General features: G+C 45.8%; 11 protein-coding genes across 16 annotated transcripts in view; 5 read left to right on the top strand and 6 right to left on the bottom strand.

The window, feature by feature from the left end:
* The window catches only part of ankar (ankyrin and armadillo repeat containing), a 12,272-nt gene extending 11,359 nt beyond the window's left edge, over window positions 1-913 (top strand). The window contains exon 22 of the mRNA XM_036540027.1: window positions 837-913. Coding sequence (XP_036395920.1) covers window positions 837-913 — 77 coding nt within the window. The remainder of the gene's footprint in view (window positions 1-836) is intronic.
* A 29,942-nt stretch (window positions 914-30,855) lies between these two features.
* Window positions 30,856-34,298, bottom strand: LOC118785631 (growth/differentiation factor 8-like). The gene is made up of 3 exons (XM_036540448.1): window positions 33,860-34,298; window positions 32,685-33,049; window positions 30,856-31,785 (listed from the first exon to the last, which is right to left on the bottom strand). Exons 1-3 carry the CDS (start codon window positions 34,230-34,232, stop codon window positions 31,405-31,407), a joined length of 1,119 nt encoding a protein of 372 aa, XP_036396341.1. The 5' UTR covers window positions 34,233-34,298; the 3' UTR covers window positions 30,856-31,404.
* A 4,611-nt stretch (window positions 34,299-38,909) lies between these two features.
* Window positions 38,910-43,129, top strand: LOC118785335 (small membrane A-kinase anchor protein-like). 2 transcript variants are annotated; one of them, XM_036539923.1, is made up of 2 exons: window positions 38,910-39,147; window positions 42,585-43,129. In XM_036539923.1, the coding sequence occupies exon 2, from the start codon at window positions 42,772-42,774 to the stop codon at window positions 43,042-43,044; it is 273 nt and encodes a 90-aa protein (XP_036395816.1). In that variant the 5' UTR covers window positions 38,910-39,147; window positions 42,585-42,771; the 3' UTR covers window positions 43,045-43,129. The 2 variants fall into 2 exon arrangements, with proteins under 2 accessions (XP_036395816.1, XP_036395815.1); XM_036539922.1 differs by having other exon boundaries at window positions 38,910-39,234.
* A 140-nt stretch (window positions 43,130-43,269) lies between these two features.
* On the bottom strand, window positions 43,270-62,873 carry hibch (3-hydroxyisobutyryl-CoA hydrolase). 2 transcript variants are annotated; one of them, XM_036539907.1, is made up of 14 exons: window positions 62,781-62,873; window positions 61,856-61,898; window positions 61,337-61,468; window positions 61,157-61,241; window positions 60,923-61,003; window positions 60,076-60,128; window positions 54,805-54,883; window positions 50,746-50,891; window positions 49,609-49,695; window positions 48,964-49,022; window positions 46,896-46,977; window positions 46,268-46,387; window positions 46,076-46,109; window positions 43,270-45,460 (listed from the first exon to the last, which is right to left on the bottom strand). In XM_036539907.1, the coding sequence occupies exons 1-14, from the start codon at window positions 62,801-62,803 to the stop codon at window positions 45,345-45,347; spliced, it is 1,140 nt and encodes a 379-aa protein (XP_036395800.1). In that variant the 5' UTR covers window positions 62,804-62,873; the 3' UTR covers window positions 43,270-45,344. The 2 variants fall into 2 exon arrangements, with proteins under 2 accessions (XP_036395800.1, XP_036395801.1); XM_036539908.1 differs by having other exon boundaries at window positions 62,651-62,863.
* A 910-nt stretch (window positions 62,874-63,783) lies between these two features.
* On the bottom strand, window positions 63,784-75,723 carry LOC118786210 (ubiquitin carboxyl-terminal hydrolase 37-like). Of its 3 annotated transcripts, XM_036541313.1 has the most exons (25): window positions 75,589-75,723; window positions 74,961-74,997; window positions 74,109-74,284; window positions 73,722-73,887; window positions 73,438-73,538; window positions 73,105-73,217; window positions 72,290-72,367; window positions 70,840-70,928; window positions 70,602-70,686; window positions 70,096-70,251; window positions 69,875-70,006; window positions 69,530-69,653; window positions 69,066-69,352; window positions 68,844-68,961; window positions 67,659-67,738; window positions 67,406-67,570; window positions 67,263-67,313; window positions 66,968-67,103; window positions 66,536-66,749; window positions 66,164-66,330; window positions 66,024-66,084; window positions 65,831-65,946; window positions 65,529-65,598; window positions 65,307-65,445; window positions 63,784-65,204 (listed from the first exon to the last, which is right to left on the bottom strand). In XM_036541313.1, the coding sequence occupies exons 3-25, from the start codon at window positions 74,280-74,282 to the stop codon at window positions 65,123-65,125; spliced, it is 2,904 nt and encodes a 967-aa protein (XP_036397206.1). In that variant the 5' UTR covers window positions 74,283-74,284; window positions 74,961-74,997; window positions 75,589-75,723; the 3' UTR covers window positions 63,784-65,122. The 3 variants fall into 3 exon arrangements, with proteins under 3 accessions (XP_036397206.1, XP_036397205.1, XP_036397207.1); XM_036541312.1 differs by lacking the exon at window positions 74,961-74,997; XM_036541314.1 differs by lacking the exons at window positions 63,784-65,204; window positions 66,024-66,084; window positions 74,961-74,997 and having other exon boundaries at window positions 65,337-65,445.
* Window positions 75,724-75,827: 104 nt separating this feature from the next.
* On the top strand, window positions 75,828-79,633 carry LOC118786061 (CCR4-NOT transcription complex subunit 9). Its single transcript, XM_036541093.1, has 8 exons — window positions 75,828-75,996; window positions 77,345-77,524; window positions 77,739-77,854; window positions 77,964-78,073; window positions 78,224-78,333; window positions 78,438-78,536; window positions 78,623-78,714; window positions 78,908-79,633. The coding sequence occupies exons 1-8, from the start codon at window positions 75,979-75,981 to the stop codon at window positions 79,074-79,076; spliced, it is 894 nt and encodes a 297-aa protein (XP_036396986.1). The 5' UTR covers window positions 75,828-75,978; the 3' UTR covers window positions 79,077-79,633.
* A 7,470-nt stretch (window positions 79,634-87,103) lies between these two features.
* On the top strand, window positions 87,104-95,894 carry LOC118785788 (1-phosphatidylinositol 4,5-bisphosphate phosphodiesterase delta-4-like). The gene is made up of 15 exons (XM_036540723.1): window positions 87,104-87,128; window positions 87,415-87,573; window positions 87,958-88,186; window positions 88,550-88,679; window positions 89,125-89,356; window positions 89,481-89,682; window positions 90,209-90,353; window positions 90,596-90,748; window positions 91,390-91,557; window positions 94,140-94,296; window positions 94,477-94,593; window positions 94,667-94,845; window positions 95,212-95,344; window positions 95,430-95,579; window positions 95,803-95,894. Exons 1-15 carry the CDS (start codon window positions 87,104-87,106, stop codon window positions 95,892-95,894), a joined length of 2,271 nt encoding a protein of 756 aa, XP_036396616.1.
* A 3,390-nt stretch (window positions 95,895-99,284) lies between these two features.
* znf142 (zinc finger protein 142) lies at window positions 99,285-106,197 on the bottom strand. Its single transcript, XM_036540026.1, has 8 exons — window positions 106,096-106,197; window positions 105,394-105,924; window positions 105,040-105,267; window positions 103,854-104,678; window positions 103,554-103,731; window positions 100,389-103,440; window positions 99,859-99,964; window positions 99,285-99,775 (listed from the first exon to the last, which is right to left on the bottom strand). The coding sequence occupies exons 1-8, from the start codon at window positions 106,172-106,174 to the stop codon at window positions 99,285-99,287; spliced, it is 5,490 nt and encodes a 1,829-aa protein (XP_036395919.1). The 5' UTR covers window positions 106,175-106,197.
* A 41-nt stretch (window positions 106,198-106,238) lies between these two features.
* LOC118785789 (mitochondrial chaperone BCS1) lies at window positions 106,239-110,831 on the top strand. 2 transcript variants are annotated; one of them, XM_036540725.1, is made up of 8 exons: window positions 106,239-106,276; window positions 107,823-107,986; window positions 108,107-108,246; window positions 108,527-108,721; window positions 108,819-108,882; window positions 109,663-109,835; window positions 110,012-110,129; window positions 110,531-110,831. In XM_036540725.1, exons 1-8 carry the CDS (start codon window positions 106,274-106,276, stop codon window positions 110,781-110,783), a joined length of 1,110 nt encoding a protein of 369 aa, XP_036396618.1. In that variant the 5' UTR covers window positions 106,239-106,273; the 3' UTR covers window positions 110,784-110,831. The 2 variants fall into 2 exon arrangements, with proteins under 2 accessions (XP_036396618.1, XP_036396617.1); XM_036540724.1 differs by lacking the exon at window positions 106,239-106,276 and having other exon boundaries at window positions 107,284-107,986.
* A 2,068-nt stretch (window positions 110,832-112,899) lies between these two features.
* Window positions 112,900-119,157, bottom strand: LOC118785787 (villin-1-like). The gene is made up of 19 exons (XM_036540721.1): window positions 119,077-119,157; window positions 118,787-118,861; window positions 118,176-118,372; window positions 117,898-118,006; window positions 117,701-117,811; window positions 117,403-117,605; window positions 117,218-117,296; window positions 116,606-116,704; window positions 115,966-116,119; window positions 115,433-115,533; window positions 115,195-115,332; window positions 114,954-115,109; window positions 114,491-114,670; window positions 114,259-114,404; window positions 114,020-114,164; window positions 113,720-113,908; window positions 113,526-113,594; window positions 113,228-113,362; window positions 112,900-113,013 (listed from the first exon to the last, which is right to left on the bottom strand). The coding sequence occupies exons 1-19, from the start codon at window positions 119,155-119,157 to the stop codon at window positions 112,900-112,902; spliced, it is 2,481 nt and encodes an 826-aa protein (XP_036396614.1).
* A 6,566-nt stretch (window positions 119,158-125,723) lies between these two features.
* Window positions 125,724-137,058, bottom strand: LOC118785786 (integrin beta-2-like). The gene is made up of 16 exons (XM_036540720.1): window positions 136,989-137,058; window positions 134,238-134,292; window positions 133,560-133,651; window positions 133,081-133,285; window positions 132,780-132,950; window positions 132,425-132,666; window positions 131,897-132,055; window positions 131,500-131,595; window positions 131,163-131,252; window positions 130,705-130,839; window positions 130,068-130,258; window positions 127,928-128,160; window positions 127,611-127,830; window positions 127,157-127,365; window positions 126,820-126,986; window positions 125,724-126,079 (listed from the first exon to the last, which is right to left on the bottom strand). The coding sequence occupies exons 2-16, from the start codon at window positions 134,287-134,289 to the stop codon at window positions 126,014-126,016; spliced, it is 2,328 nt and encodes a 775-aa protein (XP_036396613.1). The 5' UTR covers window positions 134,290-134,292; window positions 136,989-137,058; the 3' UTR covers window positions 125,724-126,013.
* Window positions 137,059-140,584: the final 3,526 nt, after the last annotated feature.

Here is a 140,584-nt window from a genome sequence, read left to right as displayed (position 1 = left end):
CAGATACAGAAGGCATGGTGGTGTTTACATAAAAACGGCTTTTTTATGCACTTCATTTCTGAGGAGGACACTCCTACTGCCTCCACTGACACACTGGAGTAATGTGTGGATCTGCATCAGTGATTAATATCACACTAGTGTTCCTGGTGCTTCTCTCCACCCCACACATACAAACCAAGTAAAGGAAGAAAAGGCTTATACACTCGTCACAAATTCACTTTATTAAGTGACTGAAAATGCGACATTCATTCAAAATGTTTTGCTCAGATTGTATTTAGTTCTGCAAGTATGACTGAGGACTCATTAGTGTAATCATGTGTAATTTCTACATTTTGTGAGAGGCCTTATTTATGAGTACATGTTGTGATGGGGAAAAGTTCAGATGCTTTTTCCCAGCTCTAGTAGCTTGGCACACTGAGTCTCTGCTTGTTTTTCTTGGCAATAGGGAATACTTTCAGAATCGTTATATGATCCTCATTATAAGAGTTCATTCCCATCAGCACACTGTTTGGCCTTTTAAAAGCTGTTTCTTAATGAGCTGTCATTGTTAATTACATAAAAACAGTTGCCACAGTTCTGTCAGAGAGTCCTCCTGCTCGTTTCATCAAACGGCCTCCGCCCACGGCTTCTCTCTCACTGGGAATCATCAAACCCCATGCAGCATGCAAAGCGCAGACATGTGAAAGGAAAGTTACCGCCTACAAATCTGGATTTACATATCCATGAGAGACACATGACTTCACTTAAAGAGTACTTACAAGGTCAAAGGTCAACCCTCCCTACCCTTGACCCCCACCTGACACAGTGCACCTCTGGTCTCGCTGTGTGCGGGTCAGGGCAGGAGCTCCACAGCAGCAGTATCCTGGAGAGGGCACAGAGAGGGACAGCACTTCCGTCAGGAGGCTGGGTCTGATCTCACCTCTCTGTGTTAGCAAGAACCCCCTTTATTGTCCCTTTAAAGACAGTCAGTGATGATGATGATGATGATGATGATGATGGTAATCATGCTGGCAGTGTCTCAGAGGGCCTCATCTCGCTCAAGGTTTGAAGTGATTTGAGTGAAAAAAAAGCCTCTGGATATTCTGAAGCACAAGTGAGTGCTGTCCTTCATGGCTGTAGCTGAAGCGTTTCTGCATCTGCTCTCAGCTCTCTGACTGGTGCTGAGACTTCCTGACAGGAGACAGTTTAACTCCAACACCAGCAAATGCAAAGGGCAGCCAAACCATGCAGGGCCGCTTCATGGCTTCCAGCAGGTTAAGGCAGAGGGAGAGCTCCTCACTGGCAGGCCTGCTGCGTGTTCGCCTCCTCAGCACAGGAGAGGGGCTGCTCTGCCACTGGCAGGCCTGCTGCGTGTTCGCCTCTTCAGCACAGGAGAGGGGCTGCTCTGCCAGAGCTGCCTTCAGGGAGGGAGTGGGGATGGGACCTGCAGGGAATCAGCCGGTCTGACACATACAGTAACGCTCCGGTGTCTGAATCTGAATCAAAAGCATTTCCCTGCCTGCCGTTGCGGTGGAGTTCTCATGGCCTTTGCATTTACCCTGTCTGCTGATTAGACTGCTGATTTCACTAATTTATTCATCTGCTGGAGAGATTCATAAGTAACGACGGCCTCCAAGAAACTGTTTTACATACAGTATTCCTCACATTACATTACATTATTACATTTACATTTATTTATTTAGCAGACGCTTTTATCCAAAGCGACTTACAAAAGTGCATACAGTAGGTACAGCGACAGTACGGGGACAGGATGTGTACAGTTCCACAATGAGACAGTTCTCAGCTGAGAGCAAGGTCTGTTTGAGGACGCAGTACTATCAGATTTTTACAATTACAGCCTAAAGGGCAACTAGTACGATATACTTTCGAACGGCAAACTTCAACAACTTCAAAACGGCACAATGAGCGTCAGGGTTAAGGCGGCAACAAGAGACAAAATTTAAAAGCACAATTTAAAAAGCACAGCAATTTTTAAAAAGCACAGCAATTTACAGCACTGATGGGCGGGGGGGGGGGGGGGGGGGGGGGCAGCAATTGTGTGCTGGGTCAGTCCAGGTAGAGTCTGAAGAGGTGCGTCTTCAGGCCCCGTCTGAAGGACTGGGGTGAAGGAGCTGTCCGTAGCGAGACCGGGAGTTCGTTCCACCACTGGGGAGCGATGTAGGCGAAACGCCGATGTCTGGCAGAACGAGCACCTCCTGCCTTGACCATGCAGGGAGCAAGGCGTCCAGTTGCTGCTGAGCGTAGGGGTCGGGCTGGTGTGTAGGGCTGGATGAGTTCTTGGAGGTAGGCAGGGGCTGTCCTGTTGACTGCAGAGAAGGCGAGGGTCAGGGTCTTGAATCTGATCCTGGCAGCGACAGGAAGCCAGTGGAGGGATTTCAGCAGGGGAGTAACATGGGAGAATTTGGGGAGGTTGAAGATCAGTCGGGCAGCTGCATTCTGGATGAGCTGGAGAGGGTGGGTGGTGCATGCTGGGAGGCCTGCAAGGAGAGCGTTGCAGTAGTCCAGTCGAGGGAGAACTGTGGCCTGGATAAGGAGCTGCGTCGCGTATGTGGTTAGGAACGGGCGAATCCTCCTGATGTTGTGGAGGAGGAATCGGCAGGTCCGTGACGTGCGAGCAATGTACTCCTTGAAGTCCAGGTTGCTGTCGAGGGTGATGCCCAAGCTCTTTGCTGTCCGAGAGGATGGTATTGTGGTGCCATCGAAGGTGATGGAAAGGTCATGCAGGGGGGAAGGGCCGGCTGGGATGAAGAGGAGATCCGTTTTACTGAGGTTCAGCTTCAGGTGGTGGGATGTCATCCATTTGGAGATGTCAGCCAGGCATGCAGAGATTATTACATTATTCACATCTTTACATCTACACTGTGTGCCAGTTATCAGCTACAAAGACCATTTCATGGTTAATTCCACCCAAAAGTACACCTTTGATTTAAAGTTACAGTATCAAAATGAATTTTCCATCAAGACTTTGTTGTAAACTTATGATTTCAGATGCAATTATTCATTATACTGGAAACTGAAAACACTGAGAAGACAGCAAAAACAACACAAAGTAAAGAAATATTATTCTGGTTTGTTAGTGTCCTTACTGTTTGTGAGACTGATTTGCAGCAATACAACACTGCAGCTCTTGTAATAGAGATGTTCTCACCCAGTACATTCTTTGGCATGCAGTGACACTTTCAGCCACAAGATGTCCTCATCAAGCGGTTCAATTCTAAAAACCAATTGATCTGCGCATGGTTTTCAAAGAAGGCTTATGCATTTTCTATATTCCATGGCATTCATAGTAAAATTAAAAATAATATGCCTTTATATGTATTCCCTTTCAAAAACAGGAACTGCCAAATGAGTATTCTAAAAATAATTATAATAATAATTTAATTGAATTCATGAATTACAATAGACTGCACCCTGAAAATTCTAGGTCGGTGATTAATTTACAAACACATTTTATATAAAAGTATGTCAGAGGGCAGCAGTTTACTTGCCACGAAGTGATTTGAACACTCATGGTGTCACTTTCGACATGCTCTGAGAGAGGCTATTTTTCCATCGTTTTTCACGGCTTTCCTGGAAAGAGCACTTTGAAGTGAGGCATATGGAAGCGCTCATTTCAGAATGAGGCCGCACCTGCACTGCTGCTCAATGGCTGCTGGAAGGTCTCTTTCAAGGTCCAGCCCTAGTGTTAACCAACCAGAGCAGCTCTGAAATCAACAACCAGAAGTCAAACACTTCCTATGAGAGTTACTGCTGTGATTCCTGTCTCTGCTACTGGCTTCAAGGGTGGTTTTCCTTGGTATCACAGATTTATGAATATTGATACCATTTCATTATCTATATGGGAGATATGCACCATGACAAAGTCGTTTCTTCATTAAGGACATTCTGTTGTCTGTGACTGGATGTCCCTCATCCTGCCAGATACATCTGGGTGCTGTTTACCTGAAGTGAGGCAGGGAGTGCCGCTGGACAGAGTGCCTTTTTCATTTAGTTTGTTTGGACATAGTGAGGAGGACCCTAATCCAATTTAACGCCATCAGAACGTGCACAAACTTATCACAAACGTACCAAAAACGAATCACAAACTTATAACAAGGATCATTACATTACATTACAATCATTTAGCAGACGTTCTTATCCAGAGCAGCTTCCAGCAAAACAGAACAGAAGTCTATCCATCCAAGTTAAATGAGCAAGAAATGCCGATTAAGTTTGCCCTGCAAAGCCTGCACTTCAGGTGACTGTATTGCTGTGATTTTTTGGGATGTCCTGGTAAGTGGAGAGAGAAGATTGAGGGAGAAGGTGTGATTAGCACAATCTGTAAGTGATAATGCAATACTGTTGATGACCCAATTTTAGGTTTGGAGCAAAAACAATTCGACCCACTTAACCATGTTGTTTGAGGCAGCAGTCTGGTGAAAGGCCAGAGTGTGGGATCACATACCGGCTACTGCAGCCTCCACGGCCAGTGTGCTCCTCCCGCTGCTCCTCCTGTAGCTCCTCCTGCTGCTCTTCCCGCTGCTCCTCCTGCTCCCCCCCACTGCTCCTCCTGCTGCTCCTCCTCCTGCTGCTCCAGCCACGGGCCAGTCAGACACCCGCCACAGCAGGGACACTTCCTACATCTGCTGTCTAAATAACCGCATCACTGCAATTCCACACTCTAGTGGCTAAGATGTACGGTTTCTGACGAAACGTGTGCGCTTTCATATAAAAACCTGATTTCTGACCTGATTTCATGCCATCCTTTAGTAATTCCAAACATGATAAAGGAATATTTTGTTTGTAAAACAAAGAAATGAAAAAGCATTATTAATCCTACAACACACCTGTATTTAATGGGCCTCCAGTCAGGCAGGTGAGACTCATTGCCAATGGTTGCACTCACAGTTACACACACAATGACAACTAAAATCAACCTGTTTCAAATGAATATAATGGAGTGCACAGCTCTCAAACTGGGAAAACTGGTAAATTGCTGATCAAGACAGAGATCTCATTAACACATTTAAACACATAAGTATCTCTGTATGTAACAGTCTGAAACACCATTATGTTCCTGATAGAGTTCAGCAGTTCAGATGGAGCTTCTCATTCACAGCTTCACTTTCAGGGCTGAAAGTGTAAACCTGCCAGAATTAGGGATCTCTTATGATCCCACAAGGATCTATACTGAGACCATTATCATCTGATCATTATAATCCTGCCTCTGAATGCTGAAAATGAAAAGGTATCACTTCAGCCTGATATATATATATATATATATATATATATATATATATATATATATATATATATGGAAACTTGTAAATATCCTGGTAGAATGATCCACGAGAAGCCCCTGGTGAGCGGCCTGCAGTCCTGCTGTGCTATGTGCAGTGGCTGCTGTATGACAGAGCGGATGCTAACTGTTAATGTTATTTACTGCTTACCTTGCTTGTCCTTCTTCCAATGATTACTTTCACTGGCAAACATATTGCGACACAGGCCTGTAACATGATACCTGCACCTCAGAGACACTGGCACCACCATGACCATGCTGTATTTCTGTCTCCAGATCGCATGGGGATAAACACAGGGCATACAGCCAGCTTTGAGTCCAGCCAATCCTCTACAGAGTCCTGTGCCAGAGAAGGAAATGTATTTGTCCCCAGTTTATTATTTTTCAGTAATTCTAGGAATTTGACATCCTACCCTGTACTGTTGATTAATGGTTCTGTATTTTCATGCACTGAGTTGTCTGCTGGAGTAATCAGTCATTAGCCTGCAACACACTCACTTATCACATCAGGCCCTGGGACAGCAACGCTGGGTCCTCCACCCAGGAAAGCCCATGCGGACAGTGCTGGAGCCCACGCTGTCAGACGCAGGTCAGGGGAAAGGTGCTCTTCCCATCAGGACTGCGTCCTTCTTGCAAACACTGCCTGTCTCACAGATAAAGAATTTACAAGCTATTTAACCAGCTAAACAGATGCTGCTCAGGGAAAATACAGTCCTCCATATGCATCATGCTTGAGAAGGTATATGCTAATTTAGCTATTCTCTTCTATGGCAGTATTTCACAAGTGAACTTTTCTAGCTGTACAACGTCTATAAGATAATTTGGAGTCTTGAAGATTTTCAATTCTGAAGGACAGTGTCCTAAATTCTCCATTTACCTTTGTAGCAATAAGAAGGTCTGCCCAAAGATTCTGTCAGCAATGATATGGGCAAGAACACAGAAGTTCTTGCCCATATCATTCATCCACTGCCTTGTACTAAGGGACTGAATCACCTATGCTATGGAAATTGCAATATTGCAACCACAAAACACACATGTAGTGCAAACTGCTGTCATGAAAATGACAGTATCACTGATTAGAGTGTCCATTAAAAACAAACAAAAAAATACACACTTCTCTGCCAGCCACGAAGATTGCTACTCTGTTGATCTAAGTCTGCTATACAGTATATACAGTATATAGTGAGAAATTTAATCATTTTGAGTATTTTTTATGCAATTTATTGTTGTTAACAGCATGCTGCCCAAACAGTTTTGACTAGATTTCAGCATGCTAAAAGCAAACCCGCTGGGCGTGCGCGGAATGCATAGCTAGTTTTCAGGAGTGCTGCATGGATACTCCACTGTGGAAAGGCCCACATGAGTGTTATTATTAATTATATGCATATTACAAAAGATAATCAAGCTCAGTTTACACACTAACATGCTTCAGTAAAATTGACAGAACATTTACTTTCGTGAAAGTAGCTTGTTCATCTGAAAGACTTTATCTAGGTAAGAATGCTTTTACTTCTAACACAACCTTCAACAAATTTCAAAATGCTGCCTGAAATAATTTTATATATTTTTTTATATTTCTATATATATTCTATTTCAGTATAGTATAAAATTTTGTGTATATTACATTTCTGTGCTATGTTATCCACTTTGATAGACTTGTATTATATTGGTATAATTGAAGTTCCAATACAACAATTTGCAAGGAGAATTTTGAGACAATCCTCATGCAATCCAATCTTGTTCATGACTATAAAAACCCCATTCCCCACTTCCTCTCTGCGCCCATAGGCAGGTGTGTTCCCCTCAGTGACTCCAAACCAAATGAAAGTACATTACACGACAATACATTGCATTCGTTTACGCTTTTATCCAGAGCGACTTCCAGCACTAAAGAACAGAAGTGTATTGATTCAAGCTGAATGAGCAACAGTGTCAGACCAAGGTCTTATATAACCACAACAAATGCAACCTTTGTGCTTTGATTGTATGGAAATTCATACCTACTGAATTATAATTGTTTATGGATCCCACAGGGAGGGCCTCTTCCTTCCTCCTTCAGTATGAATTTTTCAGAAACATAAGAGGCTTACAATGTGATTACATGATCATGTTTTTGTATATCTTGATTGAAAATCAATAACACTCTTTCTTAGATCTTCACTCTTTCTTATTTTCTCATGGGTCAACTAGAGCTGGACAAGAGTTTGACATTAGTTGATGAGGACACCATGGACCATGATCCACAAAAGAGGGCCAAAAATGCCTAGACAACACAGGCTAAGTCTAAGGCCAAAGGACATGTTAAAAATTTTTGAGGATCATGAGTTCAACTTTGAAAGCAATATGACAGGAGAAGGAAATATCAGAGCAGAACAGCCTGGAGATGTCTCTGGATTTGCAGTGAAGACAAGCCTGCGTAGCAACTCACCCTGAGAGAGAAATGGACAAACTCACAGTCCCCCAGTGTCCACCAGTGCCATGACCAGACAGCAGACAATACCCATAATCCTTCAGGAGATCTCAAAGCATACACCAGTGGCCATCACTGCTCCTGTGGAAGAGAGATGGAAAAACCTGGTAGAGGAAGATAGAAAGAAGTGAGATTCCAGATTCCACCTTTCGGAGCAGTAGCTTCCTTATGTGATTTACAAGGTATGAAAAACGGACCTGTCACCTGCCTGTATAAACTACGGTGTGGAAAATCCTCTTGGCTTGTCACTGCTGTTACCCACACGGAGAATTTTTTATGTGAGCTATGTTTATATTTTCCACACAACTGCATCTGATTATTATGTTAGATGGTCAATAGTTTCCAGTGTAAAACAGGTATCCATGTAATATATTGTTTTTTTTTTTCAAAGTGGACCATATTTTGTATAATGGCGACAAAGCAATGGTTCATTTTATGCATAATTAATTATTTAAGCAGATACAAGTCCAAAACATCCTCCCTTATCAACTGAATTATGGTATTTTTCAAAACCTCCAGACAGGATTATATTTATTTTCTGTTGTTAATTTTACTATTGACAGTTTTGCTAGGTTTTCACTGACAGAAGCATCACAGAGCTGACTGCACACATTATTAATTACCTGCCAGAGCATCCAGACATATATCCACAGCCTAGCCCTACTGTTCCCTCCTTATCTCCACATTTTATAACCAAAAATGTGTATGTTGTAATAAGCAAATATTATTCTCAGAGAACCATCATACATGCACTGATTAAAAACTCAAATGATTAGAATTGCACATCAGCAATGATTACGGTGCCTAAGTGAGGTACAGGGAAATGTCTGGAAAAGACATCCATGTAGCGCAGGGATTTGTTTGTGAATAACATTTTGCTGTACAACAGGTTAAACACCTGACATGACTTTCTGACACAGATATAATATGATTCCATAGAATGAAAAAGGATCTGAAAACTTCAACAAGCTTATTGTCTCAAATCCATACTTTCTACAGACAGATCTCAATTCTAGCCTTATAATTCAGATGGACTGTTTTTTGTATCTGTATATGCGCCACAGAAACGACTGAGAGGGTGGAAGCATGGAAGTGCAGGGCTCTGTGAGGCCTAGGCTTCTGCAGGTCCCTTTCCCAAAATCATCCTCTGTGCCTCGGTAAAACATAGCCATAAAAGCACTGGCCCTGTACCAGCAGCTGTACAGCTACTTGGTCTCATTCCAAAATACCCATGTGGGGGAACATTGCGTTCTTATACATTTAATGCACAGTTGAATTCCAGGCTTGTAATGCAAACAGCTCTCACCAAATGGCTTTCATCACCCCTGTCCACCAGCAGCGCTGCACTCAGGAGGAGCTGGGATAGGAGGGCACTCGAGAGACAAGCACCTTGTGTGTCTCTGTGTTCTGTGTGTGTCTTACATCCACAGGTCCCTTATGCAGACTGAGCATCAGTGCTCATGGAAGCGTACCTGGGAGAGTTAGGAAGGGGGTGGAGCCATGGCTGACCGCTAACAACATGTGAACTCTCCATCCTCATGTTTGGAGCCCAGGCTACTGACTCTGTATTCACACAGCTACTATAGTGTTACATGCATTTAATTTCAACTGAAGTACTGTTTGCATGGTACTGTTCATACTTGCTCATATACTGTAGGTCTGGTCAGCACCTGTGTCTCAGAGACAGGAAAGGCCCGCAGGTATAACCAGTACAGGTACAGAGCATGGCACTGTTGTATTTGTTGTATTATCATGGCATGGATGTCAGAAACGGTATTTCATTCACTAATGGAATACTAATTCCAGGTGAAAACACGCTGTGACCTACCTGTCCACGCTTATTACATATCACCTCCACTGATAAGGGAAGTTCACTCTCATCACGTGAGACACAATGTATGAATTCATGAAACAGTCTCCACTATCACAATATCAGACATATTATAGTGCAATAAATAAACCTTAATAAATCAAAAACATACTGAATATGTTTAACTAAAACACTGTTTGTATGCAAACCAATATATTTCAAACTAACATACTGAGATACTGAACTGCTCTGATGAGAAATATCATGGATTTTTAGGTCACAGAAAAAAACCAAAACCACACAGTGCATTTAAGTCAGTATATGACAAATAAACAGACAGAACAGAGGGCATCTAAGAGTATTGCTAGAAAAAGGTGATGAATGGTAACAAGACTTATGTGACCTCACCTCCATTCCTTGTCGCAGATACAGAATTCTTTAGTTTAAAACGTACCTTGACGAAACTGGTTTCAGCCACCAAGCATACGTGTTACAACAGAATACAATGAAAACCTGCTCAAAATGGCAAATGTTTAACATTTTTCCAAAGATTGTCCCTTGTCTCTTGGTACTGCTAGTAAAATTGATAGCAAATTCAAAAATTGGTAGATTGTATGGAACCTTGATTCAGTCATACATATATTAATGATGTGATTTAACACCAACAGTCTGACTTTATGTCACAAAAATTCATTCCAGTCTGCAAATTCTGCTGCATACTTGATTTTGGTCATTTGACATCAGTGCCACCAGCAAAAATAACGAAAGTTTGATTTGGGCTGATGAGACGGTCACTTTTTATTTCTACATGTTCTCCAGTCAGTCAGAGATCACACAGCTCTGGCAGCCACTGTTCTCCAGAATAAATGCACTATTGCTTAACAAGGCTGTTTTCTTCTTTTTACTAAAAATTGAGCCTATTTTTTGAAGTTTGTGCATTTGAAGTTAGTGATTATGATTTTACTTTACAAAGTCTGAAAGTGAGGATTGTATCATTGCAATTTATATTACAAGCTTCCCAAATAACAATGAACACAGGATGGCAACACAGAATACCATATATTTGAAAAGATAAATTTATTTACTACTGTTTGTTTGTCAGTTCATATCATCTAGACAAACAAAAAATGACCTAAAATGCATTTCAGTCTTATCTCCCTCAGTTTGAATGCTTTAACCTAAAACTGATCTAACTGAATGTGTAAGTGAAATTTGGGCATTGTTGTTTTGATTTCTTACATTCAGGCTGAGATAAATGGCGGTATAGATGGAGATTTGCAGAGACACCATCATATGTCACACACCAACCTGCAGTGGAGATGGCAAATTCACTTCAGTAAAAGAGTTTATTGTGCTGTTGTTTCAGTCAATTTTCTCTCTCCAAAGGGTTCACTGACCATAACTGCTCCCTGACTGACCTACATATTATTTAGCAAACACAAACTGAGCTCTTGTTGGTTCAGCCACAACCGATTGAGCTAGTAGTGAGCCAAACTGCTTATGTTCTCACTGCAAGTAGGAGAGGTCTGCGCTGGAAGAGTGGCAGAGAAGCAGTTTCACTCCTGAGATGAACAGACCTGAACCAGAAAATCAAAGCCCTGCTCCTCACCCTACCAATCCTGAATGAACTCTCCTCCTCCTGTCTCCTGAGGAAGTTCCAGAAAGTCCCCCAAAGCCATCCCACTGAGGGGGCTGCCCCGCATCTGTGAGGCCTTAGGCTTGTAAACCTTTTGGCTTCTCACAGCACCGGGCTGGTTTATGTGGTCCAAAGATCATGTTGATAAATCCATTTCAGGTATATAAGTTCTTGCACTTTAAAGACTTCTAGACTATTATACTTCCAGCAGTGAGCCTACAAATACCTACACAATAAACAGATGGGTAACTTATCAATAACATTTCTCCTTAAGCAATTAAGCATGTGCTTTGACACAACTATTTTCATAGCTCATGTTGTACTATATAACAGTACTACATAATATTCACTATTCAGTATTCAATATTCATATCAGTTTACATAATATAATGTTGGGTCCTTAGTGGTACTGCACAAAATAAAATCAACGGACAAGACAACGTTTCAGTGATACTTACAGAAACATGGACATGGAGGAGTCACAGATGCTCTCTGTGACATGGAGGAGTCACACTCTCTGTGATATGGAGGAGTCACAGATGCGCTCTGGGATATGGAGGAGTTACAGACACTCTCTGTGACATGGAGGAGTGCCCTTGGCAGAGTCACAGATGCCATCTCTGATGTGATGCCAGGTTTCTGGGACTGTCAGACACCTGTTCAGAGTTTAGATATTAAGCCTGTTTAGCCTGGTCAGTATTTAGATATTAAGTGTGTTCACTGTTCAAGCCTGCTCAGTGTTTAGGCTTAGCTAAAGTGTGTTTCATGATTTCATATATACATGGAAATACATACAGTATGGTACAATTTACTCTCAAAACATTTGCCTTGAGAAAACGTTCTTTGAATACTTCTTGCATCATGCTGCTTAAAGGTCTCTTGGACTGGATTTAACTAAAGTTGGACCAATTGGACATCATTAATGTCATAGTTCACAAATAATTTAGAAATGTCAAACATTGACGAACAGGGACCAGAATAAAAGGATTATGCTTAATTATTTCTGACAGAGTTGCTGCACCAGTATTGAGTTCACAGGGACTGGGGAAAGCCCTCTAGTTTCACAGAAATGTGCTCATTATATGGGACATATTATTACATAACTCCATATGAAGAAGTGGTCTTCTTTCTGAGAACAATCTGAAAATGAGCACACTCCATTCTTTATATGGATGATTATTATTAGGATTTTATTAAGAGAGCATTACAGCGGTCTGTGATTTTGTCTCTGAAGCTGCACAGCCTCTGCCCCTCAGTTGCAGTTGGATTGCCTCCGGCAGCTCTGGCTGCCTCCTGGCCCTGAGCCCAGCACAGTGGGACTTTACCACTCTGTGGTGCTGAGCACAATGGCTGCCCTTTTCAGAAGAGTGAAATGCCAACGAGCAGCCTGGTCACTCCTGCCAACCCCACAGCTGGCAGGCGGAGTGTGAACCCGCATCCGGGGCAAGTCAGCGGGACGCTGTCAGAGCGTGAACCTGCATCTGAGGAGTGAACCCGCATCCGGGGCGTGTCAGTGGGACGCAGGCGGAGTGTGAACCCGCATCCGGGGCAAGTCAGCAGGACGCTGTCAGAGCGTGAACCCGCATCCGGGGAGTGAACCCACATCCGGGGCGTGTCAGCGGGACGCAGGCAGAGTGTGAATCCGCATCCGGGGCGTGTCAGCGGGATGCAGGCGGAGTGTGAACCCGCATCCGGGGCATGTCAGCGGGACGCAGGCGGAGTGTGAACCTGCATCTGGGGCGTGAACCCCCATCCAGGGCGTGTCAGCAGGACACAGGCGGAGTGTGAACCCATATCCGGGGCGTGTCAGCGGGACGCAGGCAGAGTGTGAACCCGTATCTGGGGTGTGTCAGCGGGATGCAGGCGGAATGTGAACCCTTATCCGGGTCGTGTCAGCGGGATGCTGGAATAAGGAATCCTGGGGAAACTTACAAGGAGCAGGACTACTGTGAGCACACTTTTAAACACACAGACAATGGACATTAACTGACTTAAAAACTGACTGCTCATCATTTCAATGTCATGTCCACTTGTGTCCATTCTGATTAGATTTGAGCGCTGGGTCATTAGTATGCTTCCATCTGTAACGATTCAAAACCCAGTAGCTGCTCTTCCTGGATGGAGAGTTTGCAGATAAATCATATCCTCAATCAATCTCCTGTTTCAACCTTTCCCTACAGGCTGTAAGGAAACCTTAACACTCATTTAACACTCCATTTGGCATTAAGCTTGTTGGAGTTGGTCACTAACTGGATTATAAATCACAATATTTATTTATTATTCTTTCCTGGAGATTTTTGCAACTATCCGGAGTATATTCCTCCTTGTGTTCTGTTTGCCTTGGCCAGTATCCGCATCCTCTGAGGGATTTCAGGAAGTAGGAGGAATGGCTGATTGCTTCCCCTTCTTCGGTGTTGCAGAAATAATGATAGTCATTATAAAGAGGAATGCTGAAACAGAGTGCAAGCCACTCAAAGCTTTCACATGCCTGTGAAATCTTACACCCTTACCATACATATATCTCTTCATCTACAGATATCTTTACAGAAAGATATATACATATAGATACATCTTTATAGAGAGAAAACAGAGAACAATGCACAGTAAGTCACTTGTCTACACCCTTTACGTATTCTAATGTACTGTTGTCAAATGCACCCAGCTGTGTACCCAATATACGCATGAGGTGTTCATGACCTTTACTGAAGGCCCTTCCTTCCTTCCTCACCAGCCAACCAACTGAAGCCTAAAGCACTTTCACACTGACCTCAGTGCTGTGTGTACGCCCGCCCTGCAGTGCCCTGCTTCTCCGTTTCTTTACACTCGTTTGCTGAATTTTCAGTCTCGCGGTAAAACTTTTACGAGTGAAATAATCAGTCTTGATTCTTTTAAGGGGCGGATTATTTTACAGAGATTTCTATTTATAATAATCATGTCTATCCAAAAAATTTGGTTCTTATGAGGGCAGAATGTCGTGATACAATCCTTCAAATACGAAACAATCCTCAGTGTTCATTTATTCCACTGCTATAATGGGCTAAAGATGGCCTTCTCAGTCATGGCTGCCAGTTCACATTTGATCTCCTTTTACCTCCACAATGCTCTCACTGTCTTTCAGCATTATAGAGTGAAATGGACAGTTTCCCAGCTGTGTGTCTCGGTTGATTTTAAGATGACTGTAAGACACATGAAGGTGGCATCTTTGCACTTTTTTCTCCAATATTTTACTTGCAATATGTTTTGATAATAAGTACAAAGTAGAAAATTCTGTTAAAAAATTCTAAACAGCTTTTCACATATTATGTATAGTAATATGTGAAATAGTATAATACTTAATAGTATAATATGTAAAAAAACACAAAATGAGTGGGTTTCTTGTTTCTTACAGGTGGAATATTTAAACAGTGATGGCACTGGAATTATTCTGTCTGAGTGTTTTTGATCACCGTATGTAGCTTTTTTTCCATATCAGTAATTATTAATATTTTTATCTATAGATCATATCCTATAGTGGTCACTGTTCCCTGTGCTGGTGCATTTCTTTCCTGTTGCTTCTAGCAGGGCATTTTATTTGCCTTTTTTAGGGTAACAAGAATCCAAGCATTAGGAAAATCTAATTCACTGTGTGATTCTGCATAATTCACCGGGTTCTGATGTATGATTAATCTAATCAGAAATTAGAACCCAGGTTTGGATGGATAGTTACTTTAGCCACAATAATATGTCTTGGAGCACAAAGGCAATGTATTTATTAGCAGGGATTCTCTAACTTATCTGAAGCAATGCATGTTTGTTCTTATTCACTTTGGCAGCTGACAGAAGATGACTATTGTTTGCTCATCTCTGCTTTTCTTGAAATAGAAGCACACCACCCTGCATGCTACAGGAATTCTGAGAAGCACAGTGCTCCATGTTCCGGGAAGGTAACAAGATTCAGTGTGATTCTGCACCCGCTGATAGCTATGATTACTTGAACTTGCGCCAACAACATCTTTATTTCCCATAATCCCTGCGGTATGCAGCTGAACTGGCTTTGTGATGGAGTGTGAAACTCCTCGGTGAGGGAGAGTAATCCATCCACCTCATTATTACTTGTGTGACATGCATGCTCCCGTGGAATCACTCCTGTGGCACGTGGAGCTGACTTTATAAGCGGCCCCAGGTGGCTCGCGCATCGAACCCTAATCCACACCATGTGGAGGCCTGAGCAGCGGCTCAGAAAGGCCTTTTCAGAGCCACCATAAAACTCAGTTTTTTTTTTTATGAGCTTACATCTTTAAAAAAGAAATGAAAAGTTGGCCCTTGAAACTTATTTTTCTCCCAGGAATTCACTGACTCCATACAGGTCCTAAAATGGCACTGCTTGTCTGATCTCAACACTGGATGACATCTTTACCTCACAAATGGGCACACAGTAGAAGTGAAGTACTTAAATGGATATATACCCAAATAGAACTTAAAATAAAAAGATTTATGTTTGGACAAGATGTGCTTGCACCCACATTTATGTTCTTTAATTGTATTTTTTTGTGTCCTTTTTATTTAATCAATTTCACAATAGCTATGACTTCGAATGGACACTTTATTGGTATTGTGAATGCATATCATTACATGACTATGTTTATGTTTTATAACACATACATCATGAAAGGGCTGTGGACACAATATGTCTGTACAGTGTTACACAGCCTCTTCCATGGAAGATTGTAGTTGTAAATTGTCTCACATTTATTCTCTCTATGCATGATTTTTCTTCCCTCTGTTACAGTACTCAGAACCTCTCCCATCTCAGGTAGCTTTGAAATGGGATGCAGGCTATGCTTCTCCTACAGCACAGAGCTGTAAAATCTTTAGACATAAAACAAAAAATAAGGCAAATTAAGCATCCACAAAAGTAAACACTGACTAAGAATCAAAAAGCTATGAAACGTTCTTGAATGATTCTCATAACACCTAAATAAGGTAGGATACTGGAGAGATATGTCTGAGAGGCAAAGTCAGTAGTTTCATCTACATTTACATTTATTCATTTGGCAGGCGCGACTTAAAAGTGAGGTACAGTACAACACAAGTTATCTGCCATGCAAAAAAGGGGCTGTGAGAACACCTGTCCCTCTAGCAGCATAGCAAACTGCAGAATCTCCAGATAAATGACTCTCACGCACTGACTTCCAGCTGCCGCCTCTCTTCACTGTACACACATGCATGGAGGCAGTATTCAGCAAGAGGTATGACTGCTTGCCTATATGGTGTCTGAACTTGGGTCATTAGTAAGGCTGCATCTCAAAAGTGCTAAACGGTGTCCTTCCCTTGATGTCTACACCCTCACATCCTCTGTGACCCAGAAATTGATGACTGGTCACCTCTAATGGACAGGTCCCATTCCATGGGAAACGGAGGAAGCAGGACTTCCTCAGTGGTCTCCTCCAACGAAGGATGCACTGATGTGTCCTCATGCAGAACAGCAATCCCCCCCCCCCCCCAACACAAACACACGCATCACAGCACATACATGTTTTCTGCTGCAATGACATAAACAGTCACTATAGAAAAACAAAACGTATACAGCATGGAAGCAGTCAGAGTACAATGACAAACCACAATAAATAACGTTCAGTTAACTGCATACATCTAATGGATTTTTCACTGAATGGCAAGCTGCAAAAATAGAGTGAAATGAATCATTTCCATACATTCCACGCTAAAAACACATCTGCTTTAAAGTGGGAAGGGATCCCTGCTGGAACTGCTGAAGTTCAGATCAACATTCCATTTTCCTCCCAGCATCAGGTGCTGGCCTCTGCGCTTGCATCTTGTCCTCGTTTCCTCGATGGCCACGGGGACGAGATGCGAGGACTCGTCTCTAAAGCACTGAGATTGAAACCCTGCAGGATGACCTCTGTACAAGTACATGTGATGCTTGGTACACCGGGACATGCGCTTCCTGTGCTTCCTGTGGGCCTGCAGGTATACCGGGACATGCGCTTCCTGTGCGCCTGCAGGTATACCGGGACATGCGCTTCCTGTGGGCCTGCAGATGCACCGGGACATGCGCTTCCTGTGCTTCCTGTGGGCCTGCAGGTACACCGGGACATGCGCTTCCTGTGGGCCTGCAGATACACCGGGACATGCGCTTCCTGTGGGCCTGCAGATGCACCGGGACATGCGCTTCCTGTGGGCCTGCAGATGCACCGGGACATGCGCTTCCTGTGCTTCCTGTGGGCCTGCAGGTACACCGGGACATGCGCTTCCTGTGGGCCTGCAGATGCACCGGGACATGCGCTTGTTTCTGCAGTGAGCTGGATGCGCATTTTCACTTTCATGTGAAGTTCTGCAGGAATCTCTAATGGCTCCTGGCTGCCTCCTGGTTTCAACTAAAATCAAGACAGCACTGAAAACGTCAACCAAAAAACTGCACACAGTGTGGCTGTAAAAGTTCTTTCTTCTGAAAATCAGCACCACTAACAGCACAAAGCATGCGCCTGATGCCTGTAAACTCGAATTGAGTTGCAATGTGTGGTTTGCTGGAAAGTGCAGAGTCATAGCGAGGGACCTCCAATTACCAGCTGAAATTTACTTCAGATGTGGGAGATGTTTTACAGTTCATGCCCTCCAGCCATATGGTTTTGAAGAATTTGATCAACTCCACATGATGCACACACTGCCTCTATCAGATGCTGGGTGCAGGGCAATTTTGGAAAGGGTTCAGTTTTTCCTAGTTTCCATTTAATATACAAATAAGCATCTTCACATTCCATTACAATCATCTTGGGAAAAATAAACCAAGTATGTACAGTAGCCATTTCATTTATCTTAGACTTATAAAATTCAGGCACAGATCATGGTGGGTTATTATGGTTGGAGATGATGCATTGATACATTCCCAAAGATTCAGGTTCAGGGCTAACAAACGCACTCAATGGTCCATCGTTAGGATGCATGTCAGTTAGAGCTTTATTCTGAAAATGAATCACTGAATCATATACACAGTAGGTCAGTGATTGTTTCAGGTCAGTGAATGATTGTTATGTGTCCTATGATGTCACAATGCATATGGCTCATGAAGGATACCTCTTTGTTTTAAAGTAACAAGTAACTTGGGTAAGGAGACTTATCCTTAAACCTCTTTCTTTAACCTTTTCATAGACTTACAGATTCAGTAAACCTTTCACCTTATGCCAAAATGCAGGCCTTCAAAAACGTCTAATTCCTGCATTTCCAACTGACTGTGGTTCCAAGTATCATGATTATGATGAAGGTGTAATAAGACATGATTTACACATCTGTTCATGCGATGATATCTGAACAGACTGCTATTACCTTGATAAGTCACTTTTCTAAGTCGTAAATTTGTCATTTATGTTGTAGAAAGCAATTATTGTCCACCATTAAACCTCTGGAGTCCAGAAATATTCTGTGTGAATTATAATTTGAGTGAAAATTCAGATATTATTGTCATTTAACCTTTCAAAACTTTTGAATCAAAGTCTGTTCTGCAGTCAGGCACCATTCTCTCTGTGAAAACCAGCCTGGAGCTGCTCCACTGAGGCCTCATTTAGCCCTCCATATTTCCATCTGCTGGGTGGAGTAGAAAATGCTTTAAATGCAAGCACTAGAGTGAATAGTGAGCGAATGGTGAGTCTGTAACATTTAAACCTAACTGTAAGATCATGTGAATGTGAAGCACAGAACTGAACAGCACTAAATGACAGGATGACAGCAATCAGCACCTGACGGGGCGAGTGGAGTGGGCGTGGCCCAGCGTCTGAGCCGTTCTGCAGTCTCCTGATGTTCACACGTCTTCATCAGTCAGGTGATCCTGCAAACCACAGGCTGCATGCTGGCTGCTGACCTGCGGCCCACAAGACCTTCTGCTTCAGCTGGAGCGAGCAGTGCCCTGAGCTGGCCAGCAGGAGGCACTGCTCTCAGGGCCAGGGCTGTTCAGGCCTTATATGGTCAGGTGTGATGGAGATGATCAAGAAGATGAGATGAGAGACCCCATTTTATTCTGATAACTTTGCTGAATGAGCTCATTTACCTGCTCTTACATGAGGTATACTGTAGCCTGAGCTGCTAAGGGCAACCTAAGGAGGTAATGCCACACTCAGATCATACTGAAAATGTTACTGTCTTATAAATGTCTTATTATAATATGTTGGAAAATGGTTTATTAAGAGCTTATCACTCGCACTGATTTAATGAGAACATCTATACACAGAAACAATCCCACTGGCAGCTCATTTGAGTGACAGATGGTAAAATATTGTGGGTAACATTTTAAATTTGCTGGTCACATGGTCAAAAACAATCATTCTTTAATCCCCATTTTTTGGTATCATATAATATGAGAGGGCAGCTCATTCAGGCTGTTTTTACTGAGTAGTCTCGGATTGGACCATTGACTCACCATAACAGAAATATCACACAAGGGTCAGAGAGAAGGAGATCCTGCAGTGTGCAGGAGATCAGCACCACCACACAACTACACAGGAACTGTCACTCATGGCAGAGGGCATGGAAACCAAGACATGGACTTCCTCCTCCAACTACAATGACTGTTCTCTACTACAACCTTTTCCTACTCTAACTGGAATATTATCATCATAAGCTTAAAAACTGAGTTGCAGTTTATCTCCATGGCTTATCTGCTGTTGAACAGAGTCTGACTGCCTTTAAATGTCCTGTAGGCAGACCTTAATGTGCTCATTTATTCTATGCTTGTACACAACAAAGTTAGGAAATATTATGTGATATTATGTGATGTGTTATACTTGTATGGATGAAATGATCTAATACATCATTCATATACCTGTTTAACTGGACCTTTATCCAACATTGCTATCTGAAAATACAAAGCCTTGTTAGATCTTTTCCCAAAAAGGCTGCAGAATATTTGGTGTTAAAATCATGCAAATACATTCAAATATTGTTACATAAATGTTACTTAACTTCATCTTATCTTATCTGGAAAATGATTCCAATTTTAGCATATTTCCTGGAACAATCTCCATCATTCCACACGCAACTGTGAGAGTGGAATCATGAGAAGGCCCAGGGCAGTCTCAGAGGTACCGGGGCAGTCAGAGGGACCGGGGCAGTCAGAGGGACCCCCGGGGCGGTCAGAGGGACCCCCAGGGTGGTCAGAGGGGTCGGGGCGCTCACAGTGAGGCCTCGCCCTGACGCTCACAGTGCGACCTCACCCTGTGGCCTCGCCCTGACGCTCACAGTGTGGCCTCACCCTGTGGCCTCACCCTGACGCTCACAGTGCGACCTCGCCCTGACGCTCACAGTGAGGCCTCGCCCTGACGCTCACAGTGTGGCCTCGCCCTGACGCTCACAGTGAGGCCTCGCCCTGACGCTCACCCTGTGGCCTCGCCCCGATGCTCACAGTGTGGCCTCACTGAGCATCGGCAGCTTGCTCAGCACAACACAGTTTACACAGCATTAACATTCACCTCATGCTATAAACCACAGACAATGAATAATGTTTAACATAAACAGACCATAAAGTGAGAATGCTGGATGAACTGGGATATTAATATTCACTGCAGAAATGTAGAACTCTTAAGAAGTCTTAATAGTAAGTGTTTTGGGTTTTATTTTGGTTTTGCCTGCTGGATGTACTCTTAAGGTCTAAAATTCCTGTCTTACCATGGGCAGGAATATACTAGCAATGTAAAGTAAATAAATAATATATCAGGAATATTCAGTCTAAATGTTTAAAGTTTATCCATGGTGACAAATTAGTCCTAAGTGTAGAATGAAGACCATATTTTGCAAAAATCACAGCAATGTGTTTTTTTTTCATTAAAATATGCATCAAAACTGTGACATCTTTCCAAAGGAATGTAAGCACTGATAATGAAACCTAGGAGAAAGCTATGCATATAGCACCATATACGTAGCGGCTAGATGACCCTTATTTTCATAGTAATACATGATCTCAACAGTAACGCTAAGTTTCATATTTTTACACAATTTAGTTGTGTTGTTCATTACAACCTGATCCGAAGATGCAGGCTTTTGTTACTGAGTAACATTATTTATCTGCAGTGAATTTGGTATGTTTCCAGATGCTTTTCCCAGGTTTAATAATGAACAGACTTGTAGAAACTGCCAATATGCTCTGTATGTTTATACCTAGCTGTAAAAGACTGAAAGCAGTTTTTTTTATTCTCATTTTCTGTTCTCTCATCTTTTCTGTTTTGTATTACTGGTATTGTGTTGTGATTTGATTATGAAAATAAACAGCATAAAAAACTGACTGAAAGCACGATTACACTGTTTAAATAATATTGAAACAAACACATAAAGCTGATAAATTGTACTACACTGGCTAATTTGGGTTCAATCCATATTTTGTATATTGTAAAAGTATTAAAATGTCATTTATTTAAACATAATTTCTATCATATAGTGATTTACATACAGTTCAATCACACTGATAAATGCGGCTGCGAGACGAAGGGGATGGATATGTATGACCTCCTCACACAACAGGATTTCTTTCTCATCAGCAGCAGAGATATAAAATCTATCTGTGACAGCAGAGTGCACTGCAGGAAGTCTCACTTCCAAATCCCTCTATATTGATTCAGACCCAGGAAATATTTGCTGATGTTTTGCAAAGACAGCCTCCCAAAGCCAATGAAAATTTTTTAAATTGAAAAAACAGATCATGAAGAAAGTGAATTTAATAGCATGTCCCTCAAAGATTTATTGAGTTGAAGTGGTAAACCATTCCAAATGCACAGGTGCTGGTTTGTTAATCCATATAAAATGTTAATGCAATAGATTAATGTATTTGAGATGCATGCTGCATTAGCACTATTTAAATAGGTTGTTCCCTTTGATTGCCATCAACTCATTTGAAAGTGCCTTGTCTAACGAAAACGTAATTAAGCATGTAATAAGGAATAAAGCCTTCAGAGTGTATTATTATTGTTATTATTATTATACTTCTACTTCACCATGGGTAATATGTCATTATTGTTCTCAAATTATTTTTCTTACTCTAGACTTAGTATGATGTTATTCATGTTATTTTGCTAGAATTCTTTATATAATGAGCTTGGATTATCAAGAATATCATTTATTTATAAATGTTCAATATTTGGCAGCTGATACAATGGGTTCCACAGTTAATGAATGTATAATTAAGTATGGAGCCATTAACATTCTAAAAACACCCTTTTTTCTGTTTTATGTCATGTTTTATTATGCTCTCCTTGCTTTATTGTAATCAATCAGTTTTCCACAATAGAATCTAATTTTATATAAGAACGTGTTTATTGCCTCTTACAGATTAACAATATATTTGCACAGAATATGAATGGCTTGATAACTGGCCTTTTAATTTAAATTCAATTAATTTCATTATTTAGCCTTTGGTGATTACAACACCATTGATTACATGCAATAAGCACATACTACTGTACAGAAAGCACTTACAAAATGTCTCACTTGTAATTCACAACAGCTTGGTCAATATTCACAAACATTCTGATGTTGCAAAGAAGTGATCCATCGTATAAGGGTTACTGAGAGGCATAATTTAATTGCTTATATTTGAAATGTCTAAATAACACAAACATAATTTTACTGGTTTATAAAAACCATGACAATTATTTTTATCATGTATCATCTTGAATCTCCACATTTCTTACATTTTTCCACCAATGATACTGAAATATGTCAAACACTCGAAATGCCACTGTGTGCGGCTCGATCCACACACTCGAAATGCCAGTGTGCGGCTTGTGTACATAACATCATGAAGTTGCCTTGTGAAAAAACACTTGTGTCAAATGAAACTGAAAAGTAATTGGTCATAATATGGTAGCCAAACCCAGCTCTTTGGCAGATGTATTTTTAAGCTTATATACTAGCATTTACATTTATTCATTTGGCAGATGTTTTTATCCAAAGGGACTTGCAATTAAGGCAGAGTACAACACAAGCAAAAAGTCACATAAGGAGTTAACAATATTAGAAGCGCTGCATGACCAGGTTTCAACAGTTGGCCAGACACAGTACCAACCAGCTGGTAGAGATACAAGTGCATTACACCATTAAATTTGAAGATTTTTAACTTAATTTATTTTTTTAAACAGTATAGGACATAAGAAATTGCTTTAGGTTGTAGTGACTCAGTGATCAGGTGAGTGCAGAACAGTTGTGTCTTCAGATGTTTCTTAAAAATAGTGAGGGACTCGGCAGAACGGATGATGTGTGGAAGCTCATTCCACCATCAGGGGGCAATGGCTGAGAAAGTTCTAGATATTAAGCATAAGAAGAAATGTAAATATAAAAATATGTTTAAGTATATATCTACAAAAAAATGCAGGTTTTGGACGTGAATTCAGTGTTTTGGGGTCAATTTGATTAATTGACTGACCATGATTCGCTTGAGTAATTTTGTTGCACCAGCACTAAACCACCTCATTAGGCAGGGAGGTCATTTGGCACAGTTTGCGGGGTGATTTTACTATGTTGAATGTCAAGTCTGGTGAAAATCAAAAGAAAAATACAGAAAGGAACACATTTGCACTCTACAAACTCTACTACATCAAAAACACTGCCTTTCCACAGTCACTAAGCTGTAGGTTAGACATAGGTCTGAATTTGTTGGTTTACTACATATGTATAGCTGAGATGAGAGTATCAAAACCAGGCTATTCATATAGCAGTACATCCAGTTCTTCTGGATATGATCAGGACTGCCTGCTAGCTACCTACTTTACCACTACTTAGCCAATGTCTATGTGCTTACTTTATCGTATGTACTTTATCGTAATGGAGAGTGCTCCCTGCTTCAAGGTATGACGGTAGCTGCTTTGACACTGACCAACTGCCCAGCTGACAATGCACCACAATGTAGCGCTTGCAGTATCCAAACCACACTTCACATCATTTTGGTGAAAATGATGCCCCTCACTACAGTCTTAACTGGAGACATCACCACAGTACATTACTATACACCCTGCAATGCACACATCAAACACAGTGACAACTGAGACCTCAGTCATTCCCCCTGCATGTACTTCAGTCCTCTGACGCCACGAGGTCAATGCCACCTTTTTTCAACCGACATGTTAGTTCTCCAACTAACCCCCCCAAACTTACTAAAATGTTGAATTACCTAGAAAGGAAAATTTGAGGAGTTTAACGTTAAGTTGGCTTGAAAAACCTTAGCCTGGTAGTAGCTAGTAGTTTCCAGGGTAATCAACAGGGTCAGCTGGCTGGAGTGAAATTCTACATTTGAGACCATCTGACACCAACCTGCATGCGCTTTTTGTGGATACCTCCACAAGTTAGTTGACTTGGAGCCAGTCAGCTTGTTACCCTGTTAACTAGCAAGCTAAGTAGTTAGCATGACACTTACATCCTTGCCTCGTTAGCCAGCTAGCTACTTTTTCTGCTAATTACTCAGTAGTTCACTACGTAAGTCACTAGCCAGCTACTGAAGGCCAGCTTACACACTAGCGAACTAACCCTCGCTCGGAAGCGAGCCGCGGAGTGCTGATGCGCTAGCCGGCTGTGCCAGTCCTGCTGTGACGTCACCCACGCCATAGAATGCTCAGATTCTGAAAGTTCTGTCCATGTTAGTCAGTGCGTAATTTTCGATTTAAAATCGCAAAAAATTCAAGCATTCACACAAAAACACATGCAACGTAATCCCATACTATCTAGGCACTGGTCCATTTTCGTAAGTGTTGCTTAAAAGCTGTAGGAGTACTCGACTAGCTCTTGCCTTCTCATTTAAGGAGACTTCTAGCTCCAGCCTCGCAAGGCCCGGAACGTGTTTCACAGCTCGCCAGGCCAAAGCAGACCCTGGCTTTTTTGCCTGTGTGTATGAACCGGACATCTTTACTTCAATGTCATCTAAAGCTATTTTGTCTTGCTCCAGCATTTTCAGTGACTCCAAAAGGCCTGTTTAAGAGGAGTAAACATGTTAAATAGCCCTTGCACGAACGCAACACGAGGTGGACATAATGACAAGATGAAGCACACACCCTCATCACTGCCAAAAAGAGAGCACAAAGTTCGCTTCGATCATTCCCCTGTCACAGCCATATCCTGCTCAGAGTTTAATGCTTCCGCAACCAGACACGACTCCCTTACTGCCTCTAGCAAAACCATATCCAATGAATGATTACTGCAATGTGCAGACATGCAGCTCGGACAAACCTCTTTTAGTTTTATTTGCACACATTAAAAGTGGCCTGACATGTTGCTACCATCGTCACAAAAAATATCCCTGCAGAAGAACCAGTTGCAAATGGGAAAGCTTAAAACGTCTATAGCGCAGCGTTTGTGCCGTTGAATCAGGATTCAGGAACATTATAAAACATGCGGAAATGTTCTGTGTGCTAAGGCTTGAATCCACATATTTCAAACTCCAAGAAATCGCTCAGATGTACTTACGATATTAGTGTCATGGGCAGTTAGTCCATAGTAAGCACGCTCTCTCGCTGCAGACGCGATTTCCAGCGTTTCATTTTGAATAGTATACAACATATCCGACATGTCTCTTCGGCGGAACCACATTGCGCGATTCCTCTCCATAAGCTTCCAAAATACTGCTCATGATAACCATGCCCTGTTAACCAAAGTCCTTCCCAAAGCATTATTACCCCTACTGATGCAGTACGTCAATTTAGAAAATTTCACAATTTTGCACTCCGCACTACATGCTCGCCACCAGGGGGTGCTGCAGCACTCCAGCGCCCACTGTCCGCACCTGTGCTCATCCGTGACTATCACTGATGTTTTCATCAGGTCGAGGAATTTGTTGAGACTAGTATGTTTTTGCTGAAGATGACATTAATTGGCTGACGGAATTGCCCTGTCGTTTATCACATACTAATTAAAACATGCTGGCAATATGGGACTGTACACTTTTTCAAGGGGAATATTTGCACTTATGAACACGTACATAAGTGTTATAAAGGCAACGTACAAAAGTGCATATAGTGGGCAAACAGGCACAGGCACAAGGGCAGGATGTGTACATGTCATACAAAGCAGATAGTGCTGAAGCTGAGCACAGGTAAGGATGAGGTCCTGGAGGTAGGTCGGGGCAGTCTTTTTTGCAGCAGAAAAGGGGAGAGTCAAGGTTTTGAAGTGGATCCTGGCTGCGATTGGGAGCCAGTGGAGGGATCTCAGTAGGGGGGTGACGCTGGAGAACTTGGGGAGATTGTAGATCAGCCTAGCAGCTGCTTTTTGGATGAGCTGCAGTGGCTGAATGGTGAAGGCTGGGAGGCCTGCAAGGAGGGCGTTGCAGTAGTCCAAGCGGGAGAGCACGGTGGCCTGGACAAGCAGCTGGGTGGAGTAGGGGGTCAAAAAAGAGCGAATCCTCCTGATGTTGAAGAGGAGGAATCGACAGGAGTGTGTTGTCTGTGAGATCGGTGAAGTCTAGCCTGTTGTCGAGGGTGACATCCAGGCTCTTGACAGAAGTGGAGGAAGTTACAGTGGTGCCATTGACAGTAAATGGTTTGATGGGGGTTCATATTGTTTTTATCTGAAAGTGCCAACAATGGGTCCACAAATGGGTCCATGGGTACACATATCACAGTTTTAGCCCTGATTTAGCTCTTTTAATAATACTTCTCAGTTTGTGGCTAGTTTAACATGATTTGTTCTGAAACGAGGTGCATGCATGCTGAAATCCCTTCTTGGCATAGAGTCTCAGCTCCTACGAGGGATAATAATCACACTGAGAGCCTCATAAGCTGCACGTGGGTGTGGCTGTGTGGATATTCTCCCGGATTCCTGCTCCTTTTGCTGAAACACAGCCACTCAGTAATGCATTGTGCCAGTGAAAACCAGCTGCTGAATCAGCTCCACACTGAGCCAGAAGCTACTGGGATAACAGACAAAATGCAAAGGATGGAAGTCCTAAATTTAGAAATGCATGTGCAAACTGAGAAATTTAGTAAGATGTGGCAAGAGTGTAATTTTTAAATTTAATCTGTCCGCAAACAACAGAAATACGATAAGTGGACAGCAATAGGCCAATAGATTGATAGAGGCAGCTGCTGACTATGTGTCCTGAGATTAAGTGTTTGCAGGTGAAAATGTGGTTTTGCTTCTCTAGTGAAAGTAATGAGCATTTATAGTGGGTGTCAGTTCCCTTCACCCTTTCAGATGACAGAGGGGTGTCAGGTGATTATGGTAATGCCGTCCTGCACCCCTGGGGTATTCGGCAGAGTGGGGACAGTGACACCCCTGGGGTATTCGGCAGAGTGGGGACAGTGACACCCCTGGGGTATTCGGCAGAGTGGGGACAGTGGCACCCCTGGGGTATTCGGCAGAGTGGGGACAGTGGCACCCCTGGGGTATTCGGCAGAGTGGGGACAGTGACACCCCTGGGGTATTCGGCAGAGTGGGGACAGTGGCACCCCTGGGGTATTCGGCAGAGTGGGGACAGTGGCACCCCTGGGGTATTCGGCAGAGTGGGGACAGTGACACCCCTGGGGTATTCGGCAGAGTGGGGACAGTGACACCCCTGGGGTATTCGGCAGAGTGGGGACAGTGGCACCCTTGGGGTATTCGGCAGAGTGGGGACAGTGGCACCCCTGGGGTATTCGGCAGAGTGGGGACAGTGGCACCCCTGGGGTATTCGGCAGAGTGGGGACAGTGGCACCCCTGGGGTATTCGGCAGAGTGGGGACAGTGGCACCCCTGGGGTATTCGGCAGAGTGGGGACAGTGACACCCCTGGGGTATTCGGCAGAGTGGGGACAGTGACTTGGTCAGCACCAATAAGACCAAACCTTGCAGCCTCCTTTCATCCTGCTGCATTCAGGAAGCCTGAGGTTTTAGTCACACCTGTTCTGTGCGGATCCTGTGCCTCCGATCCCCTAAAACTCAGCCAGTACCTATGAGCTTCTTTAACAAAGAAGGGCTGTTATAACCCAATCACAGGTTTTTATAAGCATCAAGGTGACTTCTTACCGTTGGACTGGTCAGAGACACTGGTCATTCCTGCACGTGTCTTTTGCTGAATCACTCAGATTCTTTGCTGCTCCCGTCAGTCAGAAGAGCCAGATGTTCTGCTCCCTTCCCTGGCACTGATTCAGGCTCCACAGATGCTCCAGATGTGTGGAAACTGGACCCCCTGGGGGACCCCCAGGCTTTGGTAGCCACTTCCTCACCTGTTGAGCAGGACTGCGCTGCAGAGATAGACCCTGTTTCTCTAAGAGGGTAAGCAGCTGTTATCCTATGCGCTGACTCTCAGACGCAACTCCCAGCTGAAAACCAATCATCTGCCTCTGACAGGAAAAACAGCCGCTCTGTTTATCCTCACCCTGAACATCGTGCCGATGATGATATCTGCAGCAACTAAGCTGAAAGGGTCTGATGATGAGAAAATTCCTCAACAGAAATTCCAGAGTGGCACGTAACAGCAAACCTTCACCCTGTGACTGCAGTCAGCGTGAGCGGGAGTAAAAGAATCCCTTAGTTAAGCTGAATTCATCTTGGAATTTCTCCTACACAGTCTTCACTTCCATATGGCCATTGCTGGCAATTTATCAAGTTTCCAGGCGTATTTAATTTTAAAGATATATTTGAAATATCTTTCCTGCATGTTTCAAACCACATGTCATGAATTCAACTGTATAATTTAATTATTTGCTTTAAAAATAATCAATTTCTCTCCCCCTGAATGCACATTTGGGCTGATGCCATAAAGCATAAGGGAATATGAGTAGAGATAACTATTCTGAGTATTTTACTTTCAAGGAACAGATATGGTGTAGCAGAATCCCAACATTTAATCAAACGTTTCAGCTCCAATCCCTTCTGCCGGCATGGCAGTGGTCCAACTCACAGCAGGATGCAAGGGGATCTCACACTGCCCCCTACTGGATAAGAGTGGGTGTCTGCATTATTAAGTCTGTGTTGTACTCCTAAATTCTTTCCTGTTTAGTGTGACCGTCTACCTTATGAACTCAGATGTGAAATTTAATAGTTAAAATAAAGGACCCTATGGTGGTGGAACTAAATGCACATTTATATTTAAAATGTTTTCTATTTTTTAGTTACTTTCACTTAGGGTATTTAGCTGAAAAAGTCAACATAGCAAAAATAGCCATGACAGCTAAGCTGACACGGCAGCATACAAGCCTTCTCCTGGCTAAATCAATGGAAAATCCCCAAATTAGATTTCAAATTGTTTAAATAAACTTAATTTCTGCCTAAATTACACTGATGCTGAAATAACTAGCTAAACTACTTATGAAAACTAAATTATTTTAACAGATACTAAACATATATCCAAAGACAAGCAGATGGTTGTAATATTCATCACTGCCATACCATTGTTACCCCACAGTTCAACATCATCTGAAATCCTTTTATTTTGATACTAACCAGCATTCAGTTGGAATAACAGTAAGATGTATTAGTTAGGAATAAACTGCTGTGATGTCAGCTATGCTTACATATTTCATTAACATGAGGACCTGGAGCTTTTAGTGTGTTTTCTAACCCCATGTGAAAGATTTGAAAGTTCACACATGCTGAAGTGATCCAGTCAGAGTGAAAATGCCTGTCCTCATGATAAAGCGAGAGAACACAGCACTGTAATAGAACTACACCTCGATTAACACACAGCACTGTAATAGAACTACACCTCGATTAACACACAGCACTGTAATAGAACTTCACCTTGATTAACACACAGCACTGTAGTGGAATTACACCTCAATTAACACACAGCACACGCCACAACAGGCTGCCAAAACAGTCATTCTGTCTGCACTGTACAGTAATCCTAAATTTCACATTTAAGGCTCAACATCTTGAATGAATGACTTTTAAAATATGATCTACAATTACAGATTTCACATAAGCATGACAGAGCCAATGTTGTTGTATCCTCATGCATTCACCCACTGCCAATATTCTGACGTCATCAGATTAGCATGAGAGGCACGAGACCAAGATACATTACATTACATTATGTCATTTGGCAGATGCTGTTACCCAGAGCAACTTCCAAATAAGTGCATCACCATGCTAAGAGTAGTCATCGAGAAGTACTACGAGAGGTCAGTAAGATACTGAGCTAAGTGCTAAACTAGTGTAGAGTGCCTTTTTTGGATAGAAAAGAGGGATATATAGGATAGATACAGAGGAAGGTAGACTAGAGAGATACTGTAACACGGCTCCTTTTAGCTCTCCTGCTGTATTATACTCTCCCCATACTCTCCTCACCCTGTCACTATGACCAGCACGTGCTCTGTGCATGACAGCTGTATGCATATAATGACTTTCCTGGCCATGTGGAAGGTTTGGTGAGATGTGGTCAGCAAAGCTGTTCTCTTAATGACAGCACTATATGTAACAGCAAGCACCTTTATTTGTGTAACAGATATATAGATTTGTTATTGGACACTTTTTTGTTCTGTGGTCTTATACATTTGCCAACAGTGGTTAAAGAAAGGAAATAATGGCATGTATACAATACATATTAGCAAACATATCAAAATCAGTTTTTACAACATTCATAGCAACCAATGCTTTCTATTGGTCTGCTGTAGTGCAAACTGTATAATTTGAAAGACAGAGTTTGAGCATGGTTTTAACATTCATAAGTTTCATACTTCTCTGCCTTTCACATATGACAATGTGTAGACTGCATTCATAGTGCCTCTAATTCAAGTCCTTCTGTCCAGTAAGAATGATTTATGCTGGAAGTGTGCATGGCAGTGCAGCTCATAACGCAACAGGAAATGTACAGTTTGCAACTGCAGGATTCCTCGTGAGTGTGAAGTTAATGGAAAGTGAAGCCCTGCTCTGACTGCTTACCTCCTCAGCTAGATTTACAACCTATTTCAAATGTCCCTGGGGCTCTGTGGGTTGTGTGTGAAATATTGCTCATATCATAATGCGCACAGTTTAATGTAAGCTGTCAAGCAGGTGAGTGTAAGTAAAAAGTAAATGAATAAAGGTTTTTCATGACATTTACAGCTATGTCCGCACTCCAAGTCCAACAGATACTACTCTCCGCACCCGCAAGAAATGAGTATGACTTTTGAGAGATGTGTGGGTCTGTCAAAAAGAAAAGAAGATGGCAAAATTCTGCTCAGTGAACACAAGCACCTTGCTGCTATTGCGGTCCTATTGAACAGTATTTGGAAAAGAAGAAGCACTGACTGGTGGATTAGCTGAGAATCTCAGAAGTCCTGGGGTCTGCATGAGCTCAGGAGCAGCCGCAGCGGTCCACCACCATGGCCGGGATCTTCCCGTAAATGATCTGCTCCTTGCGGTTGAAGTAAAGCATGTTGATGGGGGACATCTTGGTAGGGGTGCAGCAAGGCCCAGCTGTGCCCCTGGGGTTGGCCTTGTTCACCAGGTGGGTGTGGGGGTACTTCTGCAGGTGCATATACTCGCACTCCCCGGAACAGTAATTGGCCTTGTAGCGTTTGGGGGCAATAATCCAGTCCCAGCCGAAGTCCTCGAAGTCCACAGTGAGAGGGTAGCGGCAGCATCGCGACTCGGGAGAGTTCTCATCGCAGTCCAGCCCCGACTCCCTCCTCGCACGCTTTGGGCTCTCAGAAATCTTCACCTCCATAAAGGGTTGCTGGGGATATAATAACACTACATTCAATACACAAACAAAATACTGCATCAGCATAACAAATGAGATACCAGAGCTCAGCTTTGTGTAGGTGACTGATCCATACGGAAAGAGTAAATTGTGATTTTGAGTCAGTTTTCAGTCTGACCACGACCATAAAGCACACTTTGGACATTTCTGTTTAAGAAGGGTTATGTTTACATTTTGTGGAAGAAATATAACCTAAAATATTAAATATACTGTGTTCTTTTGCTTTCACAGCCTTGACCCGTTTATCACTACATAAATAGGTGGGGTACCAGTAAATTATTGGACTTGAAATTCTAAAAAGCATTGGGAATACCCTCTAAACACAAATCAAACTTGGATACCTTCTGGCCCTCAGACAAAATGCGCCTTTGAAATAAATTTTAATTCTTATGAAATAATTATTAAATAAGTTTAGTGAGAGGGAACATTCTGTCTGCTCTGTACTGGCACATACTCTGCAGAATTTTGCCATCTTCTCTTCTTTTTGAGAGACCCACACATCTCTAAAAATTCATACTCATTTCTACAGTAGTATATGTTGGACATGGAGTGCGGACACAGCTGTAACTGTCACGAAAAAGCTTTAGCTTTTTTGTACTGTAGCTCTGGCAAACTATTGAAACTTGGTCGTCCAACACCACTATTACTGTGATTTTTGCTTGTGGTGTACTCTATCTCACGTGTAAGTCGCTTTGAATAAAAGCGTCTGCCAAATGAATAGATGTAAAATGTAAATGCTCTTGCGCGTAATGACGCTTGTGTTCGCTGGAATAGTAACATTATTTCATCATTTCGTTTTATATTATTCTGACGCATTAGTTTAAGAAAGTTAAATTCATTAAAAGTAAACGAGGTTCTAAAGTGCAACTCACCAGACCTTCTTCTCCAGCTTCCGCAGACGTAATGGCTAAATCGTTTCCTTTGGAGTCAAAGGCATTAATCTCGATGCCCCAGTTGGTCTCCGGCTGCTTCAGCCAGGCTTGGAGAACCTGCTTCACATCTATGTTCTGCCAGGAGCTGATGCCCGCGTTAACTTCGATCTTAAGAGATCGGATCCGTACGTTGCCTTCATTGACGGGTTTCAGACGGGAGATCTGCAGGAACACAGTCGTATCCTCGTCGGCTGGTCGAAGGTGTACCCAAAGTTGCGCTTTTACGATGGGATTAGATTGAATTTTCGGACTGAAGGAGAATAAACAGCAGTTCGGTTTTCCGTCCACTTGGACGACAGATTCCGCTGATGGAGAGAAAAGGAATCAATGATTGAGGAGTCTATGTATCACACCCTTTCAGATTATGGGTGACGACAGAAGCGACTTCAGATTAATTTATATGAGTTATTGTTGGGCATTTGATAGGCTCTTTAAACGTAAAGATAAAATAATTTATCAAAGTAAGTGCCCCTGCTCATTCTTCTGCCCCACGGTTTCTTTTAAAATGCTATCCATGTAACATGTTTTATGTCTTTTGCTTCGCGTAGCTTTGGCATTATGACACCCTATTTGAACGGTTAACTGCAGTGGAGGTGAAGTGTTCGCTTTAATTCCTTTAAAAAAGAAATGGTCCGATAACCGTTTAAGATGAAGAATAAATTCACCTTCCGTGGGTCATGTTGTACGTTCTCTTACCAGTACCCGTTTCGCATTGCATCGCATTCCTCCAGATATTAATCAACGATATATAAAATGGGTATAAATTAACAGAAATTCATAATGGAGCACTTCGCAAATTACGTAAACAGGTCGCCAGCCCAACAAATATGATAGCCGCTTACCTACTGCGCAATTAGAACCGAATAGCATGCATGAAAAAACACCTGCTTTTTCCTGAAGTATCATACTTTAAAAAAGCACAAGCTATTTTACGTTGAATAAAAAAAAACTTTTTGCGTAATTCTTTATCCACATTCGGTAAGCAGCTACATTTAACCGCGTGTAACTGATGTGTCCATGCTCAGATGATTATATCCCAAACTGCTGTACAAGAGGCAGCATTAAAATACTGAAATTTCAAAGTTGAAAACGTGATAAGATTGGTGAGTACTTACGCTCTGTGGCCACGCTCATGATGGTTTCTGTTGTAGCATGGTCCTCATCTTCTTCCATAATCACATCCTTGTTTTCATCCCCGAGCACTTCGTACTGGTCCAGAAGCTGCTGCAGCGGGGGAGCTTTGGGTAGGAGTTGCTTGACCACGTCTCTGCTGATGTTGGGGGCCTGTTTCAGGCGAAGTTTGCTGAGAATCTGAGACTTGATGGCATGTAGTCTCATGAGCTTGCTGTGCTGTCTGAACTCGCATGTCGAGCACTGCTCGCTGTCCTCCGCTGTCACTGAAGGCTGGTGAGGTGCAATTTCCCCCAAACCCACCGGACCAAATGAAGCAAAGAAACCCAGGTAGATGAGAACCTGTGTCAGATGCATGTTTCCAGTTGTGCTGGCGCTTAGATCTTATCAAGAGACAAACTGTAGCCTCTGCAACACTTTAAAGCTCGCAGCCCACGGGAAGGTGTCATGCTGTAATCCAACGGCCCTTTTTATACCGCAACTTTGGCTTCTCTATAGTGTCGTCAAAATTCTATGATTGGCTGGACCAGCAACAATGAATCTAGCGGTCATACGTGAGATCCACTCCACTGCCAAATCTTAAAGTGGTATGGCAACGACAAAAATATTTTATGAGGCAACTGCTGATTATAAATTAAACGGAAGACATTGATGAACACAGATGTATTCCTCAAATACCTGTTTTAGAATTTATGACATTATTGGACCAAACTGGAGCGTAGTCATTGCTTGTCACTTGCCATAAAAATCTGTTGATTTATACCGTCCGCTTTCCAGACAACTTGGATTCCCTGAAGTAACCATCCTCGCCATCCTCTTAGAAAGCTTTTAATTCCTTCCATACTTTATAGTACATAGACGTCTTAGTTTATTCTGTCTGCTGCAAACATAATTCGCTTTGTATTCAAGATGACAAGAGAATATCCACATGTACAGGTGAGCATGTATCATCTCTATATAGTAATACAGTAAATTACATTACATGATTGTCATTTACATTAAATATCAACATAGTAAATATCAAGTTCCTAGCAATACGTATATACCGGTGTATGAACGCATTTGGCATATTCATTTACCAGTTTAAGGTGATGTCAGTTAAATTAACCTTGCAGAACAAATGACGGATACACACAAACACAGATTACCACTGTAGCTGCATAAGTATGTAGTATGACGAGCTTTTGAAATCTGCTAGATTCTGGGGAATTGTGTAGGCTATGTCATCTGTTGATCAGTGTAAAAAAAAACTGAATACGGAATAGAAACCTCTAAGCTATATGATAAATGAAAAAACTCAATGCAAAGCACAATACAGCTCATTAATTCTCATGTGCAATGAATACTGTATGAAATACAGCACCATAGAGTGCTTGTTTTAATAATGTTGTAGGCTATATTAGCAAACTTGCATTATTATGGAAGTATATTTTTGAATGTAAGCTTCCCACCCCCCTCCCCCTCAGAGGCCACGTGTGAAAATCTTTGGATTAAATGTGAGGGTCATTTCTGTCCAAACCAGGTGTGGTCTGATGGCAGGGGACCTGCAACGGTACATACTGAACACACACGCGCGCGCGTCATCATAACTACAGCCTAAGCATCAGTCTTCTAAATCAAACTTATGATTAACCTTAATGAGGTAGAATCTTTAGCAGCAGCAAAAGTGTCAAAATTTAAGACTTTTTTTTTTTTTTTACATCTAAGTCTAATTGTAGTCAGGTGTGTCTAGTCTGCTAATTGATCGCACCAAAGCAGTAGCTTGTTGTCTAGCTAGATAGGTTACCTAGCTAAATTACTCGGCCACTTACATAGGTTACAGCTTTTACATGCTATGAATTTATACAGCTGGATATTTTCTGGGGCAAGTGTGAGTTAAGTGCCTTGCTCAAGGATACAGCAGCAGTGCCCCAGGCGGGAATCAAACCAGCCTGTTAGTTAACTTTCTTGTCCCTTTCTAGTCGCCCATATGAACTCTGTCACCGCTGAGAAGTACATAACCCTTTTACACAAGGCCACCGTCAGAACCTGTAATGCTGACCGCCGTCTGGAAAAGATCGCGATTTCACTGCGCTTTCTGCGCTCAGATACACAGCACAACCTCTGTCAAACGGGGAAATAAAACCCTTTATGTTTCACACCTTTAACCACAAGCCCTGTTCCTGTTACTTTCTCAGTTTCTGTGGATATGGTCATGCAGTTCACGATGTTATGCGCAGAGGATCTGGAAGTTACCCGTGTCTCCACCTTACAATCCGCCAGCTGTAACAGTCAGGTTTGCTGGCTTGCAGTATCTACACAGTAGCTGTCGGTTAGCAAGTCAGTAATAATCACAACAAAATACACCATGTGGCAGATCCGGTGATAAAATGGCGTGTAGTTAATTATCACCTGCCTAACTGCGTCTGACAGAAACGCTTTACCAATGTAATTACACATTTTACTCAAAATATAGCAATATCAGAATCAAAGTAATCGAAATTCGACGTACCTATACAGCTACATGCAATAGTTTTCTGACTGTAGGTAACCATACGTGAGGTCATGGATATTGGCACGATCAAACTTTGAAAAAAACACTCTGTTATAGTGAAAAGATTTTACACATTTAAACAATTGACCATTTAATAATAACAAACAGTTCTGGTGATAAATGAAGGCTCTCCTTCACACGCACGTATTAAACATCCAAAAAACCCGAAATGATGGGGTGCAGAGGAGAGGCACACATACTTTAGCGTTTTGCATGAAATTACTGATGATTGTGCCCTCTAGTGGCAGAGATGCATATTACATATCACACACCTGCCCAGTTTAGCCCACCACGCTTACATTTTAAACACGCAGATGCATGCGCACTCGTATGGAGATGCATCGTTATGTTTTTGTAATTATTGGAAATATATATCAGTTAGCACTGGACACATTCAAGTGTAATATTTATTCATTTGTTGGTTGTACTGTAAATTATTTCGTTTCTGCCGGCGGCCATTAAACTTTACAACTCCTCCCCTCTCTGCCGCAACATGGGGTTAGACTGACGCTTGAGGCCCTATGCAGTTCCCCTTCACACATAATCATTGCACAATGGACAATAACTATTTTCTGACAGATGCAACCTTTCTATTTATTTTATTTTATTTTATTCTGTTGTGTTTGATTTGTGCTGGACGCTGCTGTTGTGACACTCGGATTTCCCTCGGGATTAATAAATATTTCTTATCTTGTTTGCACAGCATAGTTTGAAAACATCAGTACAACATACACTAGCACTGTGGAGAAGCAGCCAGTGGTTTTGCAAGAAATAAAGAGGAGCAAAATTTACAAAAAGCAATTTATTTTAAAATAATCAGCTGACAAAGAATCAGCTTAAGCATAGAGCCAAACTACTGCAAATCTGCCCCTTTCCTGTGCGCACACACACACACACACGCACACACACACACACACACACACGCACACGCACGCGCACACGCACACGCACACGCACACGCACTATCACTGGGAGCTTCCTCTCCGGCTTGAAATGCTCCCCCTTGTGCTGCAGTTATATGCAGCTCCCTCATCCGGCCTCGCTGGGCCCTGAGGGCTCCCCAAGCTGCCCCACAGGTCAGACTCCTGGTTCCCCTTCAGGTCCTCCTCTCTGATCTGCAATGGAGATCCTTGGACGGTGGGTCCCTTTCTGCTCTCGCTTGCTGAATATTTTGTGTTGCACTCTGCCTCACGTGTAAGTCGCTTTGGATAACATGGTCCGACAAATGAATAAATGTAAAACCAGCGACAGGGTGTTGGGCGCCCAAGGCTCATCGATGCGTGAGGGCAACAGAGGCTATCCCGTCTGATCTGAAACCGACAGAAGGTATACTGTGGCACAAGTCACAGAAACCTTTAATGATGGTTATGGGTGGAATGTGTCACAAAACACAGTGCATCACACCCTGCTGCATATGGGGCTGCATAGCCACAGACCGGTCAAAGTGCCCATGATGACCCCTGTCCACCGCCAAAAGCACCTACAATGGGCATGCGAGCGTCGGAACTGGACCTTGGAGCAGTGGAAGAAGGTCGCCTGGTCTGATGAGTCCCGTTTTCCTTTAGATCACGTGGATGGCCATGTACGTGTGCACCGTTTACCTGGGGAACTGATGGCACCAGGACACACCACACACCATTGGTGTATACTTGGAGTAGTTTACATATTGGACAAGTATGGAATGCAAATATTTCTTTGGATTATATATTATGCATGTACTACTCTGGCTGATACTATAGTGGTGTCATTTCAATTTAAGAAAGCACTCATTTCAGTGTTACGAAACATTAAAAATGATGTGACACATGAACAAAGAGAAAGTTTGCCATGAAATGACATGAGCTCTTTACTTTTATTCAGAGTAGGAGCTGAAGTTAATGCATAACAATAACCCTTAGAATCAATTTCAGTAGAAATGCAGAGGGATATTGCATCCTGGGCCCTTTATCGGAGCAGTATTACCAGGTCAACGAGTTAACTTTATCCGGCGAACTCGAGAACAGATTAACTTGGTTGAGTTTGCCTCATGAAGCCGGTCTCTGGGTAACACGCGTTTAGGGGATGAATCGCTTGATATGATGAAATCGCGCAGGGGAAGCCTGGAATACTTAACCGGACGACTAAGGCAACATTTCCTTCCTTTTCCTTTCCATTACCAAAACAACTTAAAAATTATTTCCACGAGAGGGCACTACTGTTTAAAAATTCCGTACGAACGGAAGATACGCGTATATTTATATTTTAGAGTAACCCAGTTTATTCTTTAGAATTAATAATGGTACTTGTATATATAGAGCCTAATTGTACAGTGATTTTTGTCAGTCACAGAGAAGGGGCATCTTGCATACAATTTTGCAGGTTTTTAACTAGCAAAATGCTGAAACGGCTAGAAAAGAAGAGAATTTTAATCCATTTGTTAGGTCTAACCAAATTCTTTCTATGGCGAATTTTAAACGAATCATGACTCCAAAGCTGCGTGTGATGATGCAGGTCAAAGCAAATGTCCGAGGAATACTTTCGCTCGAACTTGAAGCTCAGCGTTCCAGCGAGCTCTCCGCTGCGGGACCTGCGGTACCGTTAATCTGAGATACACTTCGATCTCCTAAAACATTAGGCTGAGTTTAGGAAGAAGGCGAGGCTGAATAAGGACCTGTTAGCCACTAACACGTTTTTATATTCAATTTCCCCACAAACAGGATGGATAAACGCGGATTTTTTCCCAGCAATGAACATGGCAAGGTATTGGCAAACATATTCATTTTCTGGGATTCGAGAGATCGTCTCATTTTAAACGAGCACTTTTAACTTCTTGCTGTACCTCCAAAGGTAGGTCACTGCTCGTTTTCTTTCATACCGACGAAGCTACAAGATTGAGATCACGTACAAGACTAAGAACATGTGGTCGTTATCATATTTCATGTTTAGCTTGTAACCAAAAGTCGCAAGATGGCTTTATTGTACTGATTTATTTGATTACAGTTTATCAAATTAAATGAGACACTCATCAGTCATAGCACCCCGCTGGTAACGCACATGCACGCACGGCTCTGTACTGTCTTTCCACGCTGTGCTTTAATGCTTTCTTCTTTTGTCAGTTGACCTTGAGTTTTCACATAAGCATCGCCAGCGTATCCACTGGTATTCCAGCCTCCGCGTTCCGCACCCGCCAAACAGGAACTGTTAATTCAGTGTCTGCTCACAACGTCCGATTCGTGTCCAGTAGCCCATCTGCTGGTTTCTGATCATTTTTGCCGACTGTCTAACACGAGCACGCCACCGTTTTACATCTACAGACAGAGAGGCATTATTTCTGCGAAACCGGTCTCATTGCAATGTGGATTTTCGGAACCAGCTCCTTGGCTGATGTGGTCCTGCCTGCGGTTTCTGAGTGACGCTGCGGTACGCTTCCCCGCAGGCGCTCCATCCCCGCACCTGAACGGCGCGACTTTCCGCAGCGTCACAATTATGCGTGGACTGCTTTAGCTGCTTCCATGTTTGAGCAATTTGTGAAAAGTAACAGCAGTGAAAGAATCACCTTATACCGGTATATACCGGTGCTGTTTCCTGAAACGCCAAAAGGGTTTAAAGTGATAAACGTTGATAAAATACCGTTATTAAACTTAAACCGTTAACTTACCAGACACCAGTCTGTGAGCATGTGTTCCAAGTATCGGTTCCCAACAGAAGTTCACAACAAGGTGCACACATCTTGACACGCAGTATCATGGTGCTGTCCTGGTAAACTGGAATGTTATTGTTTTTTTTCACTGATTTTTCCCATTACATTACATTACAGTCATTTAACAGACACTCTTATCCAGAGGGACCTACATTGGTTACAGTTTTTTTTTTTTTAACATATTATCCATTTATACAGCTGGCTATTTACTGAGGCAAATGTAGGTTAAGTACCTTGCCCAAGGGTACCAGCAGCAGTGCCCCAGTGGGGATTGAACCAACCTGTTAGTTAGGAGCCCTGCTCCTTACCTCTGTGCCACACTGCCTACATAAGACATAATCTCTCATTTATAGCACATCCTGACAAACTCCTGCATAAGTGTATCTCCATCACCTTTTTACAAGGGGTCAGGGGTCAGATTTTCAACCTTTTTGTATGACGTATTGTTGACAGCTGACAGCTTAGACTTCATTGCCTACAATCCATTAGAACAGATACATACATACAACAGGCTAATTCAAACGTGCATTTTTGTCACTTTGCTTGTGGGAAAGCTGTTGTGACTCACTACCTGAGCAGACTGCTGTTATTCAGAGTGTGCAGATCACACTTTCACCAGCACCACATGAAGCACCAGCATCTGTGGGTCAAACGCAGGCTGGTACCGGCCAGCACAGCATACCGCCTGTAAGAAATTTCAACTCCTGCATTAAAGCTTTGTTCAGTAAAATTATCAGGACACATTTCAGAGGAGGAGTCAGGTTCTGCTGTTAGGGGTTCAGTTTGCTTTTTTATATGCTCAGTTGAACAGCCACTCAAAATCAGTTTGTCTTATACAACCTATGAAATAGATCATACTACAAATCTTCTGCTCTAAGAGTGATGACATGTTTTGAAGGCATAATGAATCCTTTTGCTCAAACTGGTCAAACTGCATTTGAAATACTCACTGTGCAACTGGCTTGAGAGCAGATAAATAGATATAATACTGGTTAACAAGTGATACTAGCAGAGCAGCCTGACCCAGTTTAGGCTGATCCAGGTGCGGTCCTCAGCGGAGTGGAGCGCTCACCTCGGCTTCATGCATCCAAGGATGCAGCAAAGAGTTCAGTCTGGATGTCCTAAAACCGTCACACCCTGGCCTGCTCAATACCTAACAGACCAGAGTCCCAGACTGAAACACACCCTTCTTTCCCTCACACAGAAACTTTAATCTTGAGCTTTAACCAATGTAGCACCACCACAACGAGCGGAGTGCACCTGGACAGCCATCAGCGCTGATTCCGCACACCTGCGCAGAATTACCAACATTACAGTGCGTTACCTGGCTTACTAGAATGACATCTGGAGGGACAGAAAATATGAGTTTCATCAACTTGGTGGTGTATGTCTGGCATTGATAATGATCATTAGCAAACTGTGCTACAACCTTGGGCTAAAACTGTAATCTGATGTAAATATCTGTCAAGCTTCCCAGCTGACCTCTACTCAGTACTGAATCACTCATCATACATGCAAAATCTCTGGTGTAAATGTATTTTCTCTATCATTTGAAATTACAGTGTGTTATAGCTGCTGTTGTGTTCAGACCTTGCATAAAACAGGTGGAAGGAGACTGGTTCTTTGTGTGAAGACAGAAACATTCTGTAATGATGTGAGGAGCTCAGTAAATCAGGTTCACCAATACAGGCAGCCATACTGCCCTGAAGCCACGCCAGCTGAAATCAGTCGGTGCGGAGTCTGTTTGTACTTGGATGGGAGATATCAGGAAATCCAGGGTGTGGCAGCAGGGGAAGGTCTGTCCTGCTGTTTAATGTTAATGTTAATGTTAAATGCAGTGCCACAGCTCAGTAATGAGGGGGCAGTAAAGAGGGGCCATCTCTGTATGAGGTGTTTAACATCAGTCCTTACTTACTGCAGCCACTAAAGATCCCACAAGCAGGGTATTAATGTAGCCTGCTGAAGCCCTGCTGACAGTACACACCAGGTCTCCATCCTCTGGGAATGGTCATGCTGTCAAAATCTGGCTGTTTGTGCTAATAATGTCTGCAGGGTGCCCTGATTGGTTGTTGTCCTGATGATCGGGGTAATACCTGATCACAGGTTAGAAAGGTAATCCTATGAGTGCCCTGAGGTTGATCCACGCATGTCTTATTTATGACATAGTATGATTTTTTATGAAATAGTAGGCCAAACTGAAAAAGAAAACCTTCTCCAGACTGAAAACAGTTAGACTACAACTATCTTGAAGACTACATTTTTTTTTTTGAAAAATTGGTAAGAAAGAGAACATGTGGACTTGTACTGCTACTGGGGCACTATGTCCAGTCCACATCTGTGCTGATGAGCACATGTGACAGGCTGTGTAACCCAGTAACAGGAGGAGAATAAGACACAGTGCAAATCATCCTGAACCTTCTGGTATTTTTACATTAACGGTTGCAGAAAACAAGACCAAAGCACTGCAATCCTCTCTTTTCTGTCTGTCTTTCCACAGGGAGAGATCTCTGGAGCATGGCTGTCTGTCTGGGCTCTTCAGGAGCTGTCAGAGCTAAGCAGAAGATGGCTTCCTAGCTACCGCTCCCAGAAACCCTGCTGAAACACAACACCACAGAAGAACATATTCTCTTTTTCCTTTTTTTAAAGCCCCTCGGCCTCCAAACCAATGCTGCATTATTTATAGCATGGGATGTGTCAGATCGAAGCACAGAGGTCTGCCCCAGAATGCCAGGTCGGCGCGGAACACAGACGGGAGAGCAGGTGAACAGGTGGATGAGAGATCGGCTCTGGTGGAGGCGGAGGCTGGGCCAGGACAGGACTCCCTGCAGGTCAACCCCTTCCTGCTGGACTACGCCCAGCGCCTGTCGGAGGAGATCGTTGCCAGGGCAATGCAGCAGTGGGCGGAGGCTGACAGCCGGTACAGTGACATCCCGTACATCGAGTGCGACCTACCCTGATGCTCTGCCTGGTGCAGCACGACCGGGACCAGGACCCTCTCCCCCTGCGGGACTCACCCCTCTCCCCCTGCGGCACTCACCCCTCTCCCCCTGCGGCACTCACCCCTCTCCCCCTGCAACACTGACCCACAGGGTAGGTAAACTGCAGAGGTATGAAGGACAATGACTATCAGCTTGTGTGATTCTGTGTCAGAGACTCTGATTCAAGACATTAACATTACATAGCAGGGAACATTTGCTAACAGATGCACAACAGCATAAATGATGTCATTTCACAGACTTTCTGAATTAGCGTTTCTTTTTAATGTGCCGTTAATACCGTTAATAATTAGTCTTTGATTTGTGAAAAACCGGGAAAGTTCTCATTTGTTTTACTACAGAATACTAAGTTGCTAAAGTGTATTATACAGCAGAGTTCTCACTGGCTTTGGCATTTTGTTTGAAATTAAACAGGCCAGAACATGGGTACAAGGGAAAGAGAGGAGGAGGAGACCCCAGCTCCTTTAATGAAGGGAACTAAACACAGGGCTTTTTGCACAATAACAGTGAATTACCGGTTTATACATTTTATAAAAGGGACCATTTAGAAATATGTTTTAATCCCCTCTATGGTTGGACAGTGCACAGCAGTGAAACCAGCTCATGGTGCAGGTGCTTGAACACCAAGACCTGCAGGAACTTAGTCTAACTGTACCAGCTAACACAACCAGAGTTCCACAGTGCTGTTTATGTATGGAGTGACCAATCACAAACGAGAAAAGTGAGTCATCCTTTCCTATTGAAATGTTCAAGATGCAATTAATCTTTACTTTTGTATAAACAGGGTATATATCATATATCATGAAACAGGAGGGAGTGATTTTGAGGTAAATTAGTATCTTATAAGTACCTATCAATGAAAGTGTCTATTGACAGTTACTTTTTCCTTAATTAGTGGCCTTTCTGTACAGCTGTTTATTGCTAAGCAGTGTTATACACATACTGTCCAACAGAAAGTCCATTCCAGCTAAAAGCTTTCCACTCTATAAGGACCTGAGGTTAAGGGAGTAGAAACTGTCTGGCTGAGATACAGCGTTTCCAAACCAGATGCTCCAGCTACTGATTTGTTGTCTCAACTACATCCATGTCTGAGAAATGGTTGAAATCCATAAATCAATAAAAGAAAGGATGGCTGCAGAGCAGAATTTATGAAAATGTACATTAAAGTTTACCGTTATCCACCTGATGTCATTTCTGCTTCCCTCTAAATCAGAGTTCAGTTTAACAGTGCAGAGCATCACGGCTAGCCAAAAAAGACGTGAAACCAAAAAAGCCAAAAAGAAGTGAAATAAAATATCCAGCACTCCTACACTTACATAGTCCTAATGAAACGCTGATGTGATTATAAATATACTACAACAGCAAGAGAGGGAAGCTGCCCCACATCATCTTACTCACCTGCTTTCAGGTGAGACTCTTCTAGTGATCATCCTGGGTTACACTGTAAACATTGTAAATGAACAGGCAAAATATAACATTTCGCCCACATCTTTAAGAGGATCATTTTTAATAACTGTCATGTTGTCCAGACATGTAAAACGTATTTAATTCAGCTGCCGATCGCTCTGTACAGCTGCTGAGAAAGAGTAAGAAATAAAAGCCATCCCACATACTGGTCTTCATTGTGTTCTTCATTGTATCCTGTCTGATGCAATAGCACAGGCAAATGGGACACCTCAGAGGGGGACAGCAGCTTGTGTGGACCTGTGAGGGTTACACGTTTGACCCTCAGGTGGGACGTTACTGCTGTATTCATGAGCTCAATCATTTATTCCTCAAAGTGGATACCCCACGGTGGTTAAGAAGTTTACACTGCAACCACATGTTCCTGTACCTTGTTTTGCTTTATTTTTATTAAGTCTCACTAACATGTTTTATGAGAAGTCAGTTCTCTACTTTCTGCCTCCATGAGATCTGATCCCGCTGAATGTCCCACAGTGAGCTCAGATACAAGACTGGGCTACATGGAACGACCTACTAACACAGACTCCACACGGGAAAATCACAGCAAAGTTCAGAATGACATCCTGTTTCCCTGTGCTTCAACATTTCATCTCTGTTGAGCACAATTTGATTCTGATTATAAAAAACAAGACAACATTTCTCCAACCTTAAAGTATTAAAGCACTAAATGGTGAGTTCTGCTGCCTGCCCTATGCACCACGGCAGTGTTGCATTGTGGGACAGCACCAGTCTGCTGCTTTCATACTGCTGGCAGTGTCAGAGAGGCGTTAGGGGCCGCCGCTCTGCAGTGAGCACGCTCAGAGACGCAAGTCCAGCGGGCCCAGCGGCTCGAAGCACGTATCCAGGACCTGCTCTGTGACATCCTGCAGTGTGGAGGGCCTCCACTCGGGGCTGTGATCCTTGTCAATAAGCACTGCAAACACACACAGGCAAACACTCCTGTTCATACCTGTGCAGTAAGATTTCAAACTCACACCGGGCGACAAACCCACCCCTGTCCCTGGTGGAAAAAAGGCAATTTGTTCCTCTGCTGTGGGCTCTTGGTCACCCAGTTGATGGTCTGGCTGGGCCAAGGATCTCAGCATGTGCTCAAGGTGAACACCTTAGCCACTGAGCCACTCGGGAGCCCCCCCCCGCCCTTCCCACCCACCACTTTGTAAATTTAATTTTTTTTTATTTAATTCCTCGCAATTCAGTTATTTTAAGGGGATATGGTATATGTAATGAGTCAGGACATTACAGTATATAATATTTTACACTCATAGAAAGAGATACAGTGGCACAAACTGTATGGTTAAATAGGAGTCATGCGCTAAATGGAATAAATAAATGCACCCATGCACTACAGTTCAACTGTGAGTTAAAATACTGTAGATTTATCTAACGTCAAGGAATTACACTGAAATAATCAGAAAAGCAAGTGGTTTTTCTTGGCTTGTGTTAATCGGCTACACCACCATGGGTCAAAATATTAGGCAGGGTAGTATCTGTGATACAAATTAAATACTCAAGGAACTGGAAGCCCTACCTGCCCTCACACCTTCATAGAAGTCGTGACCTCTCTGAAAGAGAATACACAGAGAAGCACTTTACACACACACCTGAGCAGCAGTGGTGTGCATACTGCAGATTAAAACAGAAGCAAGCATGATGCAGCTACAGCAAACGTGAGAAAATGCATTAACGTCAGGTGGAAACCTCAGTCGGGACAGAGGCCTACCATGCAGGCCTGACTCAGCCTGTACTCCATCACCAGCACCTGCTGCAGGCTCATGGAGACCCCGGCCGCCAGCTGCCTGAACGTCAGCTTCAGTGAGGTGGGAGACATCTTGGACAGGGTCTGTGGAACAGAGACACATCATACAGAACACTGCCCCATTCCAGACTCTACCACAGAACACTGCCCCATTCCAGACTCTACCACAGAACACTGCCCCATTCCAGACTCTACCACAGAACACTGCCCCATTCCAGACTCTACCACAGAACACTGCCCCATTCCAGACTCTACCACAAGATCATTACCCCATTCCAGACTCTACCACAAGATCATTACATGACATGTGTGTTACTGCACATTTAAAGATCTGGGAAATTTAGATGAAATGAAGGGGAAAAGTAAAGTTATGAAATGCAATTTCTTCATTCAGCACAGGTAGAGATTTTGTTGAAACTATAGTGAGTAATGTTTTTCATTAAAATTACATTTTTTTAGTTAAATCTGAACCCACAGACAGTTTCCTGGTGATATTAGCTCATTCACTATGTGCCACATTCTGTTTTCTGAAACATGGACTTCAACATAAACCTTCATTCAGAAATCTGCCCAGCTGCTGGACTGCACACACCTCTGCCTGCGTCTGTGCGAACGAGGAGCCGTCCTGCTGCAGATTCTCCACGATTCCCTCCACACTGCCAGCCTCAAACAGCCTGCAGCAGGAGCACAGACACTCATCAGGGAGGAGGAGTCAGCAGGAGCACAGACACTCATCAGGGAGGAGGAGTCAGCAGGAGCACAGACACTCATCAGGGAGGAGGAGTCAGCAGGAGCACAGACACTCATCAGGGAGGAGGAGTCAGTGAAGTCTGGCATACATGCAGGACTCAGGGAGCAATGAATACTGATACAACACTACAGGCTAGGAAGTAATACTGCTTTTAAACATTGATTTTTATACCACTGTTAGTAATGACACATGACAATACCTGAATATCTAGCCTCTGAAAAAAAGAATTACCCATAAACAACAAACAATACAACAGCTGATCAATACATTCTTCAACAACAATGAAACAAAACACAGCTAGCTGGGGTTTTCCCTCAAGTGATGGGTGTAATAAACCATCCACTCATACGACTATGCAGTACATCATTGATTTATGATGAATGTTTCTGAAACAGAATGCAGCTGTCATGCCTGCTCTTGGTACTAAATGATCAGTCCCTCCTGCCAGGTCTGTAATCATGCTACAGAGTCAGCAGAATTCTCCACAGGTGCCACCTGAGACACGCCCACCTCTGCGGCAGCCAGACTCACCTTCCTACAGAGCATAACACTCATACCTAATGCTGAGACACTGAACACTTAGATACCTGACGCATATTTACAGCATAAGCGCTGGAGGCCAAGCACAGCTTGCAATCCAAAGCTGTCTAAACAGGAGGCTGAGGAGAGCTTGATTTAATTTTTTAATCTTTTAATATTTTTAAATGGGCGGCAGTGTAGCATAGTGGTTAAGGAGCAGGACTTGTAACCGAAAGGTTGCCGGTTCAATCCCCGCTGGGACACTGCTGCTGTACCCTTGGGCAAGGTACTTAACCCACAGTTGCCTCAGTAAATATCCAGCTGTGTAAATGGATAACATTGTAAAGAACTGTAACCTATGTAAGTCGCTTTGGATAAAAGCGTCTGCCAAATGAATAAATGTAAATGTAAATCTTTTCTCAGTGTAGCCACAGGTCATTCTATCACCTGAAGGCACAGAGGGCTGATCAGAGCATAGCTGGAGGACGTTCCTGGCTCAGAAGATGAGAAGTGTAGCAATCCTAACAGCCCTTTTAAACCGACTGAGTGCTACAAGAAATGATGTCAATGGCTGAGAGAAATTCTAATCAAAGTCACAATTCTGCAGCTGTGTCTCTGTGCTTGGTTCTAACAGAGTACAGCTGTGTGTGTGTGAGTGCGTGCGTGCGTGCGACTGTGTGTACGTGTGTGCGTGCGTGTGACTGTGTGTGTGTGCGAGTGTGTGTGTGTGTGTGTGTGTGTGCGTGCGTGCAAGTGTGTGTGTGTGTGCGTGCGTGCGCTTGGTTCTTGCAGGGGGGAAAGCAAGAGACAGTGCTGGCAGTGGTCATAAATCAGTTTCCAAGTGTGGAGACATTTTGCATCGTCTGGTCCTGAGCTCCCGATTATTCTGTCTGGAGTGGAGGTTAGTGCACTGCAAGTTTTTTTTCTTAAACAGAGTAGGTGCTCACTCATCCATTCATCAAAGAGAGAACACAGCTGTTTATAAAAAGACCCATTAAAAATGTCCTTTTAATAAACTACTGCAGGAGGCAGAGACTCCAGATGCTTGTGGAGCTCCTTATGCTGCATCTCCACAGCTAAAGAGCATCTCTGTGGAGAGTAATCGATCTAGCGGTCAGACACTCTCCTGTTCTGCTGATTATTCAGTCTCCTCATAGTCTCACGACATGAGAGAGAGCACAGAACCTGGGGTAATATCACCTGCTAAGGACAGCAAACACTTAATTACTTCCACATTTCTATTCCCTGCTCTGGTTAAGTGCTAAAGCCTTTTCCTGGAAACTGAAGGTCCTAGAAGCTGAAGGGACACTGAAAAAGACCAGTGGGTTCCTTACAGAGATGAGAGATTTGAAATATGGGGGAGTGACCCCAGCCAAGGGGAGGGGCTCACCGATTGATAGCGTCCATGTGCTGCTCCAGGACGAAAGGCTTGTCCTTATCCACACTGCTCTGCGGGAAGAAACCTTCACATTAACTCAGAACCAGACCTGTATGCCACACCCCAGAACCAGGTCCGTGTGCCACACCCCAGAACCAGGCCTGTGTGCTACACCCCAGAACCAGGTCCGTGTGCCACACCCCAGAACCAGGCCCGTGTGCTACATCCCAGAACCAGACCTGTGTGCCACACCCCAGAACCAGGCCTGTGTGCCACACCCCAGAACCAGGCCCGTGTGCCACACCCCAGAACCAGGCCCGTGTGCCACACCCCAGAACCAGGCCCGTGTGCTACACCCCAGAACCAGACCTGTGCTTCATTCCTGCACTCCTGCTCCTCCATGCTGAACTTCACAAGGTGCTAATGAAGATGAGCTCATCTCTGCGTATGAACAGCTCACATCATAATGAGCCACACATGCAGGGGATTGCTTTGAACTCTGAATCAAACTGCTGCCACTAATGGGCTGAACCCTGCTGCTGAGAGCTCCATCTGACATATACCTGCTGGGCAGGGAGCCGATCTCTGCACTTCCCCACACATACAACAGAAGCTATCTCCTTCACAACATCAAACAGAATGCATTTAGTGTGCTACCTGCTTCTGATAGGACTCTAACACGCCAGCCACGTCTTCAAAGGAAGGAGACCTGAGGTCCACCAGCTCTTTCTCCAGGGCTGCGATCTGTGAGAGGGAACAGGGACAGCTCGTCTGACTCGCTGCACGACCTGACATCACACCTGATTTTCCGCTGGATCTGAATCCTGCAGTCCAGCAGGCTGCCGAGCAGCTCCAGCAAATACTGAGAGCGAAAATGCAGGAACACAGGCTGAATATGTCATGTAATGCTAGAATATGGAATAACCAAATTAATTACGAAAAGCTCTACACACAGAGACAGCATGTTGGACAGCTTGTTCTTTTGCCTCTTCTCCTCTGGAGAAAGCTGAACAGATGAAGCTTTGCTTCAGTAAAGAGCTCAGAATAGAAGGTTCAGGGAATGACTTCACTCATTTTTATAAATGTTTCATTTTGTTTGCTGGCAATAATCTGTGCGACACAGAAAAGAGAAACACGGCTGCTGGTTTGAGGAGGATGAAGCTCTCTGGGGTTCTGAATCGCACGCATGTTTCCCCAGACCCCTCCATCCTTACAGGAGCAAGTGTTTCCATGCAGGAGTGAGGCAGACGGAGACAGCGCTCATTCACAGCTGATTTAGCCCAGGCCCCGGAGCCGAGCCTTCAGAGGCCCAATTAACAACCTGCAAATGTCACACTTCAGTAATGGACGCTTATCAGGCCAGACAGGGAGGGTGATGCAAAACAGCATTCAGGCAACGCTGTGGAAACATTAATGGCAGCAAATGCTATATCAGAGTTACAGAAATGTTGCAAAAAGTGTTGTGTGTTCATGAGGCACAGAGCTGCACAGAATGATGCTCTCTCCCTCAGGGCTGCACACAGCCTGTCAGAGCAGCGCCCACTCGAACCCTCTCCCGCAGACTGCCAATCACAGAGCCAGCCCGCCCAGTCACTCTGCACCATTCACCTCACACATGGCTCAGAGGCAGAGGGTGCGGCAGGGTCGGTGTTTGGCTCAGCGGTAGAGAGTGGAGGCAGGCTGGGCGTGGTGTTGGCTCGCAGCCTTCCCATTGGCTGGCCAGCGACTCGCTGCCTCAGCGCTGCTCCCTCTGAGGCAGCTGCTCTCCCTGCAGGCCCTGAGAGACGCAGTTACCTGCTGAGAGTCCACAAAGTGTGTGGCCACGCCTGCCTTCTGCACATCCCTGCCTTTGAGCCGAAAGCCAGTCAGTGCCAGGAAGAGGCCCAGTTTGCCCTGCAGTCTGGGCAGGAAGTAGCCACCCCCAACATCCGGAAACAGACCTGTGAAAGACAGGAGAGAGAGAGATGAGGGAGCTGCCACCTGCAACACTGACACTGTGTGATCGGGTGCAGCTTTCTGCCTGGAGGACGCGCAGCACAAACCCAGCCCTGTACAGCTCATTCACTCAGCACTTTCAGAGCTACTCAGAGGAAAGTTCCTCACGGTAATGCCCGCACAGCCCAATGAACACCCTGCTGTACACTAACGGCACACAGACATGTGAGGATGAGAGTGAAACCTCACTCAGGTCCTTCTGAGGCCACTGTCCCTCTGCCAAGTGAGACTATAGAGTATTAATCCATCTCTCAGGGGCTCATGTATTCCTGCTACAGTGCAGAAAAACAGCAGCCCCAAAACCAAAGAGGCTTGATAAGAACAAGAAGGTTCACCTACACTGTGAATGTTACTGCTGCACTTTTAGCCTCTACCTTCAGCACAAAGAAGGTCTCAGAATGACTTCCTGAAATGCAAACCTTTTCTTCCCATCCTATAACGCATGGCTTATAAACAGCATGGCTTACAGCATTTCAGAATGCAAAAAAAAAGACAAAGACCTACATAAATCAATCTAATGGGTCTGTATCTGTGCTACAGCCTGTATATCCTTGGTAGAGTAGGCCTCCTACCTGAGCCGATAAAGCTGGCAGAGAATAACACAGCAGAGGTTACAGCCTCTGACCTCATTCTGCATGGGAAATATCATCATTATATATGCTGATCCTGAACACTTTTCAGCCAGGTGCTCATTCACATGAAAAGATGGTTTAAGAACACAAAAATCCAAAATGGAAGCACACTGAGATGACCCGAGTCTGCAACCTCAGAATCAGCATTTACACACTACAAACATATTCACACAAGCATTTAAACAGAAACAGTTCCTACTGCTCTTCATCCGTGTATTTTTTCAGATTTCTTATTAAACCACAATATAACACTGTATAAAGCCAGCTGGTAACACTGAGTGCAATTAAAGACTTTTAGACATTAATTAATTATAAAAAATGCCTATACAGCATACAGGGACACAGAGGGCAGAACATGTCTGTTTAGACACAGTTTGCTCTCCTCTTTTGCTGTGTCCGTCTCTCTTCTCAGGCCAGCAGGCTGAGCACCCAGATACCCGGGGCAAGAGCCTGGGAGCAGGGCCAAGGCAGGGGGGGTCAGGACGACCCAGATACCCGGGGCAAGAGCCTGGGAGCAGGGCCAAGGCAGGGGGGGTCAGGACGACCCAGATACCCGGGGCAAGAGCCTGGGAGCAGGGCCAAGGCAGGGGGGGGTCAGGACGACCCAGATACCCGGGGCAAGAGCCTGGGAGCAGGGCCAAGGCAGGGGGGGTCAGGACGACCCAGATACCCGGGGCAAGAGCCTGGGAGCAGGGCCAAGGCAGGGGGGGGTCAGGACGACAGAGCCCAGCAGCCGATCAGATACCCGGGGCAAGAGCCTGGGAGCAGGGCCAAGGCAGGGGGGGGTCAGGACGACAGAGCCCAGCAGCCGATCGTCCTGTCTGTGGGGGGCAGAGGCACTCCTGCACCCCCCCCCGCACCCCCCACACCCCACCCTCAGGTGCTGATTCAGCACTGAGCTACACAGCACTGCAGCACCTCACCCCCTGGACCATCACCTTAAGACTGTGATATTTTGTCAAAAGGAAACAGGACTGATGTGTCATATTCAGAGAGGCGATCTGAGCTCATTAAAAGGCTGCAGGACACTTACACACCACACACGCAAAAACAGGACACTACATTTCCATTACATCACTGATTCTCAATCCTGCTCCTGGAGCCCCCCTGCTCCGCACATTTTCCATCTTTTCCTGCTCTACCAACCTGACTGAACTCATCAGTGGCACTTTTGATTAGCTGAGCACACCTGATTTAATCAAGAGCATCACACTAATTTCAATCAGGTGTGTTTGGAGCAAAGATAGATAGAAGACATGCAGGACTAAGAGTAGCAGGAGTAAGACTGAGAAACACTGCATTACATCCATCCAACACAGGAGTAAAGATAAAATTTGTCTCCAAGGGACACAGAAGCCTGAACTCCTGAGGATCTGTGTTACACACCGCAAAAGGAAAACCGAGTAAATCCTGTCTGCAGATTCCAAAGCAGATCCAGGCCCCCAGAACATCCCGTTTTCCACCAGCACAAAGGAACACACAGCAGGGCGCCAACCTTACAGCAGAATCATGTGAAGAGCAGTTTTTCTGTGAATGTAATGATCATGAGGTTCTTATAGCCCGTAATGCAGTGAAGCTAACAGCCCCTGCTGCTGTAGTGTGTGCATGGAGCTGTGCGGTCACTAGCGGGATTCCAGCGTGCATGGCGCACTCTGAAACGGGAACGTGTTCCCAATCGGAGGGGGAATGGGTGACGTGCGACGCGGCGGGACGCCTCGCCCCCGCGTTCAAACGCAGCTTTGACGAGCATTCCTTTCCAACAGCCCCAGACTGCTGATATACTGTAATCTCCACACCGTCCAAACAGACAGCATACTTACCTGACATCTGCCTGTCGGCTGGCACAGCTTATATGAGTAACGGCAACATGGCCAGGGCTGCTGTTTCCACATAAAAAGATAAAAAGCGCATGTTTCTCACACACACACACCTGCGGATGATGGATTCTGAAGGCATTACACACACTGCAGCGAGCTGCTCTGGAATGCTCAGCTCTTCCCAGGGGGTTAAACACCACTCACCTCACACCTGCATGTAGAAACTTCCAGGTATTTGGATAACCATTACTGGCTGTCTACGCAGGAAAATCAGTTTTTATCAACAATACACACTGATAAAGGGGAAAAGAAAAAAACATTTTATAACTCCAGGTTTCACAAAACCCCACACTTATCAACTCACTTACATAAGTTCCAACTGAAGACTCAGCATTTCTTTTGCCTACACAGAACAGAAAGGTGTAAGGTAATGGAGAAGGTGAGAAAAGTTTCCAGCGATGACTCAGTACTCAAATTCAGATGATTAAACACCAACAGAAGACTCCTGCCATTACCTAGAATGCAGAAATCTGTCTATACACAGCACTCTGTGGAATCACACCCATACGATTTGAGGAGCCATGTAACTTGTACAGGGGCCAGCTAGTCTTATTTTGCTGACTGTTCAAAGTAAACTATGTAAAGTGGCTATTACATTTTGGGCACATTGTTTTAAACTGTGAATTCCACTTCTAAGGTTAACCTGATGTTACTATATTGGAAACTGATTCACCAAACACGCCAAATGCCTTTTTTTTTGCTGTTATCCCTATTTCGCACCCACCCAGGCTTACAACTACAGGCAGTCACCTATTGGTCTCCCAATGATTCCTGCTAAGTTTGAACAATTATGAGGGTTATGAAGTGCTGCTCTTCTTAATTTGTAGAAAAATAAACTCAAAGAAAGCCAGTCTGCAAAACAGACCACAAATACCAAAAACAAGACAAACCCAAATCTTTCTTTTTCTTTTTGGAAATTCAAATGGTATTATCACTGAATATCAGACGCAGGCCTTGCTCCTGAAAGGAAGTCATAATCCTACCCTATAAATCCAATAGGAATACAGCTGACTTTTACTGCTTCACTTCCTCAGCAGGTTTCGAAAAAGCTCACATTTTCAAAGGCCATACAGGCTGTTACTGCCACCAAACCGCACTCTGTGCCTTTATAATGGCCATACAGCACAGCGTACTGCCAATGAAGGAACTGCATACAGCAGCTGCACCCCCAGCTTTCAGGCCTGTCTGCACTGCTCACGTGTGGCTGAGCTCTGAGGAAAGTGCTTCTGGGTATCTGTGACCTTAGGATGGCTGCAGTCAGTGTGCACATGCCACCACACCTGGCTGTAGCCTCAGACTGTCAATCAATGAGAAGACATGAAAAAAGGGGGAACAGGCAGTCAACTTACCTATTGCAGTCTCTGGCATTGCGAACAGGGTCTTCTCAGTGGCCACCCGAAAGCGCCCGTGGACAGAGAGGCCAACGCCCTGCAGTGAAGAGAAGGCAGAGATCATCACAGATGGACAGCACTCTGGATTATAACGGCAGAGGCCACAGTAACAGGCAGGGAAAGAGGGGGGCTGAATTCATCCAGGTTGAGCGAGACTCTTTCACCAAAAATGTCCACTCTGCTCATTAAACAGCCATTCCAGATTTTAGCTGGGCAGCCAGTCTGGCCCTCAGGACCAGAGGAGCAGGAGAGAGAGCCACTTCCTCAGGGAGTCACAGGAAAAGCTTCCACAGGGCTTGTTGCATAGTGCAGACACCCAGCTGGACTATTTACACAGAAACAGGGTGAAGCCAGTTGCTGAGCAGGACAGCAGCTGGAGCTGAGTGACACACAGCAAACAAACTCAGTTACTGACGCGTTCTGTGATGGATAACAATCTGCTTCAGTCAGAGCCTCCGCAGAGCAGGGGCAGGCAGAAGCTGCTCCCTCACACACACAGGCTGCTGTCCCTCCGGCCCCGCCGCGTCCCCGCGGGTCATAAAGCTCTCCGTAAACAGTCCTCTCTCTAACACGGGCCAAACACTCAGATATTAAAATCACTGCCAAAATAGGTTACATCAAAATCTGACCGTGCCTGTGCAGCAGAGAGGAAATGATAACTATTACTGACATCTGAGTGATAAGCCAATGGGGACCGAGTGAGGCGTGCGGCCTGGGCGGAGCTGAGACCTCCGGGTGTCTGTCTGACACAATGCAGACCACCGCATGTCAACAAGACATTAAAACCCCTCAGGAGCGTCTCTGGGCGTGGTGCTTAAAAAGCTCCTGACAGAATCAACACAGGATACACACAGAACACACAGTATTAGTGTAATGCGTATGTGTGTGTCCATAGAATTAAGTGCATGGTAAGGGCTTACTGGCATGCACTACAGGGCAGATGAACAAAGAACTGCAGGGAATTAAAGTCCAAAAATCAGAGCAGCAGCCAAATACACAGAGGTCTGCTGGGTCTCAGGAGGACGGCCTCATGGCTGTGCTCTGGGTGGCCTCATGAGTGCAACATGGCAGGTGTAAACTGTATCAGATTCATGAAATCAGGCCGTTACTTTAGAGAACGCCACTGAGCGACCATTTTAATAAGGCTGAACCCCAGGTGTTTCCGGCCTAATGGCTGCAAGGAGGCGCAAGGAGGCGCTATCAGCCACGGGGACACAGAGGAACAGACAGGACTTCCGTCTAAAGGGCGCCCATTTTCCACACTGAAGACTACAACTAGGGTGACCATACGTCCTCTTTTTTCCGGACATGTCCTCGTCTCTAAACAAGGACATGTCCGGGAAAAAGAGGATGTATGGTCACCCTACTAGAACATCAACACAAATTTAAATATTAATACAGAAGTATTTACAAAATTAGAGTTTACATCTGTTTTTCCCACTAAGCAACACCAGGCCCACATCAGACACACTGCTGAGCTGTGACTGGACCTCAGCTCCAGTGTGGGCCTGTCCGCTCAGAGCGTGAGTGGAAACGCACTGTGAGACGCCCATCGGACAGTCACCTTATTACCTTTAATGACAACACTGACTGCAAGGCCACACTGCTACAGTGAGGCGTCTGATCAGGTACCTCAGAAATGAGGATCTGTCTCTGCGATATGGAAAATACCACCATGAACGACAGAGTGAAGATGGATGTGGAAAACTGAACTCCCTGACAGGGAATGATGAAGCCTCTTTCTCAGAAAGCGTCTGCAGGCTGTACATCTTTGCCTTTTTATTGACAGTGGAGCATTAAAGAGGGAAAAACGGAGAGGATTCTCCCTTTGGCGTTCCATAGCAGTTATGCAATGTTAAGTAACGCAAACACACCTGCACACGGAGGCATCTCCGAAATCTCTCCGACAGCAGCCTGAGCAACAGCAGAGGCCAGGACAGGCTCCTCACCGCGGAGACGGCCAGTGGAAATCAAACGCCATCCGATAGCAGCGTGCACAGCGGCTACACCCTGTAACACCCTGAGCACCCGTGCACACCCGTTACACAGTTTTCCTACACCTTTATGCTACACAACATCAACATCACCTCTCTGCAGTCTGTGAAAGACTGCACTGTTTGCTGAAAGTTTGTGTTCATGTACATAAATCACAACTGCCCGAGGTGTTTTCAGTTAGCATAAATGTTGTGCGTATATAATTCTTTCACATTGTTGTTAGAGCATTTACAGCAAACTCCAGGTATGACACGCTGTGATATTCACACGAGAGAGGCTTCATTTCCATCCCCCACAGTGACTAAGGCCTAAAACATACATGAGATTTCTGAAAGCTGTGCACTGCAAGTGTAGCTGACACACACACAAGCATGAGGAACCAGCAGTCAGAGTCTCAGCACTGAGCGAATCCAGCAGATTCATGCCACACGGCTCCAAAGGTCCGTTTTTCACCGCTCTCCTGTGGCTTTATAATCTAATCTTTTTATTATCTGCATTATCACTGCACAACTAAGCTACTCTGAAGACAAAATTATGAGAGAGACACTGAGATTTATTACTTCTAAAATAACTTATGTCTGCACAGAGTGTGCAGGTGGGTTCTTTTGGCAGGACACCCACAGTGCTGTGGCAATACGGCTAATAATCGGACCAATCAATCAACTAAAGTTTTAGTTTAGACAACTTGACCTTTTTACTGATGTAGTGTAAACTTGGTTAGGCTACTGCTAGTTAGCATGTGCTGGAGTGTCAAATTAATTATGTATTGCCAAAACTCTCACTGGTTTAGTTCCACACTGCCAGACTCATGCCTCGAGAGTGATACTGATGATATTGATTTCAGATATTGTGATATTAACTGGTGATATTGAAACCAACGCCCCTGTAATGTGTCGCAGACCTGACCCTTGCATTGGAACAGTGGTCCGGGAGGGCCCACAGACAGGGGGTCACAGACAGGGGGTCACAGACGGTGAGGCCCACAGACAGGGGGTCACAGACGGTGAGGCCCACAGACAGGGGGTCACAGACGGTGAGGCCCACAGACGGTGGGGCCCACAGACAGGGGGTCACAGACAGGGGGTCACAGACAGGGGGTCACAGACAGGGGGTCACAGACGGGCCGTGAGAGCTGCACTAGGGGAATCTCACCTGAGTCTGACAGGCCTTGTTCTAAAGAGACGCCTGGAGGGGCCTGCGGCTACACTCTGCACCCCCCAGCGCCTGTACACTGCCGAATTTATGCCTTTTTCCCCTCTTTCCTTAAAGAATTTGCACTTTGCAATAATGGAAATAAAACTGCTCTTTATGAGGCTAATAAAAGTGATACGGACGATTAAAAGCTGTGCGATTGGTCACGCTGGAAGCAGAGATTGAGGGATGAAAGACAGACCCTGGGATGATACAGGACCCCCTGCAGGCAGCAGAGAATACGCACAGCAGGGAGACGGCCTGCTTTCTGCTGCTGGATACACTCCGCTGACGGTTGCCAGCACTTTTCCTACTGGCTGTGTGGTGTATGTGCGGGGCAGGGTGCAACGCAGCACCTAAACGCACTTCCTGGATACTCTACAGCTGCATTTGGCCCAAATGTCAAAGCCAACACCAGCTCTACACATCCAGTAGGCTGATATTCTGTATTCACTCATTCTGCATGCTGAATATACCTACACAAGCAAATACATCATTGAACTACAGCAGGAAGAAACTGCTCGATGCACATACTAAAGCCGGATTACTGCTATGTAACACTGTCAAAAAGGCAGCAGAATTTAAGGGTGGGCCAATGATCACGGTCTCCCCCTGGGAATAACAACCGTCTCTGAAGGACACAAAAAAAAAAAAAAAAAAACCACAGATTCAAGCAACAGGGCAGAATCTGATGGGAAAACAGCAAAAAGCTAGTCTAATTACAAAACGAACAGAGGCACTCAATTTCAACTGTGACAATACAGCCAAAATAAGCAAAACAAGTTTCTCCTTACAGTAAGATTACAGGCACACAAAGGGGTACTGGGTACATTCATTGACAGCATTTTCTTACATCAAGTCTACAAAGAAACGTCAGTAAAAGCAGTTACTTCCTGGTTCCTTTGGGTGTGACACATCCACAAAGGTGGCAGTTCCTGTGTGATGGTCTCCTGTTTGGAACGCTCGGGATTGACCTTCTACTGTCCTGCTCATTTCAACCTCCGCACGACCAGGGGGAGACACCACACCGCACACCTTCTATGATGTACAGGCACCCAGCCTTTTTCAATGATAAACTGGCCTTTCACTGGTTCTCCAGCTGTCTTGACATTGTTAGAATCAGTATCTAGGTAACAGTGAGTCAGCTAGAGTGAAAGAGAAGATGTACCCTTTCTGTGGCTCATATGCTAACAGTAATTAAATGCTATTCAATAGCACTGCTATATTTGCTGACCCATTTCTTTTAATTCAAAGCTCCCAAATGGACATTTACCTTTCATAACATACTTGTCATGTCTTTATGATCAGTCGTATTTGTACAACATTACAGCAATGTTATAAAAATGTTGTGTTATGCAGTAGCAGCTGGGCGCAGGGTACTCAGATGCCAGAAAGAATGTTAATTACATTCTCTTTACTGTCATTCCATCATTCAGCCAATCAGAAAGCACCATGGTATTAAATAAGAATAAAAAGAACAGAAGAGCATTTCTGCAAAATACAGCTCACTGCTGCCACCTGCAGGACACCAGCAGCACCACATCGTGCACTCATTACTGCCATTGCTGAACACTGTCACAGAGCTGCAATGTGATGCTACAATTCGAGGAATAAATTCTGTGAATGGAATTAAGAATAAATTTTATGGAGTTGATATTAATCTCTTCATATTTAGGTTACTGTAAACTGTGTACTGGCACAAAAACAACACACACTTTTCAACTATAAATATGCTACAAATATGAGCTTACAAATAATAAATTTGAACAAAAAATGTAAGCTTATGTGATGATTGTTATATGATCATAGACTTCTGGTGTATTTCTGTGTGAAATACTAATTCTAACTAACTAAAATACTAATTCTAACAATAATCTTGAGCATCACTGTCCATCGGCCAGTTGCGGTGTATTGTGCTTTGTTTTGGTGTTTTTCAGCCTTCCCAAGTTAAGCTGCCTGCATTTCACTCATCCATAAAGGTACAACTCAGATGAATTCAGCTTAAAAACCCAGAGGGATGAAGGAAGAGGGTGCAGTACTTACACCTCCCATGGTTATCCCATCAATAATGGCCACGTAGGGCTTCGCATACGTCCCTTTAAAAGAAGAAACATACCTTATTACAACCTGTAAATCTGCCAAGGAGAATATGAATTCTACCATAAAATCAATATGATACTGTTCAGCTACACTGAAAGGGAGCCCAGCTGGACAGATGAGTGCAGATGCGTTTCTGTGGTGCTGGCTTTACCAGGCCTGACCACACATCTTCAAAGAACATATACACCAACACATCGATTACACACAGGCCTCCATTAGCTGCTTTCAATGCTATTACTTTTCTCTGTGGAACAATGTCTGTGTCTGTTATGAGAAACTATGAACATTACTGTATTTCTAACAAGATCCTTAGACGCAGAACATATGAACTTTTAATTTAAATTGTCTTTGATCCTTTGACACTAATGGTACTGATGTCACAAGGACAGGCCAGAATCAGACAGTGCTCGTCATGGCGACCATGCTGACAAGAAGCCCCCATGTGCACAGACTATGGAATCTCCAGCTCATGAAGTCATTTGAAGGATGGCGGTATTCTGTGAATTATGTGAAAACTCGTGTAATTCAAAATTTAAAAGACCCCCCATTTGTGTTACAGGGAATATAGCAGAGCCTTACAGACAGTACAGACCAATAGCAACAGAGCCTTACAGTGAGTACAGACCAATAGCAGCAGAGCCTTACAGAGAGTACAGACCAATAGCAGCAGAGCCTTACAGACAGTACAGACCAATAGCAGCACAGCCTTACAGAGGGTACACACCAATAGCAGCAGAGCCTTACAGACAGTACAGACCAATAGCAGCACAGCCTTACAGAGGGTACACACCAATAGCGTTGTTCAGTATGTATTCCTCACGGAAGAAATCATGGGCCAGGGATCCTCCCACTTTCCCAGCTTCTGTAACAGCTGAGAGAAAAGGACAGGCAGCCACGCAGAGTGCCTCATAAACATTACGTATTAACTGAACATACATGGCAGACAGCAAGAAAAAGTAACATCACTTACTGTCAGGTTTGCAGTGTCAGATGACATTATATGAAAGACCCATGTTGTGCTTACCTCTGATATCCCCACCAGCACAAAATGCCTTCCCTCCTGCCCCTTTGATGACCACTATGTCAGTTTCCGAGTCCTTCTCCCACTTCTACACAGAAACACACAGAAGACACGAGACCAAAATCAAAGATAAGCAGGATTTTACACGCTTGGGCTTGGGAAAGAAAAGAGCAGGAGCCGCACCTTCAGCTGCGGGTAGATGTGCCTGATCATGGGCAGGTTCAGGGCGTTCAGGGCTTTGGGCCGATTCAGAGTGATCACTCCTGCACCCCCAACCCGCTCCAGATGCACCTCTGCTCCGGCCTGAGTGGACATCTGCCCCAGAACACACATGCATGGTCAAACACACACACACATATGCAGTCCTGCACCCTGACAGACACGCACACACACACACACACACACACACGTGTATGCTCTCGCTCACACGCGCACACACACGGTCAAAAAACACACACACTCGCGTGTACGCTCTCTCTCACACACGCACACACACGTGGTCAAACACACTCATACACACACGCAAGCACATGCACCAGCACATGGAATTTCAGAAATATAGATCTATTGTGAAGCAACCTGGAATCTAATGGTCAGAACAGCGCCCTGTGTCCTTCCTGATGACCTACAGTTACGCTGTCATCGTGACTGATTTTACTTCCCCGGCGCTGGGGAGTGCGCTACCGAGATATCAGCTCTTACTGTGTGCTGCTGGATGATCCGCAGTCTGCAAACTGCTCTCAGCCTGAGGAGGGAGAATACTGCGTTAAAACACAGGCCATGAACGCGTATCTGGAGACACTGAAGCAGTCATACTACAGCCGCAAACACCGTCACCACCTGCCGGCGCTCGGCTCACCCGGGGGCGGGTGCTTTCCTCGGCTGATGGGACCCCGTACTTTTCGTACTTTTTAAACTACCTCTGCACCCCGCTTCGCTTCCCAACAAATTATGAACTCTTCTGTGAAGCGCATGAGTTGAGCTGCGTGGGTATGACGTGGTCTAATTCATACCACTGAACACAATGGCTGCCTGTATGACCGCACGGACTGCAGGCGCGCTTTCCGTGCTTTTAAATGGGGATTCTCGCTAAAGCATGCAAACGCTTTCCACGCGTTTTGCTATTAAACTATCATCGGACAAAAACATAAGCTCTCGAGAAGGCTTAAAATCCTAGCAAGCAACGGTGCTATTGCAACAGTTTTTTATTGTCTGAGGTTCGTCACTTGTTCATGACTGAATAGAAGTCTTTAGCGCATTTCACGCAGCCGGGCAGCCGGGCTCTGCATGCTGGCCTGTCAGATGGAATCCAGTTATTAATCTGCAGAATATCCAGCGTCGAACCAGTTCTGCAGGTCAGTGAGCAGCACGGCCGCAGCACTGCAAAACTAGTCCTTTTATGCACGCTTCCCCAACTACCTACAGACAGCTATGAAAAAAAAAGTGTTGACACAGAGAGAGCATGATTGCAGTGCGCAGTTAGTGGAGCGGTTATACCTTTACACGTTTCTGACATTCCGGTGCAGTCCAGGCTGAGCGCTGCGGGCCGAATCGCCGGTCCTCACGGCTGCGTGGTTAATACGAAGCCTGTCACTGATCGGAGAGCAGCGCGTCGGTGCACACCTACCTCTGACCCAAATGCAAAGACATCGTTCCGCGGCGGAGATTGGAGCTGTTGAGCTGATCTCGATGTTTGCTTTACTGACAGCACTTTCACCCCCGTAGCTCAAAGTGTCTTGTGATTGGCTACTTTCTCAAACGTCACGTATAACGTATCCCTTAAGGTCAGGGTGCAAACACCACCGAACACCTCATCAGTAGGGCCGAGGACCGCAGGACTCGCTTTGCAGATGCTGCCATCTAGCGGCCCGCATTCAGCGCTGCGGGTATCCGGAGGTCATAATTACGGGCTCATTATGTTAACCCAGAAACTGGCATTGATCAGGGCAGCGTTTCCCAACCCTCTCCTGGAGGACCCCCTGTCCTGCATATTTTAGATCTCTCCCTGCTACAACACATCTGATTCAAATGATCAGTTTGTTATTAAGCAGCTTCAGGAGTTCATAACGAGTTGATCATTTGAATCAGCTGTGTTGGAGCAGGGAGAGATCTAAAATATGCAGGACAGGGGGTCCTCCAGGAGAGGTTTGGGAAACGCTGGATTAGGGTATAGCTGAAACCTACCGTCTCCTCCAATTTTGTCATTAGGAGCGCGATTTTTCTTATTTAAAAAAATAAAGAGAATGTTTTTGAGCGGGTACATGGATGTTTGCTGCTGTTGTATTAACTGTACTGGATGTAATTTGTTGCACCAATTATAACTCCATTCTAAATCAGTACATCTGTCTCGGAGGCAGTCAGCGGCACTCAGGAGCTCAGCCAATCAAGGTCTGTGGCAGCAGGCAAAGAAACAACCATTTCAGTCAATGGAAAAGTTAGTTACAGAAGTGGGGTTTGCAAGTTTGTATTTCTAAGTGTCAGAAATGATGCCAGCATTATAATGGCTCATACAAATACAGCACCATATGTTCTCACAAAATGAGAGAATTTAGGAAGGAGAACCAGAAATCAACAAAATATGCTCCACTTCATTTTGCATCTGCAATTGAAATACAAAATACAAAAACATGTTTTCCCCAAGTTATTTTATTTTAAAATTCACTTTTGGAGTAAAATACCGGATGCCTGGCAGGTAGTGTGAGCATAGCTTTAAACAGCACTGAAATCTTAACATATCAAACACACAGTTCTTCAGGTGACCCCAGGTAACCCATCATTCTTTCTGCTGAGTGTGAGCAAGGCAGTGACAACCCGGTCCAAAAACGGCAGTTAAGAAGTTTGCTAATAAAACTCCAAAGATCTGAATACTGGCCACGTAGGATGCTTAGGCAAGTCGCACTGTAAACATGGAAACCGTCTCTAAAATAAATAGTTAATATATAGGCTTTATAAGTAAAGCCTATTCAAGATAGAAACCTCTTATAAAAAATGTCATCTAAGTTATTTTCTGAGTTCTGAATACATTCGAACCAACGTTTGGTTGTATAATTTTCACAAAGTAAAGCTCTGTAGGAAAAAAAAAAAAACTACTGGTATTTTACCGGGAGATAAACGGAGATGCAGTAGGGATGTCCAGTGAAAATCAGCCCCTGGGATACAAAACGTTCTTACAAAAGACAAGCTATTTCATGAAGAATTGGTTTGTTAGAGGAAGTTTATGTAACGAATAAAACATTTAAATGAGAAGAACAGCAAACATTCAAACTGCAGTCCTACAATAGCTCCAGAAAGAAAGTGAAACCCATTCATACCGAGCTGTACGGGACAAACATAGAAGAAATAAAAGCCCACTGGCATGTTACCACCACAGGACAAAGTATTGCACCACTTTCATTAGGCTGCATATCAAACAGAAGGCCCTCCTGCCAACTCATTCCCACACTTGGCATACGCTTCTCCATGTGTCAGAATAAGCCATTAATCAAACCGCAAATTACAAATTAAAAACTGTAAAGGGGAAAAATGCAGGAGGACTAATTTATATTTGTTGTGTCAAGACAATCTTGATCTCTTAAGGATAGTAAGTAATTTTGTTAAAGTAATATTCAGCAAAAATGAAGAAAGAGAAAAAAAAAAAAAAAAAAAAACTTAAGTCCCAAAGGTTCATGGCTAATTTAATTCCAGTTGAATGTACACACAACCCTCAGACACGGTGCGAACCCTGCTTTTAAAGCCTTCGTATCCCGCTGCGCGTGGTTTCCTCGAGGGTCGGGAACAGAACGCAAAGCTGAGGGGAAGGCTGGCCTGCAGGAATGGAAGCAGGTGCAGGTAAGTTCAGTAACAAAGTGCTTGAAGTGTAGGAGGGTGGACGGTGATCAGTAGTACAGGAAAAATGATTTTCACTTAAATCCCCGAATTCTACAATTATCCATTCACCACAGACATCCATCCCAGCTGATGGTCAGCTCTTCAGAGGGGCTGCAGCACAGTCCTCCCAGTGTCGCTGCTCGCCCCTGTCCTCTCCAGCTCAGCGAGCTCCTCAAACACGTCCCTGCAAGCCAACCACAGGACAGGCTTTCAGTCACACATGCAAGAAACGCAGCCAACGGAAAAGCAGCAAAGACTCAGCATTTGTCCTTGGAGAGGCGCTCACTTGTGCATGTAGAAGAAGATGTACCCGCTGCGATCTCTCTCTCTCTGCACAGCACACTCCTGCGTGCGCGACACATCCAGGTCGTTGTAGGTGAGCCAGGCCTGCTTCTTCATGTCGTACACGTCGCTGATGTAATGGCCTGTGAGGGACACGGTGCTGGGTCACTGCGGGAGATTTCAGCAGCAGGGGGTGGGGCAGCCCGGGGGCGGGGCCAGCGCTTACCTGAGGAGGAGCTGCTGCCGATGTGGCTGACCACACTGATGAGCCGGAATGAGTTGGCCAGTTCACCACTCTGACGAGGGAAGGTACAGCTTAAGGTCAAACTTTTCATCCACACAGACTGACAAAGCTTCACGGTTTTATGCCAGAGAAAACTTCTGCAGAAAAAGTTTCCAAAAGGTTTTTGAATCTGAGCCCATCACGTGCAGCAGTCATGACCCCCATGAAGCATGTGTGGGTGGGCGGAGTGTGAGGTGGGCAGAGCGTATGGGGGTGGGCGGAGTGTGAGGGGAGGCGGAGCGTACCTCAGCATTTCTCCGCAGGGCCTCGGCCTCGGCCTCGCTGTACTCCATGTCGAGGACGTCCTCGTTCCCAGAGTCCTCATCAGAGCACAGCAGCTCCGGCAAAGAGTTGGTGAACTCTGAAAGGACAAGCAACAGCGATCAGAACAAAGGACACGCCTGACCGCAGAACACGCAGGGTGTTGCTCCGTTTTACCTTGCAGGCTGAGCTCGGTGGCCCTTTTAAGGTCATCATCCTCCTTCATTTCCCGAGCCTCCTGCAGGTAGGCAGAGGGATTCTCAGCGTGTGAAAGCGCATGGTCTCAGGCAGGAAGGACGGCTCGGCACAGGACTTACCTGCTCCTGCAGGCTCTGGGCCAGGGCCTGCTGCAGCTCTTGCTCCTCCCTCTCCTGATCCAGACTGTACTGCTGCATCCAGTCCAGCTCCCCCTGGCCTCCATCTGGTGTCTGGTTCTCCTTGTTCTCATCCAGGTCCTTGGTCAGGTCCAGCGAGTCCAGCACATCTGAAGGCAATTAAATCACTCTGCATTAGTGGTGCCGCAGCTCCTGAGCAGCCCAGGTCTATGATCCGGCAGGGGGAAGCTCTCACCACAACTCTAATAAACTGCTCCCTACAGCTCACTGCTGTTCAGCGGAATCAGAGCTCGCGCTGCACTGCATTATGGTCAGTAAGCAGAGTCCTTCTGAAGCCTTGAGCTCTGACCGTACCTGCAGGCTTGTCTGCTTCCAGGAGATCCATGTGCTGACTGAGGTCCTGAGTGTCAGCGTCCCCGAACCCGGTGTCAGGGCTGCTGGTGGGCTCGTCCTCCGAGGAGCCCGAGAGCGCCACCTCATGGCGGCTCATCTCCAGCACCGCCGCCAGCATCTCATCATCGTTGATCGCGCTGTAGTCCTGCTGCTCCACCTGCACCCCCCGCGGCACCTGCGCAGAGAGCCGAGGGTCAGCGCCTGAAAGTCACTGACTTCTTACAGAGCTTTTTATCCCTAGCTACACATTTAGCAAATGTCTTTCCTGTACTGACAAGTGTGTTCCACAATCCAGCTGCAACACAGAAACGGCACGTGCATTCCTCTGCAGGAGACCCCCACCCGCTGTCATCAGCTTCAAATGACAACACTGAGGTGTCAAAGAAAGCCAACCTTTTCGGTCCTCTCATCGTCCGCCAGACAGTCGCTCAGCCTGCGCCTCCGGCTGGCCGCTTTCCTGGGCAGCTCCTCCTCACTGTCGGAGTCCAGCAGAATGCTGCTGGAGCTGGCTGCCTTCAGAGAGCTTTTCCTGCCAATCACAGTTCAAACCATCACTGTGTCAATCAAAGCAAGTCAACTGTGATAGAGCAGAACTGAAGCACCTATCCTGAGCCTGACCCGACTGAAACCGACAAATCAAACGCGTAAAGCAAAAAGCACAAGCAAGTAAGATGGTGATTAAACTAACCTTAAGAGCGCAGAGGAGTTCAGGGTCTGAGAGGTTTTCAGAGTCCGTGACCTGAAAGAGGCGCAAGACACACGTGTTAGGCGAGGCGGGGGGGGGGGGGGGGGCGGCATGCAGGACTGGGACTCGGGGGCGTGGTGACGTACACGGCTGCGTGCGGGCTCCAGCCCAGGCTGAGCGGCGGCCGCGTGGAGTCGCTGCAGTGGGACAGCAGCGTGAGGTATTTGGGTATGAGCACCTGCTGTCCCAGCTTGCTGTTGAGGGACAGCTGGGTGTTGTAGCTGTACCGTTTCAGATGCAGGATCAGCACCCTGGTGAGATCAAACACCGTCAGCCTCCTCTACAACTCCATCTGTTTTGCTGAATGACATTAAAACTAAAGCGTTCTCCGTAACGCACCTGGGGAGTCTGCTGAACTTGTGTGTCACAGTGGCTGATTTCCCACTGCATTTTTCGCAGGAATACTCAATCTCCTCCATCTGCGAAAAGGGCACACAATGGATCGAAGGGCATGGTGAGACAACACAAGGCTCCACATGTTTCCACTGGCAGCACTGGTGCTACCGACTGTCTCAGTTGCTCACACCAGCACGTAATTTGGTCGCACCCTTTTTTTTGGTACAGCATGGTATTAATCAATGACCCCGCATGCTGATTAATAGTTGTCTTAATTTGCATACCCTAGTTTTGCATTGACGTAAAGATTGACAGTGACTTGAGACTTGATATTTGCAAAATAGTTTAATCTGAACTACCGCAACTACTGCGTTAGCCATTGTAGTTGAAAGTAGTACTTTTTCTTCTTCACTGGCTCAGTCGGTCTCTCCCCGCCTGCACCTGCACTCTCATGATCAGCTGTACCTCTCGTTGGCTCTCCCTCTCCACCAGCCTCCTCTCTCTCATTTTGTTTTACCCTTTCGCGTGCACGGTCACACCAGTGTGATTAGCCCTTTAGCGTGTATGCTAAAACTGGTGCGATTAGAACAAGAGACTGGAAAAATTCTAGCTAATTCTAGCTTTGAGGAAACAATGAGTTAACATTAAATGCATAGCAAATGCGGCGGTGAAAACTATGAGAAGCTTAATAACGCTTACGAAAACATAACGAACCATGTAAGGTAACGTGCGCTACATAGCGTAAAATAAGTGACGTGCGAAAGGGTTAAAATAATCAGCTACAGACCGCTTCATCTTTGGAAGAGGGTAACAGCTAAATGGATTGTTTCACGCGTTTCATCACTGAGGATGAAAGTGCAGGCGGGGAGAGACCGACTGAGCCAGTGAAGAAAAAGTACTACTTTCAACCACAATGGCTAACGCAGTACCCGTGCCGGAGGGGCACCAAAAAGCCTAATGATCATCATGCACTCGCACGAACGCAACCACGTGAAATTTCACCTCGCACACTCTCAGAAAACAGTCGCAGTGGACTGCAGAGGAGAGAGCAGAGAGGTGCGCCTAGTTATAACATTCAGTCGCACTGTCTCAATAAATGGAGCCCTGAATCAAACCATCCTAAACCACAGCCTTCAGCTCATTTTCCACATTTAGATCAGGAAGCCACAGGCGTTTCTGTAAAGGTACCCTGAAAAAGAGATCCAGAGAGTCCTGTATGGATCGTAGAGGACGAGTCTTCTTTCTGCGTGGCAGGTCGATAGACAGATCGTTGAACTGCTCTCGCTTCGTAACAATCTCTCCACAACTGCAATGGAAAGAGGGATGAAGGTGGGAGGTGGGAAAGAGGGATGAAAGTCAGCTGGCATGTGTGACTGAGGTAAAGACGACCCCAGAGAAAGAGAGACTCACTCTTTACAGCTAATGGTGTGCTGAACTTCGAACTCCATGTTGGCCGCCACTGGGCATGTGTAAATGCGGGAGGGGTCAGGCTCCTCCCCCAGCCGCGAGCCCTGAGGCTCCGCCCCCAGTCTTGAGCCCTGAGGCTCCGCCCCCAGTCTTGAGCCCTGAGGCTCCGCCCCCAGCCGTGAGCCCTGAGGCTCCTCCCACGACTGCACATCGTTCTTCCAGCTCTTGTTCACCTTCTCCACATCCTCCTTCAGCTGATCCAGACACTGGCTGAGGAACTCATGAGCGTCCTGCAAGACGACACCACCATTTCAATGCTGACCTTCACAAAAACACCAACATCCATGTACTCACTCAGGCCACAGAACTCTGAGATGCTGCAGACAAAGCTTCTTTTAAAGTATGCAATCATGTCTAAACGTTAATGTAGACGTGCAGCTGTATCCCAGCCAGGAGAGCAGGCTTACGTTCTGCATGTACCCAGAGAAGCGCTCGGCTGTGGAGGAGATAGCACTCTTCACTCTCCTCAGCAGGTCCTTCTTCATCTCAGGGCTGCAGATGTCCTTCTTAGCCAGCAGGTGGGCAAACCGCCTTTACACACAGAGAGAGGGAGAGAGACAGAGAGAGAGAGGGAGAGAGAGACAGAGGGAGGGGGAGAGAGAGATACAGAGAGAGAGAGAGCACAAATGTCTATGAATGATCACTGTGTACAGAAGGCACAGGGAGAACTTTGTATCACACATTCAGACTGAATAAGGGAGCTCTGGCGCCTCCGTGTGGCCGGAATGCTTGTTGCAGGAGAGCTGTGCTACCTGAGAAGGGCGTTCCCCGGCACCTTCTTCCAGGGGATGCCCTGTTTCAGCAGGTCGTTGGAGAAGGTCTGCAAGCTGAAGAGTGACTGCAGGATGGCATTCATGTAGCAGGTGTTTCCCAGGTTGGAGAATCTACCACCAGCAATGTTTCTCATCAGTATAAAAAATGCAAAAATAGACGCCAAAGAGATCTAGCTTGTGATGTAATTCTATCTCCTCACCCCTGCAGCGGCGGCTGGGGCTGGGACAGGGCGGATGGGCGCGACTTGTTCCAGCCGCTGTAGTCCAGGCTGGGGCGCACTTTCTTAAACGGCGTTGAGTGGCTGGGAAACAGCAGGCTCCTTTTGGAACACGGGGACTGGCTTGTACTGGATGGCCTGAAACACACAAAAAAGATTTTACATTATGCATAGTGATAAGCAGCAACACTGAGCAAGACTACAGCCCTGACCAAGTACAGTTCTAGTGACTGTAGCAGCAAGACAGCTTATAAAGCACTGCTTTTTCAGGGTCCGTGTCTAACTGTTGTAAAACATGCAAACTGAGAATGTGTTTGCAGACTGAGAAAACGGGAGGTGAAGGCGGCCAAATTATTCACCTCCAGTAAGGAGCCGCAGTAAGTGAAGGATTCTAAAACACCCATTTTACTGGTGTGTTCATTCGGCCAAAACATGGCCTTGCTTTGCAGTTTCAGCATTAGAAAATGACCTTTACACAGAGTACCTACCTATCCAGGAAGGAGTGGCTCTGCGAGTAGTCCTTAGAAACAGATCTGCTGCTATAGAATGATGATGGCTGAAGCGGAGCTGGACCTGATGAACAGATGAACCCTGATCACAGAATGCCCTTCCCTGGCACATTACACACAGCTGGCGGTAATGACATGTTTCTGTCCCACTGTGCCATCATGCAGGCATCCAGCAGTGAAGAAGGGGATGTTAGACAGGAAATTCAGCCACACAAACCTGAGCTCCTGTTCTCTTCAGAGTGCTTCAGCTTCTCCTTGCAGCCCAGCAAAAACTTCCGGGATGGGTCTGCAGTGGCCTTGTTATTGCTGCAATGACAATAAACAAAACACTACAGCCTGCACTGTAACACCAGCTCACTCTGATGACAGCCTGCACTGTAACACCAGCTCCTGCTGACAGCCTGCACTGTAACACCAGCTCACTCTGCTGTGTCCCTACAGCCTGCACTGTAACACCAGCTCCTGCTGACAGCCTGCACTGTAACACCAGCTCACTCTGCTGTGTCCCTACAGCCTGCACTGTAACACCAGCTCACTCTGCTGTGTCCCTACAGCCTGCACTGTAACACCAGCTCACTCTGCTGACAGCCTGCACTGTAACACCAGCTCACTCTGATGACAGCCTGCACTGTAACAACAGCTCACTCTGCTGTGTCCCTACAGCCTGCACTGTAACACCAGCTCACTCTGCTGTGTCCCTACAGCCTGCACTGTAACACCAGCTCACTCTGCTGACAGCCTGCACTGTAACACCAGCTCACTCTGCTGACAGCCTGCACTGTAACACCAGCTCACTCTGCTGACAGCCTGCACTGTAACACCAGCTCACTCTGCTGTGTCCCTACAGCCTGCACTGTAACACCAGCTCACTCTGCTGACAGCCTGCACTGTAACACCAGCTCCTGCTGACAGCCTGCACTGTAACACCAGCTCCTGCTGACAGCCTGCACTGTAACACCAGCTCACTCTGATGACAGCCTGCACTGTAACACCAGCTCACTCTGCTGACAGCCTGCACTGTAACACCAGCTCCTGCTGACAGCCTGCACTGTAACACCAGCTCCTGCTGACAGCCTGCACTGTAACACCAGCTCCTGCTGACAGCCTGCACTGTAACACCAGCTCACTCTGCTGACAGCCTGCACTGTAACACCAGCTCACTCTGCTGACAGCCTGCACTGTAACACCAGCTCACTCTGCTGTGTCCCTACAGCCTGCACTGTAACACCAGCTCACTCTGCTGTGTCCCTACAGCCTGCACTGTAACACCAGCTCACTCTGCTGTGTCCCTACAGCCTGCACTGTAACACCAGCTCACTCTGCTGTGTCCCTACAGCCTGCACTGTAACACCAGCTCCTGCTGACAGCCTGCACTGTAACACCAGCTCCTGCTGACAGGACATGCGTCTCCATTGCTGCTGCTATTACTGCACTGCAGGTAGCATGCACTCTCAGTGCAGCCACAGAGCATACAAACTCAATTACCACTGCTAAAACAGGCACTACGCTCCACTTTCAACATTTACATTACTATAGTCACAATGGGCTACTACTCACAGGACAATGACAGGGTTGAATCTCAGAGGAGAACACTACAAATACGTGTAAGAGAAATTCAGGAATGGCCTTTTGCAAAAGCAAAAGCTGAATGTGATGAGGGTGCCTACCTGGAGGAGTCGTTCTCCTTAGGGTAGTCCTCGCTCAGGTCGCTCTCTGAGGCCAGCGGCCTCTTCCTTTTCTCACTTCTGGCAGACAAAGCAGAAGGAAACCTGCATCTCTACTTGCCACTGCATCTTAAGGCTGTGAGCACATACAGCAGTCTAGCCCAATGGCTTCTGATGTACAACTCAGGTGCAAAGCAAGCTGTCAAAATGTGTAAGTGTCACACTGGTTAAATGCCATCACTTTGCAACCCAAACTACTGAACTAAAATTCTAAATGTGGCGCTCAGAATGACATGAGTAACTCCCCGCACACGGAGCCTGTATAAGCTGCCCAGATGCTGCAACACTGTGCTCCATGTGCCCACCCATGCACCCAGGGCTACATGCTGCATGCTACATGCCGCCCCCCCCCCCCCCCCCCCCCCCCCCCACAAACACACAGACACACAGGCAGTTCATTTGAAGGAAAAGGGAGGAAAAGTGCAACCATGGGAGTGTCTTCCTCAAGCAGCCTGCTCACCTTCTATAACAAATTTATTAGAGGACCTCAAGTGCAGTACAGCACTTCCTCCTCAGAAAGCTCTCTTCACAGTTTGTTTGGAAATCTATCTCCCTGGGAAGGGCTAGTAAGGGAAAGATTCAAATTCCACAGGAATATCCCATGCATCCACATTCATAAAGCAGGCTGCTGAGCATCAGAATGCTGTGGGAAGATGCCAGAAGGATCTTATGTCATATTCAACAAAGAAAATCAGCCCTTAAGAGTCTAACAGTGGGCCTTGTGGAGAGAGGCGTAAGTGCAGGTCCTGCATATCTACCTGTTCTCCGAGAGGCCGCTGCGCAGGGGGGCGGAGACTCTGCTGGGGCTGGCCAGGGGCTTGCGAGGGCTGCTCTCCTCTCTGCTATCCAAGCTCGCTCGCCTCTGTGCCGTCTAGGACAAATTACCACTTAAATGCACATCCTAATCCTCAGCTTCACCACATTTTATTGTACAGTGCAAATAAAAGAACAAAACTGTATAAAATGACGTGTTCACCAGAACGAAAATCTATAAAATTATAAACGTTTTCACATATAATCAATTCCCAATTATGTATGCCACTTTTTAAACGCAATCCTTAAAATAGTGAAATATCCTTTAAACTCTGTACCTGTCTCTCAGCAGAAGGCAGGTGCTGGCTGGAGTCATTCTTTATGGATCTGTTCCCAAGAACACCCCCTAAACCTGCACTTCCTTGGGTAGTTTTTAGAACTAGAATAAGAAAGTAACTTATTTTCAGTGTGCTCCACACTGCCACAGGAAAGGAAAGGTAAGACAGCTGTACTCAAATGAACAAAAACTGCAGAATATACAGTCACACTGCTTTGATTTGAATTGACTATGCACAATGATCAAAAGCACTCAATGCATTTCCACAGCACAAGAAGAGCATACCTGTCTGTTTGCCTTGTTTTAACTTATCAAGGTACTCCTTCAGTTTTTGAGCCAATACAACAGGCATTTTATCCAAGGTGACAACACTGGAGTCCTTCAGTGTCACCACAAGTCTTATCTGACTCTGCATAGGACCCAACACTACATTCTTCACATTTTGGTTTAGCTGCAGGCAAAGAGGAATAAATCGATGAGAAAAAGTCCTGTATTCTCAGACCAGAAATATAAACAAAACATTGTAAATTAATCAGCATTTAATTTCACATCTTCAGTCAGCAATCACACAGGTGAGCTGCCATCTCAGTGGCCATGTACAGTAACCGTGACCCTCACAGTGACAGCATCCACAGTGTCACACCAGAATTCAAGCACAGGCACACGGTGTACCTGAAAGACTTTGGGGGCACCACCGCTGTTGAACTTCAAACAGAGGTGGACTTTGCTGTCCTTCTCATGGATCTCAAAGCTGCCTTCTTTCCATCTGGTGGTCCCCAGCTCCAGGCTGCAGATGCGGATGCGGACCGGCCCGGCGGGGCACAGCTTGGGCACCGTGGCTGCCATGGCTGGTGGACACAGGGCACTTTCAGTCTCAGGTACAACTGTCGGGCTGAGTTAAACTGTGATAAGCGTACGGCAACACGTCATTGGTATTCTGGTAACTGGAGCAAAAGAACACTTAAATGGCTAACATGGTCATATTTGCAAACGATCCTTTAAAAGCAGATATTACATAGGCTAAGGCATTTTTTTTTAGAAAAAAAGACGCTGGGAATACAAAGTAAATCTGAAGTATGTGTGCACATAGACTCCACATGATTCCTCGCTAGCAAACGCTACAAAGACCAAGCCTGCAATCGTGCCCTGATCCCACTGCGAGAAGCAGCAGCTAACAGCTACTTCACTGGCAATGAACAATGGGCTTTATTGTTCACGTACTCACGCAGCCTGCTAGCTGTGAACGCTATGAATTAGTGTGGTTTAGCTGCCTTGCTGTTGGAAAATAGCTAACCTACTTAATGAGCACATATGAGCGGCTACCGTTACCCAGACCGGGCAGGTACACCGGAGCACAGCACGCAGGCTATGCCGCTCGCTAGCAGGCTCAGTAACGAAGCTAATACGCGATTCAGTTAACGTGACACAAACGGGAGCTAGCCGAGCAGCTGTTCAGCAAACAAGCAGGAAACAACATTATTCCCTGCCCAAAGCTGGCCGAGCCTGAGGCGATTCCGAACTTACCCACACAACAGTCCGCCTCCACCTGCCCACTCACGCCCTGGAATTAAATTAATGTTTTAACTCCAATTAGCTACTGGCCCCATTAGCGACTGAGGAATCTAACCAAATAAAGTTAGCGATGAAGGAGACCACACGTTAGGATAGTTGCTAGTCTAATCGCAATGGTACGGCACACAAAAAGTCGCAGAGGACATTTGGCTATAATAAAGAAAGAAACCAGATTTGACTCGTTAACTTCAGCTTCTGAACTAACGGTAACGTTAGCTTCTCATTGACTGGTGGGAAAAGAGGAAAGCGGTCAGCTAGCGTGAGCAATGACAGTTTCTTCACTTTCCTAAAGTCACACCAATAGGTGAGCATGAGATAGAGCCGTTTTCTCCGAAAATTTGCGAGCGATGCTTAGTGGCACAACATATTCGATCAGGCGTTAGCAAGGTTAGCAAACTGTGGAGGGCATATTCATTTAGGTGCTAGCAAACGGTTAGCAAGCTAGCTAATGAGGTACTAGCTAGCTAGCGAGCTAGCTAACGTAATGACATCAAGGCCAGAAATAATTGCTAGCTAGCAACTGCCCATCGTCAAGGGAAAAAACATGGGTCTTTCTATTGAGGAAATAAAAATGTCTTACTTGTGAATAAGGTCCGTGTTCTGCCGGGGTTTGTGTATGAACGGCTGTAGCCCGGCTGCCGGCACGCGGTGGCCGTCGTTATTCTGTTGTTGACAGCGTAGCGCGCGACGCAGCAGCTGCGCTATGATGGCGGGAACGCGAATTCACAGCGGAAATGGTGCCCGAGAACGCCGGCCGCGCGAAACATCGCGAGATTTCCGTCACCAGCCCGCATTCTATGGTAGATATGTGCGCGGGTTAGGGTTCACGGGTCGCACTTTCGTCTAAAGTTGTCTTAGGGCTCTCTGTTTTTGCAACAGAGAATATTTTTCATATTAATATTTTGTGTAAAACCGATTTAAAATAGGTACTCAACAGGCTCCGGGAGACCATATCCAAGCGCTTCAGAGAATGTTGGCTACAGGAGCAGTAAGACTGCTATTTTATTGTTTCTGCCAGCTACCTAGTTAGCTGCCATGCTAGGCCTCAGTATATCGTTAAGCGACTAACTGTAGCTGTCAAGTTAGCGCCTAGCTAGCTGGATGTGATGGACAGAAAAATACAGAAACTTATTTGGAAATTCCTTTGGGGGTAGAAAAACGCATAGTAGTTTCTGTGCTGGCTGTTTAAGCGTTATTTATTTCACAGTTACTTCAGGTCTTTCGTCTCAGTTGGATTCAGAACGAACTCTAGCTAAGTGATATCGTATTCCTAAGATGATTTTCAATAAATGCTCTAACATTATTTCTCACGATGCGGTCTTGTTATAAGATGTAGTATAGGTGTAATTTTGATTATAGCAGTCGCCTACTTTGCACTCACCCTCTGGGAGATTGAGGCAGTATGAGAGCACTAATGCAGAACTGTATTTCTTATCATTAGCCCTTTGAATATTATGTTTTAATTTTTATTGTTTGTTTCATTGTGAAGAAATGTATTGGAATAGTAATTATACCCCATGCTCATTGAAGTGCAAAATATAGGGAGAGTATGATATGTTGGTATTTTAATGTAGCAAACCTTTTAGCCTGTTGAGCTATCGTGTTTATGTAAACTCATTTTCAAGGCTTATTTACTTATTTCATTTCTTGACAAGAAATATGTCGCTCCAGCTGGTGGGGTAGTTATCTAGCTAGACAGCTAACAACAAGCAGTTAACCATGTACTGTTGGCTAGCTGGCAAGCTAAGCTGAATACACTGGACAGCAGTGATTGGGGCAGTAGCGTGATCGCATCTGTGTTTAGTAAACTAGTCGCATCTCAGTATAATAAATAACAAAGATGGAAGGTAGACAGTAAAAACAGATTTATTTTAACTAGGTACTTTCTATGCAAGCTGTGTAGCTAAATAATTACGTTCAAATAATGCATCGTGCTAGAGACCCCCAAGACGTGGGTAGGTGGATTGTGTGCATAGTTAAGAATAATGATCATGATGATAACTTTGTTTACATAACTTGCCAGGAAAAAGCTGTTACTCTGTTCTCACAAACAGACCAGCCACACATTTTCTTCAACAAGAACCAAGAACCAACAAGCCCACATCAGTGATCATTTAACTTAATTTAATAAAGAACACGGAGAACAAAAAGCAGTACATTCAGTATTGCGAAAAAGTGTGCTAAAGCAGGATGTGTCAGCACAGCGCAGTCTGTAAATATTCAGCTGGAGCTCAATTATCAGACCACATGTGGCAGACATGCAATGGAATGTAACATAAAGTAAAAGAGATCACTTTCAAGGGTTTGCCTAGTTTACCTTTTGATTTGTATTATAGGCTGTAACCACAGCACTGGCGCAAGTGGATAGGGAAAAGATCTACCAGTGGATCAACGAGCTGTCCAGCCCGGAGACTCGGGAGAATGCCCTGCTGGAACTCAGCAAGAAGCGGGAGTCTGTGCCAGACCTGGCGCCCATGCTCTGGCACTCCTGTGGCACCATAGCCGCACTCCTGCAGGTGGGCGTCATGGCAACACTGAGCTGAAGCTGCTGAGCTAATCTGTTGTGGACGTACAAACCCATCTATACCTTACAGTGAAAATGCTTGACACCAAAATCATTGCTCCATGTAACCCTGTTTACAAAAATGGTTTGCTCCTCTGGTGATTATCTCAGCTGTGTCTTCTTTCAGACCTTAATGACTTTAATATTGTCTGTCTGTGATTTTACAGGAAATTGTCAACATATATCCCTCTATTAATCCACCCACACTGACAGCGCACCAGTCCAACAGAGTGTGTAACGCCTTAGCACTGCTGCAGTGTGTCGCCTCCCATCCTGAGACACGGTACAGGCTGGCTTTTATTCACATTAAAACGGAGCACGTTTGTTACTTTGTAATACAGTACTAAGGATGAGATATGTCTCTGAATTGTTCTCGGGCTTGTTTCTTCCAGATCTGCATTCCTGGCTGCACATATCCCACTATTCCTTTATCCCTTTCTACACACTGTCAGTAAAACACGCCCGTTTGAGTACCTGAGACTCACTAGCCTAGGAGTCATAGGTAAGTTACTTTCATCACTAAACACGCCCCTTTGAATATGTGTGATTCACTAGCCTAGGTGTCATGGGTGCCCTCACCTTTATTGGCTGTTTTTCACTTCTGATCTGTACATTTTAACTGTTTATTAAATGCTTGAATGTCTTTCTGTAGGAGCTCTGGTGAAAACAGATGAGCAGGAAGTGATCAACTTCTTACTAACAACTGAGATCATTCCCCTTTGCCTCCGCATTATGGAGTCTGGCAGTGAGCTTTCCAAAACGGTATGCCCTCTGCACCACTCCCCTCTCGAAAGCGTGGGGAAAACTCTGCTCTCTCTTTGGGGTATTAAAAACACAACTGCTCACCGTCTTTTCCTCCATGACAGGTTGCTACCTTCATACTACAGAAAATCTTGCTGGATGACACAGGGCTGGCGTACATTTGTCAGACGTATGAGCGCTTCTCTCATGTGGCGATGATACTTGTAAGTTTCCTGTATCTCATTTGAAATGTGAGGCTGGCTCCATTTGAATCATTTGGATTAAGGAAAAATCCCTTCTCCATTTACAGGGTAAAATGGTCCTGCAGCTGTCTAAAGAGCCGTCAGCTCGTCTGCTCAAGCACGTTGTGCGATGTTACCTCCGTCTCTCTGACAATCCAAGGTATTCCAGTAAACTCAGTCTGTATGAAAGCACAAACAGGAGGCTCAGGCACGTCTGTCTGCCTGCATGGCTGTTCCATGAATGACCTGTAGGAGGAGCTCTGTGCTTCTCAGTTAGGCAGTGGCTTTGTAATGAAGAGCGAATGATGTCAGTAAAGTGTCTTGTGGGGTGAAATTTGTACCTGTCCTCACAGAGCGAGGGAGGCCCTTCGCCAGTGCCTGCCGGACCAGCTGAAGGACACCACCTTCGCCCAGGTGCTGAAGGACGACACCACCACCAAGCGGTGGCTGGCGCAGCTGGTGAAGAATCTGCAGGAGGGGCAGGTGACAGACCCCCGGGGCATCCCCCTGCCCCCGCAGTGACATTCCTGCGTCTCCCTGCTGCTGGTGAGGGCCGTCAGCAGCGAGGGCCGGGAAATGATTAAGGATACGGGAAAAAGAAAAGGCAGGAAGAGCTGCCTCTGCTTCCTGTGCCCTGGGCACCTGGACCGCGTGGGACACCTGATGTTCTTGCTGAGGTTTTCGTAAGGTGCTCTTTGCAAGATTTTCATAGAGGAAAAAGGTGCTCTTAGACATTTTTCTGTCAGCAAACCCAGCTGTGAGGGCAACATCCACACACCTGTTTGCTGCTTCCCCGCAGTCTGCTGACCCCTCCCTGTTCCGAAGCAGCAGCGAGGAGCTACAAATGCACACTCCTCTCTGGACCTCTGCCCCAAACTGGACTTTGAATACCATGCTTTGTTTGTGCTCTGTTACCAACTGTATAAATACTGTAAAATAAACCACACCTTTCAGAACATGCATTAACATGGTCTAAAGTTATTGTAGGGAATCTAAATGCAGTTCCTTTACTGCCATCTCTTTGAGTGAATATTCTCACAGAAGGAGAACACGTGTTCTGAGAGTAACTGATTTTTGTGTACCAGCTATGTTTCAAGTTTGAAGTTTGGAGGATACTTTTATCCTACAAGTATATCCAATATCAAAATATTGATAACATTTGACAAACGTCAGACTACATGGAAACTTCCTAGTGTGTTGGTTTTACATGATGAAGATATTAAATTTGTTCATGTTCTGAGTTGTATAAATGAATGTATTATGAAAATGTGTCCTTAATAACTGCTGCAGTCTGAGCTGCTGAGCACATTTATGCATCAAATGCTTTATGGAGTGATTTTACACTCTGTGGTGTAGATGCACCCTCTGGAGCATAAGAAGATACAGCAGTCAATCCATAAACAAACCGCTTCTGAATCTGTAGTGTATTAACAGCCAGAGATTACATCGATTTCCTGTAGCTGTGTTGGTGCTTACTGGTATTGCTTATGAAAACACAAGCCCATCCGTTTCCAGTAATGGGTCTGTTAAGCTTGGCCAATGACCAGATTGAGCACAAATGATGGAAAATAACATCTATATACACCTGTTCCTTTATTCTCTGAGACACACAAGCGACCCAGAAAAACAGTATCCTGTATCAGCTTCAGCATAGAAATACAGTGTACAATATACAGTATATGACACAGGCCAACTAGCCAGCTGCGTGATAGCCCTGCCCTAAAAATATTTCACAGCAGCCCTTCTTCTCTTACAATCGTAGAAAACAAAGGGAGCAACAACCATTATGTTAATTTGTGCGGTTAGGGTTAGGGTTAGGGTTAGGGGTGCAGAGAGCTGAGAGGTCCTGGGTAAGGGGCCTGTGAGTGGGGTTCACACGAGGCAGTGCCACAGCTGTGCACAGCAGGGGGTGTATGGGATACATACCTGGCAGAGGGTGGAAGGGACCCCCATTTTAACCTCACCCTTGAAAGCTGAGCCAGGAAGCTGAGCCGAACTGTGTATTATTAATGTCCTGGAACCTGAGGAGGACACAGAGGGAAGACTCCCAAAAGGAAAATAAAGGAATGAGCTGATGCAAATTGACGGAGATGTCCCCTGGTTGGGCTCTGACATAGCCTGTCACTCTGGAATGTGCAGGGCAGCGAAACCAAACTAAGGGACCTTTTCCATTGGAGTTCCGCTGTCTTCTATTACACCGCTCCCTGGCACTGTCCCACTCGCTGGGCTCTCATACTGCAGCAGCCAGAGGGCTGGAGTGCTGAATATTTCATGGCAGCAGCTTGGTAACGCGAGCCGTGGCAGTGCAAAGGGAGAGATGGAGGGATGGAGCCGGGCTGCAGGGCCCTCCGGAGAGCCTGGGTGGGGATGCGTGGTGGGGTGGAGAGATGGAGGGATGGAGCCGGGCTGCAGGCCCCTCCGGAGAGCCTGGGTGGGGATGCGTGGTGGGGTGGAGAGATGGAGGGATGGATCCGGGCTGCAGGGCCCTCCAGAGAGCCTGGGTGGGGATGCGTGGTGGGGTGGAGAGATGGAGGGATGGAGCCGGGCTGCAGGCCCCTCCGGAGAGCCTGGGTGGGGATGCGTGGTGGGGTGGAGAGATGGAGGGATGGAGCCGGGCTGCAGGCCCCTCTGGAGAGCCTGGGTGGGGATGCGTGGTGGGGTGGAGAGATGGAGGGATGGACCAGTGAGGGGTTTGGGGGGATGGGGTGGGGGGATGGGGGGCTGCCCGAAGATGGAATTGAGTTTTAAAACACCTGAATGACATCAAACACACTAGTGGGCACAGAACTCAGTTGAACCTGTCAAAACATTCTATTTATGATCGATTTTTGAGTTTTTACCATATATATTTGTGTGTACATATACATATATTGTATAACTATATTTACTTCTTTATAGTGAAGTGTAAGGCTGTGTTAAATGATGATCTGTGTCTCTGATGATAGCCTCCTCTCTAGTGTTTGGTAGGAGGAAGGAAAAATAAGGCTCTTCTTTTCACCATGTGATAGTCCAAACAGCACACGCAACTCATTCAAATAGTCTGAGCATGATATAAAAATTCCTTGGAAATGGAAATTATTTGTGCCTTATGCAAGTCCTTATCTAAGCAGCTGTGAATTGAGGTTAACGTGCAGATGTGAGAGGGAGGGTAACACGAGCACCTCCAGAAAGCCTGATGAATGCTGTCACGCCATTGGCTGGAAAAGAATGACCCCTGTTGCACAATGTTCACCTGAAGGGAAAAATTCCGAAGATCCTTCCGACTCTTTAAATTATGATTCATTATTTAGTTAGTTACTTATTTCGGAAATACCATTAGTGAAGAAACTTAAAAGGCTGTCATAGCGTATTACGTTACATTACAGTGTTACCATTTAGCAGACACTCTCATCTAGAGCAAAAAACTGTGTCTCAATGTCTCAATGGAGGCACAAGGATAACTGACAGATAGAGGTACAGTCACAAGGATAATATTAACAGGTGTAGAACAACCAGAATAGCCTTAAACAGGCATCAATACAGAAACACAATCTTAAAATAAAACTATACAACAATAAAAACATAGTGCTTAAAAACACAGTGCTTAACAATTATCCTTCAGGGCAGCATGTAGTACTTACATCATAGAAATGAAAATGTAGAACCTAAATATGAGCTATAAAACAGCATTACCTTGAATCATAGTGCTTACATGGTGCCAAAGTGACTGGCAATGATCTGAAACAGCAGTATTACACGGTATCTGGACTCAGTGACAGTGGGAGTGTTCACAGTCTGCACGAGACAGGAAACATTGACTTCTTCAGGACAGCACTAGATAATCTTGTGGGTTTTCATTCCGGTCAGTCTATCATTCAATCAGTCACCTATTGGAAACATTTAACTATGTAAATCATGTCTGGTCAAGGGGAAAAAGCTGTTTCAAACCGTACTGACCAGTTAACAAAATAATGCTTGACTCATATTAACATTGATGTAAACGTGTGTTGTATGGTTGCTTGCAGACACCATGCTGAGAGTGTTTATTCTTCAGTATGTCTGTGAGTGTGAGTGATGTCTTCCTCCTCTGAATAAAGACCTTACATTTGTTAGCTGAGGCTGTGAGTTTGTGAAATCAGATGCAAATTTTCTTTTCTAAACTCTTGCTACAGATACAAGAAATGTGATGGTGACTGAAAACAGTGGAATGAAATCATACTGCGTGTCTATTTCCAAGGAAGGACGCAGTATACAGTGTGATAAAAAGGATTCAGGGAAAAAGAGTTTGGAGAGAGAGGAAATATGCGTAAAAAGTACAGGAGGCTGAGGCATAGTCAAACACGGGAGGGAAGGAAGAATAAATCATCATAAATGATCCCAAGCACAGAAAGAGAGAGTGAGGAGGAGCTGTGGGTCCAGGGGGAGGAGCGGGGCACAGTGATGCTGACTCAGGATCAGTTTCCCAGCCTCTCGGCAGTCTGTGGGAGCATGCGGTGCAGTGAGGACACTGGCAGACAGCGCTAAGACAGGCCCAGCTCTCCGGGGGAGATCCCTGCCTCTAACCCTCCACAGCTCACAGCTCACCCACACCACAAACATGCCCTTCCACCAGGTGAGTGTCTCCTCTCTCCTCTCGGTCACAGCACTGTCCCTCGGGCTGTTGCTCTCTCTTCTCCCCCTCATTTCCCCCCGCCTGCCGTCTCGCTCTCTGATCTGCGCTGCCTGTGACTGCTGTTTGGTTCACCCTGGGTGAAGTAGGGTGCTGTAACAGACCGTACCTGCTACATCTCTGTGCTGGTTTTGCTGATTGTTGAACTCTGGCTGTGACAATAAGGTGGACAGATAAATGTAGCTCATTATTTTTAGTAGATTTTACTGAAAGCTTTTGTCATAATGCATGTATCATGGAATTCATATGTGTATAAGTTTAAAAACTCTGATGTGACATCACTGGCCAAACGAGAGCAGTATCAGCAATAAAATGAAAATTCTGTACATTCACATGGCTGTTATCAGGAGAGATAAAGTGAATGCCCTACATCACATTTTTATTGCTAGTGCTCTGCTAGCACGTTAGCAGTGAAAGTCATGAGAGTACACTTTTTTCAAGATTACTGTAGACAGTTCTGTTAATAAACATATAAATAGAGTAAATAATAATAATAATAATTAATATTTTAATTATTAATTTATTTTAATTATTTTTAAATTATTTAATAATTAATTTGTTTTAAAAATGTACATACCTATGCATGCATGTAGTAGCAATGTTTATACTGCATTTATTTGTTACACATTCTATACAGTATAGTCTATTAACTATGATCTTTTCAGTGACAAACTTCATGACACCAATGCAGATTTATGTAAAATTATAAATAGCACATAAATACACAATACAGCAGTAAAAAGTAACAAAAATAACGGGCTTCCATTGCTCATTATATTGCACTATTTAACAGACTTAGAACACTTAAAACGAACTTCTCATGCACATTTCCCTGACATTAGGCATTCTAAAGCACCAGCCTGAAGGAAATCTTTAAAACTGAGGATACAGGGGGTGAGTGGGATCCCCAGCGATGCTCTGAGCTTTCCTCTTCACTACAGTGTTAAATAGTTCAGTGTTAAATAAGGCTGTTTCTGCTGTCAGCCAGTGATTTTATCTGCTGTGTTTGTAGCTCTGAAGAGGTTACTTTTATTTCCCATACCAGACTATCATATTAAAGGTTAGCATTTTCTCCACCAGACTTACACCATCTGCAAAATGCCTTGCTAACTCCAAACCTTTTCAAATTCTTTTTTATTCCTCATTATCACATAGAGATGAGACAGATGTGACTTTGAGGTAATTCTGCATACTTTCACACGTGGTCCTGCGTTGGCTCATTTCCTGCCGCAGGGATAAAACTCCCTTGCTGCCTCACTTGCCAGACGTGATGTCAGAAATGGCTGAAGGGAAAGGCTAAAGGCCCCTTCAGTGATTCAGTGCAGTCGTGCTTTTATAGCTTAGGCTGCAAAGCTGGTTCTACAGCGGCGCTGAAGCATAGTGTTTAAGGAGCAGGACTCGTAACCAAAAGATTCCTGGTCTGATTCCCTGCTGGGGCACTGCTGCTGTACCCTTGGGCAAGGTACTTAACCCACAATTACCTCAGGAAATATCCAGCTGTATGAATGGATAACATGTAAAAAAATAACCTATGTAAGTCGCTCTGGATAAGAGCATCTGCTAAATGCCAATAATGATAATAATAATAATGTACAGTAACAGTGGCCTTCCCGAGACTTTAAGAACAGAACAGAGGAGACTGATGTTCAGGGCTTTTTTGGGGTCACAGTGAGGTTCACGCTGCATGAATGTCCTGTAGCGTGACCACCCATTCAACTAAAAAATATATTCACCTGTTGTGCTCCAATGAGACATATGATTTTACATATTCTACGATTTGTACACTGTTCCCAGGACTGTAGCGATGAGAAAGATTTCTATGCAATGTGTGGAAAAATGCTTGGGATCAGTGATGCAGAAGCTGCAGTGTTGACCAGTGGCAATTCTAGGATCAGACCTTTAGGGGGGCTCATCCCCTAATGAGAATATGACATGCATACAGTGCCTTGCAAAAGTGTTCAAGCCCCCTGCTAAATCACTAATTTCACTGGATAACAACTAATACATTGTAATTTTTCTATATATGATATTTTAATTTACAACAATAATACTTGCTCTCTCTGTCTTTCTGCCAACTCCATCCTGCTCTCTCTCCTTCCCTCCCTCTCTACCCTCCTCTCTCCCTCTTTGTGCTGTCAACCAAAAGGCAAACATAACAACCAAACAGAGAATTTATATTCTAATAAAAGGTATAAATTGATCCATATCAATTTATAACATTATTCTAATTGAATATTGGGTTGCTGTGGGCAATGCAGTGAGCTAACATCATTTTGACCTTACTCTGTCACCTGAACCTGGCTGTTTTCTTTAAAAAAAAATTGTATATCCATCTATGGAAAAACTGACATTTCCAATGAGTCAGAGTTTGTTCCAATGCTTCAATTCACTGTCCATAAATGTACTGTAAATATACCATAAAGCCCAATTCTATCAGAATAAGAAAAATTGTGACTACTTTAACCAAAATAAACCAATAAGGAGTAAACCACTCCTGGTGGTGCAGCTCTATGTAAATAAACCACGACAGTGTGGTGTGATGCGGCCCCGCGGTGAAGCCAATAGAACTGCACTGCCAGGAGTGGTTTATTCCTTACTTAGAAAGTGTCTGGTTATAGTTCCATGGTGTGAATAGTTTCAAAGAACGTTAGCTGACGTAGTTCCTCAGAGATTATTGGCTAATGTTAGCTTTCTGAGCTAGTCTGCTTGCTCAGTTGCCAACTGAGGAGCTAATTGATATACTTTATTATTTTAGTTAAAGTAGTCACTGTTGATGTTAGAGAGAGGAGAGAGGAGAAGAGGAGCACAGAGCTGGAGGAAGAATAAAACACAGGAGGCAGCAGAGACCAGCCTCTGTGGCCCACTCATCTGCAGGCCACTCTGTGGGAGTGGAGGTCACGACCTTCCCCTCAGCTCAGATTCAATGAGCTCCGGATTAGCGCAGAACTGCCTCAGACAAAGAAGCTGCTGACAGCGGGAGAAAAAGTGCAGTCTGTGTCCTCATGGTGTCCGGGTTTAGGAGACCCTGGTGACTGCAGTCCAGTGAGCCTGAACTAATCAACAAAGCAAAGGCCTGAAAACATGCCCAAGCCTCTGGCTGTCACTCATCTGACCCTAAGCCAGTTACAGGAACAAAATAAGCGGCTGATTTATGGGCAAACTCCATTGCCTTCAGACAGACAGCATGGTGCCTTACACTCACAGGAAGACGGAATAGTTCAGCTTAAATATAGTGTCGCCCAAAGATAAATAGTTACTGTTGCTGTGGTCATTGTGTTTCTCCTGTTTACTGTAGGCAGCCTCCTCTCTCCTGTCTTTGATGGTTGCAGTTCCTGTGAAGGTGAAATTCTGCAGCTGAAAGCAGTGTGTGTTTGCTACACAGGCGCTGGTCCGATCGCCGGTTTCCGCAAGCAAGCACTTTCAGAAGCAGAAACTTATACGATTTTACATGAGTTCCATGAAAGGTTGGACAGATCAGTGTGTACAGTAGGGAGAGAATGGGCAAAGTCTGAATTTATTTCAGTGAGCGAAGTTAATATAATATGTCATGCTCTTACTCAGATAAATCGCAAAAAAGCTTCTCATTATTAGGCACTGATGAAAAGCTCTATCTCTAAAATTCACAGTAGTCAGCTCAAAGCTCAACCATCGAGAAATGCTTGTTAAACAGAAGCTACAGACTAAATGTAAAGACGAGTGCTGCGCAATGTCCCGCTGTCTCAGCTGAATGCAGTTTCTGTCTCACCTCGCACATTAAACCTTTCACTTCCTAACAATTTTCTGTCTCCTTTGCAAGCAGGCATACTTTGCTCAAGGAATTACTTAAAACAATGTTTTCTTAACTTTTTTCATTCATATTTCTTTTTTGTCAGTAGATGTCAGAAGTGTGACAAGGAAACAAATGGCTTCAACCCGAAGCAGGCTGTGTAAGTCATTCTGGTTTACATTATTAAAATGAAATTGTGACCCAATTTTTTAAGCACTTAACATGATGAACAAACGGAGATGGCCTACTTTCTATGCATACTTCACTTTTAATCCACCAGCTATTGTCTTTCCTAAGAAATGAATTACCTGAATTAGAGTGAATTAAAATGACTTACAGCAGTGGTTTTCCATATTGAAAGCATTTACAATATTCTGAAGTTTAGGTCAAGGTCAGAACAGGTGTCCAAACAGCACAAACCTGCGTTTTCACCACCCCCAACCCAGGTATCCAGGGGGATGACCACCTGCAGTCCATGTTCATAGGGACAGTGATGAGGAAGGTCAAGTCTCGCACCTGGAAGAAGCAGCGCTACTTCAAGCTTCAGGATGACTGCATGACCATCTGGTACAAGTCCAAGAAGGCTGGGAAGGCCCACTCCACATGTGAGTATTGGGGGGCTACTCCACATGTGAGTATTGGGGGGTTACTCCACATGTGAGAATGAGGGGGTTACTCCACATGTGAGTGGGGGGAGGGTCTACTTCACCTGTAAGTATGGGAAAGTCCACTGTGCTTGTACAGCAGTGCCTTCTGAAAGGCCTAGTGTCTAAATCACTGATCTCTCTATTCAACATTAACAAGAAAGAGGTGGGTGACCTCAGCTCCCTAACAATATCATCAATGAGATTGAAAGCGCCTTTAATAATTTGTAATGATTTTGAGCTGTAGAGCAGACTCATGCTTTATATCCTGGCCCCGTGTTTGGAGGTTGATTGTTGCAGTTATAGAGTGAGATATACAGGGCGTAACTCCTCGTTCCTCCGCAGTCTCGGTGAGTGACGTGGAGGCGGTGCGAGAGGGCCATCAGTCCGAGGTGCTGCTCAGCATCGCCGATGAGTTCCCTCCCGACCGCTGCTTCACCCTGGTGTTCCGCGGCCGCCGTGGCAACCTGGACCTGGTAGCGGAGTCTGCGGAGGAGGCTCAGTCCTGGATCAAAGGCATGCGCAAGCTGATCGAGAACCTGGAGAACATGGGGGAGAGCGAGAGGCTGGACCAGTATCCTTCACACTCGCAGGGACGTCTGTCACATCAGTATGAGTCAAAAAGTGTAACCTATATCAGCATCCGGCTGTAACCTGTAATCTATACTCCTCTATCACAGCATTTCTTTACCTCGCTGGTAAAATGTAAAAGCATCTTTCTTCCTCTTGATAAAATAAAAAATAAGTCACTGAAAATAAATATTGTCAGTGACTAGCTTACATGAAAGGCTGATTAACAAGGAATGAGCAACCGCAAGATTATCTTTGCTAGTGTGGCTTGCTGTGTCGCACTGCGGCCTCACACGCAGAATCCGATCACGCTGCGCAAATTCTGCGCCATTCCCCGTGTGTTTTCCTGAAGTCACCCTGCCTGCAGGTGGATCTGTGATTGGTTTAAAAAGGCCGATAAAAACAGGGACGGCCGCATGAACTTCAAGGAGGTTCGAGACCTGCTGAAAATGATGAATGTGGACATGAACGAGCACCACGCCCTCCGCCTCTTTACGGTGGGATTATGGGATAGCAATGATTGCATTACACTGTGTATAACACCATACTATCCTGCATAGCACCATACTATCCTGCATATTACACCATTCTATCCTGTGTATTACATTAAACTCTCCTGCCTATTACATTTTCAGTATGATGTATATGTGTTGCACAAGAGGCATTCAACAATTAACCAAAGATGAACAGGTTATTAAAATTTCAGTGCCTCGGTGCATTTTAAGTAACCAACAGTCTATACTGATGTATTATGCATGATTGCTTCAATAGCAGCATCAATTAAATAGCAATAGGAAAACACTCTGCATACCTCCTAGGTAAGGCATGTCAAACACACACAAACTCACACACAGACAGATGAATTTTTAAGAGATTATCGCTGATTTTTGGTAAAAAAAAAAAACACTGGAACTGAAGCTGCATTTCCTCCCTGGCTCTCAGATGGCAGATAAGTCGCAGTCGGGCACGCTGGAGGATGATGAGTTCGTGCTCTTCTACAAGATGCTGACGCAGCGGGAGGATGTGCTCAGGGTGTTCCAGGACTACTCCGCCGACGGCCAGAAGCTGACGCACCGTGACCTGGAGGAGTTCCTGCGAGAGGAGCAGCTGGCGGGGGACAGGAGCGAGCAGCGCGCACTGGAGCTCATCGAGCGCTACGAGCCATCGGGCGCAGGTGCGCTGCACACCTGCGCTGGAGGCAGCGCTCAGACGCAGACTCAGCTGCTGCGGAGTGCAAAGCAGCCAACGCAGCAGCATGTCTGACAGATACACTGGTGTCTTTCTCATCTGCTTTGCAGCCAAGATGCTCCATGCCATGTCCATAGACGGCTTCCTGATGTACCTGGGCTCACCTGAGGGCTCCATCTTCAACCCCTACCAGCAGGACATCTACCAGGACATGAGCCAGCCCCTGTGCCACTACTTCATCTCCTCCTCCCACAACACCTACCTGCTGGAGGACCAGCTGCGTGGCCAGAGCAGCGTGGAGGGATACATCCGGTACAGTGCCGCTCTCACAGCTCCTACAGAGCTTATCAAGTTATGTTACAGCACAAAGCATGAGGATTGATTGTATTGTACAATCATAATATCTGTACGCTTCACTACATGTGTGAAGATGTATATTGAAAATGTTAATATCATTTATTGAAATATAATTTATATATATATTTATATATATATGTAGAGAGAGAGAAAAAAACAGCTATGTTTTAGACAAAAAGTGAGTTGGACTTGAAGTGTAAATACTAATGCCTATTAAAAGGCTTTATGTGCATGTTACATGTTAAGATTCTGTCCCATCCTCATACTCCTTTTAGATAGCTGGGCCATTCATAATTCATGAAATCTAAGTCCTGAGAGTTTCCACTTTGAACAGGACTCACATGCTTCGTTACGTAATGAGCCCTTTGCCATTGACATGAGTCCTTAGATTCACAGAAGCACTTAATTCCCTGCGGTCACGTGAGCGATCTCATTGCAAAGCGTAAGTCCTCAGCAGCGGGGTGTCCTCTGTGTCCCGCAGCGCGCTGAAGAGGGGGTGTCGCTGCGTGGAGGTGGACTGCTGGGACGGCCCAAACGGGGAGCCCATCGTGTACCATGGCCACACCTTCACCTCCAAGATCCTCTTCAGAGACGTCATCACTGCGGTGGGAAACTATGCCTTCAAGGTGGGGACCAGCAGAGACACAGCTGGCCAGCATTAGAGTTTCACATTTCTCAAGAGATCCACAATGTATCTGAAAATATTACGTCATTGCAGACTGCGTGTCGCAGTCTGCAATGCGATAGGGTCCCTGCGACCCCGTGCTCCTGTCTGCCTGAGCGGAACCCACTGGTGTATGGCAGGTGTAGCCTTTCCCCAGCGATAATGCTTCCCTTTAATTATTCAGCACCTCCCTCCCCCTCCCAGGTATCACAGTACCCAGTCATCCTGTCCATTGAAAACCACTGCAGTGTTGAGCAACAGCGAGCCATGGCCCAACACCTCAACCAAATTCTGGGAGATAAGCTGCTGAAAACCACGCTGGATGGCAAAGTTCCCAACGGGCTGCCCTCTCCCGAGGTGAGGCCATCTTTCTGCTCCACTTCTCCTCTCAGGGACGCTGGCCACATGGCAGAGCTCCCTCTGCCCCCACCCTCTCGGGAGAGTTCGACCCTCTCCTCTGAGAACGGAGTGACCCTGCACACCACCCTCAGTCTCTCTCGCCTGTTTGGCCCGATGGCTATATGATCTGTGTATGCAGCACGGATGTTCTGAATTATTGAAACACTCAGTCAGGTCTTTCTGAACCTGTTCATCATCAGAGTTTCAGAGGTGATGACTGACATTTTTTTAATTTCTCATTTTGTACTATTATGATTATGTTCACATTTATGAAAAATGGGGTGCATGCTGTAGGTTTTTGCAGAAACAATTCAAAAACTTTGATTTATGGTCAGCTATTTCATGCACCTCATAATGCTAGAGTGCTGACACTGTTTTAACAGCAAACACAGGTTTAACAACATGGTAATTTAATAGTAACCAACCATGTAAAGAGCCACTAAAATCAACAAGATTGCTCATATGTAGCTTTAGCAGTATAACTCAGCACTTCAGTTTGTTTTGTGGTAGTTTATACTGAGTAAGAGTACTGACGGTATTAAGAGCTCTTCTTTGCTGAATGGCTGGTGATGATCTGTGTTCTCCGTGTGCTGTGGAAGGAGCTGAGAGGGAAGGTTCTGTTGAAGGGGAAGAAGATCGGCAGCCTGGAGGCCAGTCTGAACGGCGTGGCGGAGGAGCCGCTGATGGGCGAGGTCAGCGACTCGGACGAGGCGGCCGACATCGACGAGGAGAACCTGCGGAGCGACAGTCTGCACCGCAGGGCCAAGGTGAGGGGCAAAACCTCCCCCACAGGGACAAAACCTCCCCCACAGGGGAAAAACCTCCCCCAGCCAGCACCGCAGGGGGAAGGTGAGGGGCCTAAATTCTCTCAGCCTGCTCCAAAGTCCAGCTGTGTGATGTCTGTGTCATTAAACGCTGAGAGCTCATGCATATTTATTTCACGCCTAACAATACAGCTCCTATCTACCCAAATCTTCTGGTGTGCTTACATTGTTACTCGCCTTTTCCATGGAAATTTCCACCCAGCTTAAGATTTTCCATGCTAAACCGCAATTATTTTCCTGCACGATCTACAAATTTAATTAGAATGTGTGGTAATAATGCTGAATGTGGACCTTAATTTCCAGACGTTTTGTTCTATACTGCACACTGTTCTGTGGCTACTCGGAGGCTGCCTCTCTCAGGGGTCTCAGTTTAGTTGCAGGCAGAGCTGCTGGTGCAGGGAGAGAAGCCTCTCATTGAGGCCTCTGCCGTTTCACCCATTGCGGGAGAACCGCAGAAACTCTCATGTCTGTCATGACAGTTCAATGTGCGCAGGGCTGGGGGGGGGGGTCCTGAGAATGCGATCCCCTCAAGCACAGTGTGAGCTGGGGGTGAGGGCAGGCGAACGTCTCTGTGCCGATTTTCCGCTCTCTCTGTGCCAGTGCGGGGGGGGGGGGGGGGGGGGAGGGGGGCTCCCTCGTCAGAGACACTTAATCCTGTGAACTCTGGTAACTGCAGTCAGGGATCACCTCTGTGGGGTATACATTGCATCCTCTCCTTTTATGGACTCACTTTTCCATCTGAGAATAAATGCCCATTTTATGAACTGCCATTAAAAGCTGAATTGACATGCAGGTGCTGTGCCTTTCCACAGAGCACTCCTTTGGCAGGAAGTATATACCGCAATGTGTCACAACTGTCCATCAGCTAAAGCTGACACTTAGAAATCTGAAATCAAGATAACAAAGTTTATATATTGTTAACATGTGGTGTTGTGTGATCTGAGGGAGTCCTGACACTGTTTTATCAGTACAACCATCTGAGGGAAGGGAATGATCCAGAATGCAGCTAAATGATACCTCAGCCCAGGTGTAACTGACTCTGAAGGTGGCTGTCTGCCCACAGACAGTGGCTCGGAGTCCCTGTCTGTGTACAGTGGCTGCGGATTAACTTTCGCGCAGAGGCAGGTGTCTGCTGGGTGCTCAGGGAACATTGCTAATTAGTTTGGATGTCTCCAGCCTCACTGCCACTGGAGCCGCCGAGCCTTGGTGAGATCAGCATCATGATAAGCTATCGTTTACTCCATCAGGTGCTACAACAGACGGTTTTCACTGATCCCAGTGCTTGTCATAATAATGTCCACCTTCTTCCTATAATAGCCACTCTTGACTTGTGTCAGTCCTTCCACGTGATGTCCTGCTTGTGTCATTTTTTGTCTTCCGGTCTGTCTGTGTGGGTGTATCATTTGTTTTTTTTTTTTCTTGCGTGCATGTGCTTTTGTTTTTGTTTTCAGCCATCGCCCCACCTCCTGTCCCGCCTATCTGCCCTGCTGCCACACCCACCACCTGAGGCCCATCCTGCACACCTGGTCCCTGTTGTTTCATCATCAGTCTGTGTATTTATACCCCTCTATATGCTCTGTTTCTTTGCCAGTTCGTCACAGTGTGTCTGTCTGTTTCGGTCCCGCCTGTTTGTTGTTTGCTTGCTCTGGGGTTTTTTTTTGACTCTCTGCCTGTCTCGTCGGATTTTGTCCCTTGCCGTGTTTTGGATTTTCTGCTCATGGATTCTCTGGTTTTGACTCGGACTGTTCTGTACTACGCTTTTGGATATCCTTCAATAAACGCCTGGTTTGTCATCCCGGTCTGCGCCTGGGTCCTTCTACCTGAAAGCCTGACACTTAGTGTGCTAGTGTACCTATGTACACCGATAAAGGATGAGGATTTTACATCAGTTCCTGGTAATGGCTCAAATGTTGATGAAGTAATTCAGATGGCATTTCAATGCTAAATCAGTAATTACTGTTATGAATGCTGCCATCTGCTGCAAATATGTTAGTTTATAACCCTCTAAACTTCCTGGACGACCCCCAAATTTATGTTATGCCCCAGCTATGGGCCCAACATAAGAAGCCATCACAAAAATGGCAAATGAGTCATGTGGCCAGTAGACAACAAACAGGGAAATTTCTTCAACAGACTGATAAATAAGGGTACAAACATACAGGCTTCCCTGAGTTGGAAGCCCAAGACGTGAGAGCTAGGCTAGGCTGGTCTAAATGTCGTGTGAACTCTTCCCTTTCTCCCGTTCATAAAACAGTGTCTTCCGGACCACTTCCTAGCCTACGCTTTCTATCTCCACTATGCTAGACAGAAGCCAAAACACAAAAAATGAAGGCCATGAACTGGGGAGAAAAAACGACAGCCATCTCTGTGTCTCTCTCTGTGCAGGCAGGACTTGCTTCTCTTTAAACAGGATGGCACAGGTGTGACCAATTGGCTCATCAGCGTTGCTCAGCAACACAATGACTCCACCTGCGCACAGGCCATCTCAAAAGCTAAACGATACACCTTCTTTTACTCGCCTGCAGAAATCGAAGCAGCGCTTGTCGAAGGAGCTCTCAGACTGCGTGGTGTACTGTAAGAGCGTCCGCTTCAGCAGCTTCAAGCACTCGCGCATCCACTCCAAGTTCTACGAGATCTCCTCCTTCACAGAGTCCAAAGCGCGGAAGCACATGAGGGAGGCAGGTGCGTGCGGGCAAAAACAGCACCAACAATATGGCCTCTGTCTCAACACCGCTGCAAAGAAGCAGCAGGGTTTCAAAACCCTGAGGAAAAGAAGAGTAAAAGTAAGCGTTAGTGGTGCACAAAGTTGCTGTCCCTCTCACTCTAGCCATGTTGGTGTCTGTTTGTGTATTTGACCACTAGGGGCAGAGTTTGTGCAACACAATGCCAGGCAGCTCACCCGAGTGTACCCCAGCGGCCTGAGAACAGACTCTTCCAACTTCAATCCGCAGGACATGTGGAACGCGGGATGCCAAATAGGTGAGGGGTGTTTGCGTTTGCAGAGGGCAGGAGCTCACGGTGTGTCACACTGACTCCTCTCTCTGGGTTCCAGTTGCTCTGAACTTCCAGACAGCAGGCATGGAGATGGACCTGAACGATGGGATGTTCAGTCAGAATGGGCGCTGTGGCTACGTCCTAAAACCTGAATTCATGAGGAGCCCTGAGAGGAGATTTGACCCAGAGAGCCCTCAGAACTGCGATGGGTACCACCCAGTCAGCCTGGCCATCCAGGTACTCAGCATATACAGCAGAGTTCTAGAACACTCTGGACATGTAGCCGAGTCCCAGAACACTCTGAATGTCATGAGATGCATTTCCATTGACCTATCTTTGCGGTACATAGCCTCTTCAACAATGGTTTCTGTTTCAGATGTATGGTGTTTTGTTTTGTAAATAAATGGACAAGGTGGCTTACAAAATGTGCATTTTTTCATGCCAGCTTGTGTTAGATCATGCTTGATAATCCTGTTTTTTAGAAGACAAAAATTTTACATGGAAGGCTGGTGATTACATGCAGCTGCTGTGTCTGTCACTGGTTGTGTAGGTTATAAGGACAAGCCTGTGCTACCTGTGCTACATGTGTGCATGCGTGTGCAGGTTATCAGCGGGCAACAGCTTCCGAAAGTGAATATCAAGGAAGGCTCAATCGTGGACCCCTTGGTGAGGGTGGAGATCCACGGAGTGCCAGCGGACCAGGCCAAGCAGGAGACCAGATACATCGACAACAACGGTGAGGACCGACATTCCCGGAGCCAGTGACCCGACCATCAGCGAGGGTGTAATATAAAAACCGCTTCCCGATGTCTCCTGTACAGGGTTTAACCCCGTGTGGTACGACAATCTGCAGTTCAACATCCATGTTCCTGAGCTGGCACTGGTACGCTTTGTCGTTGAGGATTACGACAAGACATCCAAGAACGACTTTGTTGGCCAGTACACCTTGCCATTCTCATGTATCCAGCAAGGTGAGACTCCTGTGTTTTTGAGCAAATCACATTCTTTGCAGGATTAGGTCTGATGCAAAAACTTAAAAAACTTGAAAATTTGTCTATGATGCAAGCCATTTTATCACAAGTATTAAGTAAAAAACATCTTGTAAGACTAGATTGAAAAGATTACGTTACACAGAGAAATTGTAACTCTTTGGCCAGAGAGCTTCTTACAGATGAAGTGTTCTTTCCTCTCCAGGATATCGTCACATCCACCTGCTGTCTAAGGACGGCACCAGCATCCCTCCTGCCTCTCTGTTTGTGCACATTAGGATCAGTGAGCTGGCGTAAGGCGGCCGGCGGCGTCCTCATGGAGCGAATACCCGCTCGTCTCCTCCAGACTCAGCGCTGACGCTAACGCTACAGCATCACACACTGCACTGTCACACACTGCACCGTTACACACACTGCACCGTCACACACTGCACCGTTACACACTGCACTGTCACACACTGCACCGTTACACACTGCATCATCACACACTGCACCGTTACACACTGCACAGTCACACACACTGCACCGTCACACACACTGCACTGTTACACACACTGCACCGTCACACACACTGCACCGTTACACACACTGCGACCGTTACACGCTGCACCATCACACACTGCACCGTCACACACTGCACCGTCACACACTGCACCATCACACACACTGCACCGTCACACACTGCTGCATCACACACATTGCACCTCACACACACCGCTGTGTCACACACTCTGTATCACAGTCTGTGTGCCCTGCATGAAGCTTTGTGCTAGCAAGGGCTGGAGTCTGTTTATTTAAGCAGAACCATGTTAAGTCTTAGCTCTTATTCAAATACAAAAGTGAAAAAAGGAGTATGCTAAACAGCATAGCTAGTCTGACTTTTCTAACGTACAGGAAACTCTTTAGCTGTGAGTTTTGCGAGGAAAAAAATGTCCCAAAGACTTCCTGTGAGGACAAAACGGGCTGAAAATCAACCAGCATGTGGTGTCCACTTCACTGACTGGTGAAGTCATATTTCAACTTCCAAAGGAGAAAAAAGTTGCTGCCATTTTTCTGAAACATTCAAAATCAGCATCAGCTAGGAAGCAAGTGAGGAAGTCCGTACTCTCCGTTGGTGAAAAGTGATGTACACCCATGCCCCAGCAAAACTCAAACACTGGATTAACTATGCAAAGGACACTTCCTCTACATACCCTGCTATTTAATATGGTGAAAATCTCAGCTTTCTTCTAAGTGTCTTTTAAATACTGTAAAATGTTAGTGCGCCAAAGACATCATTGTAGATGTCAACATGCTTGGAGAGGTAATAGCTGCTTGTGTGCTTTAAATTTTTCCTTTCATTTAGTAGCTAAAAACATGCAGTACTTACTGTGAGAATTCAGGGGTCTGGTGTGTTGCCACAAAAACCTTTATGGACTGCTTTGCCTATAATACTACAGAGCAGCACTATCTGCAAACATTTCACATCAGACATTCAGAAAGACAACACTGCTGCAATTTTAGTGTAGAGTTAGACATGCATGAAGAATATTATTTATTGTGCCACTACTGGCTAAGATAAGGACATGAGGTGACAGTGAATATAACATGATACATAGTCATACTTACAGCATAAGCCAAAAAAACAGACACCAAACATTTAGGATTGATATTACTGAAGTACACCCGGGTCACACGTTCAGCAGCTCCTGAGGCTGGTCCCGCACCAGTTGGGTTCAAATCAGAAACAAAACCTCCATCACAGCGCCCCTCCCGGAGACTCTCAGAGGGGTAGAACTGGTATTCAACCTGTTACCAACAGTCACTTAATTCCCATTGAAAATTTTTTTAATCGTCATCTTATAACTCAGAGTGACCATCAATGCCCCAAGTATTAAATCAATATTGAATTTCATGAACCTCATGTAAAACATTCTTAACTGTGTCATCTGATTATCATTATTTTATATAAAATGTGTAGACAACTTTGTTGGTTTTCTTAGGATTATATTTTTATACTTTTATTTGCTCCTATAGAATATTATGTATAACTTACTGTATTTTATTACATCCTATAACCCTTTTTTGTAATATTCGTTTAGATGGACTATCTTGGGTTTGGTTCGTCTGTACGTATGTAATTATCTATAATTTATTTATGTGATGCACATCAAAAAATAAATGTGATTTTCAAAATAATTTATTTTTCTCACATCAGAATAAACTCCAGGTGTAGTCAGTGTGGCCCAACATGCTAAAAATTAGCTTTAGGAATTTTATCTGCTGTTCCTCAAAGGATCTCAAGCCAACTGGTAATCAGAAAATATAGAAAGGTTAAGGAAGATTTCTCATGAATGAAGTTTTTATTGTTACAATGTATGTGTTTCAGGCATGTTTCCTCAATAATATTTTATATATTCTTTAATAAATTACGCACATTTTGTCCATTATTGCACAACTCCATTAAAAGTGCACTACGCTAAAATGACACATCCTTTTTTTCAAAGTAAGATGATTTTGCTGAGAATTTCCAAACAGTTGAACATTTCTTACACCATACATAAGCATTAGGAAAGACATGTTTATTTTGAGTTTCATGGAACATTCTAAATATTTCCCAACACTTGAAACAGCTTTTATGAAAGAGCTTAGGAGATGAAAGCTTGGCGAGTCTCGCTGTTGAGTGGGCTGCAGTTCTGCATGTGAAAGGATGCGGCCCTGCTTGCATCAGCAGCTGTGCATGCGGCTCCTCCACCGCAGCGTCTGCACTGGTGCAGCACTGCAGCCAAACAAATGCAATCTCCCACACAACTGCATGCAGCCAACGGCTATTTTTCACAATATAAGTCACACAGCGCCCAGTGAAGTGAGAGCCAACTGCAGTTCTGCTGCAGTGATGCTGTGTGAGCCGCTGACAGACTGCAGGGTGCCCGAGAGTGGTGAGAGAGGCAGCCCCCAGCTGAGGCCTGTGTGTTCTGCTGTGAGGGGCTCCTGGCTGCTGCTGGGAGATAAGACCCGGCCTGAGCTCAGCCTGCACTCGAGACCAGCACCTCACTGCCTGAGCCAATCCGGCAGCCGGAGCCACTCAGTCTGTGATTCCGCACATTACGGCCAAACCCGTCACACGTTACAGCTACCATTAAACATGAAGCCTCATAAAGGCCTGATAAAATAAGCCTAACAACCACTAAATGTTTACGTGGGGAACAGCAGCATTAACAGAGCAGAGCATAGTGAGCATTACAGAGCATGTTCCACACACCTGAAGCGGCGTCAGAACTTTGAAACTCTTTTTTATCTGGAGAAATGAGCAAAAGCCTGCCTGATGATTCCAGTCAACTCTGTTAACTTGAGGTATGTGATCTTTGCCTGCAAGTAACTGCATCTTCAACAGAGGAGACGCTTAGGGGTCCTTTTGTCAGATGGTGTTAGATGCCATTGGTGCTTTCCCTGTGGAGTGGGCGGGGTCTGCTCTCACTGCTCACACCGCTGCAACCAGGCCGTCCTCTAACAAGAGGCATGTGGTATTTACGTATTTACAACTATTTACAAAACTTATTGCATCATGTTCAACCACCATGAAATCACCTTGTTATCTGCTAAGACGGTGCCACATAAAACCTGTCTGAAACCTGATAAAATATTCCATGTGTCCATGACTTACACCCCTGTTAATGACAGAGCAGGGAAATTTCACTACGCATCTGCCTAAGCAGTCTCTCCTGCCTCCTGCTGGATCTCCTGCACCTCCTGCTCCCCCCCCGGCTGTGCCTCCCCCGCCCCCCCCAGGCGGGCCTCCTGCAGGGACACTGTGTGGGGGCCGGGGTCCCGGCCGACGCCCTGCTCGGCGGGCTGCTCGGGGTGGTGGCGCTGCAGGTGCTTGATCACCTGGAACCTCTGCTTGGCGCGGTAGGAGCAGAGCAGGCAGTGGAAGGGCTGCTGCTGGGTGTGGGTGAGGAAGTGGTGCCGGAGGCCCGCGGGCCAGCGGAAGGCCCGGCCGCACAGGCGGCACACGAACGGCCGCTCCTCGCTGTGCTTGCGCTGGTGCGTCTTCAGCAGGAAGCGCGTTTTGAAGGCCTTCCCGCACTTCTCGCAGATGAAGGAGCGCGCGTCCCGGTGCCGCGTCTCGCGGTGAACGCGCAGGGCGTCGGCGCGGTTGGTGCGGTACTCACACTCCTCGCACGCGTACGGCTTCGCTCCTGCAGAGAGAGACACGCCCACACGGTGAGGTGCACGTGAGGCTGAGAGGAACCCCACGCTGACAGGGCCGAGCTGCTCGTACCTGTGTGCTTGGTCATGTGGTACTTCAGCTGGTTCACCCACTTGCACTTGTAGCCGCACTCAGGGCAGAGATACTTGCGCTCCTCCTGATGAATCCGCATGTGATACTGAAGAATGGCATAATTCATAATTCAGCATGATTCACAAAGAATTCACTTGCCAAAAGGCTGACTCTAGGGAACAATTTTACAGCAACTTAATATATTGTGTATATTGCATTATATTATTGCCATTTAGACAGAGTGACAATTTTATCCACTTATACAGCTGGATATTTACTGCAGCAGATATGGGTTATGGGCTTTGCACAAGGGCACAGCAACAGTGCCCCAGTGGGGAATTGAACCAGCAATCTTTTAGCTACGAGCCCTGCTCCTTACCACTGCTCCACACTGCTGCCCACATGTATGCATATAAGTATACAGAATTAAATATCCTGACAAGGAAAAGCGGTTTTACCCACTTTTCCTGCATACATGACCCTGACCTGTTCTTCCTACACTGTTAGCCAAAAAGCGGGAGCTGCCTGACCTTGAGGCGGGAGGGGTCGGCACAGGTGTAGCTGCACCTGTCACAGCGGTACGGCTTCTCGCCGGTGTGGATGCGGATGTGCCAGGTGATCTTCTGCCGGTTGCGCGTGGAGTACTGGCAGTCAGTGCACCTGTAGAGACGGGCGCCGCCGTGGGAACGGACGTGCTGCTCGAACACCAGCTGGAAGCGGCAGGAGAAGCCGCACGCGGCACACTTCAGCGGCCGCTCCTCGCTGCCGCCCTCCTCGTGCTCCTCCAGGAGGTGCTGGGCCAGAGCCTGCCTCTCGCGGGCGGCGAAGGGGCACACCGGGCACTTATGGGCGAGGTGGGAGCGGCGGTGCTCCTCCAGGCTCTCCCGGCTCTGGAACGCGGCGTGGCAGGTGGGGCAGTCCAGCTGAGGGTGCTGCAGCTGCTGGTGGGCCCTGAGGGAGGCCCGGCTGCGGCAGGAGAAGGGGCAGCTGGGGCAGGGCAGGCAGGGGGGGTCCTGGTGCTTCCGAAGGCAGTGCTGCTTCAGGGCGGTGTCCGAGCTGAAGCGGGCGCTGCACAGCGAGCAGGCGTGGCTGAGCGCCCCCGTGTGGCAGCTGAGGGTGTGGCGGCTGACGTCGTTGCGGCTGTAGCCGCTGTAGTCGCAGAGCGAGCAGAAGTGGGAGGGCCGGCGGTCGTGCACGCGCTGGCGGTGTAGCCGCAGCTTGGAGGTGGTGCCGAAGGTCTGAGCGCACAGCTCGCAGCAGTGCCGGCCCACGCCCGTGTGCAGAGACTCGTGTGCCTCCAGCCGATAGCGCCGCTTGGTGCTGAAGCCGCAGAAGCGGCAGGAGTGCGGCTTCGCCCCCTCGTGCTTCAGGGCGACGTGATGCGCCAGGCAGCGCGCCTGCTTGCAGGTGAACGGACAGAGCTCGCACCGAAGGCGCGTCTTCGCCCCCTGGGGCGCAGACACAGGCCTCTTCTTGCCGTGAACCGCCACGTGGTGCTGCAGAGCGTCCTGCGATTTGGCCACGAAGGCGCAGAACTGGCACTGCACCTCCCCCAGCCGCAGACAGCCCCGCTTCTGATGGCTCAGCAGCGCCCTCTTCTGGTGGCAAACAAACGGACAGCTGTGGCAGGAAAAACGGCCCACAGGCTTTTTTGGCTCTACTGTTTCATTTGCATCATCCTCACTTTCATCCTCATCCCCAAAGTCTTCATCACTTTCATCCTCCTCCTCTGGTTCTGCAGTCCTCGTGTGCTGCTGTGACCTCTGGCCGGCCTGTCTTCGGGAGGTCAGCCTTGTGCACGCTGAGCAGTGCCGTTCTATAGTAGTGAGCCTGCAGGATGAAAAGGAGCACTTACTGCATCTGAATTTGCCATCCTGTGTTACGTAGCTGTGTGTGTCTCCCGCTGTGGAGGTCTCTGCTGCACGACCTGGCTCGCTAGTTTGTACTGAATTAGTTTGGCTGTTCTTCACTGCTGTTGCATTTTCTTTGACCGTCTGATGTTCCGGAACACTTGACTCACGTTGTTTCTCCGCGGTGATGGTGCGGCCCAGGGGCGAACAGCTTGGCATCTTCTCAGCTGCCGGCTCACCGGTACTGTTAGATTTAGAGATGGACTCTGATTGGTTATTTTCAGTGACGGCTTCTCCTTGATTCGCTGGCGTATCCGTGGCTGAGCTGACGGCAGGGAGGGAGGGGAACCTCCTGCTCTTCCTCAGGAGGACGGGGCATTTCCTGCGCTGGTGGGTGTCCAGGCCTCGCTGCTGTTTGAACTCGGCACCGCAGTCCTGGCACCGGAGTGGTACCCGCCTGGCCCTGCAGGATGACTTGCAGTGCTGGCTCAGAGACGCCTGCTTCCGCGTCACATAGGAGCAGCGGTCACAGCGGTACAGGCACGCTTTCGTCTGAACAACCAGCACCTGCACCCGCCCCTCCAGGACCAGAGCCTCGGCCTGCTCCCTGTCCTGCTTCTTCAGGGCCTTCAGGAGAGACTCCGGCCGAGAGGCTTCCTCGGTCTCGTTTCCCTCCTCTCTGGCCGTCCCGTCGGTCCCCTGTGCCTCTGCCTGTAGCCTGCTTTTGCTGGCCGTTTCCTTCGTCACACCCTCTTCATCGCTCAGTTCTGCGCAGTCTCCTGCCGACGCACCATCCTCCCCTGCATCGCTCACGCGTTGAGAGAGCTGTCCTGGCCTCACTCTTTCACCAGGAAGTAATCTGGAGCCAACACTCGGTCTCCCTGAAGTTGTCTGTCCCTCATTTTCTGGCTCATTTTGCATGCAGACTGAACCAGCGCATAATATATTTGTCATGGGGGTCAAAACCAAAGTACAACATTCCTCTGGCACAGAGGTTTTGTGATTTGTTGGAACCTCAGTAAGCGACGCCTCCTGGCTCACAAGGTCAGAACCACACTGTTTTTCCACACTCTCCTCAGACACCTCCTGGCTCACAAGGTCAGAACCACACTGTTTTTCCACACTCTCCACAGACGCCTCCTCTGTGGCTGCTTCAGCGGGCGTTACCTGGCTGCCTGGATCTCGGCTTGCAGAGGCAGAGCTGAGACCACAGCCAGCGCCCTTGGCGCTCTGTGAGGTTTCGGCGGGGTGGTGGGACACCCCCTCAGGGGTGCGGGCTCTTTCTGGGGGAGGCGCCTGGCAGAAGCTCTGTGTCATCATCACAGCGCTGTTCTCCCGCTCTTTCTGTGCGTAGTTGTGCAGCCACTCTTTGTCCCCGGGAACGTAGCCGTGCACCTTCCTCTTGTGCAGGAAGAGGCTGGTGCTGCTGAAGGAGCTGTAGGAGCAGAGGGCACAGCAGAACTGTCGGTGCCGCGTGTGCTTGCAGTTCTCGTGGTTGTGCAGGGCCTGCCGGTACTGCGTGTGGTAGGTGCAGTACTTGCACTGGAAGACGGGCAGCTGATGGCCGCCTCCCTCAGAGTGCTTCAGCTGCATGTGTTTGCGCAGCTCGTACTTGCGCTTGCAGGAGAAGGCGCACACCTCGCACATCAGCGACTTCTCCTGGTGCCGCAGCTTGTGACTGCTCAGCTGGTCAGCTCGGTGGCAGCGGTACGAGCACTGCGTACACTGGTACCTGAGGGAAAGAGTCACGCTGCGTTATCTAAACCCACAGACACACATCCCTCCAAATCACATCGACACACACCAGCTCCTACACCCCCGCACGGAAAAGAGGAGGAAGCCTACCTGAGGTCACCTGCATGTTTGCGCATGTGCACGTTCAGGTAGTGCTTCCACTTGGTGACATATCCGCATTCGGAGCACATGTGGTTCTTGTCGTCAGAGTGTGTCAGCATGTGTTTGGAGAGGTAGGTCTCATCCCTGCACCTGAAGCTGCACAGCTTACACTTATGGGGCTTCTCACCTGGGAAATCATCAATACAAAAAACACGTCAGACACGTTCTGAGGGAAATCAGGCTTTCTGTAATGAAAGGCCTTTTTATTACTCATTCAGAGGAGAATTTCTCCTGAGCGTTTTCACAGACCCGTGTGCAGCAGCATGTGGCGGCCGAGGACGCGCTTGTGCGCGGTGACGAAGCTGCACTGGGGGCAGCGGTGGATCTTCTCGTTGGCGTGCAGGCGGCCGACGTGCTCCTCAAACTCCACGGGGTTGAAGGAGGTGAACGGGCAGAAGCCGCAGCGCAGCTCCTCGGAGCCGGGGTGACCCTGCCGCTTGTGCCTCTGAAAGCTGCTCTTGTTGGAGCTGGAGAAGTCGCACTGCGAGCAGTGGAAGGCCAGGTGTGTGCGGTAGTGCACCTCCATCGCCTCCTGGCTGCCAAAGTATACGCTGCAGGCGTGGTGTCGGCACTCCACAGCCTTCACCCCGTGGGCGTCCATTGCGTGTCTCTGGAGCTCCTTCTTGTTGGTGCTCTGAAACGGGCAGCCCTCCTGGAAGCATCCCAAGGGCTGGCCGGCCGGGGAGGTGTGGTGGGACTTCATATGGGCCTTGAGGGCCTGGCTGAGCCGGAAGCTCTTCCCGCAGGTGGGACAGGGGTAGACGTCGGAGTAGAAGTTGTCCTGCACCTGCTCGCCGTGGATGCTGGCCAGGTGTCGGCGCAGGGAGTTGCGCTCCACGGCGCAGTAGCTGCACAGATGACACTGGTGCAGCTTGCTGCCTGCTTCGCGCAGCATGTGGATGCGCAGCTTGCTCTTGCTGGTGAAGTAGTGCTGGCAGCGGGGGCACTGCAGACCGGGGTCGGGGAAGTGCAGGTGCAGGTGCTCCAGCAGGTGGGTGCGCTTCTTAAAGCAGCGCCGGCACTCGGGGCAGATGTGTGTGCGGTACAGGTGCTCCGTGCCCTCTGCCACGTGACCTGCAGCAAAAACAGGCTTATATTACACACAATGCTTCCATGGAACTGTGTTTTGGATTCTGTGACCTAGTGACTGTATGATATACGGTAGTGTCTGTATGTGATTCCCTGTAGTTTTCTAGGCTGTCTAGTCCGGTTAGCACAAGGTAACTTTTGGTAGGGCTTGAACAGAGTGATGCTCACACTCACTGCTCTGGGAGTGTTAGCCTGGCCTGTCACTGTTACTCATTCAGCTGGAACAGATACACTTCTGCTCTCTTATGCTGGAAGTCGCTCTGGATAAGAGTGCCTGCTAAATGAATGTAATGTAATGGTAATACTGGGGTGATGCAGGAGAAACACGGAATTGATGAGGAAATACATTTGGAGAGATGGTCCTTTAGATCTGTACTGGCTGCTGCCTCCTCCCTCTGCTTCTCCTTTCTGGCTTTCTTGCTGCTGTGCTGCTCCTCCTCGTCCTGAGACTCTGAGGGGGTCGTTTGAGGGGTGTGGGTTTGGCGTCTTCTGCGCGTCCCTGCTACAGACCGCCTGCTGTGTTCTGCTCCTCTGGACCGCGCCTCCGTCTCCCCTGTACCATCAGCTTCCCTCCCTGAACCAGAGGAGCAGTCAGAACAATCACCAAACATCAGCTGTACTATAAACCACACTGCAGATTACAGACTAAATGCAGACACATTCCGCAGGTACAGGAAAGGAAGTGGGCGGGCTATCTTACTCTCCTCTCCAGCGCCGGGGTGGGCGTGGCTGCGACAGTGGGCACTGAATTGCTTGGCGTTGGCTGTGACGTAGTGGCAGTGGGCACAGTGGAAGGGGAGGTGGTTGCGACGGTGCCTCTCCATCTCCTCCTCTGAGCGGAAGGCCAGGCAGCAGGAGCGGAAGGCGCAGGGGACGAGCTGCAGGTGGTGCTCCCTACGCAGGTGTTTCTGGTATACCTGCAGGTCCTCGCTCCTGAACTGGCAACCCGGCTCAGAACACAGGACCGGCCGTTTGGGCTCCACTGGATGGGTTCGGAAGTGTCTCTTCAAGGTGCTTGGTAGCTGGAAGACCTCATCGCATCGGGGACATTTATAAACGTCAGAGTCGCCCTTTTCTCTGTGGCCCTCTGATGCCAAAACACGGGGGATGCAGGAGGCAGAGGGTGACACACGGCAAGTATGGGAGGAAAAGATGTTGCTGTCTGGAAAATTCTGCCCGCACTTCCCACAGTGGTACAATCCTTCAGTCTCCACTGACTCATTCGCTGTTTCTGTTGAGGATAAATTATGCATCACTTATCATGACGTGAAACATCCTAAATTTCACTGCTAAAATGCAGTTTTCAATCATTAGTTGTAACATTCAGATTTACATTCACTATCTTATAACGGGATTTTTAACTCAAGTATCACAGACAATGGTAGTATAATTTTGTTATTACCGATTGTGTCACTGCTCACAATTTTCTCCAATATTTCAGTGGAGATGCTGTAATCCGCTGACACCGAGTCGCTGTCCATCGCTGTGTGGATGTCGCCGTTCGCCGCCAAAATCGATAACTGCTACTCCTCCTGGAGCTATTACCTGCTTCTTAATAACTGCTTCACAAAGTCACTAAAATGGTAAGGAAAACATTTACATTCACAAGACAAACAACTGCATTTTACTGCTAGAACTAAACAGCAATCAAGACGGCACATAGTAACGACACTAGGAATGCTAACAAGCTAAATGTGTTTAATATCTTGGCTATCTAACATCATCATCATGTTTAAGTCATTATGATCATATTATGATCATGCGGTTAGGCCTCAAAGTCTGCAACACACTAACACTGCACTTCAAACCCAAAACAAACCGAGACCTCCTGCGTGAGCTTTCCAAACGTTTTGTTTCTGAAAAACAGCGCATTTTAGCTGCTTCACTAGGACAGCGATTACAGTGAAATAGTTTCCCCTGTGGGTTATTTTCTTTAAAACTTCACGTAGAACTTAGTCATAGACAGGTAAAACTCCAGTGCAGATATAGCAACGTCAGATAACAGGTTTAAATTATTGTCACTCAAATCATCTCACCGCTTCATATAAGCCGCCATTTCTGTTTATTTTGGTTGGGGAAGAAACAGCGTGATCTTCCTCAAAGCGTCTCTGCAAAAATGTCTTGCTAGCTACATAAAGTGAAACATGTTAATATGTTACAATTACTGAGATGTTTGTATTTTGGCTGTATGATTAATGTAATACCGTCGTATTAAATGCTTTTTTGTTAATTTCATTTAAAGGCAGGAACTATATAAACCACTACTGTTAAGCTCATTTCCCTCGACGGACACATTTATTCGAAGGACAGCGGAAGGCACTAGAGGTCGCCATGTGATCTCGGCTGGAATATCATTTGGTGCAAGTGACCCAGTCTGCTTCTGACATGGGATGCTTTGGTTGGATGTCTGATTAAACAACGTTGGTTAACTATGTTGCTACTTTTCAACGGTATAAATTCTAATCGTAGCCAAGCGTGTTACATAGACATGTAGACATGACTTGACATCAATGTAGCTAGCCAGCTAGGTGTACATTTCACCAAAGTGGTATAGCTAATAGGTGAGCTACATGTTTATGGTTGTCATCAAGTCATGTCGTGTATACATTTTTATTTAAGTAACTAGCTGGCGAGTATCGCGTATGCCAATTCTAGAAAACTGGGTTGCTAGCAGGCTTCAATGATAACTTCATTGAAGGATACCTCTAGCCTGTCATTGGGAATATCTTAGGTACATACTCTAAATTGGTCGATTGTAAAACACTGCTGTTGATTTGGCTGCTTCGTTTTTGCTTGCTGTGGTACAAGGTTGTCGTTTAAGTCTGTGTGCTTTTTGCCCGAGACAACCGATCAAAGATTTTCCCACTCCTCGGTCCTGTCCCCAATCGTTTAGTGTCAATTTGTGATTTTGATCCATGAGTAGTTGGGAATAGCTAAAGCTTCTAACAGCGTTTTGGAATTGTCAAGATAGCCATGCCCCTTTCAGATTTCCTGGGGGCTCTGAAGGACAACCCCTATTTTGGGGCAGGCTTTGGGCTGGTTGGTGTGGGTACGGCGCTTGCTTTAGCCAGGAAGGGGGCTCAGGTTGGCATGATTTTCTTCCGCCGGCATTACATGATCACGCTGGAGGTTCCCAGCCGGGATAAGAGCTATCACTGGCTGCTCAGCTGGATCACCAAACATGCGCGGCACACGCAGCACCTGAGCGTGGAGACGTCCTACCTGCAGCACGAGAGCGGCCGTGTCCACACGCAGTTCGACTTTCACCCCAGTCCCGGAAACCACATCATCTGGTGAGAGCGAACTACCCGCCTCAACTACAGAAAAAAAATCATTCACTTATTTTAGATAATTGGCATAAATTTCCCACACCGACTTGTGCTTAGAGAATGTGTCGACCCTTTTTAATGCAGGTACAAACGCAAGTGGATTCGAGTGGAGAGAACGAGGGAGAAGCAGATGGTTGACCTCCACACGGGGACGCCCTGGGAGTCAGTGACGTTCACGGCTCTGGGGAGGAACCGTGAAGTCTTCTTCAGCATCCTGCAGGAAGGTAGAGCCAGTGAAACTCTCACTGCCCTGTACACTGTAATACTGCAACGTAGGCTGTGTACGTACGTAGGCCGCTTCACGCATTATAAGTTTAGTGTTGTGAAGATGCTTTTGTCCACACAGTTAATTCTAAATTCATCTGTTGTAACTGACATTTCCATGGATTCTGTTTCTAATTGAAATTGTTTTCTGTTTGTGGTGAGTGACCTTTATCAGCCTATTTCTTGAGTTGTGAGCATAAGGTCCGGGGCCCCTTTGCCCCGTGTCTGTGTGTGTGGCAGCGAGGGAGCTGGCCCTGAAGCAGGAGGAGGGCAGGACGGTGATGTACACAGCCATGGGTGCAGAATGGAGGCCTTTTGGGTTCCCACGGCGACGGCGACCCCTGAGTTCAGTGGTGCTGGATGTTGGTGTGGCTGAGAGGATAGTGGACGATGTGAAGGAATTTATTGACCACCCGAAGTGGTACACAGACAGAGGTACAGAGCCTGTGGTAATGGCCCGAGCACTGTAAGTACTGAAAGCCCCTGTTCCTTCACCACTGTGCCTGATGGTGTTACACCTTTTATCATGCAGGGATTCCCTACAGAAGAGGCTACCTGCTCTATGGACCTCCAGGCTGTGGAAAGAGCAGCTTCATGTGAGTGACTGAAGTCTGCAGGCCTCTTCCCTGAGTTCTTACAGCTTCATTCCAAGATGAACTGGAAAACAGTGGCACCAGTGATCCAATAACCGAAGACTCGATTCCATTAATATGGGTCACAGAGTGGGAGGAGGATTTATGTGATTGCATTTTTGTATAGTACCTGTCTGTTCACCGTAATACTTTGACCTCTAACAACGGTAGGTTGAAGTAGGTTGTGTACTCAGCATAAGTATTCCCAGTGAGCCTGATACTTGCATTTTAATCAAAACCAGTTTCTCAGAGGTGTTTTCTGTGCTGATTATACTGTGTAATCAGTATAATCAGTCCAGACAACATCTAAATAAGCATGATGTTTTCCAGCAGTAAAACTGTTAAACGAGATGTGTGTTTTCCCCTGATGTGTGTGTCTGTGCTTGTCCATGTACGTCCGTGTGTGTGTGTCTGTGCGTGTGCATGTACGTGCATGTATGTGTGTCTGTGCGTGTGTCCATGTGTGTGTGTGTGCGCACGTGTATGCGTGTGTGCGTGTGTGTGTGCGTGCGCATGTGTGTATGTATGTATGTATGTGTGCGTGCGCGCGCGCGTGTGTGGGTGTGTATGTATGTATGTGCGCGCATGTGTGTGTGTGTGTGTGTGTGTGTGTATGTATGCATGTGTGTGTGCGCGCGCGCGCGTGTGTGTGTGTGTTTGTGTGTGTGTTTGTGTGTGTGTGTGTGTGTGTGTGTGCGCGTGCGCGCGCGTGTGTGGGTGTGTGTGTGTGTGTGTGTGTTGCAGAACAGCGCTGGCCGGGGAGCTGGGTTACAGTATCTGCCTGATGAGCCTGAGCGACCGTAGCCTGTCAGACGACCGGCTGAACCACCTGCTGAGCGTGGCCCCACAGCAGAGCATCGTGCTGCTGGAGGACGTGGATGCAGCCTTCGTCAGCCGGGAGCTGCTGCCCACCGAGAGTACGACACCCGGGGGGAGGGGGGTGTTCCACTGGGATGGGGTGATGGGACAGAGTACGGTAGCTGCTTCTGGAGGAATAAATGTCGCTGTAAAACTGATACCTCTCTCTTTGTAAGCCATGTTAGTGTAACACTGCAGCGCAGCCGCTTTGAGCGCTGTGTGTCTCTGCTCTCAGACCCGTTGGCCTATCAGGGCATGGGGAGGCTGACCTTCAGCGGACTGCTCAATGCCCTGGATGGAGTCGCTTCCTCAGAAGCCAGAATCGTCTTCATGACAACCAACTTCATAGACAGGTGCGTCCGCAGAAGAACACCGCTCAGAGAACACCGCTCAGAGAACACCGCACTCTGTAACCGCTGTTCCCGAGGGCGGCCTGTAGCTGACAGGATACCGCTAAACATGCAGGTCCATAAACATGCAGAAACTATAATGCTGTAAATCACTGTGTAAGTGAATGCAATGCTGTAATCCACACTGCCAGTGGTAATAACAGTCAGATCTGATATTTAGGCATTTGCTTCCATTCTGCATGTCTGTTAACATGTGAAAACTGCTCTCTGCTTCCCATGTGGGTTACACTGTGATCAGTGCCTCGCAGGGGTAGCTGGTGCAGGGTGTTTTTTGGGAGGGGGCTGCAGTGTACCCAGCCATTAGGACTCGCGTCCGAACCTTGATGTTCTGCTTGTCCTGGCAGGCTGGACCCGGCGCTGATCCGGCCGGGCCGGGTGGATGTGAAGCAGTACGTGGGGCACTGCACCCCCTGGCAGCTGGCGCAGATGTTCCAGCGGTTCTACCCCAGCGCGGCAGCGGGGGAGGCGGCGCGGTTTGCACAGAGCGCTCTCGCTGTGCACTCAGAGCTCAGCGCCGCTCAGGTGCAGGGACACTTCATGCTGCATAAAGAGGACCCCGCAGGAGCCACGGAGAATGTGGCGAACATGCAGGAGTAAGCGGCGTGCGTGACTCCAGCGTGCGTGACTCCCGCGTGCATGACTCCCGCGTGCGTGACTCCAGCGTGCGTGACTCCCGCGTGCGTGACTCTGTGACTCCGGCATGCGTGACTCCAGCGTGCGTGACTCCCACGTGCGTGACTCTGTGACTCCGGCATGCGTGACTCCCGCGTGCGTGACTCTGTGACTCTGGCCCTATCCCTGTGGACAGCGCAGCGCTGACTCTGGGAGCCCTGGCCATGGGTCACTGCTGGGCTGTGGAAAGCGCACAGGTCTGGACCTCAGTGGCCATTCAGCAGTGTTATTCCCAACCAGCACAGATGTGCATAAGTGAAGTGGGAAAACTGTTGGAAAATTCCAGTTTGTTCATGTTGACCAATAAAAGAGACGTGTTGAGTCCATCTTGCATCACTCTAGCATTTGCATGTTGTTCAGAGAAATACCACCTGCAACTGAAGCCTCAAACGCAGGAAGCGGGAGCTGTGTGTGTAAGTCCTGAGGGAATGCAGGATGAGCAATGTTCAGAGGCTGTGCATCCAGAAACGATGCAGAGGTCCACGTGAGATTATGACTCTAAGGATGTGTTGCAGTAAGAACACTTCTGATAAGAAAGGGAAAGAAGACTGCAGGGCTTGCAGTTCCCTTATGTGTCAGACTACAAAAATACAACACATCTATGACTTGCTCAGCAGAGTATATGGCATGGTGTGTGATCAGTATAAATTTTTGCTGAGAAGTGAAACGTTCTGTTATGTGCCAAAAGTACATGATTTATTGAGTGTATTTAATGCTTGAAAGCAGACAGAACATGGTGCTGAATCACTGCATGCTGTGGTCTTTTTATCTGCTCGCTTCCCTGAGAAATAGGTCACTATATGAGTGAATGATCCCTCAGTGATTCAGTTGACTTGTTTCATAGGATTCAGTCTAGAGAGCAGGATCATGAGCAGTGGCTCACTGTCTGTCGGATCAATTCTTCTGAGACACAATTTGCCAACTTTCTGTGCAGCAGTGACACCTAGAGTATGATTGTTGTAGCACTCCTAGTATTCAGCCTGGAAAGGTGCTTTCCCACTGCATCCATACAATTTCAGTCTCTAAATGCTGAATATTAAATCTGTCCTGACTATCAAACACTTGCATCTTACACATGATTTAACAGCACAGTCTGCATGCTGAGATTACAGGCCTTTCGCTTCCTGGCCAGTTTGCAGCTGGCGTAGGTGTGGCCTCGGTGTGTGGCAGACTGAGGACAGGAGGATCACTGCTGCACCTCTGAAACTAGCCATAGAGATGATGGTGCAGAACCTCTACACTGGTGAACAAGTGTCCTTTTGCTACTGTAATAGGTTATTCAACAAAAATGTCATTTATCAACATAGATTTAACCAGGCTTTACATTTTAGATTTACTTGTCTCAACGTAAATGTGTAGAGTTTCCTAGATTTTATCTTCTGGACGAGACAAAATAAAAACGCACACAACATTATGCTCTGTAAACACTTTATTACTTACTATTCAGTAAATTTACTTTCGTAGAAGCAGCAATATATTAATGTCTGTTTTTATTCCAGTGACTATGAAAAAATAACTAACCATATTTTGTTTTTGAAATACTCAAAATACTCAAAGTACCCACTTCATAGATACATATTTTGCAACTTTTAAACTACAAAAGTAGTTAATATAACTGCACATGTTAAGTTCCTAAGACTGTGACTTCAGGGGTCCTAGACGGTGATGTTTCTTTAAGGCGCAAATGCATTAAAGCTAAAGTCAGTCAAAAGTGTCAAAGTGTTTCTCAAAATCTACCATAGAAACTGTGGCAAATCTGAAATACAAATACTGCAGTGCAGAAAAAGTGCATAAAAGACCCCAAATTAATTTCCATTTAAACGATCTGACATTATTATATAAATGCATTCTTATCTGAACATACCCTACAATCACCTACAATTGTCTGAGTAAGTTTAACGCAAAAAGAAAGTGAACACAGGTGGTATTAATAGTATCTCTAAAATCTAGTCCTGTAGACTTATATGAATGAGTTAGACAATGAGGTGCAGCTTTATGTGATGAATAGTAGAGGACAGTGGAGCAGTGGTCTCCTCTCCTCCTAAAACAGGCCTTTTTCTTTCTTCAAATTCTTCTGTTTCCACAGAGGCATGGAGTAGAAGTCAAGGCGGGCAACACCCAAAACCAGAGCAAAGTCTTCATTGGAGAGATACTCCTAGATTAAAGGCAGGCAGAAGATTAATGATTCGGTTCAAATTTTACTGAAGAAGTCTGTTCTTACGAGGAAGTCTGTTTCCTCTATGCCGTAACAAACATATAGTACAAACCGCCTGCACCTGAGCTTGCTCTATGCTGTGAGCCCACTGCAGGCCCAGGGGGAGCCAGTCACCTGTCTGTGAGACACAGCTGTCTGTGAGACACAGCCTTACCTCCCTCCTGCTGGGGTCCACACCCTCGGGCAGCTCCTCCCTCAGACGGTTCACCAGCTTGTCTCGAGGGAAGGTGGGCAGAGCTGAGGGCATCATGCCCATGGAGTCCCGCGTGGAGCTCGGCTTCAGCATGTCCTGCAAGGTGGGCATGGCCAACAGCAAGCATTAAAACAAAAGCTCCTGCGTCTGATGGCTCCATCATACCCTGCGGTGCTGGTGGTAATGCACTCTGAGGGCTTATGTCTGTGCCGGTTTGGCTCTAAGAGTCTCAGAGGAAATGAGATGGATGGAAGCTCACCATGGTGATCCTGATGATGTCTGTGGCGTCTCCCAGCTCTGCCTTCAGCTGCTCGTAGGATTTCCCAACCTGATCACACAAATCCCAGTCATAGACAGCCATACCACAGACTGCAGGTCTGTTAGAGGGAGGCATCAGGGTTGAGTACCGATACTCTACAGGTGGGGGATCCCATATGGGTCATTAGTACTCACAGTCCAGAAGTGGAGGTCCCAGGCAGGGAACCATCCAGTGAAGGTGGGTGGCTCAAAGCCCTGTTTGATCATGATGATGGGGGTGTTCACGTCGCGAGTCCCGGGGTGGGTGCGCAGGTACTCCTGCACCATGGTGACCCATTCCTTCCTCCCTCCGTATTCAGCTCCCCTTCCTATCCAGAGGAACACCTGGGAGGACGACAGTGCTCAGGAGCCACTGCTGACTGGGTGAAATAAAAACCTCCCTTCAGTCCAATGCCAAAGGCGGATGGAGCTGAGAAGAGCACATTGCAGTCTCACCTGGTCCCAGATGTCCAACAGCATGATGTCACCTTCATCCAGGTCATCCTGAGAGAAGTTTGTTACCTCTGTGGTGAGGAAGCGACCGCTCTGATTGGAGCACTCGAAGAGACGGGGAATGATGTTGAGGTTTTCCTCCTGCAGCCTTAATGTTGATGCAGATGGAGGACATTAGAGATGAACAGCTATGGCTAAGCAAAAGGATGGATTGCTCGGTAAGCCTGTGGATATTACGGTACCTCTTGCTGCTGGAGTATTGAGACTTTCCTCCCAGATTCACCCAGAAGTCGGCAGGTTCCTGGCCCTCTGCGATCACATGCTTCTCTTTCTTAGAGATGATATCAGCCAGAGATTTGCCCATCTCTCTCTCATCCCCACTGCAGCCCTGAAAGGCAGTGCCAGGCTTATTTACTGCATCCATACCTGAGAGGAGCTGTCAAAGAGGGCGGAGCAGCTGGGAGTGGCCCTCACCTTCCCGTACCACAGGTAGCAGCAGGTCTCGGTCTTCAGCACGAACACGTCGCAGGAGTTGAGGCAGGAGGACCGCGCTGGCACCTCGATGGCGCAAGTGTTGAGCTCGTTGGTGCCACAGACGTGGAAGAGTCTGACAGCCGGCTGGCGCTGCCTGGTACCTGCACGGGTACTGCCATTCTGGACAGCACAACACACAGATGAGGAGCAGCCAGGGGCATCATGGCACCTGCGCTGGCTCAGAGATGCCCAGCGAGGCCCTCTAGACATTTTACTGTTTTACACATGTTCATTTTTTACAGAACATTTAATGAGTCATAATTTCCTCTTGGTATTTGATGAATGCCACATTGTGGAAGGAGGTATGCTGAATAAAGAGCAAGAGAGACATATGAAAGCTGCTTCTGATCTGATAAATTCCTTGATCAGAATCAAGGCAGCTGACCGGCAGGGAAGAGCCCACCTCATAGATGACCATCCTCCCCTTGAAGATGGCCAGGAGGTGTGTGGGCTCCTTGCCCATGGTCACCCGCACCTGCACCAGCCCGCTGTAGCGCTGGTCCAGGATGCCGGCTTGGTGGTCGCAGGCGTTCAGCTCTACAGTGCTAGCGTGCCGACCCTGCGGGTGACAGGTTGAGGGCTGGGACTGAGAGCTGCTCACGCAGGCCACAAACAGGGCCGAACCTGGATGCCGAGATGCTAACCTGCCAGATGTACAGCATGTGGTGAAACTTTCCATTGACCTCATACCGGTACAGGATGAGATAGCAATCGCCACCAAAGAAGTGACCCAGCCATTTCCTGTCAACAGGAACAATCTCATTGTCCTCGATCCTCCACACCTGTCAAGGACAAAATGTTACACATTTAGGTATAACTTCCTATGACAGTCACAAACAGGTATTTTTTGGGAACGGGCGATGGCAGAATTCTGGGACTGACCTGTGCCTCTCCGCTCCCATCATCCACCATCTTCTGCTGGGCTGCCAGGTCCGGTCGTGCGTGCATTGAGGTGACATCATACCTGATTTGCTCCACCTTAGCTGTGGTGTACAATTCAAAGGCACTTTGGAATGGCGTTTAGTGTTCAGCGCATGTATCCGTATTTTACACTGGATGTGTTGATATGTGTAATTTCACATGTATCCGTATTTTACACTGGATGTGTTGATATGTGTAATTTCACATGTATTCGTATTTTACACTGGATGTGTTGATATGTGTAATTTCACATGTATCCGTATTTTACACTGGATGTGTTGATATGTGTAATTTCACATGTATCCGTATTTTACACTGGATGTGTTGATATGTGTAATTTCACATGTATCCGTATTTTACACTGGATGTGTTGATATGTGTAATTTCACATGTATCCGTATTTTACACTGGATGTGTTGATATGTGTAATTTCATACTGAATGACGGGGGGTGGCTCTGCAGCGTGCATGTGGTGCGTGACACACTCTGCTCACCGATCTTTCCTGGGCTGTGTGCCGTTCCCAGCCCCGGCATCTGGCTCCTAATGCTCCACCTCTGGAACAGCTGGCGGAACGCGGACGACTCAAAGCCCTCGTTCACCATCTGCACGTAGGTGGAGGGGGGGTAGCCCTTCGCCTTTTTGAACAGCTGGATTGAAAGAAGAACAAAAAAGAGAACATTCCAATGTGATTTTATCCAGTTATAATGATGAGAATGATAACAAAACAGTTTTATGTATACACAGACAGGGCCACATTGTCCTCTGAGAGGTTCACTTTCAGTTTGGATTTTATTTTATTCAAAGTCCTGTGGTGTGGTACAAACACCTTCTCCAGTCATCATTGGTGGTGTATCCAGTGCAATGCATGTGTGAAATGGCGCTAGGCGAGGCAAAACAAAGGCAACACTACAAAAAACCAAATACGAGCGTGTGTGCGACCTGTAACCCTAACAGCTGCAGCTGCTCAAGTGTAAATTGTTGTAAAATGCAATGTGAATGCTGTGAATATAAACACATACTCTGTACCTGGGGTGTCTGGAGAAATTATCAATATAATAATATTAACAATACATGTTTCAGTTCCAATAGCTTTGTGCTTGTTTATTCTAAGGAAAAAGAGAAATGTGTCTCACCTCTGCTTTTTCCAGTGACTGGAATCTCTCTGTTTTGGAAGCCTTCTTTCCTTTCCATACAAAGATCCGCACTCCCCCCTGGTCCAACAGGTAGTACTCCTGCCATGTGGAGCAGTGCTGAGTGTTAATGATTGTTTCAGCAGCCTTTATGACTCTATGTCCTCTATGGCTCTAGAGGTGTAGTCACACATTGATAAGGTAGAAAAGGGGTTAATTCATTTCTGAACTTCAACTGTCAATAAGTAATTTGCTTTGAAATTAGTTGGTTGATAATGTGATGGACACCACCCATTTGTAAGAGTTTGGTCACTAGCAGGTCAAGGGTCATGTGTGATAACTCTGACTCATGCTTTGATACTCTGAATGGTAAGTATGACTTTGACTCATGCACTCTGACAGCCTCTGCTCCTATTGTGTCCTTTTGCGATGTGCATACATTCTGACTGGAAAAATCTAACACTCCAAAAAATGCTTTTTCTCTTATAATAGCAGGCGTTGGAAGTGAATCCTGGATTGGTTCTTGGGTTAGAAGACAATTGGAGTCATTAAAATAAATGCTGAAACATCTTCTCCCATCTCTCCACATTTTATTAATGCCCTCTGCAGACACACCTTGGAGCTGAGCAGGTCCTGCGTCAGAGGCTTCACTGCCACCTCATGCATCACCAGGTTGCCCTGGGTATCCGAAATTCTACAAAAGCATCAAAATAAGAGGCTGTAAGAATATGCCAGTCTGTTGCAGAGCTCAATCTTAACCAATGATCCAACATACATTCAAAGAGCTGAATATCACTCACTGAAAGAGCTTGACAGGGGATTTAGATATCTGGTCGACCCCCTGGTCAGGGATGGGGTCTCTGAGGTCCCTCCTTTCACCAAGCGCCTGCCTCATGAGCTTCATTGCCTCTTCTGAGGATCTCTCGTCCTCCCCCTCCACCACGGTCAGCTGCGCACGCCCCCCTCTCTCCCGGTCCCGAATGTCCTTCGCCAGAGTCATCCCCTGCAGAGACAGGCCTGTCACTAGCAGCACCGCAGAGCACCGCAGCAGAACCCGGGACGGGTTCTGGGACGGGTCAGTAGGACACAGTGACCCACCTTGAGCCTCTCCATGCGGTTACTCTTGGGCCCGTTCCACTGAATAATCAGGCCACCCAGCTCCAGTAGGAAGACGTCACCCTTGTTGAAACTGTTCCAGCTCATGTCCACCTGAACTCACAAGATACAAGATATCATACCAAAGCACCACCTTTTTTACACACATACACACACACACACACACACACACCCCTCACCTCTACAGCGACCACATGCTTCCTTCCTTTGACATGCAGCAGCCTCCTAGTGTTGAAGCCGTTGATCTCTGCTTGCCTCATAGCCAACGCTGCTTCTCCCCTCTTGTAGCTGCCAGAAGTAAAAACCGCTGTGTGAGAACAACCCTGTGGGCAGCAGGTATTTTTAGTGTTTGGCTTCTGTGACATTTAACACCTCTTTTTCAAAAAGCAGGTGTTTGCGTTCCTCTAACACACTTCTTATTTTGGAGTAAAACTGCTGTGTTGAGCAGTGAGCTCACATTAAGCCCTGTTTGAAGTATCCGTGGAAAGTGTCGCTTTCGTGGCCCTGTGTTTCGCGATGCAGTACCGCCCGGCCTCCCAGGTGCTCGTCCATCAGGGTGGTGTACGTAGCAGCTGCCACCTGTTCATCCTGAGAGCTGAGTCTGCCCATCCAGCAGTGAATGTCATAGGTGAAGGTGCTGCCTGTTCTGTGAGTCTACAGGTAAACACACAGACAAGGTGACCAACAGGTCTGCTGTAGGAGCCTCTCTCTTTAAAGCTGTGAATTTGATATATATAATCTTTCTTATCATTTTGGATACATAGAAACTGCATGCAAAACATCCTGGACTCATATAAATTGGTTTTATAACCCCTCAACTGCTGATAAAAAACATTTTATACTGTTAAATTAACCAATAATTTGCTTTAATACAAGGATTCCCCATAGTTTGCCATACATACATACATACATACATACACATATATATATACACACACACACACACACATATATATATATATATATGTAAAAAAAATATTTTCTATTTTAAAGTTTTCTTTAATCTATTGACTACACTCTTGCTGTAAGCCATCAGACAAAAAAGCAAACTATATGTATAGTACATACGTATAAAATGACATAGCTGTCCCCTTCAAAAAAGTGTCCATACAGTTTTGCAGGTACAGGCACCATCTCCATTTTCTGAGACAAATAGGAACATGGAAAAAGATTACATTTTTTCAGCAAAGGGAAACTGAAACACATGTAAATCTCAAGACACATTCTGCAGCAAAGACAGTGGATGCAGTATATAGACTGTAGCGTATCGAGCTCCGGACCGTGAGCATTTTCCAGCATTGGGTTTCAGTTTGAAAATCATTTAGCTGTGTGCGGTGAGAAAGCAAAGCTTTTCTCACCTCCACTCTCCATATCTGCAGCCCTGGGGTGCTTTTACTGAGCACTTTTGCAACCTGGGTTTTGACTTGGACTTGCGACATGGTGCCAGCTTCAGGAACAGCCCTGGAGGAGAGAGTGCGCGTGGGGAGGTCAGACAGAGGCAGGAACTCATTACAGTCTCATTAGGGTTCTGAAAACAGGAGCTTCACTGTGTGGCAGGCTGGGTGCAGACTGAAAACAGCAGTGGTTAAGTGGTTTCATATGAACGTACTGCCTTACTAATCTAACAAGCTCACCTTTTAACCCGAGAAACGGAAACACATATCCCCAGCTGCCAAAAGCACTACACATCTGCAGAACATTGCAATTTCTAAAAGAAAAGAAAGGTGTTATATTGTAGAGGCCTATGCATTTACACAAAATATCGCTGTGATTCATTATAATGTGCATAAGACTTCAAACAATGAGCAGAAACTGAAGATGATTCCAAAGAACACTAAAAATATAAAATATTTAGCCATTTTAAATTAAGTATTCATTTTACACTGAATGTTCCTTTCAAATAGCCAGCTAGTCTAGTATAGTCAGCCTGTGCAACACTGAGCCCATATTGTGGGTGCAGAGCATTACATGTTTGATGGAGGATTCAGCTGTACTGCTCTGGACTCATTTCACCAGCCTTCCCAGCTGTAACAGTACCTCTGCGGAGGCCGTCTGTGCCTGTAAGCAGTATGTTCTTTGCCAACAAAGGGATTAAAATTAAATTATATTATCAAAATATGTTAATTGTATATAAGCAAATTATATCAAGGAGTATATAATGACTTGGTTATATGATGGAAGATCAGGTACCAATGGTTTAGTTACCACAGGACACCCGTGTTCTCGTCAATGTACTCGCAATGTACTCACGTAAAACTTGAAATAAAGATTGTACCTCTCCTTTAAACAAAGCCTGATGCATTTTCTTGGCTGCACACAGCATCCGTAACAACGCCGGCCGCGTTAGTTATTTCACATCATATCAGAAGCGGTGCACAGACAATAATTGGACTAAGACGGGCCAAGTCGAACAGGCCACTAGTCACTGAAGCGGGTCATTGTCCGATCTAAACAAAAGTCCGCACAAATTTTTGTGATTTTTTCCCACAACTGATGCCCAACAGACAGTTTATGCAGACTCGGGTAACCCGCCAAAGGACTGGGCGTAGCGTCAATGGAAGACAAGTACCGAGACGATGCTCCGGGGCCACGCCCGGAGAAGCCATTCAGCATGAAGAATAGAAAAGACAGTAGCATTAGGACGGGTCCCGGGAACTGACCTCCAAATATTTTTGTAAATAGTGCGCGATTTAACGGAGTCGTGTACAAGGCCAGTGATTCGTGCGCACAATATAATAAGTAGTGCACACATTTTAATGATTCTTTTACGATTTCATATGAAACCATGCTCACTATATAGGCTACAGATATTCGTCCGCACGAATTGATAAAAACGTGCTCACCATTTATTAAAAACGTGAGCACGTTTGATCAGTTTTAGCGCACGATTTAATCAGCTCTTGCACATGAATTGAATCAAAGCGAGCAGGAGTTTGTCGGTAACAGCACCATCCAGGTTCTCACTGAATAGACAGACCTTCGGAATTCAAATTACACAGTCGAATTAAGCGTCTCTCCGCATGCAACCGTGCACACAAATTACTAGAATGTGCAGACGGTGTGCGGTGACGTCAGCTCCCGGGCTCAACACTTTAGTGTTCTTGCGTGGTGATATCTGCACTAACTTGAGGATATGCGCGGGCTAAACCGAAAAGATGTATTAGTAGTTGTTTGCGAGGTTGGTGAAGATATCTAAATACAGATAGAGCAGTTAGTTAAGGTTACCACGACAATGCCGAATGCTGCTGTCTGTTAGATGTGGTGTTGTCTATGATGTACGTCTTCCGCTGTTTGGGATGATGCTGCCCTGTCAGTAAATCGCAAACTGTAAGCAGACCAAAGACCTGTATCCGAGCCTGCGAACGTGTGCTCTCGGTATGCTGAATTCAGTATTCCTGTGCGCCCCGTCATGCGGGAGAACTAGCAGGACCAAGACTTCGTGTGAAAGCGCCTGTGTTGCTTTTTAATGTTATTTGTTTTATTTACTTATTTTCATTTCTGTCTTTGCTTCTGGGCCACTGATTGCAGCTGAAATCCCCTGAGGTTAGTGGGAACCCAGGTTTATGCCTGACTGACAGGGTCCTGAAGGAGTTATGGAAGTAACGCTTTTGTTGCAATATTCAGGCTAGGATGACAACGTTGTGGAAAGTCAATATGTGCTATTACATGGCCAAACTGTTCAACCTTGTGCTCTTTAAGATGAGTGTCTTTTGTGGGGAGACAGGCTGGGGAATGGTGATGTAGTGTAGTTTATGGAGCCACAACTTCCTGCATGCAAAGTTAATTCCAACCTGGCTGATAGCAGCTTTACCAGCTAGTTTGTACCTTGCCTGGCCAACCATTGAAACTTGGTCATGCAGCACTTCTAAAATTATCTCCTTATGGTTTTTTGTTTGTGTTGTACTCTACTTCACTTGTAAATTGCTTTGGATAAAAGTATCTGCCAAATGAATAAATGTAAATGTGAACAGACCCATCATGCAAAAACCTACAAGAAAATAGGTTACCAAATAACAGAGAAAATGCACACGTGTCTCTACTAAGGATGCAGTTTGGAGCTCAGAGGGGTAGCACACTGTCCCCCTGCCCCCCAGCCCTCCATAGCAGCACCCCTTTCACAGTGCGGTGCATTCAGGCATCTCCTCGGTGACCCTGCTCCTGCTCTGTACCCCCTCTCCTCGGTGACCTTGCTCCTGCTCTGTACCCCCTCTTCTTGGTGACCCTGCTCCTGCTCTGTACCCCCTCTTCTCGGTGACCCTGCTCCTGCTCTGTACCCCCTCTCCTCGGGGACCCTGCTCCTGCTCTGTACCCCCTCTCCTCGGTGACCCTGCTCCTGCTCTGTACCCCCTCTCCTCGGGGACCCTGCTCCTGCTCCTGCTCTGTACCCCCTCTCCTCGGTGACCCTACTCCTGCTCTGTACCCCCTCTCCTTGGTGACCCTGCTCCTGCTCTGTACCCCCTCTCCTCGGGGACCCTGCTCCTGCTCCTGCTCTGTACCCCCTCTCCTCGGTGACCTTGCTCCTGCTCTGTACCCCCTCTTCTTGGTGACCCTGCTCCTGCTCTGTACCCCCTCTCCTCGGTGACCCTGCTCCTGCTCTGTACCCCCTCTCCTCGGGGACCCTGCTCCTGCTCTGTACCCCCTCTCCTCGGTGACCCTGCTCCTGCTCTGTACCCCCTCTCCTCGGGGACCCTGCTCCTGCTCCTGCTCTGTACCCCCTCTCCTCGGTGACCCTGCTCCTGCTCTGTACCCCCTCTCCTTGGTGACCCTGCTCCTGCTCTGTACCCCCTCTCCCCGGTGACCCTGCTCCTGCTCTGTACCCCCTCTCCTCGGGGACCCTGCTGCTGAGAGATGGAAGCTGCAGCACTTTGTGAAGCCGTGCTGCTGCTGCTCTCCACAAGGTTTACGGAAGATCTTTGCAACCCGCTCCTCACTGGCAACTGAGCATAGGGAGCAAAAGTGTTAGTACAAAGCTACTGTGTGTTATAAAGATTATTATTCATCAAAACTACTACACAGAGGAAGCCCCTCACTGCAGCGAATGCAGGCTGTATGTGTTAATAGTGATAAAAGCCAGTGCTCCATGAGTGCTGACTCCTCCAGCTCACAGCTGCCTGCTGCAAGATGAGTGGGGCAGCCATGGGTTCAAGGTGTGGGGTCAAGTGGGCACTGAATACGTGTCCACAGGGTTCACATCCCTTTGTAATGAATAGTAAATATCCGCCTGAATGCTGTCTCTTGCACTCACTGACTGTCTGCACGTCACTCCTTTCCCATAATTGGTAGGGGAAAGTCATCATCCAGGAGTGTCATCCATGCCAGTGATAGACTCTCAATGAAAGACACTTTCATTCATCAAAGCATCTAGTCCCTCCCTTGCAAAACTTTCTCACACACTTTTGCCAGGAAGAGAATTTTCCCAGAAACGCCCATCCTGCCGTTGTGTTTTGTTTTGTATTTTCCCACCTCTTTGCCAGCAAATTTATTGAGCTTGTGATTGCGGCTTAATTATTTCATCCAGTCGCTGTTGTACCTCAGCATCGTAACAAGCAGAATACATCTCACTCTGTAATCATACTGTCTGTTAAATGTAATGCTTCCATAGGGCTTTGAAATCTCCTTTTATTTCAGAAGGATTTTTTAGTTTTTATTCACACACAGACTGTGGCTATTGATCATTTTTACTGTAGTAAACACAGATAAAGTAACAGCAAGAACAGTAATGAGTAGAAGCAGTTCCAGTGTAGTTGGTAAAATGTAAACTCTGCTCTCACATTTGCGGGATTTAACTTCTAGAGGAACTCCAAGAACGAGAGGTCCAGAGCTTAAAGTCCCACTGATCTTCAGCTTAACGGAATTCAAAGAACGCTCCAGGTCCCTGGATCACAAGCCAGAGTTCTGACTGTGACATATAAATGATTAACCCTTTCTTGTTTGCTTTTAAAATGTACATTTGAATGAAATAATTATGACTTATAGCAGTGCTATGCTCTACCTTGATCTTGATTGGTCAAGTCATGGAGCGTACTGTTTGAGGTGTGTAGCTGCACGCTAGCTCGTGCACTTCCTCTTAGTCTCAGAGCAGAATGCTGTGGGTAATCAGTGCTGCTTGTGGGGACAGCACTGCAGCAGAGAGCTGGGACCAGGCTGGAGGGCTGCTCTGCTAGGCACCCTCTCCAAAAGCCCGGGCCTCCTAAAGAGGTCAGCTCGTCAGCTAATGAAGCAGACCATCAAATGCAGGATGAATGCTGCTGGTAAATGTATAGACCATTATGCCTGACCTGGTTTTGTACTGCTGAACTCAAGCAGCAACATTAGCAATGTAGAAGGCATTGATCACAGGAATTCATGGGAAAATGCAAAGCAAGGTCAGCTTGAACCAAGCCCAGCAGATCCCAGGACAGGATCTCCCATTCAGGATCATAGCTTGAATTAGGCTCCTGCAGATCTCAGAACAGCACTTTCCATTCAGGATCATAACTTAGAAGCCAGTGAATTGACACCACGGAGAAATACCTCAGCCTCTGATCAGTAACTAATTGCAACAGGAACATCTTTCCAGCCCTAATAAAAAGGACTTTAACTCCAGTTCAGACAGCATAGAACAGAAACTCATGTGCTGAGAACTGTCTCACTGTGGAACTGTACACATCCTGTCCCCGTACTGTCGCTATACTTACTGTATGCATTTTTGTAAGTCGCTTTGGATAAAAGCGTCTGCTAAATAAATAAATGTAAATGTAAATGTAAATAAAACACAGGAAAAACAAACAGCCCAGGAAAGGCTGTATAGAGGAGTATTTCACCTACCGGCTATAGAGGAGTATTCCGGCTATAGAGGAGTATTTCACCTACCGGCTATAGAGGAGTATTCCAGCTATAGAGGAGTATTCCGGCTATAGAGGAGTATTCTGGCTATAGAGATTCCGGCTATAGAGGAGTATTTCACCTACTGGCTATAGAGGAGTATTCCGGCTATAGAGGAGTATTTCACCTACCGGCTATAGAGGAGGGTGCTGCACAGCCTGTTTTTCCCCTGCTGTCTCCTGAGTGAACTTCAGCCCCTTCAGTTCTTTCTCCCGCTCTTTCTGTACAGCGCTGGAGCCTCAGTGTCCAGCACACCCAGCTCTGTGCTGCCTGACAGCCCGGGACTGCCGCACACACACCTCCCTCCAGCTTATATAACCCCGAGCCACTCGCCAGCGGAGCAGTTAGTCAGGCTTCACGGCTTTCTCTTTGTGTGAGAGCAGCAGCGTATAGACCCACTCAGGAGGGGCGAGATTCACTCAGGAGGGGCTAGATTCACTCAGGAGGGGCGAGATTCACTCAGGAGGGGCTAGCTTCACTCAGGAGGGGCGAGATTCACTCAGGAGGGGCTAGCTTCATTCAGGAGGGGTGAGATTCACTCAGGAGGGGCTAGATTCACTCAGGAGGGATGAGATTCACTCCGGAGGGGCGAGATTCACTCAGGAGGGGCTAGATTCACTCAGGAGCAGCAAGATTCACTCAGGCGGGGTGAGATTCACTCAGGAGGGGCGAGATTCACTCAGAAGGGGCAGATTTAGTCAGGAGGGGCGAGATTCACTCAGTAGGGGCTGGACTCACTCAGGAGGGGCAGATTTACTCAGGAGGGGCGAGATTCACTCAGGGGGGCAGATTCATGCAGGAAGAGACAGATTCACTCAGGAGGGGCTAGATTCAATCATCCTCACTTCCTACTGGCCTGACATTTATCTAGTTCTATTAAACAGTCCAGCTGAGAAACAGAGAAACTGCCAAAGGGAGGACATTAATGATCTGTCATGAGCCAGCTGTGATGCTCAGAGTTTAAACTGGGGAAGATGCACATCTACACATCTTTAACATATTCAATGTTGCATCAAGAAAAGGCAAATCACCAAGTATTGGATAAAGCCATGTATTTATAAAACAAAATTTATTTAATTGATTTTTACCTCAAACATGATAAAAACATCAGCGAAATATTCTGCTTTGCAAAATGGTCAGGGACTGTTGTGTCACTGGATTGTCCAAAACATCTGAAGAAGCACAATGCTATTCAACATTAATAACAAACCATGACATAAACAGCAAATGAAGCAATAGGACATGAGGAAGATGTAACTGACATAGTTACAAAACCACACTGTACTATTCTGTGTGATGCTATGCTACGCTAAGCAATGAAATACTATACTGTACTGCACTATATTATACATTACCACTCCATACTGTACAACTTCATATTTTCAGTGTTAGTTGGATTACAGTTGGACTACAGGTTCACTGATGGTTGGATTACTCTCCACTGAAATTGGGATTCTGCACAGTGGTGGTTGCTGTCTTGAATAGTGGATTGTCTGCCTGCAAAGAAAACAAATTAAAAATGATCAAATACTAAGATATGGATTGAACCATGGACCAACTATTGTTAAGTTCCAAATATTGTTGTAGTATTTTTAAAGCTTGTATGCCTGAATTAGCTCTTGACTCTCTCATGCAGAGGGCTACCAAGGCTGACCAGAAAAGACAAAGTGTCTTTTTGCAGTTTATGCAAAACTTCACGTTAAAAGTCATAGCTCATCAATCTAAAAAGAACAGGGGCAGAAAGATGTTGCTGTAGCAGTTACAGCATATATAATGACCCGGTGAGGCTGAGTGTACAGTCGTCATGGTGAGTGCCTGTTTGCTGTGCTGCATGGACCCCAGGCCCCGGGCTCATTCGGAACGATCTGTTAATGATCGCTGCAGCTCTCACACCGTGTGTCTACGCTGTTACCGTGTGCAGCATGAGGTTTAGGAGCAAGTCTAGCAGTTGGTCTGTTAGCCCTAAAACGAACAAGTTTTCTATCCCTGTGAGAAATGAAAGCAAGCTAGGCAGTTCGGTAGCAGGGTAAAGGTCCCGTGGTGGTTGGTGGGGCTGCTTGGATGACACCACTAAAAGGGCTGTGATTTTTTCTCTTTAAACCCATTTAAACCAATTTCTTTTAGCCTCAGCCAGGGTTAAAAAAAAAAAAACAAAAAAACACTTGTTTTGGAGGTGCTAGATACAGCCCTCAGAAGGGTCTGTGATTCTCACAGAAAGTGCAGTGAGTGTGACTTACGTTACTCCATTTGGCCCTCTGCTTTTCGTTTTCAAACCTGCGGAACTCTTTCAGGTCTTTCATGTATAGCAGGCCCTTGATAAGGAGCAGCAGCAGGAGGCCGATCAGGGCCACCGCCGCCAGCGTCCCCCCAACTATCGCAATGACGTTCGGCGGCTCTGGGCAGACTGAAACGACAGAGGAAGCACATCAGCTCCAATCACTCCAGACTAAACAAGGAGCAGCTGCAGGACAACATTTCTGGGTCATTCTAATTAGTCTCTGCTGAGGCAGATATTATTACAGCATGAGAGAGACAGTCCTGAGAAAATCATTATGAGGATGAGGGCAATCTAACCTCTTTTGTCCAGGATAAATGCCTCATAGTTGTTAATGCCGTCCAGTTCGTTCATTTTGAAGACCATGAGGCAGTTGTTGGAGTCCTTCACTTCGCAGGGCTTGTCGGCTTTCAGCTTCTCCACCATGGTGTGCTTGATGTGCTGACAGGCAGAGGAGCAGCTCTTACTCAGGGGGCCGGAGTTAAAGCCCAGGCACTCGATGCAGCTCCTGAAACAGCAGCAGTGAAATCTGAAAACCTGCTGGCTACAATGTGCGTCACATTCAGATGGAAGCTTTAAAATCACATTATGATATTGATGCTGCTGTAGGTCTGGGAAAATGTATGTAAGTATGTAAATAAATTAGATTTAATATATGTGACAAAACCAGATGTCTTTAGCTCTTTAGTGCTTTGGATGGAATAGGTTTGTTATTGCTATCATTGTAGTTGTAATTGTGAGGCGAGTGCTTACGCAGATTTTTGGCAGGGTGACGGGCATCCCGGGCAGGTCTGGCAGAACGGTAAGGTGTATCCATCCTCGCACTGACACACGTTGCACACGCACTTGCCCCTGCCGCTGCACACCGACTTGCCGCCCACTGAGCAGCCTTCGTTGGACTTCTTGCACTGACACGCACTGCCTTCGTAATCCGGGTTGCACACGCACTTGCCACAATCACACCGTCCGTTTCCTGACAAGGCAGCAGATCCCACAGTTACCATCGTATCTCAGGCCTAAAAGTATCTGAATCTCAGTTCAGCTACATTCGCCCGCGCCTGCAACGCTACCTCCGCAAAGCTTGTTTTGGTGCACCTCGCAGCTGCGGTCGTCGCACTCGCAGTAGGTGCCGTAGATGTTCCTGCCGTCCTCGCTGGCATGGCAGTGGCACACGCCGCAGATGCAGTCCCCCAAACCGGAGCATTCCGTGCCATTATTCAGCCGGCACGCAGCCCGCAGGTGATCTTCGTCCTTGTCTCCCACTTGGCACTCGCACCTCTGACCCACGAAGCCTTTAGCACAACTTCAGAGGAGGACCATTAGCAGAATGAGCATATTTGGGCTTTCCATTACAATTAAGCAGCAGCTGCCAATCTGTCGCTAAAATAAAGTCTGTGCGGTTACTGACTGGGGCGATGATTAATCTGGCTGGTAACAAATATACAGGTGTACAGGTGGTAGAGGGAAGACCGGCCCGTGTTATGTTTTTCAGTTTCATTCCTCGACACAAATAAAAATAAAATAGCAAATAAAAAATCTGAAATTAGTTTTGGCATTTATTTTGAAGTCGTTTGAAAATTTAAAGTGGAAGTGTTAGCGTGGGTTGGAAAACCTGACCTCTCAGTAACTGTGATGTCATCTGATGGACTCTACCATTGGCGCAGGGAGAACAGCGCAAAGTGAATGAACAAACTGTCGGTTGGTAGTGATTCCTCAGACAGTAAATCAAGCCGCTTTTTCTAAGATCATACACGTTTCCCACGCCTCGCATACCTCCGTGAAGCTGGCACCCCACCCATCGTAAAAAATTAATAAATCATACATCATCTGGGCCAAGTTAGTTCTGTAAAAATTGTCGTTTGTGCCGAAATGGTTTTTAAATGGTAAAGATTAAAATTTACGAGCATCCCAGCCATGTCCAAATCACTCCAAGGTGGTCTCACTGCTTTGTGCAGTTACAATTCTTTCGATATGAACAATTGAAATTAAAAATTGTAATAAACGCAAAACAATTAAAATCAAAAATGGAAAATCAATTTCAATTGGCTGTATCACTGAAGGAAAACTGAACTGATAATGTCACACCTGTTCCCTTGTAAGCATTCATAATCCCACATCTATCAAATATAGACAATGCGGATATTGTCGGTATTCTGTAGTACCAAATAGTACGGTTCCGATTCCAAAACGGAAACCGGCTCTTGTTCCAGTTTCTGATGCATAAAAAATATTTAAATAAAATAAAACCACTGTTGCACATGTGAGTAACGTTAAAATGGAGGAGAATCACATCTCTAAAAAAGAAGCCCTGTGAGGGACACCATGCGGTCTCTCCTGAACCAACTGACATGGACATGTTGGCGTTTTTTCTGATGGTAGATTAAATTTAGAGTTTGAGGTTATAATTCCAATCAAGCACACAGTTTTGCAGTGCACTTCATTCACAAAAATCATATTGGTCTCACTCCAAGCATAAACTATGACACCCAGTCAAGTGCAATGGTGCGTAATAAGCAAAAAACACTCAGAATTTTAAGAGTGAATGTAGGTCATACCAATCACCATAACACACACTGTGTGAAGTATTTTGTCTGGATACCAGTTGTCATGCCATGAAAACGAGACAAGTTTTTTTTTTTTTTTTTACAATGATAAATGCTGCTTTCAATAAGATTCTAAAAGACGGGAGCATCATGAAGAACGAAGGGGAATTATCCAAACCCGGAAGGAATTTGAATTACATTATTATTTATCCAGCAAAACTTACATAGGGTACATTTTTATTTACATCTGTTTATACAACTGGAAATTTATGGAGGCAGGGTACAGCAGCTGTGGTTCAGCAGGGAATCAAACCAGCAACCTTTCAGTTAGCAGCCCTGCTCATTACCACTGTTCCGCTACCCTCAGTGGCCTGCACTGTCCTCTGTAACTAAGGAACCACTTGTAATGATCAAAGGGTGTAAGGACATGGCAGCCCTCATGGCAAGCATCATTATTAGCCGTATTATCTTTAAGTTATGACATTTCTCAGGTTAATAAGAGAAGAAACATTGTTTAAAAGATATTTGTAAAGCCATTTTTAAGAATCAACCACTTTAATATGGAGTGAGTAATACAGTAAATTACTTTTTAGATGGTGTAATGTGAATGAATGATCACATTTTAATAGTAATATCACATGGAACGCTGTTTTTATGCACAACATACTTGCAGATCCCACAGGTGACCTTTCCTTTGCCGCTGCAGTGTGGACTGTTGGTGTCAGCTGAGTCATCACAGCTACACTGACAGTGTGTTGCAACGGTAACCTTCATTTTCTCTCTGAAGCTCAGGGGTCCAATCAGAAAGGATGCCTCGTTTATGCATTTTTGTGCCGTCACTGTCACGGTAAATGTAACCTTAAAGGAGAACGGAAATGTAAACATACTTCATGCATAATGCGTTCAGAAGACATGCTCATGGCAACTGTGGATTACAAGGGGGTGGGAATTTGGCATTAATCCTCCTTACAACCAGATGATTTATAAGACAGAAAAAAGCAAGTTTGGAATTCAGCATAATATGTACGATGTGATATCCAAGAATCCTAAGTTTTTTGGGGAGCCTTGGCCTGTTTGGTCATGAATCAAAGGCAAATCTGTAATATCTTAACATGGAATTAGTGCTGATTTATACGTTTGTACCCTCTTGTTAAGGTTTCTGTTTTCTGACATAATATTCACTTAATTCATTCAAGTAAAACAACGAAGAGTTATTCTAGGGGATCAGACTAAAATGGATGTAACTATTGAGCTTCATGTCTGTTCAATAAATTAGTCACAGATTAGATGGGTGTTTTACTTACCGTCTGCCCGATGCTCACGTCGTTGCATATCCCCCTGGTGTCTGGCCTTCTGCCAGCAGGGCAGTCGGAGGTGTATGTGACGCGGACGTGGTCTGGGAGCTCACTGTGAGTCACGATCACATTGGAGGAAAGGCTCTGTGTGGAAACAACGCAGCACACAAGCTGAGCTAGCCGCTCTGCTCATACGCTCTCTTCTCACTGCCTGCCCATTTCCAGTCAGTTACACACAGCACACAGAGTTTCTTTTTCCAAACTAAGATCAAATGATCAACTATTTTCTTGATCTTGTGTTTAATGTCAACATCATAATTATTTTATTTAGAGCAGCCAGCCTTACATATATACCATGCTCCATTAGAAGCTGATGGAGAGCACAGAATACCACTTGAATACATTCAGAACACCTCTGTCTGAATACCTGAAAACAAAGTGCACTGAATATAATGAATATAAATTACCTTGTATGCCTTCTCAATCAGACCCACGACATTGCTGGAGTCCCCTGACAGCACACCCACTTCAGACTTAGGAATAAGTTCCTTCAGTTTCTGTAAGTGTTTAGACACATGAAACAGCATTAGAGCACAGGGAAGTGTCTGTCACCCCTGAGGAATAGCAACCCTTATGTACTGACACCATTATATTCAAATTTGTGGAGGGCAGAACTGACAGTAAGCCCAACAATTTGTGATAATCATGACTGAGAGAGTTAATGTTCTCATTCTCCTGGACAGATTGACTGTTTTCCCTGTTCATTCTGCAGCTCTTGTTCTGGTGTTGAAAGGGAAACCTTGCCATGTACACGTCTGCCGTGTTCTTTGTGACAGCGAAGATGGGCTGGATGTTGTTTTTCGCTAACTTGTCTGCCACTTGGCTCACAGAAGGGTAGTCCTGGAAACAGAACATTCACACAATGCCAACATGTGAGATGAACTGATATTTTGGATTGTACAGAATATCATGGCCCCTAACAGTAGCATATCTTAGATGAATGGACTGCTTAGACATGCCCCACATTGATTGAGATATATGTTTATATTCAGGCACACCAGTTAAAAAGCTTGTCCTAACAGACAAAAGGCACAGTCATGTATGAAGAGTCTGTAATCAGTGAGAGGGAAAGCATGCACTAACGAGCCCTACAGCTGAATTCACCTTTTGTGTTTTTTTTTCTCCACATTACTGCACATACCATGTCATTGGTTTTGCTGTACACATCACTGCTGTCCAGATGACACTCGCCGTCGTTGGGGTCCAGGATGGCAGCCAGCCTTCCGTCACCGGCCATGTGGAAGCCAGCGTCAGTGGTAAACACAAGGAGCCGCGTGCTGTTCCCCCAGCCAATCTTATCCTACAGAGAGGACAGCACAGGAAATGCAGGAAGTGCAGAACGGCAGTTTTGAAAGACGGCTCACATAAGCTGAAACACACGGCAAGCCTGTCCTCACTGTGACATCATGAGCAACATGGACCAATTTTTACATCATGTATAGTCCTGGTTTTTGGCGTCACTACAATGAAACTGGGTTATTAGCAAAATTACTTTGTAATTTAAATAAGTACGAAACCAAAAAGGCAAGCCATTTAGATTAAATAGTGTATGTAAATATTGGTCATGTGTGAACTGCTAGAATGCATGTATGAACGTTATGAACTGTATGAACTGTATGAGTGCAACCGATTGGAAAATGGAAGGAAATGGCAACAAATGTGACCCGACCCCACACACTGCTGCCTGCATGATGGCGTCCAGACCGCCTTCTGGGACGTCCAGGTTTCCAGAGATTTTCTGTGCAGACACTCTGTTATTAAACTTGTTCTGATCATCCGTCAGGCTCAGCACATGCCTGTAACCAAATGCTGGCTCACAGGACGTCTCATTCTCAGGACAGGGCTTCTTCAGTTTGTCTGGGTTGGTGTTTGTGAAGGGCAGAACTGTCTTGTCAACAAATGAGCCGAAACCTACAAACAATGGCAGTGTTAACTTTATCACTTCTGAATTTTATAAGCCTCAGCCTTGCAATTACAGATGAGCGTTCATGTTTCCTTAGACTGTAGCAAAAATAGGACATTACCAATGCGAGCTCGAGAGGTGATCGTCCGCAAAGTTTTCAGTAGATCTTTCCCCAGTTTTTTCACATTTTCCAAATCATCTTTCATGGAGTAGGAGAGGTCCATGAGGTAGTAGAGGTCTACTGGGTAGTCTTGAGCTCGTTTGAATTGCAGCTGGAACGTGTAGGCCTTTCCTGAACAAACAGTGCAAATTTCCTGCTTACTCTTATGCTGAAGGCATCAGAACTGGAGAATGTAAGGGGACACTGGGGGCCAGGTCACCAATAAGCATGATAACATGACTGGGCATTGAAAAGCACACACCAGGTCTGAGCACCAGCTTGACTTCCTGTGGCTTCAGCTGGACTGGCTCCTGATGGATGGAGGTGGCCTTGGAGAAGGGGTCGTTTCTCAGCGGGATATGGTAGCTCTGAGGAGAAATCACGTCGGTCTCCTGGCAGCCTCTTTCCAGCAGCACGGCCTTGGTGTCACAGCGCACAGCGATAGACTCACCCTTCTTAGTGAAGTTCTGCCCAGGATGCAGGAGGGAGAAAGGGAGACATGTCAGTGCTTATCAGAGAACCACCAGTATCTGTGGATTGTGAAGACCTGGCTTTTCCACAACATCAGAAACACAGTAAGAGACCAACTGAAAAATATAACTCGGATCAGGGAAGACAGAGGGTCCTGGAACACAGAGGCCTTCAGCAGCTGAGTGCACGGTTTCCCCCTGAGCTCACTAGTGAAATTCTGCATGGGGAAACTGGCCAGCAGGCACCGAGTCTCACGCGCGGGTTTCTCACCAGCTGTTTGCACCATGCACAGAAGGGGCCTGAGGTGATGCAGTCTCCACAGGACCGGATAGGGCCTTTAGGACACTCCTCCTGGGAGAGCACTGGAGATCAGAGAGGACACACACACAAGTCTCTACCACAGCCACCCAAAGGTCCATGTCCCTGCAACAACTACGGTTCTTCAGGTCTGTCTACACCAGCTCAATGAACCCCTGTAAGTGCTTTTCTGGCTGAGTGCAATGAAGGGAGGATGATTTTGGTGGCAGTTTTAACTGAGAGACCCTAAAGCACAGCCCACTCAGCATTCACAGCGTGAGCACATGACGTTTTGAGGAAGTGAGGTTTTGATGAAGTGAAAGAAAAGTGTGAAAATGCCCTGCGCTCTTCAGGCACAACAAAGCAGGGCACTCAGCTTTGTAAAGAGCAGTCAGCTACATTTAGGTCTGATGTAAAAGAATATCTCTAAAATAACATTCTAAAATATTAAGTAGATTATAGTATTTGAAACTAATTTATTGCTGTCTCAAAGCTTATAATCAAACTAATAGGGCAAATCTAATAAATGACCTTAGAAACAATGCACTAATAAAGAGTCAGGTAGTGAGCTCATGGTATTACCTTCTCTGAGTGGTAGATGCCTTCAGCCAAGGCAGATGTTACAGCTAATATATTATCTGGTTAACTCACCATCTCTGCCCGTCAGCAGCAGGATCTGCAGAATGAAACTCCAATGATACATTTTCTGTCAAAACAAAAGAAGAACTGTCTCTCAAAGTGGGAAATCTATTAATTGAAGTGTCCACCTGTCAGTCCTTCAACCAATGAATTTAACAACCTACCCGCTGGTTCTGTCAGTCCTATCAAGAGTAAATAATACAGCAATACACAGTTTATGCACTGATGCTGAGACTGACAGACCAGTCCTGGCTGCAGCACGCTGAATGATGACCTCTAAAATTATCACTACTTCCTTCCTGTGGGGAGGGTGGGATGGCCAGCATAAAGAAATTATCATTGCAGATCATCCTATTTCATAAGCAGCTGCATCTAAATCTGAAACAGCTCCACTCACTGCCTGTTTCACGTGTGGAAAATCCGCATTTGGTAGAAATTTGAACACTTCTATTAGACCAGTGTGGAAAAATGCATCTCCCACCATTTACACAGCATGCAACACATAACTGGAGCCTAATTTTAGTAAGTGTCCGGTACAAGTGATTAATAAATCATACGTACATAAAGACAATGTGTCACTCAACACAAATGAATCACTCAGCAAAGGGGAGGTTTTAATACAAATACAAAGGTCACAAGGAGGGCTGTCAACTACAAGGTTGAAGTGAAAACAAAATGAAAATTCACACTTTTCAGTTTTTAAATGTAATTCTGCAGCTTATTAACAAACTGTAAACTCTACCTCGTGCTGCTTTGTGAGCGGCTCATCGGAGCTGCTTTTGCCATGCTTGGCACGCCTGCACCTAGTTCCTGTTCTGTTATCTGACGCATGCGGTCAGCCTGTCATAGCAGTATTTACAATTTATAGAGTCATTTGTAGGTGAAACACGGTTACTGAACAAGCTTTCAATGCATTATGGAGGAATGGGCTATAATACAAACAAACACACGCCCCTCTATGACACTACAGTTTAAAAGGACAGTTATGAAAAGCTGTAATATTTCAGTTATAGGCTTACTGATCACTGTACTTACAGCTCTGAGTGTATCTGTACACCCATCTAACTCTCTTCATGCAGTATGTACAGCAATAGCAGGCCTTACAGACCATCTCAGCTCTGAATAAAGTGGCTGGGGCACGTCGTGCGCTGCCTGATTTTACCATAAATGGTTACACAGTAGCGGGCCGCTTGCTTCATGTTCCTTCTTCTGAATTGCACAATTTGTTTTCATATATATATATATGTGATAAAAGTGACTCATAATTAATAACTTTAGACATTCACTAAAAGAAAATATAGACACTACAGAATGGACCAAAATTTTTTTTATAGATTAAAGAGCCAATGGCAAAGACAACAAAGAAATCATCCCTCCCTCCTAAATAAACATAAGCAAAGCGGACACCTAATCACCCCACCCAGTCTATTCGGTATCTTTTCCTCTCCACACAACTTTCTCTGAAAGCCCAGACCCTTTTAAAATCTGAAAACGTGTCTGTGTTTAGAGATGTCAATGGTCATATGTCCTTTATTACAAAATGACAATATTACTGGTCTCGCTCATAAAAAAGACATGATACATAATGTATGAATACAATCTATATACATAGTCATCAAATAAACAGAATTTTATTAATGAAATCTCACATTAATGTTTTGCAGCCTTGGAGAAAAAAAAAACATTTTAGCATACATATTTACTGGTATTTAGGCATATGCGTTTTTTTTTAGCAAAGTATTGTTTTGAATGCATATCAGTTGCTTTTGTTTAGGGATGTATTTTTTTCATAAATGACTTGATTTGACATATTTTTTGGTTTGCTTGGCTTCGTATTGGTCTTTCTGGCAGTATATATTGGTCTGTTGGCACATGCATTTGTTTGATGGTGTATGTATTGGTTTTACTGACCTATATTTATTATTATCACTATCCTGTGTATTGTTTTTCTGGCTAAAGAACTGCGGCATATGATTTGTTTGCCAGTGTATGCAATACTTCATTTGGGCTAAATATTGATTAGATCTGGCACTGATCCTGTGCACTTGCATGGGTTTGACAGGTTTATCTGTTGATTTGTACTAAAGGATTTTAAGTCGGGGTAAAAACACACATCCACCTTCAGTCTTTCCGTCAGCTCCCAGCAGGGACAGACACTGCCCAGCCACATGCCTGCCACCTCCCTGTGATAACTGAGCCACGGCTGCGACCACTCTGACAACCTCACACACACCGGGTGCCGGAGGCTTCTGATTCAGCCTCACACACACCGGGTGCCTGAGGCTTCTGATTCAGCCTTACAGCACATCGGTAAGCCATAAGGGACACACACTCATCTGTGCTGACTGCAAATGATATTACATGTATTCAACCACCACCCTTGTGAATGGGCGTCAGTTTGTTTTGAAAAGTGCTGGAGAAAATGACGGGTTCGATGTGCTCAACGAACTACAGGCTTTCAAAAAGTGGTGGGGACGAAATGGGCCACGACAAAAAGTGTCCCCAGTGTAAATGACGCCTACGCACTTGTGGAACCAACTATATGCAAAGCCAAACAAACCGTTACGCACAAGGATTAATATATTACTACAAGGAAACCCCTTACTATACTGAATAAGTACCTAACTCAACAAGAAAAAAGTAAAAGTAAAATCTTATCAAAATAAGAATCATCCCTGTTGGAAATGTTACCACTCTAACATTGACATGTTAATGATTTCACAGAGTTATTTGGGGAGTAAGATTTGCCTTAAATGTACTCACAGAGCTGGAGGGTATGATTCTCCCCTCTCCCCCTCTTCAGACCACTCAGCCTTGCAGAGGAACAGGAACTTCTGAGTGTTTCACTCTGTTGAAACTCAGTCCTACATGACAGGAAAGCAGCGGAAGGGAAGCAGGGTGAAGCAGGGTGGAGCCGAGGTGGCAGGGCGGTTAGTAGCGCTCCATAAGAGAACTGAGCCAGTGTAACGGTAATAATGCATAACCATATTTCATTTATATGACTGATACGTGGAATCAAACTTTATCGCAATAAATTATGCAGGGGATCATAGTACAGCACCACAGGAATATAGGACGGGCTATAGCAGAGAGCACCTCGCCACAGGCATCTGAAACAATTACGGACCCTCCAGGACATTACAGAATATGGCCGTTACACTACTGAGTCCCTTAGAGGACAAATAAAAATTCCCTTCCTAATTCATACCCTGAATTTAACAATCACCAGGTTTATTAATTTAGTCGCTCAATTTATCAGTCGTGCGCACAATAAATGATACCCTCAGATTAACAGGAATTCTGCGGTGTTAACTAGTTGGCAGCTGTGATGCTGTCAATACCATTTGCCCGTGCTGATCACACACAAACGACCTATTTCTCTTTCATGCCTGTATTAAAATAAAAAGTTAAATGGTTTGCGCTCTCGTCCAGCATCTTCATGGACGCGTCCATAAAGCGATCCAACAGGTGGGTTTGGACTGAGCGGTTTACTGAAACTGCATACTGTGCATTGGACAGACTTGTATTTGGGAGCGCATGAAAACATGCTTCGCAAAAACGCTGCCCGTAAATACTGATCTAGCGCAAGTTCTGCTGTTAGACTGAAAATAGCGCTGGTTAGACTTGCGGCTGGGGAATCCGGGTCTAAATGAGCAGCTCCGTTGGTAAGAACACTTGCAAACTGTCTTGCACTGAATCTGCTTTATCTAGAAATCTTTGTCAATTGACGGCACGAATTACTCAATCATGAGTACGGATTAATAAATTCAGCGCACGGACTACTGCAGAGCTCTCTTTGTGTTTTATTTATCTGTTTATGAAGGGGATCCATACCGTACTATACGAAGATAAATAAATAAACACAGGCATGTGGAATTTCCTTAACAACACTTCTATCACTATCTTAGCTTTTAAGGAGAAAACAGCATCACCCACATCCTAAAAAGGCTCTGGCCTTTTCACGACCTGATGATGGATTGAAACATGCAGACACACACACACGCACACGCACACACACCCACACACACATACATGCACACACACATACACACACACACACACACACACACACACACACGCACACGCACACGCACACGCACACACATACACACGCACATGCACACGCACACGCACCCACACACACATACATGCACACACACATACACACACACACACACACACACATGCGCAGACACACACACACACACACACACACACAAAGCAACCTGCCAAGTCAACAAATGTGGATGAAAAAACAGGAAGGACTCAGAACAAACATTGGCAGTACGCTTGGAGATAGCCATGGAGAGCAGCCCTTCAACACCCTGTCTCATGCAATAATGTCGAAATATCACACAGATATTGCACCTCTGTGTGAAAAAGTGTCTCCCTTCCTGATTTCCTATTTTATTGCATGTTTCTCTCTCTGAATGGTTTCATATCACATAAAATTTAATATTAGACAAAGGAAACCTAGGAAAACATAAAACATAGTTTTTAGATTGTTATTTCATTCATTTAATGGAAAAAGTCACCAATTACCCATATTGCCCCTGTGAAAATGTAATTGCCCCCTTAGTTTTGAAACAAAGAAATCAACAAAATTTTAGTGGATAATTAGATTCAGGTGACTGAACACAGCCAGGCTTGATTGCAACCAGCCCTGTTGAGTTAAAATATAAATATATAAACATATAAATATATTGAACCTTACCATCAGAGAGAAGTAGTCACCACAAAGCTTCTACAGGCACACAATGCCACAATCAAAAGAAATTCCACAACAGCTGAGAAAAAAAAGTTGTTGAGATATATCAGTCTGGAAAGGGTTACAAAGCCATCTCTAAGGTTCCTGAACTCCATCAAACCACAGTGTGAGCCATTATCTCCAAATGGAGAAGACTTGGAGGAGTGGTGAATCTTCCCAGGAGTAGCTGAAATTTCTCCAAGCTGTGCAGCACCTCATCCAGGAAGTCTGAAAAGATGCTAGAAAAACTTCCAAAGAACTGCAGGCCTCTCTAGCATCAGATAAGGTCAGTGTTCATGACTCAACAATAAAAAAGAGACTGTGCAAAAATGGACTTCATGGAAGAGTAGCAAGGCAGAAACCACTGCTCACCAACAAAAACACCAAGGCTAGTCTCACATTTGCTAAAGGGTGTAATGCTCTCTGTATGGGGGTCATTCCAGTGCATTCGATGGTCATGATGAGGGTTGCCCGTGCGCTCAATGTGATGTTTCAGTGCATCGCTGTAACTTTCTTGCTTCTTGTGACAGTTTTATGGTGTGTATTTTGGCATAGCATCATCAAGCATGTTAGACCATGTAACATACTGTATATAGGCCTCATATAACATACTGTATATAGGCCTCATGTAACATACTGTATATATGCACATTCAGTGCATATTCAGTGCCTCTACATCGCCCTCATGATGACCAGCCTTGCAGCTCAGGGGAGTGCTGCACACATTCTGAGCTGATCACAGATCAGTTAGGTATTAATAGACAAAGTTTTACATATATGAACACAGATACGGAGCCTTACAAGCTTCTCTTTCTCTCTGTGAAACTGAATGGCATCATCTCCCCATGCTGCAGATGCCCTGACACTCACACCCTGGGCAATATGTATTTTTATTTGACATTTCCATACTTGGTGACTACAATGCTTGCATCCTCTTTTGGTGATGATTAGCATAACCATGAACCAGAATAGATCTATTTCCCGGGGCTGGGGGACTGCTGGTGTTGACTGAGGTTCTTGGTTCCTTTTTATGTGTTCCAAAATAACAGAAGTCGGGGTGTCTGGCCGTATCTTTACAGTGCTGACACTAGTTTCATACATTTGTCTCAATTGCTTTCTCTTGAATATTTTGTAAGGTACAGACTTAAACAGAAGATTAAATTCAGATTAGCTTTTCTGGTTCTAGAACTTACTTTTGCTCTGAATAAGTAAAGCAGAATTTGGTCATAATTATTTGAAGTACCCAAAGTGCAAAATAAAATTTGCAGTAAAACAAAAGGCAATGTATTCATTAGGAATGAACACCAATCTGTGCGGTGTCTGTTGGTAGGGGTTGGTGATGTGGCATGGGGAGAAGCAGTAAAGCTAGCAGGACTGTATTCATGTGTATTCATTCACTAGTAAGTACTGAAAAATGTCACTTTAAAATACTTCTTAAATAATGCAAAAGACATTTACATGCTCTTACATGTTGCTCTTATCCAGAGCAACATATAAGACATGAATATACAAGATCTACAGAATATTTACAGAATTGCTACTCCTTTTTCCAATGCCGGCTATAGACCAGAATGTAGGAACAGTTAGGGGCAGCTGGAAAGCTGTTGCTAAG

This window comes from Megalops cyprinoides, chromosome 11 (genome assembly GCF_013368585.1).
Source record: "Megalops cyprinoides isolate fMegCyp1 chromosome 11, fMegCyp1.pri, whole genome shotgun sequence".
Taxonomy (NCBI): Eukaryota; Metazoa; Chordata; class Actinopteri; order Elopiformes; family Megalopidae; genus Megalops; species Megalops cyprinoides.
The sequence above is the reverse complement of the archived record's forward strand: the minus strand, read 5'-3'. Positions and strand labels throughout refer to the sequence as shown.

Bases quoted from the DNA above. Each gene is read 5' to 3' on its own strand.
- LOC118785631 (XM_036540448.1), bottom strand. From the start codon at position 34,232: ATGCATCTGACACAGGTTCTCATCTACCTGGGTTTCTTTGCTTCATTT. The intron at 33,050-33,859 runs GTAAGTACTCAC...TCTCTCCATCAG, and splicing joins CATGAGCGTGGCCACAGAGC to CGGAATCTGTCGTCCAAGTG. The intron at 31,786-32,684 runs GTGAGTTGCACT...TTATATCCCCAG, and splicing joins AAGCTGGAGAAGAAGGTCTG to CAACCCTTTATGGAGGTGAA.
- LOC118785335 (XM_036539923.1), top strand. From the start codon at position 42,772: ATGGGATGTGTCAGATCGAAGCACAGAGGTCTGCCCCAGAATGCCAGG.
- hibch (XM_036539907.1), bottom strand. From the start codon at position 62,803: ATGTCTTTGCATTTGGGTCAGAG. The intron at 61,899-62,780 runs GTAGGTGTGCAC...CTCCCTCCTCAG, and splicing joins TCTTTGCATTTGGGTCAGAG to GCTGAGAGCAGTTTGCAGAC. The intron at 46,978-48,963 runs GTGAGCCCCTCC...CTCCTGCTGCAG, and splicing joins CACATGGACGCTATCAATCG to GCTGTTTGAGGCTGGCAGTG.
- LOC118786210 (XM_036541313.1), bottom strand. From the start codon at position 74,282: ATGGCAGCCACGGTGCCCAAGCTGTGCCCCGCCGGGCCGGTCCGCATC. The intron at 73,218-73,437 runs GTACAGAGTTTA...AATTTGTCCTAG, and splicing joins TGCCTTCTGCTGAGAGACAG to ACGGCACAGAGGCGAGCGAG. The intron at 69,654-69,874 runs GTAGCACAGCTC...CTGTGTGTAAAG, and splicing joins CCGGGGAACGCCCTTCTCAG to GCGGTTTGCCCACCTGCTGG.
- LOC118786061 (XM_036541093.1), top strand. The intron at 77,525-77,738 runs GTGGGCGTCATG...GTGATTTTACAG, and splicing joins CCATAGCCGCACTCCTGCAG to GAAATTGTCAACATATATCC. The intron at 78,715-78,907 runs GTATTCCAGTAA...CTGTCCTCACAG, and splicing joins CGTCTCTCTGACAATCCAAG to AGCGAGGGAGGCCCTTCGCC.
- LOC118785788 (XM_036540723.1), top strand. From the start codon at position 87,104: ATGGCTTCAACCCGAAGCAGGCTGT. The intron at 89,683-90,208 runs GTACAGTGCCGC...TGTGTCCCGCAG, and splicing joins AGCGTGGAGGGATACATCCG to CGCGCTGAAGAGGGGGTGTC. The intron at 90,749-91,389 runs GTGAGGCCATCT...GTGCTGTGGAAG, and splicing joins ACGGGCTGCCCTCTCCCGAG to GAGCTGAGAGGGAAGGTTCT.
- znf142 (XM_036540026.1), bottom strand. From the start codon at position 106,174: ATGGACAGCGACTCGGTGTCAGCGGATTACAGCATCTCCACTGAAATA. The intron at 105,925-106,095 runs GTAATAACAAAA...TATCCTCAACAG, and splicing joins TGTGAGCAGTGACACAATCG to AAACAGCGAATGAGTCAGTG. The intron at 105,268-105,393 runs GTAAGATAGCCC...CCTCTGGTTCAG, and splicing joins CCCCGGCGCTGGAGAGGAGA to GGAGGGAAGCTGATGGTACA.
- LOC118785789 (XM_036540724.1), top strand. From the start codon at position 107,667: ATGCCCCTTTCAGATTTCCTGGGGGCTCTGAAGGACAACCCCTATTTT. The intron at 108,722-108,818 runs GTACAGAGCCTG...TTTATCATGCAG, and splicing joins GAAGTGGTACACAGACAGAG to GGATTCCCTACAGAAGAGGC. The intron at 110,130-110,530 runs GTGCGTCCGCAG...TTGTCCTGGCAG, and splicing joins ACAACCAACTTCATAGACAG to GCTGGACCCGGCGCTGATCC.
- LOC118785787 (XM_036540721.1), bottom strand. From the start codon at position 119,157: ATGTCGCAAGTCCAAGTCAAAACCCAGGTTGCAAAAGTGCTCAGTAAA. The intron at 114,405-114,490 runs GTGAGGGCCACT...ACTGCCTTTCAG, and splicing joins GCTACCTGTGGTACGGGAAG to GGCTGCAGTGGGGATGAGAG. The intron at 113,363-113,525 runs GTGAGCTTCCAT...CCCACCTTGCAG, and splicing joins ACATCATCAGGATCACCATG to GACATGCTGAAGCCGAGCTC.
- LOC118785786 (XM_036540720.1), bottom strand. From the start codon at position 134,289: ATGTATCATTGGAGTTTCATTCTGCAGATCCTGCTGCTGACGGGCAGA. The intron at 132,667-132,779 runs GTAATGTCCTAT...CATTGTTTGTAG, and splicing joins CACCTCTCGAGCTCGCATTG to GTTTCGGCTCATTTGTTGAC. The intron at 130,259-130,704 runs GTAAGTAAAACA...TTCTCCTTTAAG, and splicing joins ACGTGAGCATCGGGCAGACG to GTTACATTTACCGTGACAGT.